At 34.1% G+C, this 144179-nt stretch overlaps 10 protein-coding genes and 1 long non-coding RNA gene across 50 annotated transcripts; 5 read left to right on the top strand and 6 right to left on the bottom strand.

The window, feature by feature from the left end:
• Positions 1-15900: 15900 nt before the first annotated feature.
• Positions 15901-23065, top strand: LOC18447753 (heat stress transcription factor A-7a). 25 transcript variants are annotated; one of them, XM_088848306.1, is made up of 8 exons: positions 15901-16150; positions 16486-16895; positions 17622-18051; positions 18172-18398; positions 18477-18983; positions 19310-19398; positions 22068-22206; positions 22437-23065. In XM_088848306.1, the coding sequence occupies exons 2-5, from the start codon at positions 16635-16637 to the stop codon at positions 18711-18713; spliced, it is 1155 nt and encodes a 384-aa protein (XP_088704432.1). In that variant the 5' UTR covers positions 15901-16150; positions 16486-16634; the 3' UTR covers positions 18714-18983; positions 19310-19398; positions 22068-22206; positions 22437-23065. The 25 variants fall into 25 exon arrangements, with proteins under 25 accessions (XP_088704432.1, XP_088704431.1, XP_088704434.1 ...); XM_088848305.1 differs by having other exon boundaries at positions 15901-16895; XM_088848308.1 differs by lacking the exon at positions 22437-23065 and having other exon boundaries at positions 22083-22344.
• Positions 23066-25340: 2275 nt separating this feature from the next.
• On the bottom strand, positions 25341-31342 carry LOC18447754 (ARM repeat superfamily protein). Of its 8 annotated transcripts, none has more exons than XM_020675775.2 (4): positions 30941-31342; positions 30677-30772; positions 30009-30201; positions 25341-27417 (listed from the first exon to the last, which is right to left on the bottom strand). In XM_020675775.2, the coding sequence occupies exon 4, from the start codon at positions 27353-27355 to the stop codon at positions 25658-25660; it is 1698 nt and encodes a 565-aa protein (XP_020531434.1). In that variant the 5' UTR covers positions 27356-27417; positions 30009-30201; positions 30677-30772; positions 30941-31342; the 3' UTR covers positions 25341-25657. The 8 variants fall into 8 exon arrangements, with proteins under 8 accessions (XP_020531434.1, XP_020531435.1, XP_011628363.1 ...); XM_020675776.2 differs by having other exon boundaries at positions 30659-30772; positions 30973-31342; XM_011630061.3 differs by having other exon boundaries at positions 30973-31342.
• Positions 31343-44302: 12960 nt separating this feature from the next.
• RS41 (RNA-binding (RRM/RBD/RNP motifs) family protein) lies at positions 44303-50433 on the bottom strand. Of its 4 annotated transcripts, none has more exons than XM_088848289.1 (7): positions 50372-50433; positions 48796-48935; positions 47416-48579; positions 47076-47188; positions 46271-46503; positions 45473-45736; positions 44303-44619 (listed from the first exon to the last, which is right to left on the bottom strand). In XM_088848289.1, the coding sequence occupies exons 3-7, from the start codon at positions 47420-47422 to the stop codon at positions 44589-44591; spliced, it is 648 nt and encodes a 215-aa protein (XP_088704415.1). In that variant the 5' UTR covers positions 47423-48579; positions 48796-48935; positions 50372-50433; the 3' UTR covers positions 44303-44588. The 4 variants fall into 4 exon arrangements, with proteins under 4 accessions (XP_088704415.1, XP_088704418.1, XP_088704416.1 ...); XM_088848292.1 differs by having other exon boundaries at positions 47416-48060; XM_088848290.1 differs by having other exon boundaries at positions 47416-47719.
• A 5991-nt stretch (positions 50434-56424) lies between these two features.
• Positions 56425-57787, bottom strand: LOC18447756 (uncharacterized). Its single transcript, XM_006857843.2, has one exon. It carries the CDS (start codon positions 57732-57734, stop codon positions 56784-56786), a length of 951 nt encoding a protein of 316 aa, XP_006857905.1. The 5' UTR covers positions 57735-57787; the 3' UTR covers positions 56425-56783.
• Positions 57788-63175: 5388 nt separating this feature from the next.
• On the top strand, positions 63176-64693 carry LOC18447757 (putative xyloglucan endotransglucosylase/hydrolase protein 27). The gene has a single exon (XM_006857844.4). It carries the CDS (start codon positions 63600-63602, stop codon positions 64290-64292), a length of 693 nt encoding a protein of 230 aa, XP_006857906.1. The 5' UTR covers positions 63176-63599; the 3' UTR covers positions 64293-64693.
• A 2463-nt stretch (positions 64694-67156) lies between these two features.
• SMU1 (transducin family protein / WD-40 repeat family protein) lies at positions 67157-88940 on the bottom strand. The gene is made up of 16 exons (XM_006857845.4): positions 88727-88940; positions 87991-88201; positions 87357-87509; positions 86307-86355; positions 85928-86011; positions 85706-85809; positions 85296-85382; positions 85150-85203; positions 75275-75370; positions 71854-71981; positions 71483-71609; positions 71304-71363; positions 71055-71162; positions 69806-69906; positions 69095-69146; positions 67157-67427 (listed from the first exon to the last, which is right to left on the bottom strand). Exons 1-16 carry the CDS (start codon positions 88753-88755, stop codon positions 67329-67331), a joined length of 1542 nt encoding a protein of 513 aa, XP_006857907.1. The 5' UTR covers positions 88756-88940; the 3' UTR covers positions 67157-67328.
• A 1899-nt stretch (positions 88941-90839) lies between these two features.
• Positions 90840-98596, top strand: LOC18447759 (arogenate dehydrogenase 2, chloroplastic). 3 transcript variants are annotated; one of them, XM_020675781.2, is made up of 2 exons: positions 90840-92479; positions 98461-98596. In XM_020675781.2, the coding sequence occupies exon 1, from the start codon at positions 91274-91276 to the stop codon at positions 92477-92479; it is 1206 nt and encodes a 401-aa protein (XP_020531440.1). In that variant the 5' UTR covers positions 90840-91273; the 3' UTR covers positions 98461-98596. The 3 variants fall into 3 exon arrangements, with proteins under 3 accessions (XP_020531440.1, XP_020531441.1, XP_006857908.2); XM_020675782.2 differs by lacking the exon at positions 98461-98596 and adding an exon at positions 94982-95154; XM_006857846.4 differs by lacking the exon at positions 98461-98596 and adding an exon at positions 93013-93169.
• On the top strand, positions 97400-103909 carry LOC18447760 (Protein kinase superfamily protein). 4 transcript variants are annotated; one of them, XM_088848288.1, is made up of 9 exons: positions 97400-97550; positions 98461-98614; positions 99145-99235; positions 99372-99446; positions 99529-99617; positions 99956-100074; positions 100276-100416; positions 101359-101435; positions 103348-103909. In XM_088848288.1, exons 1-9 carry the CDS (start codon positions 97418-97420, stop codon positions 103354-103356), a joined length of 888 nt encoding a protein of 295 aa, XP_088704414.1. In that variant the 5' UTR covers positions 97400-97417; the 3' UTR covers positions 103357-103909. The 4 variants fall into 4 exon arrangements, with proteins under 4 accessions (XP_088704414.1, XP_006857909.1, XP_020531443.1 ...); XM_006857847.4 differs by lacking the exon at positions 103348-103909 and adding an exon at positions 102709-103130; XM_020675784.2 differs by lacking the exon at positions 103348-103909 and adding an exon at positions 101940-102096.
• Positions 103309-107251, bottom strand: LOC105421709 (stress-response A/B barrel domain-containing protein At5g22580-like). Its single transcript, XM_011630067.3, has 2 exons — positions 107082-107251; positions 103309-103655 (listed from the first exon to the last, which is right to left on the bottom strand). Exons 1-2 carry the CDS (start codon positions 107231-107233, stop codon positions 103463-103465), a joined length of 345 nt encoding a protein of 114 aa, XP_011628369.2. The 5' UTR covers positions 107234-107251; the 3' UTR covers positions 103309-103462.
• Positions 107252-118377: 11126 nt separating this feature from the next.
• LOC105421713 (uncharacterized) lies at positions 118378-120031 on the top strand. The gene is made up of 3 exons (XR_016041584.1): positions 118378-118523; positions 118723-118863; positions 119163-120031. It is a non-coding gene; the product is annotated as an uncharacterized LOC105421713 (long non-coding RNA).
• A 1061-nt stretch (positions 120032-121092) lies between these two features.
• LOC18447761 (stress-response A/B barrel domain-containing protein At5g22580) lies at positions 121093-123783 on the bottom strand. The gene is made up of 2 exons (XM_006857848.3): positions 123343-123783; positions 121093-121429 (listed from the first exon to the last, which is right to left on the bottom strand). Exons 1-2 carry the CDS (start codon positions 123492-123494, stop codon positions 121237-121239), a joined length of 345 nt encoding a protein of 114 aa, XP_006857910.2. The 5' UTR covers positions 123495-123783; the 3' UTR covers positions 121093-121236.
• Positions 123784-144179: the final 20396 nt, after the last annotated feature.

Raw genomic sequence — 144179 nt, 5'->3', positions numbered from 1 at the left:
ACATCTATAGGTGAAGTACTTCAACTACACATTATTACCATCCAAAGTTCATCACACAGTCACTGTTTTCGGTACTATTTCAATTTTTATAATGTTTGTACTAATCACATTTATCTTCAATTTGGGGCGTGTGTACATATGACCAAGTATCACCAAAATAAAATATTAAAAATAGTAGTCATAAAATAAAATAATGAAATTGCCCCTGAAACATTATAGGGGTATTTTACATAATTTTTATTATTCTAATTATTTGTTTCATATTTTATTCATATGCATCTCACTAAGGCCCCCCCCAATCCAAGCTGGACAAGCCTGTCTAGTTTATGGGTGGTAATGAACCCAGACCCGGACCTGAACCCGACACGGTTCCAAGAATTGGACTTGGCAGGTCGGGTTCGGCTATATGTGAACCCGATCCAAATAGTGGTATTATATAAATAATATTTAATGGGTGTGGTTTGTATAGAGCCTAGGCTCTAAACAATCAAATTAGAGCCTACCTTCAAATAGTGTCAAGAAATGTGGTTTTAATATGGGAAATCTTTGTGATAGCCTTAAAATATATTTTTATTTTTATTTATAAAGTTTAAAGCTTCAAAAATAGTGTATATCGACAGATCTGTGAAAACTTAACAATCTTGAAAATTGACGGCCAAAAAATATGTTACAAAATACACTATTTTCAAAAATTGAAATGCGTTTTTTTTCTCATGTCTATGCATTTTGTGATGTCGATATGGTCAATTTGAGGGTATTTGGGAATCAAAACAAAGTTTTCTAGTTAAATTTTTTAGATAGGCTCTAATTTGATTGTTCAGAGCCTCGGCTCCATATAAACTTTTCCCATATTTAATATATAATATTTTAAAATATTTAATTGATATTTAAATAAATATAACTATATATTTTGAAGTTATAATAAGGGTGTGGTTTTTTCTATAAGGTTGCAACCTTAAACAATCCAATTAAGGCACACCTCCAAAGTTTATCATGACATGCAATTTTGACGTAAAATTTTTAGCAATATCTGAAATTCTATTTCTATATCTAATTATAAAATTTTAAACTCCACAAATGGTTAAACTTTTTTCTATGTTTAACATAACATTTAAATATATTTAAATATCTAATTTTTTTTATTGTTGGGTCCAGCCCATGAATGGGTCCAGTCCAATGAGGTCGAGTAGATCCGGTGTCGGGCCCGTTGCCGCCCCTAGTCCTGTCTACTCCACAAGAGTGGCCATAATTACTTCAACTTTGGCTAGCTTTCCATTACCTATTTGACTTCTCTGCAACAATCCAAATTGGAAGATTCTTGGAAGAGAATTAAGGCCCCAGTCATGGCGACTTTTGGGGAACTTAATATTCACGCTTAAGCCTTTCAAAGTCAACCTAGAATCTCGTTATAATTCCACATTCATTGGTCTGAAAACTCACCGGAATTTTCAAAGTTCCCGAAAAAGGTCACAATTGTGTTGCATAAGTCGCCGGAAATTAACCATGGCACATGTTGCAATCAAGTGTATTGATCATAATATTTTTCGACCTTTATTCAAAGGGACATTAATGTGTTCGTTTTATCATTAGCTATGAACATTGATGGTATCAGGGAAAGCATAACATGAACCCATGGATTATGGTATTGTTGCTAAGAACGGGGAATCCACCGTCGATTTTTCCTATGCTGGATGGTGAGGATTAAGTGTACTTGGCCCACTTAGACGTTCATCTCCAATATAAGCAAAAAGTTTACAATAGGTTCAAATCAGTGTTTCAAAAACTAGATCAGTTGGATTGACTGACCTTTCATAAATCTGGTCTGGATCAACTAAGCGATGATTAGTATCTAGGATCCAGACTGATCTCATGTGTCAGACTTGGTCATGAAAAAATGAATAATAATTCTAATTATGAAAAAATAACAAAAAAATAAAATAGGTAGGAACTGATTGATCCAGATCACAAGATTCCCTAATAGGCTCGCTGGTTCTTGGATGGAGTCAAGTGATTTTATGAGAATTGGGCCGATTCTAGGCCAGTCCCCACAAATTCTCAGGCAATATCATCAATCTTTGGTTCGAAGCACCAAAAATTGAAACACTAGTTCAAATCAATTGCAAAACAACGACTACATTTTTGTATGGGGCGTGGCCCTCAACCCTAAGCCAAGGAATTGCGCAAGCCAAGGCTTTAAGAAAAGTAGGTTAGATTTAATTCGAACCTGAATAATACCGACTACCATCCACACGCATTAATCATCAAAGTGATTGGCTTTCTACTAGACATAATATCTAATGAGATTGTCTACAAAGGGGCCATTTAGTTTTGAAAAAAGTTTATGTTTTGTATAAAGAAGTCACAATTTTTTCCACTCATTAGATGTCAATAAATGTTTTTTTTTTGAAGTTTGTGTCCATGCAATGATAATCTTACAATCACCCCTTTTGAAAATAAAAGGACAAAATTGATCACGCTTTTACAAAAGATAAATGGTTTGCCGTTAGGCTCTAAACAATCAAATTACAGCCTACCAAATAGTGCTGAGAAGTGTGGTTTCAATACTAGAAATCTTTCTGAGAGCCTTAAAATATATTTTTCATCTTTATTTATAAAGTTTAAAGCTTAAAAAATAGTGTAGATCAATAGATCTATGATAAGTTGAAAGTGTTAAAAATTGACGGTAAAAATATGCAAGACAAGATGCACAATTTTCAAAATTTGAAATTCATTTTTTTCTCATGCCCATACATCTTGATATCGAGATGATCAATTTGAAGATATTTGGATATCAAAACAACATCTTTTAATGAAAATTTTAAGATAGGCTTTAATTTGATTGTTTAGAGCCTCGCCTCTATATAAACTTTTTCCTTTATATAGACAATCTCATATCTAACTAGGGAAAAAAAATCCTTGCTTTCGACAAGTAGGGACAAAATGGTCCTTGAGCCATAATGATGAGGCAATCTTAGACCTTTGATTATCGTATGAAGGTGGGGGGCCTTAGTGGGTCGATATTGACGGTGGTGATAATCCGGAGTGGCCACCATGGCTTTGATTGGGCCGTCCATTTTGGCTATAAGAGGTCAAAATAGGTGCCGACTTAGGGCACGTGTGTGTGGCAGCACGCGTGAGAATCAGTGGGCGAGTCAATGAGGCGTGTATGAAGGGCCGATGATGGTGGGCGGTCACGCTCACCGCCAGCAAGGGCGTGTCGACCGGGGCGTGGACGCGGTTCGATCCGCTTCATGGCCCACCACTGTTGCTTGCAAACGAATCTCAGACCGGCCAAAATCATGCAACTTATGATAATAACCACCATGAGGATTGTTATGAATTTCTCGAGGAGGATGATTTTGAGTGTGAATTAAATGATTTTATTTGCCGACAAAACCATGGTTATGGTCACGTTTAAAAAAAGGCCGATTTGGATTGGAATCGCTCGATTGGGGTGTAAATATGTGGGAGTTTGGTTCCCTCCATATATTAAGAATTGGCTTGGTCTATTTTTTTGTTCTCTAATTTTTTAGTTTTTAACTGCCATATTTCCTATGCAGGATCGCCGATCCAAACTATTGATACAAATCGGGTTTTTAAACGTGCGATTTGGGTTACTGATCTATTTTTTTAAACTATTGGTTATCATGATTAATGAGTCTTGATTGGGCTAGTTCAAAATAAAAATAAATAATTGTAAAAACCGATCAAAGCAAATATTATGACGGTTTTGACAAGTCTAACTCATCAATTTTGACAACGTAAATATGTCAAATAAAGTTGGCAACATTTTTTTTTACTATATGTGATGTTTTTAAAATTATTTATTATTATTATTATTTATTTTAAAATTTAATATAAATTAATGGGAAAAGTTGTTGGACTAATTTTTGACTTGAAGAGGCCCTTATGAACACTTCTCAAACTTGTTGTACAAGGAGAGAAGTACAAAAAAAAATTGAATTGAAAAATTACTGGATTGGATGCTGTGAAACTACAACTTTATGGTCCAAAAAGGTGACACTCATTACATATTGTGACGTACAATTCAACAGTACCTTTTCTTTTATTTTCTTTGTCAACTTTAACTATGACAATTCATTCAAGCCAAAAAGTCAAGACTAAAAGAATACATAAATGTGATACAAAAAAGGACGTTTTTCACCGGGAAAAATCATAAAAACGCGGGCGAATGTAAATAATGTTTCGTCTCGCCATGGTTTTCATAGAGCTATTGCGGTTTATATTGAATAATTACAATATATTGAATAATTGCAATAGAAATATGAGAGTTGCGGCGGAATCCTGTGAATTTTGCATGGAAAAATGATCTTTATTGTGTCCGATGTGATATTGCAACAGGCAAAATATAGTCGATACGGTCTTTTAATCCACGCTGTCTGAAAAAATTGGACAGCACCAAGCCTCTAGACGAAAACAATATCATTTTCATCCATAAACATTGCGTAGTGGCTTTCCCGTTTAGTGACCACATGATGACCACCAATAATAATGTTATACATGCAAATGCTTAGCATGCTTGCCAATGTGAGTTGCTATGAGCATAGTTAGCAAACCATATTTAAAAAGTGGTTTTATGAAAAATAATTCGATTTTTTTTAAGCCTTAAATGTCTCGCTTTTCAAAATGCTAAAAAGAACTCAAATTTTTGAAGAAAAACAAAAAAAATCCTTATTATACTATTTTTATATAAATTGTTTGGAAATATTTTTAAAATTATCTTAACTTTGTTCTTTGTTTGTCTTTTTTAACAATTTACAACGAGATAAATCTCCTGTTGGGCCACAGTTACGATGGTTTACAAATTAATTACTTGCATTAAACCAATGTAATACACGAATTCAGGTGTTAGATCAGCCCTCCGCTCTATGGATTTGGATCGGTCGATTCTCCAACGTCAAAAAATTACTTAAATATTAGAAAATAAAAAATAATATTAAAAAATTAAAATTTTAGGAGATCGTATTGTTTGCCCAATCCGAGTTGGCATCTTTTAATTCTTTGACAGAAGAGATTGGCCAATCCCCTACTTTGTACAGAGTCGGCCTACTGATTCTGATCTAGCTCGATGATTTTAATGACCTAACAATATTCTGGCTCGATGATTTTAAAGAGCTTGTTGTAAACTAAAGCTCTTTTCTATTTATTTATTTTTAAGTCAAACCCAAAGGTATCGACTGTTTTTTCTCCCTTAACAAGTGAATAAACATGTGCCCATCAGTGTTTTTAAACATCCCTTTTTGAGTTAAATCAATGCCTATCAACTATTTTTTGCTCAATATATATTATTTTTCTTTTTTCGTGTTGTTTTTTAGGACATTTTTGCTCCATTTTTATGAACCAAAATAAAAATAATACTGATGTTTGTAGTAATACACTATTGTTGTACAAATTATTAAAGGATGAGGTTTTTATAAGGCTTAAGCTTTATGAAAACAAAGTAAAGCCTCCCATCAAATCCTTGACTGGCACTTTCGGCAAAAGAAATCTCCATAATGGCTCTAAAATTAATTTCCTACATCAATAATAGAATTTAAAACTAAAAAAATAATACATATCTTGTAGATTTGTGAACACTTATTTTAATGCAAAATAGACATGCTAGATAATTTGTTATAATATACACTATTTTTAAAGCTTGAAATCCTTTTTTTCTTCACAACCATAATGCTCAAGTCAAGATAATCGATATAAAGGTTTTTCAATGCTTGAATTGTAATTTTGGATGAGTTATGAGATGAGATTTTACTAGAAGCAACCCTATCAAACCATTTTTCGTTACTAAGTATGGTAAAGATGTGCATCTATGCACTAGATGCGTGGTTCTTTGGATTCAGGTTGCAAAAGGCAACCGTCAAAACCTCAAATGGATGGTGATAAGAAAATGTGGTCTATGTGCACCTCATGCACGACTCTCCTCCATAGTTTAGTACTCACTGTTGTTGTCTTTACTTTGAGCATGATCCCGGCCTATTGGGCTACTAACGCAACCCCTCATTATCAATGTCATCAAGATCAGGTCAGTACTAAACTGATGAGAGATCTGGTCCAGTTAAAATCAATTAGGCTAAATTAATTAAATTTAATTAAAAATAATAAATAACAAATAGTTATAGTTTAAAATATAAAATATATTTTGGAAATTGTCATTTTTCTATAACTGGTCAAAACTGTTTGGTTTAATCGATAAAACCAATCGAATATTTATCTTGACTAATTTTTTTTATCAAGCTCAATTTTTGCTTTGAACCGGACTAGCCAAATTACCAGTAGGCGATCCAACAAGTTGAAATTTGAGTTTTCAACTCTTAGATCATACCCTATAAAAATAGGACGGTCTCTATTCAATTTTGAGATATTATTTTTTCAAGTGCATAAAGGGTGCAATCAATATTTTTATTTTGTTTTATTGATATTAAAGTATAGGCCTAAGAGGTTACATCCCAAAAATTCAGGGATCTAAAATTAATCCTTGATGGGGTTTTACCCGAGGGAGTAAACATACCGGTATTTAAATCCTAAATACATCTCAAATACAATAACCTAGTACAACAACTCTTCTTTTTCTTTTTGAAAATAAATGTTTTCTCAACCTAGTGCAACAACTCTACAAAAATGTCCAATGCTCGAATTCAAAGTATCAAATTAATCTATCCAAAATGAAAAAATAAATTGATATTGGTGCCGGAGTAAGAGAATCTCAACTAACCCCCCACAAAAAAATAATTATCATAAAGACCTTAAGTCTAACCACCATTGCAAAAGTCAGACACCCAATTTATAGGACCTTTAGCCTAACTACCATTGCGAAGGTCAGACTCCCAACTCATATAGGTTAAAGAAATATAAATATAGGGTTCCACTAAGGAAAAAGTTTATATAGAGACGAGGCTCTAAACAATCAAATTAGAGCCCACCTCAAAAATTTCACTAGAAGAGGTTGTTTTGATGCCCAAATATCCTGAAATTGATCATCGCAACATCAATATGCATGGACATGAGAAAAAAGTAGATTTCGAGTTTTGGAAATAGTGCATCTTGTAATGCATTTTTGGACCGTCAATTTTCAGGAATTTCAAGTTTTTATAGATCTACTCGATCTACAAAATTTTTGAAGCTTTAAAGTTTATAATTAAAGATGAAAGTATATTTTAAGACTATCATAAAGATTTTCAATATTGAAATCATATTTCTCGATACTATTTGAATGTGCACTTTACATTGATTGTTTAAAGCCTCGGCTCTATACAAACCGACCCTTCTACTAAAGCTAGGTAGTTTTCATGAAAACAAAATAAGACAATAAATAATTTGAAAAAAAAAAAACACGAGAGACAATGCTCTGGCCAGAGTATATTGTCCCTCATACAAAAAACAAGCATTTTTTTAATCTAAAATTTTGGGAACCACATAAAAATCACCAGATGATTATTTTAAAAATTTAAAAAATTGAATTTAAAGTATTCTAACACTTAAATCTCACCATAAAAAATTGGACAGTTTCGGTTCAATCTTGAGACATCATTTTTTCAAAATCATAGAGCGTGTGATTTGAAATTGTTCTTTTTGGATGTTATTCCATGGGATCCTAAAATTACTTGAGTGTTGTGTTTTACACGGGGGAGTAAATGGACAGTGATGGAGCATGAAATCTTTTGCCAAAAAAAATTTGAAAAAATTAAAAATGGTCCAACTTTTACTTCTTAGCTTGTCCGTAAAAAATAAATAAAACAAGAAGAACTAAAATCGTGAGCAAACCCAATTTGTTTAGATTTTCCTCACAAAACATATCATCTTATCTGTCGTGAAGCTAGTTTTATAAAATTAATAGGAAATTTTTCAAACTATACTTAACGTGTAAACAAATTTGTTAGATTTGTTTGTTTTCTTTGGTTTGATGAGAAAAACATCGGTTTGGTGAGAAAAACAAAGTAATTTGGTATTGCGGTCAATTTGGGAGAAGATTTCGAATTTTTTTTTTAAAAGAATATAAATAAATTAGATATTTATATATAAAATATATAAAAATATTGAAAAATAAAAATAAAAATTTCAAAAAACAAAAAAAAATAGATTTTTTATAGATATTTCTTTGCTTCGGCCAAAAAATCCTGCGAAGCGTCAGCACTACGTTTCGCTTCGCTTTGATCTAGACCTAAAACCCAGAGACTTGACCTCTTCGGCCAAAGCTAAGCGAATATGACAACATTGTTTTAAACCATTTATCAGCCATACATTTTATCCAATTTCAAATAGTTTACAATTCTTTTGATTAAGTTTCAAACAGGCCATCTATTGTAAAAAAAAAAAAAAAAGTTTCAAACAGCCCATCATATGACACAGCAATAAGGGCTTTGAAATTTACCAATAATCAAGTTTCAAACCGCCCATCTATTGTCAACAAAAAAAAAAACGTTTCAAACAGCCCATCATATGACACAACAAGGTGGGCTTTGAAATTTACCAAATTACATTAAGGTTAAGATGTTAAATAAGATTAGATCTTAAGTGCCTTGTAATAAGTTTCCCTAAAATTTAAGTGGGTTTCTTGCCATTTGGCGAAGTGCTGAAAATATACATCCAAATTTCGAAAACACGATGTCATATGTGGAATTGCAATTTTTTCAAAGTTTATATAACCAAGGATTTGGTTTGAACAAGGTGCCCGGTATTGTTGAAGTAGGGTTAGTAATAGGCCCGGTGGCCCAGCCTTGCCCAGTCAGGCCAGCCCTAAAAACTAGGGCTCGGGCCACGAAATGTGGCCCAATGGCCGGGCAACCACGACTTGAGGGTAGGGCCGGATCAGTCTTGAGCCAAGTTTGGCCCTTGGCCCGGCCCTCTTTTTCTTTATTTTTAATTTTTTTATTATTTTATTTGGCCAAGCCTGGGTCGGCCTTGTTAGGGCTTGAGCCAGTGCCTTTTTGGCTTGCTTAGGTCTGGGCTAGGGTTGGGCTGCCCCTATGGAAACTAGGGCTGGGCTAAGTCTCCGCCGTTGCCACCCCTGATAAGAAGTGAGGTGTACCTCTTGATTGTGCCTGGACATGTAGCTTCAGTGCCGAAAACTTTATCATGACTTGAATATATACTTTCATATGTAGTTAGAGATTTAGAACCAAAGCTGATCTATAAACACTTGAAAATCATGAAAATAGATCGATCGAATAGTTTGAAAATCATGAAAATAGATTGATGGAATAATTTCTTATAAGACAGCAATAAAAGGTTATATAAGCCGACTAGCTTATACTGTTCGTGTAATCCAATATAAAGAGTTTTATTAGACCCAAAATAAGCAAACATGAAAATCTTTCTCTTTTCTTGTCTTTTACTTAGTGAAAATGTAAAAGAACTTGCACAAAGGAAATAGGAAAATGAGCCCCCCATTTTAGGTAAACATCGGCCATCGATCTGGTGGATAGTCGATTGTGAATCAAGAACTAAGAATATTTTTTAAAAAACTTGATTATTTTTCGAATCAATAATGCTAAAAAAAATCTCTCCAGCTATGTGTTTTGGAGCTCTACTCATAGTTTGATAACTACCAGTAAAAAGTGCGTAACTTTGCAACCTCATGACATATGCAAATAGAAAAAAAATAGATTTCAAGTCTTGGAAATAGTGCATCTTGTAATGTATTTTTTGGACCATCAATTTTCAAGATTTTCAGGCGTTCGTAGATATGCTCGATCTACACTACTTTTTACGCTTTAAAGTTTATAATTAGAGATAAAAATAAATTTTCGGATCATCAAAAAGATTTCCAGTAGTAAAACAACATCTTTCAACCCTATTTGAACGTACGTCTTACTTTGATTGTTTAGGGCCTCAGTCTTTTACAAACTACACCCAAAGAACAAAACAGGGCATAATGAATATTTGAATTGGATTAGCTAGTAGGAAAATTCAAGTATTAATATCAATCATATCTTAGAAGTTAAAATAAAATTTAAAATCATACAATTTTCTAATTAAAAGTATGAAATTTCTTAAAAACTTTAAAAATAATTTTGTAGTGCAGGAACTTATAAATAAAAAGTTCATAAGAATTGGATTATAATATACCAAACCTCGCCAAAATTAATTAAACAAAACAAAGCTTTTGTTAGTAAAAACAAATTTGAAGAATAAGTCACTAATTTTTTTTTTTTAAAAATATAATTTTATTGATAAATAAGCATGCAAGTTCTTAAAATTGATATCCTATGTAGAAACGATGGCATTTTTTTATAAACATTTAAAATCCATACTTAAAAAATTCTGAAATTTTACTTATAAACAATTATTAAGGACATTAATTTCATAATAAATTTATTTAGAGTTCTTAGAAAGAATATCAAGCTAATAACTTAAATTACAAAAGCTTTTAAAAAAAAGCTTGCTATTTTTTTTGATGAAAATTCATGTAATCTTTGAATATATTTAGAAATTCTTAACTTTCTATTTCTAATCTAATATATAGATTAGAAATGTGATATATTTTCAAATAGCTATATCTGCATACTGATGTATTTATCCATATATTATGTATTTACATGAATAACAATGGATAACATCTATGTTGTTTGCATGTAGATCTATGTTATCTATCCTTTTAGTAAAGTAAATAGCTATCTTATCTATATTACAATCTAATGATTGATTGAAAGGGAACAAGACTCCAATTTCTTATTGCAAATCCATAAGCAAAGCAGATTTTTTTGTTTTTTTTCCACTCATATAACTATCTAGTTTAGCTCATCAATCCAAATGCACGAAATGAAATTTTGTTCAATAATAAGATCGTATTAGAACTATTCATATCTAGTTCATCCTTCAGAACCATATCACATTCCGAATCTGAAGATATAGAATGAATTGAGATGGTATACAATCGTATGTAAATTTTAAATGACTGAAAATTCACAAATAATAATGCAATTCTTAGACAAAATCCAAGAAATATAAGATCAAAGTTCGCGGTACAATAATCACCGAACCATATTCGTTATGTGTGAAGTACAACAAGATAAAAACTAATCCTAATTAAGCATGAAGCTAATAAATAAATAAATAAAATCTGTATTAGGTTGAGACCTTAAATTGCATAATTAAGGTGCACCTCAAAACTCCCTTATAAAAGGCTATGTTGACATTAAAAACCATCCATTTGATCGTAAAAATAGTAGATTTTGCAACACAATATATAGACCATCCATTTTGAAGATTTTCATGTGTTTATAAATATGTTTGATTTGAACCAATATTGGAGTTTAAAATTATAAATCTGTTTGATTTGAACCATTATTGGAGTTTAAAATTTCATTAAAAATGAAAACAGATTATTGGGCCATCCTACAGATTTTTAACACCAAAATTACATCTCATGGCAAAGTTTAAAGAGCACTTTACTCAGATTGTTTAAGATTGCAACCTTACACAAATCTCACCCTAAGTAAAATTATAACATATTATTAAAACTAAAAAATATGCCTTTACATGCGTACGCGTAAATCCTCATGTGGTACTCATTATGGTCTTTCTCCCCTCATGAACCCACTCCAACCCTATCAATGTAGAACATAATGTAACTGGGTAAAAATCCAAGTGTTTCCAAATGACATACTTTCATAAATTTTTCCAAAGTCATTGTAAAAAATTCTCTCTTTCTGGGGTAGCAATGGACTTAGACCCGACTCGGGACTCGAGGGGTAGAATTGATCTGGGTTCGGTTATAAGTCCAAAAATTAGACCTGGTGGGGTGGATCCAGTAATATTTTTGGGATCTCAATATATGAAATATATTTAAATGTAATTAAATACATAGATATTTTGATTTTTGGATCGGGTCTAATTGAGTCTAGGTCCAGCCCGACTTGACCCGACCCAACCCATTGTCACCCATGCTCTTTCTCTCTCTCTCTCCTAAAAAAATTGTAAGAAGAAATCCAAGTGAAAGGGGCTGAAATATCTATCATTTTTTTCCTTACTAGCGCAATATACCAATTAATAATTTTTTATCTTAATAATTAAGCACAATAAACATTTTCAACGATCCAATCAATATCTGATGACTAGGAGCATAACTTAAACGACCATTCATTTTATGTGGCAACATATTGCTAGCTTTTACTATATATATTATATATGTGTGTGTGCGCGTGTGTGTGAAAGCGCGTGTGCGCATAATAGGAGCTTGTGCCCGATATATTATTCTATGCCAGAAGTTGATGAAAATTATTTATAAACAACCATTTTTGTCCATGTTTCCATTGCATTTTTATACTTAAATGGGTTGGGCCACTAATTTATCATTAGTTTTTGATAGGGGTGGAAATGGATCTGGTCGGGTCGGGGTCCGACCAAAACCAGACCCGACCCAAAAATTAAAATATCTATGTGTTTAACTATATTTAAATATATTTCATATACAGGGACCGAAAAAGTATTGCCAGACTCGGACCCAGACCCCGTTCTGGACCTGAATAGTGTTTGGGTCCAAGATTTGGACCCAGAACGGACCCGCTGGGTCCAATTTTTAGATCCATGCCAGAAGCGGATCTAGTGTACCCCTCGGTCCCAGGTCGGGTCCGGGTCCATTGCCACCACTAGTTTTGAGTGTGGGAGATCGAGTATTGGAACCCTAGCCTTTTTCTGGTTCGGTGGAAATAAATTTTTGCACACTTGATTCATAAAAGATGGACTTGTTTTAGTACAAATAATTTTGTAAGTGTGCTCAGTGCCCAAAATTGGTACAACGAACTTTGGCGACAACTATTGGCACAACTCAACCCCAGAATTTTAGTTACAATTAAATATTTTTGATGGAAATATTATCAGCATATTATTAGTATGTTTTTTCTATCATGATATTACAAAATAATTTTTTGAGATTTCAAAATATCAAAATAATATATGGTCATCATGAAACACTTTTTATTAATATTACCATATATGAATTCAAATTTTACCCAAACAAATATACAATGTATGTTTATTTGAAAAGCGACAGAGTTGACAATAATATCGAATGTGTATAAAATTTTAATATTCATATAAATCATCAAATGTTTGTAAGTTGCTCCCCACTTGCCATATTGATATTTTAGAGTTTTTTAAAGTTATGACATGTCTATTTTTAAATTATAATTGATAACTTTGGTCTTAGATAGCATATATGATTTTATTTTATGAGATTGTATACAATGAAACCATTTACTTTTTAAATAAGAAGGTTACAATTACTCACAACCATCCGATGTTAAATCTGATAGCTTAGGTGTGTCAGAAAGTTTGAGAAAATTTGTTTTAAACTTTGAGCTTGGCCAATGAAATAAATGCAACCACCCAATTTCACATCCAATGGTCAAGATTAATTGTGACCACCTTATTCAAAAGAAAAATGATCGTATTTGGTAGTTTCCTTACTTTATTTAATGAGAAAGTTCCTCATCACGAAAATAATTAGAGGCCTTAGATTTCGCAGTAAATTAATTTTATCAATATATTATCAAAAACTATTATTGATAAATGAAATTTACTATGATAAAAAATGCAAATTGAATTTATCACAACTAAAATTATAACAGATTGGTTTGATGGATGAAGATCAAAACAAGAGAAAAAAAAAAATGCTTGAACCGCCTCAAAAAGTCAAGAAGTAATTAAATCAATTAATTTACTAATAAAACAATTGTTTTAAAAATCATTTTGTATAGGTACTCCTTAATTGATTTGCTACAGAATGCCTAATATGTATGTGTGTGTGGAAAAGTTTATATAGAGCTGAGGCTCTAAACAATCAAATTAGAGCCCACCTCAAAAATTTCATTATAAGACGTTATTTGATGCCCAAATATCCCCAAATTGATCATCTCGACATCAAGATACATGGACATGAGACAAAAATGGATTTCAAAGTTTTGGAAATAGTGCATCGTGTAATGCATTTTTTGACTATCAATTTTCAAAATTTTCAAGATTTCATGGATTTGCTCGATCTACATTTTTTTTTTGAAGCTCTAGATTTTACAACCAAGTAACTAGAAAATGAAAAAGCTGGCTTAGGCTCACGAGCCTACAACTAGCTACACATGAGCCCAACGGCCCAGATTCAATCTAGGTCGATTGGATGGCCATAACTGTATTTCGTATTTTAATTTTAATGTTTTTTTTATAAATCTAAATCACATGAAATTTTAGGTGTTTATTTTTCTCATCAAGACGCATATAATAAAAATATTCAAAAAATAATTCGTGAAATATAAATTGATTAAAATACCCTTTAAATGTTTCGGGGGTATTTTGATTAATTTATTTTTTACAATTCTTTTAAAAAATATTTTTATTAAATTCTCCAATTTTGAAAGAACACATGCTCAAATTTTCAAAGTGATTTGGATTTTTAAAAAATATAAAATTTAAATACGAAATACAATCGTAATTATTGGATCGGTTGAGATTCAATTTGGGTTGTTAGACTCATATGTAGTTATAAGCTAATGGGCCAACACTAGCTTTTTTCATTAAAAAAAACCCCACCTCTTAACCAAAGCATCCACAATACCATTAGCCTATCTGTAAATATATTGGAAAGTCACCTCTAAAAGACCGCATAAGTCCATAACCTCTAGCCATAAAGAACACAATGACCTAGGTGATGTACACACCTTATCGCAGTCCATAACCTCTAGCCATAAAGAACACAATGACCTAGGTGATGTACACACCTTATCGCACCAATTAATCGCATTGAACAAATCACCTTCCACGATACAAAACCTTTCAATAATCTTCTCCTCATGTAACTTCAACCCTTGATACAAAGCACCAAATTCAGCCTTACTAGTTAACGAAATATCATATAGGTTGTTGAAAGAGAGTAGCACTGGGCTATTGAATCTCTGACAAGACCGTCAAATCACCAATACCAGCCAATTTAGGATTTTCGTAAGAACTTCCATCAAAATTAAAATTTGCCACTTAAGTTAGCCTAATAATACGTATGGTTGTTCCAAGTTCCAAAATCAAAACTCATTTTTTTTCAAAAAGTAGTGTCTTGAATTTAGAACCCCCTAAAAGAAGGGAAATTTACATCTATTTGACTTGAGTGACTAAGGGCCAAATTATAAAAAATTTGCCCACTTAGTAAAGATCTATATTCCTAGTCTATAACAAATAACAACCAAAGAGCATTTAATTGATTGGTTTAAAAAACCCTAAACAAGGGTAATAAAATATTGACATGGTCCCTTAAAACTTTGTCCAGAAAAATAATTTATGTAATGTAAATTTTGATGACTCTAAAATCTATTTCCATCACTAATTATAAAATTTGTAGTTTAGAAAGTAGAACGAATCTTATATATTTGTGAGCACTTGAAAATAAATAACATGTTAAAATTTTAAATTATTATTTTTACATCCATAATAAGCAAGACCGTGTGGTTGAATTCGATGGTTCTCGACCACCAAAACTACAACATCCTACGATATTACAGATGTGGCTTTACCGTTCGTTTCTTTTTTTCAGAAAAGGTCATCAATTTGCCTATGAAAGTTTAACTATTTAACACTTTACCTTTAACTTTTTTATTTTGTTTCAAAATACCCACAAATAACTCAAAATATCCCTCACGCCCAAAAGTAGCATACAATTGCCGTGTCATACCTAATCTGAATCACACCTTTGTTCTCGACACGTGTCGGGGATCAACGCACTCAATCCAGCTACGAGGCATTCATCGGAACGGACACAAGGCCACTGCCCATCTGTCCACGTGTCGGATAGATCCAATGATATCGCTAAAGCGCGGAGAACCTGTATCGGACGACGACACGTGTCCCAAATACTATAGCTCCAACCGACCTATAAATGGATCTGGTCCACATGTTTCATCTCTCGTGCATTGTCGTGGCTCCTGAAAAGCCCTTCTAGAATGTTCCATGATAACCGCCATTTTTATTTCGCTTGAAAATTAAGCAACTTTCGGATATTTTCTCTGTCTACACTTTCTCTCTCTAAACGATTTTTGAAGTGATTTCCCGCTATTTTGAGTGATTTATTTGCTTTGTATTTTCTCTCTCTACACTTTCTCTCTCTATCGAGGAAATCGAATTCACAGTGTTTCTAGCTGTTTTCAGTGTTTTACTGGTACTTTCTCTCTCTAAACGAGTTTCGATTTTTCAGTAATTTACCGCTTTTTTTAGTGATTTCCTTATTTTCTGTCTCTACACTTTCTCTCTGTCGAGGATATCGAATTCACAGTATTTATCGCTGTTTTCAGTGTTTTTCTGGTACTTTCTCTCTGTAAACGACTTCGATTTTTCATTGAGTTCCCGCTGTTTTGACTGATTTCCTTGCTTTTTGCTGGAGACTCTGCACTTTCTCTTTCTATTGAGGAATTTTAATTTACAGTGGTTTCCTAGTTTTTTATCTTGAGAGGAACTTAAGAATTTGATTTCACATTGGATTCGCTGCATTTCTAGTGATTTCGAGGCTTTTAACTCAGTGGAAACCCTAGCCTGATTCTCAGCAGAAGAGGAACGCTTTGGAGAAAGCTTAGCTTGTTTCAGAGAGGGCCTTGTTGTTTTAGAAACTGGCCTTGTTGTTTTAGAAATCCTAGTTTTTGTTGTCAATGGAGTCGAAGCCTGGTGTTAAAGGCGAGAACCAGAGCATGCCTCATCCGTTGGAGGCTCTGCAAGAACCTGCTGTTCCTCCTTTTCTAGTGAAGATCTATGACATGGTGGAGGACCATGGCGTTGATGCTACTGTTTCTTGGAGCCAGGGAGGCAACACATTTGTGGTTTGGGATCCAAATGAGTTTTCTAGGATCATTCTTCCTCGATATTTCAAGCACAACAACTTCTCGAGTTTTGTTCGCCAGCTCAACACTTATGTGAGTAAGATCGAAACCCTAATTTCGTGTTAAGGCATGGCGCTGTAGTTGCAGAATATTATTTCAGTATGTTGTAAGGAATTTTTTGCAGTTTCTATGGCCTAGTAATTGGGCGCAAATGCTGTTTGATAGTTCTTGAAACAAAATGAAGCTCTTCGGGGTTTTTTGTTTTGTTTTTTTTTTTTTGAAACAAATGAAGCTCTTGGGGTTTCATCGTCTGAAATTTGAATATAGTATAATTTTTAAGAAACAGTATTATTCAAATGTAAATGAGATTGCATATTCAAGTGAAAGATTTCATCATGATACTTTTAATGTTGTAACCTTAGAATGTTGATTTGTTTTTTCATTCACATCTGCAAATGTACATGGTGGGCATGAAAATTTGATCTGATTTAAACATAACTACGCACAAGTTCAGTGAAACAGCATGATTTCACCTGTAATGGGGCCTGTGTAATTCCATTTGGAAAAAAAAAAAACTTGTTTGAAGGGAATTTCTTTGAGTTGGGGTTTCTCTTCTGAAGATTTTCATGTCTTTTGAACCAATGTAACAGCTACCATTCTACATACTTGGATACCTGGTCAGGTAGCTGTTTGTCCTGCTTCATTGCAATTGTTTTTTTTTTTTCGTAATTTTTCCAGCTTAAATGCAATCCTGGTGCTTTCAACAAACATGTAATTGATTATTTGACCCCTATCATTCTACATAACATTTATTTTCAGGGTTTTCGCAAGGTTGATCCTGACCGATGGGAATTCGGTAATAAATTCTTTCTTCGAGGGCAAAAGAATTTGCTTAAGAATATTCACAGGCGCAAGTCCTCGCAAGTTCATCTCCACCCAGGTCATGCTTATTCTACTCAGCTGGGAATGTTTGGGCCCGAAGGTAAAATCGAGAGACTTAGGCAAGATAAGAACCTGTTGATGCTTGAGCTCATAAAACTTCGACAGCAACAACAAGCGACCAATGTTGAGATCCGTGAAATGAACAGTCGGTTATATGCAGCAGAGCAAAGACAACAACAGATGATGTCTTTCCTTGCTAAAGCAATACAAAGTCCCTTGTTCCTTGACCAGCTAACCAAGGAGAAGGAAAGGAGGCTAATCACTTCAGGGAGAAAGAAACGCGACATTCCTATGCAAAGTCCAGCTGGTGAGGGATCTTCAACAATAGGGCAGATTGTGAAATATGAACCAGATTTCTATGCCAGTGGTTTTTCTCGTTCTGCCCAGGATGTGGAACCTGATGAAATCACAAATCTTGAACTACCAGATGATTTCTCAAGCGATGCATATGGCAATGCTGGAACAGATGCAGAGGAAGGAACACATTTGGGGAAGGATTCAACAACAGAGCATATGTATTCATCAGTAGCTGGTCATATATCGGGAGGTTTTGCTTACCCTACTTTTACAGGGCCACCGAGCTCTGTTTTGTGTCATTCACATCATGTCCCTTCAAAGGGGAAGAATGTTGTGGCTTCTGATATGAATGTCAATGTAGGTTCTGTTGATTTTGCTGGTTCTTCCTCCTCGAATGAGGGTTCAGTCTCGGGATTTAATTACTCTATTGAACAGGAGGAGAAATTGCAGCTTGCTTTTGATGCAAGTGACGGTTCCCCCAGTCTCAATGACAAATTTTGGGAGAAATTTTTTAGTCCTGCAGGTCAAGAATATGATGATACAGGGGAGGAAACAAACTTTATGGCACTTGGGTCCGAAAGAGCTATGTCAAGCAAACAGTCATCTATTGATGACCTCATCTCTCAGATGGAGCAGCTTGCAAAAGATGGGCATAGAGCCTTTGATTCTTGAAACTCCTGTCCTTTTGTTTATGGCCTACTGTGACAGTTGCTAGTTGTTTTTTTTATTCGCATTTTTCTCACTTGTTACCATGGTTTCTAACACCAGGCATGCATGTTCTTGGTTTTATGCATGCTAGAAATTGTTGGTCATCTTATCACCCTTTTTGTCCATCATCCCAGGTAAATGCTGTTGTTGCCGTCCCATGATCCCTTTGTTTGACCTCATCCACATGGAATAACTGGTTTTTTGATGAGATTGTCAATGTGCTGAGTTCTACAGGTTCGTTGGTTGTGGGAATAGTTAATGCCTCTAACAAGTGTTTTAAAGCAAGGACTTGGGTCAGGACACACTGGGTCCCAACCCTAGTTGGGCAACTTGACTTGGCCGAGTCTGTATGAGTCTTGGAAAACTAAACAAAACAACCTTGGGAGCCGGCGAGGCCCGATGACTCCCAAGGTTTCTTTTCCAGACTCGGCAGGGTGCCAAGTCTGAGTTGGAGTTGCTGAGCTTTTGAACACTGCTTCTATCTTCTCCTCCTCCACCTCCACCTCCACCTCCTTGTTGCTTTTTGGATAACTAATGCATCGATTGTGTTCTTAATCTAGTTAATCATAACTGAGAGATCTCTTTTGAGAAAGGATGGCTTGTGTGAACATATTGGACAACTGGTGGGAGCACTCAGGTTCCTACCCTGGTAAGAAGTTTAATTTTTGGATCATATAGAGGTCCCAATTCATGTACTTTTCATACTTTGGCCAGCAGTTGCATTGTGTATTTTGCCCTTGACAGTATGGATAATGTCTGTCTTCTGTTTATAAAAGAGAAGAATAAAATTCTGCACCCAAAGCTACTTGTAATGAATTGGTAGCCGGCATGCAGTAGCACAGATATAACATTTGAGAAATAAACAATAAACTTCATTGACTTGGCTAGAAGGGATCATTTAGTTCTGTATTATGGAGCTTGTTGAGAACCTATTGCGAAATGACGCTTTCATGATTCATGATAATTCTGAAAAGTGTGACTTCAGCAGTAGCTTTGTTTTGCATTTGGAAACAAAACTTAGTCATCCTTTTGCATGTATGAGCACTTCAAACAAAACTAATATTATCATAGCAGAAAAATAATAAGTGGTGTGGCTTGCCCTCTTAGATCTAACTTCCAATTACAAGTATCCAATGCGTGTTGCACTGTTGCTTTGCACATAATGACATGACACTTTATTTAATTTAGCCAAACATGAAACTATATTTGATTTAGCCCCCCCAAAAAAAAGAAAAAAAAAAGAAAAAGAAGACATGACACTATTCTTGGTTATGTACCTTAGAAACATGGGTGGCCAAATCCGAAGCATGATCTAGTATTTCTGCCTAAAACCTTTTATGACAAGGCACATTCATATCATTATTAATTTATAATAAAACAGGTTCAAGGTATATATGAGAAATTGTCTTGGGGCTTCCGCACAAACTTGGGAAAGGATTGGGTTAGAACCACACCCATGTCCAATGTGTTTTTAATATTACATGTCGACTTTAAAGTGTCCAACTGGGCATACAGGGATTGGCATGTGTTGGCTTGGGATACTTTTTATTCTCTGGTTAACATACACATCTGATATAGATTTGGACTTTGTAACTCTTTTCTTGTCATGCCAAGAAACCAGAAAATCACTTGTATAAGTAATCAAGTGGGATCACATCATCAGAGATTATAGGCAGCCAGATATTGGTCACCAATGTAGTTGAAAATTTCGCAAACAATCGTCAGTTGTGATGACTTTAGATCATAGAAACTCAGTGTCAACCTATACAGCTTGTGAGATCTGGAGTCTGATAACTTCAATTGAGTTACTGATCGAGTAGTAGCTCCTCATTATAATTGCACTTTTTTCGAGGTCAATCCATGAGGAGCATATGTGGTTTTCTTGTCAAAAGGTGTAGACTTATAAGTGGGATTTTGGATGTTCCAATGGTGGATGATGGAAAATACCAGTATCTGATTAGGTTATCTTAGCTCTATTATGGGAAACCTGTATATATATTGGACTTCACTTGCACTCTGCAAAATATCCGTGATATGAGACAATGGCCATTTCATTGCCAATGTAACATCATAGACACGGAACAATTAGATGTGCAGAATCTTTCTTGGCAAGCTCTAGCTACTTGTGGGAGGCTTTGAGCCCCTTCTTCAATAAACAAAATAGGATAAACAATAACTTAAAAAAATATTTTCACGGAAGCTGCATGAAATATAATGTGGATTCATGATAAAAAATGTGGATTCTTGTCAATGTTTCAAAAAACAGTCCGCCCAACGCCTAGGCACCCTAGATGATAACCACCTCATGCCTAGACCCTAGCAGCCCAATACAGGTGGATGTACGTAGGCGGTCGCCCAGTGCCCAGCTCCGGGTGGGCACCTAGGGCCATGGGCCCTTATTCGTTTTTTTCAAGTTGCTCAAAAGGGCAAAGGGGTCATTTTGACCCCCAAGATAGTATAAATATATTATAGGGGTTATTTTTAACTCACAAAGTTAAGAAAATACCTTCAATCTCTATGCTAAACATATTTATGAGAATCTAAAATAATTTCTATGAATGTAAAGTATTTATTGTGGATTAAAAAAGTTTCTTTTTCTCATTAAAATTATTTTTAGGGTGCTATTGGAGGTATTACAAGACTTTTGAGTTGATTAGTAGCTCGATTGAGGTAACCAACATCCAAGATCAGAGATTGGGCAAAATTTCTACTACAGGGTGCCTGCCTGGGTGCTGGGCATCAGGCCGGCTGCCTAGTGTTTTTTGAAACCTTGATTCCTGTTCAGAAATGCCTTCTTACATCTACTTTTCCAATATGACTCTCTTGTTGCATATAACACTAGTGATTACACAATTTTGTTGACTTATCTTTGTAGAATTTGATGATTATTACACAATTTTGTTGACTATTCTTTGTAGCATTTAAAAACACACAATACACAGCATAGCACACGACAAAAACACATACACACACACACAACATGACACATCCTCACAACACCATACACACTCTCCCCAATATTATATAAGCCCCTGCTTTACCAACCTTAGAAAGATCATCCAATAGGATTTGGCTAAAGCCAAGATCTGGTAATGGTCTCTGAAACACTATGCTGGATTAATAATTTGAAAAGAAAAAGAACTGAGCCCATCTGAGCGTTAAAATGGATTGCCAGGCACTGATTGTTTTCTGACTCTTCTGAAAGAGTCATCTAGGCTTTTGGTTTTCCTTTTTTTTTTTGTTCAATATCTCTTTATGGCATGTTTGCCGGCGTCAAGATGATGTGCGCTAAAAATGAGTGTAATTTTCCTTGAGCAGGTTAAGAAGTGGCAGGTTAAGAAGTTGCAGGATGGTTATGAAGCCTCATATATCCATGCATGGTCAGAGCCTTCATCTGCTTGTATATCCAGATCCTCTTCTATCAAGCTGAGTCTCATTCTCTTCTTGATTAATTGTAGTATGTAATCCCTCTTGAACTGTCTTATTTATTTAATATATATATTTAGGAGACCATTGTTTATTTTTTGTACTTAGTAGGCAGAGAGTCAAACTTTGAAGGTTTGGATTCTAAATATTAGCGGTTCTAATTTAGAAAGAGGGGGTTGCCTGTTCTAAGGAACTGATCTGTTATGTTAGTATAAAAATGAAAGGAAAAACCACCTATGAATTGGGCAGCCCATTCTGCAGAGTTGATGGAAGCCTGAAAAACCATATTAGGAGGATATTAGGCCTGGAATTTTGCAGACTTGTCTTCATTGACATTGTGATCGATCACCAAAAAAGAAAAAGTGAAAGAGGAAGATATTTCTTTTCGGCTCTTACTACCAGGGATCCTATTCTCGCGTAAATGGACAGTCCAGAAGTGTAATTAGAGCAGGAGCCGACATCCGACAAATGTATAGACTTTGGGGCTTCCAAGGATGCTGGAAAAAAAAGTCGCCCTGTCCATAGAAAGTTTCCCTGAAATTGAATCAGACTTTTTAGTTTATGCTACAGGAGCATTCAAGTCTTTGCAATTTAAGTGCTTCAGATCTTCTCAAAGAACCAGGGACTGGTTCCAAGCTTGTGGAATTCTTTTCCTAAATCATCTGTAAGTGGGTTCTAAAGACTTTGTGATTGTAGGAAGCATAGAAAGGGCCATAGGTCTCTCTCTCTCTCTGTGGAACCGGTGACCTAAATTTTTTTTCATCGTTTTCTGCTAAAATGTGCGGAAGCAGCTTTACAAAATTGATTTTCATGTTTTAATGCTATACAAAATTGCAACTGAGATTGTACAGAATTCCAAGTTGAATGGGAACGGTTCTGGCTTTGAGATCTCCTCCATGGTTAGATCCTTTTCTTGCCAAAGCGGTAGCTTCAAAGATCGAATGTAATTCACAAATCACCATTTGCATGCACCCTGACATTCATGAGACCATCCAGAAAAGGTTGTTCTATAGACGAACAAAAGAGACAACATGTTGGATTCATTTCTAGTGGGAGGTTTTACAAAATTAAAGTAAAATAAAGCTGCAATATATCAAACAAAAGATATACAAATTCTGTTTAAATTAAGATAATGCAAAAGAATCCTTTCCTCCATGAAAAAACTGCAAGAATAAATCACTAGATCCTGCTTCTTTTGATCTTATTTCACAGAAATATAATTGCTATTTGAAAGCTAGTATCATATATTTTGAATAACTATGAATTTTTCTTTCAGAGAAATATATATAGGTATTAAATTTCATGCTGAAGGACATTTATCTGAGGGGTGTGGTTTGTATAGAGCCTAGGCTCTAAACAATTAAATTAGAGCCTATCTTTAAATAGTGTTGAGAATTGTGGTTTCATTATTGGAAATCTTTGTGATAGCTTTAAAATATATTTTCATATTTATTTATAAAGTTTAAAGCTTCAAAAATAGTGTAGATCGATAGGTCTATGAGAATTTGAAAATTTTGAAAATTGACCGTCCAAAAATACATTACAAAATGTACTATTTTCAAAACTTGAAATCCAATTGTTTTCTCATGTCTATGCATCTTGATGTCGAGATGATCAATTTGAAGATATTTGAACATCAAAACATCTTTTAATAAATTTTTTGGGATAAAGCTCAAATTTAATCGTTTAGCTCTATATAAACTCTGCCCTTTATTGAATATTGAGAGATATAAATAGGTATTAAATTCATGCTGGGCGTATCAATTGCCTCAAGTATTCAGGTAATATAACGCAAGTAAATAAAAGTAGGGTGCAATTTATACTTTATATAAGGCGCCGGTTTGTATAGTGCCGATGCTCTAAACAATCAAAGCAAAGTGCACCTTCATATAGTATCGATAAATGTGGTTGTACCACCGGAAATTTTTGTGATAGCTTTAAAAATATATATTTGTCTTTAATTAAAAAATTTAACATTTCAAAAATAGTGTAGATCAAGCAGATCTATGAAAACTAAATCTAAAAATTGACGATCTGAAGATATGTTACAATATACATTATTTCAAAGCTTGAAATTTATTTAATTTGATTTTTTAGAGTTTGGGCTCTATATAAATTTTTTCCCAATATTAAACTATGATAAAAAGCTTCCCTTCAATATATATTGCCTGAAAAGCCCTACGACAACATGGAAACCTATTTTTACTCATAATTAAATTTAAAGCACTAAAAAGTAGTGTATGGGTAAGTATCAAGAAAGCGTTTTAAATTATGAAAGGAGCATGATCAGAATAAGTCCCGGTTATAAAAATTTGGATGCACACACATTCTATCTTATATCTGTCATTGGTATAGTGCTTTCAAGTAAGGGAAGTAGCGCATCTTATAATGTATATTTGGACTATCAATTTTCAATATTTTCAAATATTTATAGATTTATTGGAGTGACACTATTTTAAAAATTTAAATTTTATAATTAAATATAAAAATAAATTTTCAGGTCATCACAAAGTCTTTTCTTAATGAAATATCATCTTAGAGCAATATTTGGAGGGGCGCCTTACATTGGTTTGGGGCCTCAACCTTATATAAACCACACCTTTAAAATATTAATTATACTGAATGAGAAACCATTTTATCACACCTATAAAATAGGGCTGTCAACGTGTTCACATTGATAGCTTGGCCTCAACCTTATACAAACCACACCTTTAAAACATTAATTTTACTGAATGAGAAGCCATATATGACGCCAATAAAATAGGGGTTCGGGTTGGGCAGCAAATGGGACAGATCTGTTGGACATGGAGCTGCTAATACTGGCTCTAGACCCGGGTCGGATCGATTTTGTCCAACCCACATGCATCCCTCAATTTATGGTGCAATAACTGCCTGAACTTAACAGAACATATGCGCGGACAAACAGTGTTTGGCCACGAGGAAAATAATGTAGTGTTTTAAAACTCGGCTCCACTCGAGCTTACCCAAGTAACTCAGACTATGTACTTGCAGGAGTAGCCCAAACTTGGCTGCTTCGTGCACCTCAGTACGAATTGGACTCGGGAGATTCGGAACTCCAAACCCTACCAGATCCCAAGTCCGAACCTTATTTTTTAACTCTAAATAGAATCCTCTTAAACTTGGCTAGGACGAACATATGATCCATGGTGCCAAAAGCAAAAGATAAAATATTATATAGAACTTGGAGAGTTTTAACCCTCATAGATTTTACACCAAGATCAAGGTACTCCATGTTTACAATAGAGTAGTGTTTCATAGAGCCAATGAAACTAAAACATAAGTTTAGTGAGAGAAAACCCAACTTCTACCTCCCTAACTTTCTGCTCTCTGAAATTCCAAGAAGGTTCTCGGTATATAGAACCTCTATCTCATACAAGCATTCTTAAGATTACCCAAAAGGCATATCCAGGTACAATCGTATATACATACATTGTCGAGAGAGAGAGGAATCTGCATCTAATCTACCTTTTGCTGAAGATGCTTCTCAACTTTCCTCTCTCTAGACGCTCAAGGAGCTTCTTGGCACCAGGAACCTCCATTTCACAGAGCTTCTTCAGATACCCAATTGCTCCATAGGAGACCATTAACTTCCTGCACTTCTTGCTGCTAGAGAGGTATCCGAGACACGAAACCGCGTACTTTTTAGCTGAATTTTGAGGCCCCGGATCGAGCAACTGGACCAGGCTTGGCACCCCTTTCTCGCTCTTCCTCATCTCTCTGCAATTTTGAGGACAAACCAACAAATTTGAAAGAGCCTGAGCTGCAACTTCTCGAGCCGAATTTGTCTTGGCCTCTAACATCTTCACAAGAAGAGGAAGGATCCCACTTTCTCCCACTAACTTCCTCATCTCTCTAGAATTACACACCCTCGAAACCACTGAAGCTGCAGCCTGTTGAGCCCCTAAAGACCCAGCTTTGAGAACATGAACCAGTCGAGGAAGAAGGCCTAGAGAGAGAAGAGCCTCGATAGCGACCGAACCCACCAAATTTCTCAGCGCCCCAACTCCAGATTCTTGGGGCAATGGGCCATCGAGGTACCTTAGCAGCTGCTGAATCCCCCCTTCTGCAACCAACGATCTCCTCAAACTCTCGTTGCTGGCTGTTAGATTTTGCAAGCATTCGGCAGCGTATTCCTTTGAACCTAACAAAATACCAGAGTCTAAGAGGGTTAACATAATCTTAATAACCCCTTCTCCTGCTAGATTTTGCCGTATTTCAGGTACAGCTGATAAATTCTTCAGAGTTCCGGCTCCTGCTGCTTGAGTAACAGAGACCCCATTTCTGCAAATCTCGATTAATGGGGGGATTCCTCCATGACCAACAATCAATCGAGCAGTTTCAGACGCCATCGAAAGCCTTTGTAATGTAATCACAGCTTTCTCTTTACCGATTGGACTTCCGGATTCTAACAATCGGATTAACGGTGGAATCGCACCCTCAGGAACCAAAAGACTTTCGCAACTCCCTGATTCAGCCAAATAACACACCACCATTGCCGCTTTCTCTCTCATCCTATGAGAACCAGAGCCCAACAATTGAACAATTGCAGAGATATTGCTTCGGCCCAAAACCGATAACACATTCTTTTCATCTTCTTTCATGGCTTCTAGCAAATTATCAAGAGCTTTGTGTTTTGCCTCGATACGGCCAATTTGAAGCCTAGCCAAGAGCTCTCTGATATTCCATTTCATGGCCTCCAATCTCGCCGCTGCTCCTGATCTTGTAACAGTTGATGGCAAAGTGGCTTCACCCAAAAGTCCGGTCTTTACAAGCAAGCCACAGTCATGGAGATTCAAGTCCAGTTTCGTATGGAGAGAGTCGAGATTGCTCTGCATCTGAAGCTTGCCTGTGTATTTCTCTTCCAAACACGAGTCCGCTAAATCAATGGCTTCCTGCAAAGTTGCAGAGACTGCCTGCAACTGCTCTTTACACAGAGAGTTTTTGCAGAAACAGGGGTGGCTAGAGAGAGAAGATAAACATTGGGGTACCTGCTCCAATTTGGATGATATGAGTTTCCATTTACCCAAGAAAACTTTCACCATGGTTGCCTTCTTTATGGCTATTGGGACCAGTTCCTCAGCATATCTGAGCCAATCCTCTGTGGACTTCGTATCCATGGCACTCTCTCTCTCCTCTTCTTCTCTCTCTTCTTCAACCATCTTTTTCTCGCCTGAAACAAGATGGGTTTGTTTCTTTGAGGCTAGGAATTGATACTTCCTCCCTGCAAGGTTAGAAAGAGAAAATCAAAACTATATGCTCGATGCCAAAAACTACTTCTTATTCTGTTTACCAACAAGTTTAGAGAGAGAGAATGGGAGGAGATGCTTGTGAGCAAAGAGAAAGGGAAGGCTTTGAATGCAGACTTTCGAGAAGCTTGTAGATCACAGATTGCTTGTCCCTGAAATCTAGACGCCAACTAACAAAATCATGCAAAGTACAAAAGAAGGACCACCAAACTCATGACTTTGCATTTATTGAAACCACAGATAGAGAGAGAGAGGGAGAGGTTACTGTAACTGCTCCCACAACAACAGTTATCCTTATTCCTACTAAATCACAGTCTCTCTCTCTCTATAGTTGTCACCTTGGTTGATGGGGAAGAGAAAGGTTACTCCAACCGTCACACAACACCAATTAGCCTAATTCACAGTAAATCAAACAGTCACCCTCTGTCTCTCTCACATACACATACAACAAATCAAGCCATAAGCTCTCTCTCTCTCTAACAAATTAAGCCATAAGCTCTCTCTTTCTCACTCTTTCTCTAACAAATTAAGCCACAACCTTTCTCTCTCTCACGTCCAAACTAACGCTCTCTCCCTCTCCCTCTCCCTCTCCCTCTCCCTCTCTCTAAAGTGGTAACCTTGGTTTCTCTCTCTAAGAAGGTGAACGTGGGTTCTCTCTCTAAAAGTGGGCAACGTGGTTCTCTCTCACCGGATGCCCCTGAACACGCTCATAAAGAAAAGTTAAAACTGCCACACATGCCATTCATACTTGCACTTTACAGTCTCAATCTTCTCTCTCTCTCTTCTGTGGCAGTTGCAAAGCAACGGCCCAGATCACAAGGCAATAAAAATTCTGCATCTTGACCACACGTTCAACCAATTGATCACTTTGTGATTATAGAATAGAAAAGAAATGTTCACCCAAAAAAGAATAGAAAAGAAACAGAAAGTAGGTAAACAATCCATAAATTAAAGGTTTAGTTTATTTTTCTAATTATTTAATAAGATGGAACGAGTGGATTCGGTCGGCATTTTTTTTTTTAAAAAAAATATTTATTATTTTTAATTGCCAAGAAATTGGGCGAATTTCATCACTTTTAACTTAATCCCTTTCAAAATTAACCTGTTAACTATCATTTAATATAAGTATTTCAATAAATCGCTGATTCGAATCGGAACTAGGAGGTGGACAATTCCTGATGTAAAATCACTGCAGTCACCCAATATTCTGGTTCTGTAATTTTTTAAGTTCTTTGTAAACCTGGTCCAAATCGAGGATCTGAATGGCGAGAATTAGAAGCAGACCCTTGCTATCAGGAGTCGGGACTGAATTCAATTCTTTTAGCACTGGTTTTAAAAGAAAGGAAATTTTTTTATCCATATATCCTTCTGATTTTAGTACACTCAATTAATTGGAAAAAAACTATGATGACGATGATATATCCATCTAATTTTTACATTAATAAGTTCTTTTTTCCACATAATACAAAACAAAATAATGAGCATAATCAATACTTAATTGCAAGAAAAAACATTAACATGAGACATTATCATTACTCAAGTACGTGGTATTCATTACATCCAGTTATTATTTAATCATATGAAAGAAGGAATGTGAGTACCAGATTGATTTTCACTTTTCACAAAACCAAAAGTGAAAAAAGAAGCAATAATTGCATTAATTTTATGATAACAATGAAAACAATCAAATAAATCTGGGAAATGTTGGAGTTACTGCAATTCAAGCACTCAATTACTTTTTTATAACACGAATTGCATTAAAAACCTGTACTGTTCTCACAATAAACTTATAAGAAAATGTTTATTTAAGGTTGAGGCCCTTAACAATCAAACTAAGGCGCACCTCAAAAATTCACAAGAATAAATTGTTTCAATGCCGAAAAATTCTGAAATCCGATCATCTCGACTTTAGATACATCCTAAAAAAACCAGTCATGTCGTCAAAAAAAAAAAGTGGACTTCAAATCTTGAAAATAGTGCCTCTTGTATTGCATTATGTCGTCAAAAAAAAAAAGTGGATTTCAAATCTTGAAAATAGTGCATCTTGTATTGCATTATCTAAACCGTGAATATTTAAAGATTTTCAAATATTCATAGAACTGCTTGATCTATGCGTTTTTGAAGCTTTGAATTTTTTAAATAGGGATGAAAATAAATTTTCAGGCCATGGTAACAATTTTTAGTACTGAAACGATGTCTTTCAATGAAGGCAGGCCCTACTTTGGTTGCTTAAGGCCTCAACGTTATACAAACCTCACCCTTACTTATATAATCTTTTGTAAAAGCAAAAGAAGAAGAAGAAAAAGGAAACATTATATACCCTGTTTACTAACTTGGCAAGAAGAAGAATAAATAAATTCTACAATTTTTATTCTTTTTTTTCATGCCCCCATGATCATGAATCTTGGAGAGCTTCCAATTACATTTAATGTTGAAAACTTCTACCAGAAAAAAATCAAACTTTATGTATACTTTTTATTTTATTTTAATGTCAAATTCCATATTTATATCATTCTCTACCTTAGAAGAAAAACAAAAAAAAATAAGAAGAAGAGGAAAATCATACCTTTCCAAAATTGGAAGTAAAAGACCTTTGATCCCTCTTCTGCAGCTGTGCAATTCAAATGCAAATCAATGAGAAGCAGTCTTTTCTTTCTGTAACAGTAACTGATGGAATTCTCGACGATCTGAAGCGGATCCCAGTTTTCAATAGCTCACTTTCTTTGATTTCTTCTCACAACAATGGAGCTCTATTTGGACTGCAATCGATGGTGTGATTTGAGTTTAATGGTTGTTTTAAAGATCTGTGATTTCAGATTAATGCTTGTTCAAAGATAAAAATTTCATTAATTTCTTCTCTGAAAGCCATAGTGGAGCACTATTAGGACTGTAATCAATGAAATGTTGAAACTATGTTTATTTCAAGTCTACATTCAACTCTATCAATCAAAAGAACGAAATTAATCATAAGCACGTCCTTTTCACGAATTTGCTATCAGTTTCAAGACTCGGAAAAAATCTGAACACAGACAAATGCACCGGACATTTAGCGGTTTCAAGGGGGAAAATCGAACTTAAAACAAAAGAGATGAAGTTCAATTAAAATGAATCTCGCCATTTATTCTTATAGTTGAAATCAAAAAATAGGGATTCTGAAAAAATCTTCAGAAAAAAGGCCAGGACATGAGAACAGCTCAAGTGTAAAAGATTTCAAACCTTTTTTTTTTTTTCTACCTTTTTCTGTGAGCTGCTTCTACTGATTCTTCACAAGAAGTAACTGAGCAGCTCAATCATTTCCAGTTCAAGAACAAACAAGAGCTTCCACTTCCTCTGCAATAAAATCAAGTATAAATCATTTTTCAAAAAAAGCTTGACCTTTTACGGTTTTTCCAATCAAAACACAAAAAAGTTCTAATCAATCAATAATATCGACCATTATCCACAGTTCCAACACAGTAATCGCAAATCAAACCCTAGAAACAGCACAAAGAGCTCGACCTTTAACCATTTACAGGGAAACGGAACTTTACCCTCGACTTTAAGATTGAACAAAAGAAAGCTCAAACAAAAATCAAAAGTGCTCGATCTTTTAACCCTGAAACCAAAACCCACGCCATTTCCGCCCCAAAAAACCCCTATTCTGCAACTGTCATCATAAATATCTCACCCTTAATAGATTTCTCCATGGAAACGGTCAAATCATTAAACAAATAAACAAGGAGAGAGATGAAGCCAAGCCCGCAAGCTAATCATCTCCATTAAAAAGTTTGAAAAAAGAAAAAAAAACAGACGGTTTTAAAAGGAAAACCAGACAAAAAAACACGAGCTTTAACGAGAAAGACATGAAAACGGTCACTTACACAAGTGGAATTGTATAATGATAGATTCAAATCAAAACGCCCGAAATTCAAAAACGCCATTAAAGATGGTTCTGTTTTTGCCCTAATAAAGTAACAACTGTAACCGAGAGAAGGACGGAGTGCGATCAGATTTTTTTATTTTTTTTTACAGTCAATTTAAACTACGTTAAAGGTGGAGCATGTTTCAACGATCGTACGGCTGGTATTGCTCTGAGGGGGAGAAGTCTTGCCGTTCGTTTCGATAGACGGTGGACATTTGAAAGATCAGATTTTGAACTAAGCTCTTTTACGGATGTCATTTCCGAGGTATTGACGTGGCCCATTAGTCTAATGCCACGTGGAATTTAGTGACAAGTTGGATGGCATTTTAAATTTGCTCAGAAGATTGGGTTGGTGGGGCTGTCGCCTTCAGGCTCACATAATTATAGCTGCTGAGATTGCCACGTGGCAATATGTCTTCGGCACAACGTCAGGGTTGCAAACCTGTTGTTTTCTAGCTAATACCCTTACACAACAAATTCAATTATTTTCGACGAAAATAGTTTTTCTTCGCATAACAAATTATTTTCGTTAGGGAGGGTGGTCCGGCATTTTGAACAAGCAGTCCAACTATTTATTTTTTTATGGTGGTCTAACGTTTCATAGTGACGGTCCGGCATTTTATAGTGGCGGTCAGGCATTTTATAGTGGCGGTCCATCATTTTATGGTGGCGGATTATTTTTTTGTTGGAATGAGCGGTTTTGTATTTGAAATTTATGTTCCGACATTTTAGAGTTGTGGTCCGGCATTTTGAAGCGGTGGTGTTTTGATATGGCGATCCAGAATTTTTTAAGGGCAGTCCGACATTTTGAAGTAAGCCAGACTGAGCAGTCCGGGGTTGTACAAATGTGGTCTGGAGTTTTCTTTTATTGGGATTCGAAAATGATTTGACATGGAAAAGGAGTGTATTTTCATTAAAGAAAAAAAAAATGTAACTTTATGAGTTGGGGGTATTAATTATAAAATATGCTTTTTGAGAAAAATAAGTGAAGGGAGTTTAGGGTGGGGTAAAGTGTGTAAAAAATATGTTTTTGGAGGTTTTTATTTTCTCAAATTTTTATGGCAATGGTTGAAGAGTGCGGTTTGTATAGAGCCTAGGCTCTTAACAACCAAATTAGAGCGTACTTTCAAATAGTATAAAAAAATGTACTAAAAACCTTTGTGATAGCCTTAAAATATATTTTTATATTTATTTATAAAGTTTAAAGCTTAAAAAACTGTGTAGATCAATATATCTATAAATACTTGAAAATCTTGAAAATTGACAGTCCAAAAAATTGACAATCCAAAAATCAGTGATCCATAGCATTTTGAATTAATGATATGGAAAAAATAAGAATAGTCCTTTATAGTGAAAATTCATATGGGATTTAAGAAAACATTTGATAAACTTTATATATATATATATATATATATATATATATATATATATATATATATATATATATAAAAGGCAATGATTTCATGCAACCATTGTATGGTAATATGATGCAATAACCTTTAAAAACCATCTTATGGCCTTTGTTTGATCCAAAATTTGAAATATATACTCTTTTTATTCTAATGAACAATCACAAAAAAGAAAAAATTGAAAATACAACCTAGAAAGTATTTTTTTAGCCCAATTAACATAGGTTGTTCATTTTAGGGAGATGATTAGATCTAGGTATTAGAAGGATTTTTTTATTTCCAATTTTTTTGGATGGCTTTATTATCATTAGATGAACAATGTTAAAAAAGGAAAAAATGATTTTGAATTTATAAAGGCTAAGATCTTGAAATTCACAAAATGAATGGTCTAGATTCATTTTTAGAGGAGACTTATTTTGACCATATCTAGGGTTCAAATTGAACTCTGTTTTTTCTGGGGGGATTGATTATGGAGATGAAAAGAGTATGTGTGCAAAATTTGGGGTCATACAAATACCACAAACATTACTTTCTAGAAGAGTCAGTTGCATTATACTATAATACAATTGTTGCATTGGATCATTGCTCATATATATATATATATATATATATATATATATATATATATATATATATATATATATATATATATATATATATATATATATATATATATATATATATATATATATTCTACAGTACTTCACCTACACCCTATTACCGTCTAAATTTCATCACACTATCACAGTTTTTCGTAGTATTTGAATTTTTATAATTTTTTACTAATCAAGTATATATATATATATATGTTCTACAGTACTTCACCTACACCCCATTACCGTCCAAATTTCATTACACGGTCACAGTTTTCCGTAGTATTTGAATTTTTATAATTTTTTACTAATCAAATTTATCTAAAATTTGGGGCATGTGTATATCTGACAAAGTCGCACCAAAATAAAATATTAAAAAATAATAGTCATAAAATAAAATAACAAAATTACCTCTAAAACGTTATAGTGGTATTTTACGTAATGTTTATCATTCAAATTATTTGTTTTATATTTTATTCATGTGCATCTCACTAAGGCACACACACCTACAAAATTTTAGATCATTATGATTTGTAAAACAAATATTAAAATTTAAATATTATTAGACATTTGTGACCGTGTGATGACGTTGAACGATGATAAAGCTATAGAACTTCACCTATAGGCATTTTGTAGTGTTATATATATATATATATATATATATATATATATATTGTATCAACGACGGTCTAGTACTTTCTAAATACTTTGATAAGACAACTCAAATGATTACTTGGACTGCATGGGTATGGATATTTGTCCATGATGGAGGATTCTTTTATGGTTAAAGGACTAAGCCAAGCAGTTATACTTGGAGTCCAATTTCTAACACTTCTATATCTCAATTAGATATAAAAGGAATTCCTTCTCCCAAAATCAATATTCCTTTCCCAACGATTCCTAATCCATTACCAGAATCTTCTGATAAAGGAAAGTCCAAAATACCAGAGCATGAAACAATGATGCTCCAAGAAGAAATAGAACCAATCATAGAGGATACTATCCAAAACCAAGAAAATGCTTTCATGGATACTACACCTATTGATATAAACCAAATAGCTTATGGGAAAAATTGGAAACCCATTACAGCTTTACCATATTATAAAAGACCCACAGCTGTTGACGTCCAACTTAAAGAAGATGCTATACAACAAGTTGTGTCATATTCAGGAAGATCAATAGTCAATTGGACAATAGATGGTCTATCGGAATTAAAAATATTAGATGTCATGAGACACATGACAATGTTTGCTTCTGCAAACAAAATGGCAGGCAACCCAGACCAAGAAGTTGCCAAAGTAATAGTCAATGGATTCACTGGCTGGTTAAGAGGATGGTGGGATTTCTATGTAGATGATGAAACCAAGAATAGAATCCTTACCAATACAAGACAATGGACCGCCAGGAATGAACGGAATCAAGAAATCATTTATACTGAAAGTGATGCAGTCAACACCTTAATATATACCATTACACTTCATTTTGTAGGAAGTTCAGCATTATTAGCAGCAAGATCAGAAGATCTGCTCTCTAATTTGCGTTGTCATACATTATCTCATTACAAATGGTATAAGGATGTATTTTTCTCACGATTATTAATAAGAGAAGATTGTCAATTAGACCACTGGAAAGAAAAATTTATAGCTGGTCTACCTTATTTATTTACAGAAAACCCTAAAAAAGAAAATAGAATCATTACATTTAGATGAAACAGTTAAATCAAAATTATATAATATAATTAATTATGATTCTACATCTTCTAATTCTACTAATTCACATATAGAAAATATTCAGGATGATGATCTTTTATGGACTGAATCATCTGATTCTTCTAATTCTTCATCAGATACAGACTCATCCAATTCAATGAATGATAATAATTGTAGTTGTCCCATACCTACACATAATCTTCATACTCTTACTCAAGAAGATAATCTCATCTTATATATTATCGACAAAATTACAGATCCAGAAGAAAAAAGATCTGTAATCACTAAATTTATTACATTAACTAAAAGCAAAGCAAAAAATGGGACTCCAAGTATAACTGCTTGGCTTAGTCCTTTAACCATAATAAATGGTGTATTAATACATTGGTGGTTATTACAGACAAAAGCATTAGATAATTTATTTATATATATATATATATATATAAGGTATTTGGAAGGACTAAGCCAGAACTAATACCTTCTTGGAACCGATTCAATCTCGACGTGATGTGAATAGGTGGATCTAAACATTTGTATGAGCAAACCATATTGGTGACTAGTTGCTTTGACTTATTTTTATTCATACTTGGTTATTTTTTTGGGAAAATTATAAAGAAACCCTAAAACTACACTTTATATGCAACTTACCCCTAGGCCAACTTTTTCTCGCCCTTTTTTACCCAAAATATACTTTCTATGCAAACCCCCCAGCCAAATAAAAACTAAAAAAATACCTAAACTACCCTCACTTACTTTTACCTTACCCATGCCTCTCCCACCAAAATAGGGTATTACGTCACCGTGTAAGTGCAGTCTAGCAGTAAGGCTCTGGCACTGTGTAAAGTGCGATCTAGCAGTAGGAGTCCGACACTGTGTAAGGTGCGATCCGAAAGTTACAAAAGGTGGTCCAGCAGTTGCAAAGGGCGGTCCGACAGTTGCAAAGATAGTCTGGCACTTGTGCGCTCCGGCAATGTGATGGTGAACTCCGGCAATCTGCTACTAGGGTCCAAAAGTCAATGTCAAATCTATCCAAAAATATTTTTGTATATGGGACAGACATTTCCGTATAGAAAAAATGAACTTTTTACTTTGGGGGGTATTTGCATAAAAAGCTTGTGTTTGGAAAAAAATTGAGAGAAACAGTTAGGTTAGGGTAAGTTGTATAGAAAATGTAGTCTTGGGGATTTTTTGCTATTTTCCCTACTTTCTTTTTTACAAGACTAGTCAACGCATTGATTGGCAACCAAACCAATTGGATGGGGCAGTCATGTCTGCCTTGATTAGTATGATTATCACTCCTCATGTTGATATGTATTTTGTGACTAAAAATTCATCGAGTTGACCCAGTATCGCAGGTGTCGACTCCGGGCCTGCTTTCGCTGTAACTTGGAAGTTTTGCCCGTTATCTCCTCTTGGTGTGAAAAACACTCAAAATAAACTTTTGTTTCTAATTTTGTCTTTGGGTGTGGTTTGTATAAGGCTGAGGCCCTAAACAATCAAAGTAAGGCACACCTTCAAATTGTGTCGAAAGATGTTCTCGTATTGGAAATTTTTATGATGGCTTGAAATTTTAGTTTCATCTCTAATTATAAAATTTACAGCTTAAAAAATAGTGCAGATCAAGTGGATATATGAACACTTGAAAATCTTGAAAATTGATAGTCCAAAAAATACATTACGAGATGCACTATATCTAAAACTTGAAATCCATTTTTTCTCATGCCCATATTGAGGTCGAGATGATCAATTTAGGGATCTTTTGGCATCAAAACACTCTCCTCTAGTGAATTTTCAAAGTATGGCTTAATTTGATTGATTAGGGCCTCACATATAAATGTTTGTGAAGTGACTTTGGGTATTAAAGTTAACTATCACAAATCTTCTTTAGTTGGTATTAATGGAGATGTAGGAGTGATTGATGATTTGGCTAACTTGTTTGGGTGTAAGGTAGAATCTTTCCCTTTTACTTACTTGGGACTTCCTATTTTTGACTCAAGGCTCACTATTGCAGTATGGGATTTTATTTTTGAGAGAGTCCAAAATAAACTTGCTCTGTGGAAACATAAATATTTATCTTTAGGGGGAAGGGTTACTTTCTTGAAAACATGTTTATCTAATCTACCAAATGTCTTTGATCTACATGCTTACATCAGTTGCAAAAAGATTAGAGAAAGTGACACGTGATTTCATGTGGGGTTCATCTACAGAAAGAAGGAATTTTCATTTACTTAGATGAGATAAAGTGTGTTCTCCGAAGAAAGAATGTGGCTTGGGTATTAGGAAGATTACTTTGGTTAATCAGGCATTGATGTGCAAGTGGTGGTGGCGCAGCTCCTTTCTTAAAGACCATTTGTGGTATAGAGTTTTGGTGTCCAAATATGAGATGGAATGCATCAATACGTGGATTGGAAGTGGGAGAGGTAACAAGCTTTCGTATTTATGGAGAGCAATTTATAATTGTAGACCAATGGTGTCGGGATATTTCAAATGGATTGTTGGTGATGGGAGGAATGTTTCTTTTTGGTGGCTTGGACATTACCCTTTAAAATTGGCTTATCCAGAGTTATTGTGGAGAGTGACTCAGCCTGAACTGTCTGTTTATGAGGCAGCAGATCGAAGGGGTAATATGATGTCCTGGAATGTTTCATTGATATACAGTAGATTAAGCAATATAGGGTTGTCCGAGTTGATGGACCAATTGAATGATGTATATATCTCTGCAAATGCAGAAGATGATTTAATTGGGAAATTGAATGTGATGGGCGGTTCTCGGTCAAATCCTACTATAATCTTCTCTTCCATGATCGGTAGCGTAGCTCTAATCCCTTTGTTGCAAAGGAGTGGAAGTGGCATGTTCCCGATAAAGTTCAGGTTTTTAAATAGTTGGAAGCGTTGAATAAGGTTCTCACTGTGGACAATTTGATTAAAAGGGGGAAACTTTTACCAAATACATGTCTCCTTTGTAAATCAAATGCAGAGGCTGGAGCCCATTTGTTTTTACATTGCCCTTTAACGGCTCGGATTTGGTCTTGGTTGTTTGGTTTGGTGGGAATCTCCATTGTTCTCCCTTCCGCAGTGATAGGTATTGTCTCACAGTTATCTACTCCTCACTTGTCACAGGTTGGAAAATTTGTTTGGAATATTTCAAAAGGTGCCATCCTATGGGAGGTTTGGAAAGAGAGGAATAGAATGACATTTGAGGGGAAGGTGCTGCCAGTGGAAGTTATCTTAAACAATATCAAACTTTCTATATGGACGTGGATCTCTGTTACCAAGGAGGGAAGAAATATTAACAAGGTTGATGTCATGGCTAATCTGGGTAATCTTTTTTTACTTGAAAAGACTAACATTAGGCCGATGAATATTTAGAAGGCACCTCTGGTGATTGTTTGAAGTTAAATTTTGATGGGAGCTCTTTGGGGAATCCTGGCTTAGTTGGTATTGGTGGAGTAATACGAGATTCTTTAGGTTATATCTTACGCTCCTTTGCTGGCCCTGTTGGAGTTAGAACAACAAACTTTGCATAATTGAGTGCCCTATTGTTTGGTGTAAAATTGGTGGCTACGGAATATCATGGTAAATCTTGTCTAATTGAAGGGGATTCTTTAAATGTTATTAAATGATGTAAAAGGAGCAAAACGTTAATTGGGAACTTCGCAGTACTTAGCTACAAATTATGGAGTTCGTTGAAACCCTTTCAGTATCTTTCATCCATGTGTATAGGGAAGTTAACTCAGTGGTGGATTTTTGGCTAAGTGGGGGGCTTCTTTACCTTTTATGTTAATTTCTAATGATGCAACCTTTATCTTGAGTTAGTAATAAAATTTCCTAATCTTTGTCCAAAAAAAAAAAAAAATAGGGCCTAACATATATATATATATATATATATATATATATATATATAAGCTTTTTCCTCCAAATAATATCTAGCACAGTCGATCCTTCTTTGTCCCAAAAAGTCTAAATCATTTTGATCAAAATTTACCTAGTGGGCAAGAATTTCTCATAAAAATCTACGATGTTTTAGCCCTCAAACCCAATCGATCTTTTTGGCAATCTCTCTCTAATTTATAAACCTACTTATCTAAATTTTTTTTTCAGAATATTGGTATTGGAACCCTGTAAGGACCCACACAACAATAGCTTGGATAAACATGTAAAATAAACGAATGAATCTAAATTTCAGGGGTTCTTATAGACCCAAATCATCGATCTTAGATTTCTCTCACATGTTCATTAAATTGATTCAAATTTGTCCAAAATATTTCCAAACACAGTGACTTAGAAAATGCCTAAAAGTTTTAATTTTATCGATCTTTGTTTGTTAGGTCTTTTTTATCACTTTTTTCTTTATGAAAGTGTTTTTTATTTCAACTCATTTATTTGATTTTGGATATAGAGTATTGGGTTTTAGGTTTTTATTTATCTTTTGGTCGTTATTCTCTATTTTTTAACTTTTTCTAAAGTAAATTTGGCCGAGTTAGTCAACGCAACCACTTTGACTCAAACTGGTGGGTGACAGATTCAATCCATCATTCAAATTTTTCGAAAGTCACTATCCAATTACTCTCTCATTTAAACTCCAAGATTAGAGTACTTTTAAGACCCCAAATTTTGGAGATGTAACATCTTGAACCCATAGACTAACTTTAATGATTTTTATTTTTCAAATTGCACTCTGCTTCAAAAAAATAATGTTTCAAGATAGAATAGAGTATATCGAATTTCTAAAAGATGACATCTAGTGTTAGAGAATTTAAAATTCAAATTTTTTTTTTTATAAATAATAATCCAGCGATCATTAAGTGGTTGTTAAAATTCCATATCAAAGGATACTCCTAGACAAGTCCTCCATCAGAGGAAGTAAATGTGCAGTATACTCCTTGGGACACCTGAGTCCCCTCCACTTAAAGCTTATTCAAATAAATCATTGACACGTGGATATCTATTGCTGTGCCACGTAGTATGCGCACTTTTAAATTCAAAACAAATATAAAAAAATCTTGCTTGTTGGAAAAAAAGACAAATAAATAATGTTGAAATAGGAAAAGTTTAGGAAAGGTAGGGACCCAAATGTGATATTCGATGTCGAGGCTTAGCATGAAAGGGACGCAACTTGATACATACCTATACCTAAAAGGGCGCGTCCCTTACGTTTTGGTGGACCCTATGACCTAGAAGATATCCCGTGATTTAAAACAAATTATATTAGGGTAAAGCTGTATCCCGTGATTTAAAAAATGGATTGGTGATCAGGATCAGGCATCACAAAAGCTAATTTGGATCAATGAATTGACGGTCCAGATTACTATTTTATTGTACAGAAAAAATAGTGAACTAGTGAAACAACACGTGCAAAAAGAGTCAACCGGCAAAAGACCGGTCCATATCGGTGATTTGGCATTTTTACTGTAGGAAAATGACATTTTTATTGTAGCAATTCGCCGGTTATCTTCTAGACCGTGACGATTTTCTATATATTACTGACAGAATCGACATGGGCTGAGTCGGACCAGACGATTTTGTACCGACCTGTTGTTATGTAAATCACTGTTGTGAATAATCAAATTAAGGCACGCCTCAAAAATTTACTAGACGAAGTTATTTTGACATTAAAAAATCCTCAAATCGATTATCTCGACCGCAAGATGTACGAATTTGAAAAAAAAAAATAGATTTCAAGTATTGGAAATAGTGCATTATGTAATGTACTCTTTGGACCTATAATTTTCAAAAATTTCAAGTATTCATAGATATACTCGATCTACACTATTTTAAAAGCTTTTAAAATTTTATAATTATGATAAAAGTAAATTTTCAGGTTATTAGAAAGATTTTATGGACTGAAACAACATCTTTCGACACTATTTGAAGGTGTGTCTTGAGTTAATTGTTCAAAGCCTCAACCTTATCCAAACTGCACCCTTTTATAGAATGGAGAGTATAGATAAGAACCAATTTAAATTAGCATAAATTGCACATACACTTCTTAAGTTTATGATATTTGAATTTTACCTAAATATTTTAAGTTATTACATATGTTATTAAATTCACCCGTTTGGCTTACAATTTGTTTAGATAACAAAACAACCTATAATCCAGATCGTCATGATCATTTTTTAAATTTGGTGATTTCTTCGCAATTGTTTTCAAGAGTATTTTTGGATTTGTAAAATCCAAAAATTTTAAAAAATTGGATTTTAAAAATCCGAAATTTCTCATGGAAAAAAGAAATAAATTATTCCAAGTGCCTTTTCGGATTTTTAGAATCCAAAAATAAAAAAAAATTGGATCTTCGAAATTAAAAAGTGCCTCTGGCCCTACTTTACGATGAAAAAATTGTGAACAAATGGAGCCGATAAATAGTGAAATTTTCGATTTGAGGATCCAAAAATTCTAAATAATTTCTAAACTATGAAAATCCAGAAAAAGGTCCATTTTGGGGGGGAAAAAAGAGATGGGTATAAATGTAAATTTTGAACTTTGGAGGGGACTGCGCGTGAATGCAATTTACTCGGAAATACAATTAAAGAGTCGGTTTATACAAGGGGCCACTCTTAAACCATCACATTAAGGCACACCACACACCTAACTAAGAAATTTAAAGCTCAAAAAATAATTAAGATTGTGCAGATCTACACAATGTTAAAAATGGATGATCTTGATAAGGCACTACAAGCACCAGTTTTATGAGTTGAAATCTTTTTTTTAATATCCATAAACTTGAGGTCGAGATGATCATCAGAGAGTCTCTAATGTGCACATTACTTCTACATTATAAGGTTGACACCTTATATAACATTTTTCCAAAAAAAATGGTTTGGGGCATGGAGAGATTTACTTAAAATAGTTCAAACATATCGTAGTCATCAAGAGCTAGCCCAAATGGTTACGGCGACCAAGGTCTGGTCTAAAGTAAAATTGATTTTAGACAAAATCAATGTTTGGGGAGTTTTGATTAGTTTGAGCAATATATTTTTCAAACAAAATTGCACAATTTTTTTACAAAATATTTTATAATTTTAAATTTATTGATTTATGAAAAATAAATTTCAACCACCTATGGTCCAATTGATTTTGAGTAGACCGTACCTTTCACTAGCTCAATGGCCGGTGTGATGATGATAAAAATGGCTCGAAAAACCATCAAAGTAGTCGGATCAACTAATTAATCAATAAATTGATTGTTTTAAGTAGTGTTTGAAACATTACCAATAAGGATTGAGAGGGAGATGATTTCAGACATAAGATCTACAAATCGCTTTATTTTCTTATTTAATAATTTACTATAAAGTGTAGGCCGATAGGACCCAGAATTGTCCGATTCAAAATCGGGGCCGGCCCAATTCCGATATCCTAAAAATCGGTTACAAAGGTGCATTTCACTCGAGCATCACCTCATCTGTTTTGTTTTAGAAGTTACTCAATAGGCAAGTTTAGAATCCATAACAAGCAAAATTATCTTGGTAATTTAGTCCCATTTAAGTGGCCCAAGCCGTTTATTTTAAGCGCACGTGCATGCTTAGGTTCCAAGCTAAAAATAAGTTCTTTTAATTAAAATCACATCTTTAAGACCTTGTAATGAAATTTCCCCTCAATAAACGGTGTAGTTTGCATAAGGCTGAGGCCCTCACCAATCAAAGTAAGGCGCACTCCCAAGTACAAAAACAATGTTAATTCAATATAAAAAATCTTTGGGAGAATCAAAAATTTATTTTCATCTCTAATTAATATATTTAAATATTTAAATATAATATAAATCAAACAAATTTATAAACACTTAAAAATTGACAGTCTGGATATTACATTACTGACAGTCTGGATATTACATTACAAGATGCAATATTTCTACAACTTGAAATCTATTTTTTTTCATATCCAAGGTTGAGATGATCAAAATAAATATTTTTCAGCATCTAAAATAACCTCCACTAGTGAATATTTGAGAAACACCTTAATTTGATTGTTTAGGGCATCAACCTTATATAAAAAAAGTTTTATAAATAAATGTGCAAAATAAGTTCTAGGTGTAAAATACATTCCCCGAGATTCAATTTACTAAATATAATTTACTAAGAATTTATGAAATCCCAAATTTGGATATATTTACTTTAACAGCCTTGAATGAATGGATGGTTGAAAACATATCACAATTTTAATTTTAATTCTTTTTCCAAGAATCGATTAAAGCTGGAATTTTAGGCTGATCCCATCACGTACAATATAATAATAATAAATATTTGCAAAATTTTAAAATGCGAAAATAATGTCAGCCATTTTGTAGAGGTACCCTGGTCATTTTATTTTTATAAAATACTCATTTTATTTGTTTTTCTTGTGTGCCCTATTATGTAGAACACATTCTTCAAAATTCCGTCTTGATCTAATTTGTGGAGAAAAAGGTTAAAACTCAAATTATAAAATACATTTTCAACCATCCACACAAAATCAATCAGTCGAGAGCACGATCTAAACTGCTATTTATTTCAAGTTCAAACCTATTATCAACTTTTTTTAAGGATATACCATTTATACTGAAGAGGTAGGGGCGTGGGCGTTGTTGTGGGTATGGGAAGAGCGAGATTTGTGTGTTTCAGATTCAACAGTCAAACATATCAATACATTAGGCTCAGCCTTTCAAGAATGGTGGCTGTTAGGGTTCAAAGAAAGTGAAATCCATTATTTGGCTACCGGATAATCCCCAAACCATACAAAAAAGAAAATAGGCTCATAGGAAAATCGCAAATAATTCAAGGTAAAACATATTACCTCCCCTCTAGAGTTGAGATTGGCACGGGGATGTGCATCTGGATGGTTCTACACCCATAAATAAACAGATCAAGATTAATGTTTAGACACTGGATATCAGATTCAAAACCGGTATATGGTCAGGCAGGATTTACGATCGTTGAAGTTTAGCCCAGAAATCCGAAACCGGCTGAGATGGTCTGCCAAGGTTTAAGATCCTCGAAGTTTGGCCCAGTTTCCCAACAGTAATTTTTTTTCCCATTTTCCAATACAAAGAACCCCAAAGAACGGACAAGAACCAACTGGTTCGGTGGTTTCATATACTAATCAAGACAAGGCTGCAAAGATAGATGCACAATACATCTCTCTAACACAGACACACCCTCTGACATCCACAAGCAAATTAGTCTCTCTTTTTCTCTCTCTTCCCCCAATCCCCAAAAGAAAATTAAAATAAAATAAAAATAAATAAATAATTAAATAAATAAACAAGCAAACGGTGAGCAGAACATGAAAAATTTTGACAATTCATAAGTGGCTGTAGTTACATTGGAGGTTTCCCTGAAAAGAGTCTCAAACATCTTCAAAGCCATTAGATTCTCAAACTACTCTTAAGAAACAACCCCTAGAGATCTATACTTGAAGCCCAAACATTGATCATATAAAAAAGCAGCCTGGCCACTTCCCAGGCATGTGCAATCAAGTGATACAATTTTAAACTCACTAGAGAAAAGGAACTAAGTAAAAGCTCAAACACTGTCCACAACAAATACCTTACATTCTACCTCAAGATCTGGATGGCCTGGCGGGGGAGCGGCTGCCAAATAAAAAGTGAAAAACAAGAAAATAAACAAGTGAGAAATATAAATGGATTCCTAATTCACTCTAGATGCATATCCTCTTCGGATCCATGATTTTGCAGACAAAACATTGCAGATCTGATCATTTGCAAAGAACTAAAATGAATGGTGCTGAACTTTCCAAAAACAAAGTTTAAAAGTGTTGACGTTTAAGATTCAAATCCATTTAGTTGTAAAATTTTCCATCTAAAAATCCAATTTTAAGATAGATTTCTGAAGGAGACCACATTTGAATAGGTACATTGGCTGATGCACCAAAACACCGTAAAATAAATAATGTGAAGATGAAATCCAATAGAAAAGAGGCTCCTCATAAAAGATTTCAAAATCAGTATTATGCTCATGCGTACTTGATTGGTAATCTTTAAAATCGAACCTGCAATATAAGTTGTGAGGATCAGAGGCAACAGATGATTACTATTCAAAGTCAAATCTATTGAAATGGTTATTGACAAAAGGCAGACCTGCTTCAATGGATATGAAAAGGAATCCCTCTCTCTCTCTAAACCACATAAGATGGTTATGATATCAGAGCCAACCATTGATATTTTGTATCCAACTGGAGCATATATATATATATATAGAGAGAGAGAGAGAGAGAGAGAGAGAGAGAGATATTCATTTGATTGCCAACACAAAATAGATCATCGCTCAGGAAAACAGAAGTGATTAATCCTTTTAAGAGAAATATGATAGCTTCATCTTTTCACTACCATTGTAACTAATTGCAGTAAAAAAAACAGTATGGGTTCTTGAAAAAGTTGGAGAGAGAGTAGCAAAAGCTAACGTAATGCACAGAGGTTCTCTCACCTGCGGTACCTCTCATACACGGGGCTCTCGGCTCTGCCAGAGTTAGGGCTGCCCCTTGCATCAGGCCTGCTATATGGGCTTGGGCCGCGCCCATAGTCAGGACTGCCTCTCTCTCTACCATAAGGACTTGGAGAGCGCCCATGCTCTCGGCTTTTCCTGGGAGATCGATCTCTCCCTCTCCTCGCAGGGCTGTACCCACCATTCCTTCTTTCGTCATCATCACGCACTGCATACTCCACTGAGATAACTCGGTCCATTATCTTACTGCAAATTAAAAACCATCAAACAACGCATTCATTGTCATATGAATGCACCAAAGAAGACAAGAGAGATGTAATTATCAAAGAAAGAAGAAAACAGACAAAAAAAATACAAATGTGAACACAAGGGAAACTTTAGACTTCTAGGAGCATGATGCAAACACTTGGTACAGAACTAAATCAACAATCATTAAGGCTTTCTAGACCCAAGGTCCATATAATAAAGAAAATTTAGTGGGATCTACTGATGCCCTTTTAATCTTCAATTGTATCAGCCAAAATGGTACTTTCAGATCAGCAATACCCTCTTCACAAAGGTTTAAAACTCTTCCCCATAATTTCAACGAAGAGAGTCAGTTTTTAATAAACAAATTCAATATTAGATTACTTCCTGATAACTGATGAGATAGATAGATAGATAGAGAGAGAGAGAGAGAGAGAGAGAGAGAGGGAGATTTTCCTAAGAGCATAAAGGACCAAAAGTTAGGGCTAATCAATAACAGAATATAAAAAAAAAACAAAAGGAATGACAACTAACCTCATGTGTGTTGCCTCCAGCGCCTTGGTAGCATCCTCCTGATTTTCAAACTGGATGAATGCAAAATTCCGCCTGATCCTAATATTCAAAACTTTACCATATGGTTCAAAATGCTTTTCCAAATCTCGCACTCTGGTATTGATCGGATCAAAATTGATAACAAACAAAGTTTTTGTGGGCCTCAGATTGTTGGATCTTCTTGCACCAGGAGGCCTGCGAATACCACGTTCTTGCTGCACAAGTGTATTAAAAAATTCATTCCCCTAACCAATGGAAACAGCGAACGGAGATTTATAACATTTAACATTATTTAGTTTTCCTCCTTTTCTCTAGCAGAACTTTTATCTCTAGCATGCATACTATGATCCACCCCCCCCAACCACCTGAGAGGAGCATATGGTTTATTAACTCCCTTGGTCAAAAGACCTGCCTAGAAGGGTGTTTCAGTCTGAAACTTTGAAAACCACCTAAGAATCACTAGATGATTGTTTTCAAAATAAAATAAAAAAATAAATTGAATTTTGAGGTTTCTAACACTTGGATCACACCTTCCAAAAACTAGACGGTCATTATTCAATCTTAAGAAAGTGCAATTTGGCATTTATTTATTTATTTACTGAGGTTAAATTACAACATCAAAATTTGGGATTCTAAAATTACTCCCAGATTGGGTTTTCCCCGAGGAGTATACGCCTGTGGAAGTATTAAACCGTTTGGGCTTATTTTCTCTATGAATATATCTCAGTCAAAATTTAGTCTCCCACCCAAGCCTAGATTCTTCTGAAACTAATATTCTAAGCATTACCTTAGTCCACTCAACACGAAGGCGACGCCCGGACCTGCCAAACTCCATCCTGTCAAGCCCACGGATGGCATCCTCAGCATCACGTTCATCCTCCATGTAAATGAAAGCAAATCCTATAAGAAGAAATCAGTAGAATTAACTAGCCACTTCACAAATAGGACATTGTCATCCTGTATTAACTAGCCACTTCACAAATAGGACACTTGGTATAAGGTGGACATCTTGGACAGAACCCATTTAAAAAATATATTAAAAAACTCTGCATCCCTGCAAACATTAAAAGTAAACACAATAACCCCTTTCAAAAAATCAAACTGACCAAAAATATTGGAAAACAGACCTTGCATATATGATGAACTAAATGATGTCAAGGAAGAATAATCCAAAAGAGGGTGTCTCAGAGGTGGTCATCATCGCCGTGTTTTGTGCTCCTTGAAATGTGTCTGAAATTTGAATACTTTGGCTTATGGTCATTATTCATGAGGAAAGAAGAGCAATGATCTCTCGTGGAAAATGTGAAATGAAGATGCCACTGATGATTAGGTCGGCTCTTTTGAAAGACAAGAGGATGAAGCCGCAAGCCAGGAAAGGTAAGGCACAAGAGCCCGACAGCCAGGAAGAGCTTGGGAGCTCCAAGACAATCCCTGCGCCAAAGAAATGCTTGAGTATGGGGGCTTTTACACTTGAAAAAACAAGCTTCTTTAAATTATCCTTTTTACGCCAGTGGGGAGGGGCTCGATGAGAGAGGATGCTGACACCATAACACAACATAGTCCATTGATGCCAGCCAAGCAACCAAAAGATTGATGGCCAAGAATAAGGACAGCTCCATTACAGGAAGATGCCCACCATCACCTTGGTGCATGTTCATTCGCCGTTGATGGAATATGTCCATGTGTATTCTTGTGGTCTCAAGGTCTTTCCCTCAGTTTTCACCTTTTTTGTTGGGTTGAGGGCGAGGAAGGGGGTCGGGGAAAGTTATCACCTATTAGTGAGCATCCAATTTCTAATTATTAAAATATTCAATAGCACGATAGCAGTTTAGGGTCGCAGACATTTTACTGAGAGGCACACGATTAACCTACAATGCAACCATTGGATGATTGACCCAGAATGATTAACCAGCTTACCTGAAAACCAATGTAGAAGACCTAAAGCACTAGTTCCCATATGATACAACTGACCTCAAATTGCAATCACCTCAATCAACATGTTTGTCCATCCATATGCAGTGAAAATGCCCGAACTCGTAATTTTGATTTCCAGAAGAGACCAAGTCGATACCAAGTAAATGGAAAACAGGCACTTCATGATAAGTGACAACATTGCTTACCTTCTAAGGAGAAGAAAGGAGAATGTATTCAATAATCCAGTAGACTACCTCAAACTCAGTCTGTTAAGGGTCATCTCCATCCAATGAAATGCATGGTGATGGAGAGAGAACATGACAAAACAGGGCAGGCATTGACAAAGGTATGTCATACTCCATCAGTGTCCCTTTCATCTGACAGAGATTACCCCAAAAGGTTACAGTTTCTTTTATCATTAACATATTACTGCTTCTTATAAGTGCACAGGTATAATGGATAACATAGACCTTCGGTTGATAGTACACTTTGCCTAAAAAGTAGTATCGGTTGTTTATACAGATTTGGTGAAATCTACCCATCTATAGGATTGGGAACTAAGTTATGTGCATACATAGAGAATGGTAAATAACCTGATTTCATATCTACCCTGTCCACCTTCCCATATCGGTTGAATAGCCGCTCCACCTCGGACTGGCGAGCATCGTAGTCAAAGTTTCCACAGAATATGGGCCTCATCTTTTCTCAGAAACAGGCTTCAAGGAACTTCTCTCTGCAATATTAAAATAAAAAACCAGTATAGCTTTATACAAGAACCACCTAGGAGAACATAGAAAAACAGAAGTAGTGAAATGGCATAACATACAGATACAATTTGTAAGGATAAAATTTCATCAATTCGTCCATACCATGAGCATAACATAAATGCTAATACCTAAAACAATAAAGAGGAAAGGAGCCAAACAATACTTCACAATCATCAGATGCAATAACCTTCCCATTAGATTTGTGTTAGTATTATAACAAATATTGCCTAAATTTTTCATGGTTCTTCTTCAGATTGACCCAAATAAAGATAAAAATTACATAGCCTAATTCTTTCCAAGGACCCACATGAACTACAGATAGGAAAACAGAAACATCAAAATGCTAGAGGTGAAAATGGGGTATCCTCTATCGGCACATGTGGGGTACTTATCTTCTCTCCGACAAAAAACTGGGTTTTGAATATGAGATGATATTCATGAAAACAGTTTCCCAATTAATTTGAAAATATTTATTGCAGTGGTAGGTCTTATCAAATAATGTATTGCACTTGAAGGTATCATTTCCCACTCCCTAGCTTACAAACCAACTTTTTGAAAATCATGGGAGAATGGATGGAAAAAAATGGCCACCCAAGTGGTGTTTTTTTTTTTAATTCCAAATACATATGAACCAATGAAGGTCCCCATTTCCTCCAGACGCTTAACTTTATATTAAATTTTTATCAACGTTCAAAATTAAAGAGGCTATGGCACTGAATTTCAGAGAGGAAAATATCCCATAAATAGATCAATGGAAAATTTTATAATTATAGAAACAAACCAAAAAAACACCCAAAGAAAATTCAAGGGCAAAAATTTATCAAAAAAATTGCATATATTACCCATCATGATTATATCACTTGAAATTGTAGACAAGAGTCTTCAATTTTAAACAACTCTAGTACCAAAAGGAAAAAATATATAAAAACTATTATCTAGATTTTCAGATTAAAAAACCGGAAATTGATCAAAATACACTTTACTTACCAGTTATTCAAGACTCTACCCATTTTCAACAATTCCAACTCATGATTATGTATACTTGAAACTAAATAAAAGAAACGAGCAAAACATCAAAGAGTTAATCTCTTAGGTGCATTTTGATAAGTTTCCCAAAAAAGAAACAAAAATATTGAAAAGTTCAATTTCATAACTGGATCTAGTTCCATAATCACCAAAAACACAACAATAAAGCACATAGAACAAACAATGCCCATTTTAAGCACGAAATCTAACAAAAGAAAAAGATAAAAGAACAACGATCCCATAGTTGATAGTCATAAACGAATTCAGACAAAAACGTCAAAAATATCAAATAAATTGAAGAGAAGAAAAACACTGATAAGCCATTATTATGCAGATAAATAGACAACAAACACTAGAAAATAAATTAATTCCATACCTGAAATGAAACCCTAGAAACACCACACCCTAATACGCAGACGGCGAACAAAAAGAGAGTTTACGATCTAAATCTGAAATCCGCGACTAAATACGCGATCAGGACTTTATGAGAAGGGCAACGAATACCCCTCTCTTTGTTATTAAAGACGAAACTACTCCAATCCCTCACGAAAGACGAAAATACCCTTTTGAGCTTTTTGTCGCGTTGGAGTTCCTTTCAAAGTGGGATTAGTCAAGCGGTCAAATTCGGATCTGGGTCAGGGACGATCTTAGATGTAATCCGCTAGAATTAGGGCCAAGTTAGTGAACCCCATCTAATATAAATTCGTATAAAATCATATAAACAATACTATATAATATAAAATATATGAAATAAAATTCTATACATTTATAAACCTAGATGCCATCTGGGTCTGGATTGAGTCAAGACCTACCTTAGACATGGCGGGGTTGGTGTCAACTTGAACCTAACCCATTTTGAGCGCTAGTTAAAAAAAGGAAAGATATTAAGAGGTGGTTAGATTATTTCACTGCCTCTCTTAGGGCTTGCAATGATCTCGAGCTCCCAGCCCCGGCTATCCCGCCCTAAAAAGCTTGGATCTAGGCCGGGGTTAGGTGAAGTAGACTTAGACCTAGGCTAGAGTTAAAATTGGGCCAGCTCAACTTTGCGTTTTTTTTTTTTTTTTTTATTTCCTTTGAATCTATTAGGCTCAACTCAATCAGGGCAAGTTCAAAGTTGGGTTTGGGCTAGAACCTCATCTGCCTAGGCTACCGCTGGGCATAGCCTGGCTGTGGGGATCTGTTCCGAACAAGGGTTTGGCTAGTTGGCTTGGCCCTTGCTAACCCTAATACTAAGTTGTCAAAATTATTTTATTGTACGCAAATGTCTCGAAATAGGTATAGAACTTAGTTCCAATCAAGAAGGTGGACTCAGGTAGACTAAATTACGAGTCCCTTAATCTAATTTGTCGAGTCCAAGGTGGATTGGAAAAGGTTCAAGGGAAATTTATCAAATCACAACATTTCAACTATGGGCATGTATATTATGAGAACATCTATTTTGGTACAACATAGTCACAATCATTTTGGGGATTATTCGTAAAATGACCATTTATCTTTTGTATAAAGATGTCACAATCACTTTTGCTCTTAAATTTCAAAATGGATAGTCATAAAAGTGTCATTAAATGGACACAAAGCTCCAAAAACAAATTTACTAGACTTCTTGACTCACCCCAAAACATCAAATTTACATATAAGGAGTAAGAGACCTCCTAGTACTAAAGATAAATGGTCGATTCAAGGTTTGAAAAAAACATTGATCTAGATCGAAATGGCTCACTCTATAATGGATATCTTCAATATTGTTAACATGGAATCTCTTGATACATCAGGATCTGGCCGTATCCCCCTAGAATTGGCCTACTGGTTCTTTACAACAGAATTAGAGAGAACTGGTTGGGTCCACCAACTTCACTTACACAAACAACTATCATCATGCTTACCTCACGAGCATTCGGCTTTTATACCTATCATCACGCTTACCTCATGAACAACATCTTTCATTAATGAAATGGGATTCATACCTTTTATGGTGGCATTTTCTCCCACAATCCTTTGATGTATGATATCTCCAACTTCTACTTCAAAGTTAGACATTTATATGTCTACATTTTCATTAGCTCTATAAGAGCAAGTTCATCTACAAAAATGAAATAGTTAAGTTTTAATTCCATATAATTACAAAAAGAAATTCCATATAATTAATTTATAAAAATTAATATAATTATATTGAAATTATTATTGTTTATTTATCTTAATAACTTCTTATGCTCATTTCAGTATAATCATGTGAATATACTTATTATGTTTAGTGAATTTAATTATGTAAAATTTGTTCTCTTATTTACTATAATTATGTTACAAATTTTATTGCTATATTAAAATTTATATTGTTTCAAATACAATAAAACATTACATAATTTAATGTATTAAATAATTGCGTCAATAAATTGTGACTTCAAATACCCTTGCCAATAAGAAAAGTAGAAAACCTTAGTTTATTATTTCGACCAACATCACAATGTTTTTAATTCATATTTTCCATCTTCACCCTTTTAAATAGTTTGAATGGAAGTTAGCATATTAATCTTAATTAAATACCTTAATTGTAGAGTGCTTCCTGTATTCCTTTCTTCATTCCCTCTTTGTCTCTCTTTGTGTGTCTATATCTGGGTGTATAGATATAATCACACACACACATATATGGGAAAGTATAGAATGAGCTCATTTACCTGTGATATAAGGTGATCATACTAATCTTGACCATTTGATGTGACATTGGGTGGCTGCAATTATTCTCTTGACAAAGCTCCAAACTTTAAAAGAAATTTTTTCGAAATTTGTGACACATCTAAGCTATCAAATTTCACATCAAATGGTTGTAAGGAATTGCAGCCACCTTGTACCAAATATACGGTCTCAATGTATATAATCCTTATATATATATATATATATATATATATATATATATATATATATAGAAAAAGCTCCTGTCAGTCCATGGTTTGATGGAACATTGTAAGCCCAATAGCTCAGATTGACTCTGGGCCGATCTAATGATCGCAGTTGTATTTCATAATTGAATTTTATTTTATTTTCTACAAATTCAAAGTACTTGAAATTTGGAACGCTTATTCTTAAAAAAATAATAGAATCTAATAAAAATATCAAAAAAATAATTCACATAAAATAAATTGACTAAAATACCCCTACAAAGTTTCAGGGTATTTTGATCAATTTATTTTATGTGAATTATTTTTTAAATATTTTTATTAAGTGTGCATTGATGAGAAGAGTTGATGCTCCAAATTTCATATTATTTTGATTTATATAAAAAATATTAAAATTATATTATCGAAATACAATCCTAACCATCAATGTGTGTGTGTTAAACAAGGGGAGCAACTAGATTACTACAACAACCATCCCTATACAAATCCTACAACATGATGTTAATGTACTTTTAGAATAATAGTTTGTATCATACACCAAAAGTCCCACAGAGAGGCTAATTATATATAACTAACATGCCCTCAAGACCAATATAAATTTTTCAACATAGATAGCAAAAGGAAAGTGTATATTGTCTACAGATTTTTATAGAAGGTCTATATTGTAATTGATATATATATAAGAAGGGTGGGTGCAATATCCTGTATTTTATGGTAAATATGGGCATGGTATAGGTGTGTGTGATTTATTGTTATTCTTATCAGATATTTGTTGTCATATATAAGATAAGTTTGTATGTTCATCTGATTAATAGACACAAAAAGTTCTCTTCAAAGAAACCTAAGATGCTAACATCGTATCATAGCTCTGCTAATAAGATTTGGCACTTTGTAATTCGTTTTCTGATGGGCTGCTAAAGTTCCTCTCCTCTTAATCGTCAACTTTTGAATGCATAACCTGCCAATCTCAACTTTTTTTATGTATCTGGCAAAGATCTAATTGTTTGTCCATTCCTTAGGTCTGTTGATCTATTGTTGTTTGAGTTTGTTGTGTTTTGCGTTCTTTTTCTAAGCCTCGCTGATCTGCCGCTATTCGAGTCTGCTTTGTCCATGTCTTTTGTTTCTGAGACTTGCTGATCTGCCATTGCTCGAATATGCTATGTTCTTGCATGGTTTTTCAAAGGCTTGTTGAGCGGTTGTTGTTCGAGCCTACCATGTTATATTGTTCATATATGCTTATTGATCGAGCAATCTGAACATGCAACACTACTTCTATTTGTCCGCGCTGTACACCTAAAGATCTAATTGCTTGTTTTTGCAACTTATTGTCCAAACTCCAACTGCTTGTTTTCGCAACTTATTGTCCAAACTCCAAGTGCTCTCTCTCAAAGCATCTTGAGTTTGCGGGGGAGTGTAAAATGAAAATATATATGGTCTCCATGGGTTTTATGGGAAGGTGTACATTGTAATTGATATGTATAGGAAGGGTAGGTGCAATATCCAGTATTTTATAGCAAGTGTGGGTATAATATAGGTGTCGGTGATTTATTTCTATTGCTATCATATGTTGTTGTCTATATAATACGAGTTTATATATTAATCTTATTAATGGACACAAAAAGTTCTCTTCATCTTATTAATGGACACAAAGTTCTCTTCAGATAAACCTAAGGCTCTAACATAGATAAACCTAATAACATAATGTTGATCATGCCAAATTTTTTGACATCATGTAAAAATCATGACATACTTTTATTAAAGGGAAAAACAAAAACACCAATGATTCTCCCAATCTTTAGTGCTTTTTTGACAATTTTCCCTTGAAAATATATTTTTAGCGTCCAAACAACAAGATTTGATGGTCTTGTGCACTTGTTGGGCGAGAATTCCTTTTTTTTTTCTTTTTCTTTTTTTTCTTTTTTTTAAGTTCCAAGGGGTTGTTGAAACTTTTTTGTTTTTTTTTCGCTTTGCTGGTCACTCCCCAAAATTGATAGCTTAAAAGTACTCCTGCCTAGAGTTCTGCTTGGAGGAGAAAATGTATATCTTGCCCCCATAGCAGCATAACAATCTTTTCACTTCATGAAAACATAAAGTGCCACTGCCATATCTCTATGCCAAACCAGTGGTTTTCTTAGAAGTTTTGTTTTTTATGAGTCATAAGATGAACTTTGGATCAAAACTTTTATAGATTGATAACCTCGACTGCGAGGATCATGATATGAAAAATTAAATACATTTTGAAATTTAAATGTGGGAATATATTAATTCTGATAGCGAAGACCTTACATACTACAATCACGTAAAGAAGTGCCGCCCTTCGGCTCGGCAATATGGAAACTTAACTCAACTCCCGTTCCTTTACAGGGTCCTATCAGGATAGGTAGGCCCAAGATTTCCCCTCCCCCTGACCGAACACACGTAGTTCCCTACGGCTGACAAATAAGAGTTTAGGCCGTAAAAGAAAAGCACCGACCCGCACCCCAGCTGCCCCGACTGGGATTTTGCTCCTTATCTAGGTGCGCACTAAGTCAGCACTGGCTTTTTACATTATTACTTTTAAGCTTTACTTGGGTCCCTCGTATGTTGTCTATGTTAAAGATGAATGTTTGATGCTCACATGATGCAACAACTACTTTTCCTTTTCTTAAAAACCACCAGACTTTGGACAGAGGGGCAAAATTCAGAAACCTCCCTCCTACAAATTATTGCTCAAAATTATACATCGTTTGATGGAATTTTCAAAATTATATATAGAAAATTTTAAATTAAACTAAAAAAATCTGGACATTAAATAATTTATTCATTGGGTACTTTTATGTATCTCTAAATTTTCAATTTGAAATTTATGTATCTCTAAATTTCAAATATGTATCTCTAAATTTCAAATTGAAATTTTAAAGAAAATGAAGCATTAGGAGTCATAGATATTCCTGGGGTGTTTTGGCATGGAATGCATGGCTTTATATCCAGCGGAAGTTTCGACTTTCTAAAGGTCGTATCTTATAGGGTGAGTCTTGTATAGGCTTGCAACCTTAAACAATTCACATAAGGCACAACTCAAAATTTGTTATAAGATGAAATTTTGGCCTCGAATAATTTTTAGAACGGCATGAGAATCTATGTTCATTTCTAATTATAAATTTTGAATTCCCAAAAATGGTTCAAATCAAGTAGATCTATAAATGGGATAACTATGATTGAAGCTTGCCAGATCCTGGTCGGACTTGCCCATATCAAACTAGGTGACATCGGGATCGAGACCCTAGTGGGGCCCCACCCAAGTCCACCTTTATAATCATTGAAACCAAAGGGCCAAACGACACACAAAAACTAGATCTCCATTAATGGAAGCATCAAACACTTCATATCCTTTGGAAAAGAGTGTATTTTTCTTGTCTACATAAGTTGTACTTGTAACCAAGAAGTGAAATGATACGACTTTTTTCCATGTTTGGTTCCTATTAAAATATTATCTAGAAAGTATTTTCATATGGAAAAATTCTTTCATGTGGCTAAGTATGGGAATATTTTCATACCAATTGGTTTTAGTGCATCTTTTCATACTAATTGATAACTAATTGATGTAAAAATATTCCCATACTTAACCACATGAGAGAATTTTTTCACGTGAGAATATTTTCTGAAAAATATTTTCACATGACCCAAACGTGCCTAGATTAAGAGCAACTTGGAGGAAAGGAAAACTAGAAATCATTGACTGATGCAAATTTCTAGCAAATTTTATCACCCCACTACAAGGTTGAAGCTTCCTTTTTTTTATAGGCCAAGGACCATTAGGCCAGGTCCCATATGGCAATATTTTGAGGTACTTTGAAAGATGGTGTCCATAGATCCCTCTTAGAAGCTCTGGTTCATGAAGCAAGTTCTCTTTTTGTGTCAAAGGAACCTATTGACACTGAAAGAAGGAGGGATAATGACTGAAGAGGAGACTTTGCACCTCTTTCCTGCTCTTGGAGATTCACAAAAGCTTTTATTCACCTCTTCACTCTCCCCCATATTCACTAAGTTCTTCTCCCCAAACTCCTGACTGAGATCACAATCAACTGAGCTTTCACTCATGTAACCAAAGAAGTCATGCATATCAAACTTCTCATAGTCCCCGGTTCCACTGGATGAGCCCAAGCTCACCCCCATAGAATCAAGTTCAAGCTTGGGATCAGGCTCAAGCACAAGGCTATGGTCATGCTCAACATCCATAAATGAGCTTGTTGGGTCCTTAAAACAGCTAGAGTTGGGGTCTAGAGAGAGGGGCTCGGGTGCGACTCGATGAGGGACAACATAACTAGGCTCGACTACTTTCTCAATGTTACTCCTCCAGAGACTCCCCTCATGATTGCCTGAACCTTGGTTTAACCCCTTAAGCTGAAAAAGGCTAGCAAAAGTTACATGATCACTCACCCTGGTCTTTGGTGACTTGGAACTCGCCGTTCTCGCGATGAGGTTTTGCAAATTCTTGCTCAACTTTGCCTTGAGTGAATTCAGACTCAAGCTACTGCATAGTGAACCGGGCCACGAAGAAGAAAATTCATTATTGACTGAGAAGCTATCATGGATGGCACTAGAATTGGGGTTGGGTGGTGATGAAACTGTGAAGTTGGTTCGCGCGTTTTCGCCTCTCAGTGCCCGAGCTGCCTCATCATAGGCCCTTGCGGCTTCCTCAGCTGTATCAAATGTACCGAGCCATAGCCTGATGCGTTGCGAAGAGTCCTTGATCTCGGCCACCCATCTTCCCGATGGCCTTTGCCTAACCCCGATAAATCTACGCATCGAAGGCCTGTTTGTCCTGGTGGTGGTGCTGTTCTGCTCAGTGGTCTGTGATTTAGCCATTAATGGAACACAAACAAGGAGAAACTTTCTGAATTTGAACTGATCAATTGAATATGGGCATCACAATTGAACTGATCAATTGAATATGGGTATCACAATTTTATAGGGAACGTTTTCCTGTAGTAGTGAAAACGAGTGCCAATGATTGTTTAGGTTGCATAGATACAGAATAATATGCTCATATTATACGTGTACATATAAAATATTCTCTAGGTGCCAAAAATGGAAATGTAGTACATGAACAGTACAATGCCAAAAACTACCCTTTGATGAGTGATTTTCTCCCATTCTCTTGAAATGTTATAAAAAAAATTAAAAAATAAAAAATAAAAACTCTTCCCATAAGTATAAAGTAATTTAAGTGAGATTTAGGTAAAAAAATTCACTAAATTTATGTGGTTGATCCAACAGCAACACTCTGGAGTCTTGGCCAAGGTTAATGAAAAAAAGGATTAAGATTATTGGGAAATCATTATGTTTTGCATAAGCAATGGACAAATCTCACTGTAGTTTTAGGGAAATATTTTGTAAAGCTATGGCTGTGTATACATCCGCAACTCATTCTTGGCATAAAATGTCGGGCGTTGCTCCGTTATATGGTATTCATTGGGATTCAATTCAGGATTTTCCTTGGGAGATATCGGGAAGGAATTGCAATGCAATAATATCAATTCATACAAAAGAAAAAGTTATATTTTGATTCAAACGCTATACCTATGGGATAGGGATAGAGGAATAGTAAAAAACTGAAGATATCAGACACCACACTCACTATAGTACTTTTGTTTTGATCGAAAAATAAATATGCTTTTCACCGCTTAAGACTCTATTGTTCGAAAAGGGAAACCCCACATATCAATTAATCATTCCTACCTAGACGATCGTTGATGAAAAAAACGGATTTCAAGCCTTAAAATGGTTTATCTCGTGATACTCTTTTTGGACCATCTATTTCAAGTCTTTATGAAACCGTTAGATCTACAACATTTTTGGACCTTCAAATTTCACAATCAGGAGTAAAACAAGATTTGCATCACAAGTTCTTCCAGTGCGAGATCTGGTTCTCGTGGCAGCGTTTCGAGATGTGGCCTTACGGTCAAAATTTCACCAATAGTTTTATATTTTCTGCTACCACTCTGGATCAATTTGTGGGAGAGGGAGGGTAAAAACTAAGAAGTTGGGGCCAAAGAGAGGAATAATAATAGAATTTCAAAATGTTCAAATCAGTCATGATGCTGATCAAGTGAAGGAATGAAATTCCATTTGAGAAGAAGACAATAAATCAATTTGAGAAGGTGGTGATCACAAGTGGACAATTAACACGCCGCTCGAACTTGGCACTTTGTACATCAAGTATAGTTTTATAATAAGAAAGGAACAATTAGAAGGGCTGGTAATCTAGCCAACACATTATTGCCAACAAGATAAATATGCACCCGCGGGAGCACATGGTCAATTCACTCCCTCATGAAACCCTAAATAGGAGTTTTCTTAGCTCATCAAAATCAAAATTTGGTATTCATCATAACCACCGATCTCAACAAAAACATAAAGAAAAAAAGAAGAAAGGACAACAACAATAAACAAATTAAGAAAGGAAAATGGTTTGATAGAGAGGGCAGCGATACCAAACTAAGTAAACCCTCACCTTATAACTCGTCCAAAACTGCAATTCAAGTGTTGAAAAAACTTTAAATCGATCATCTCAGCTTGAAAATTATGGTTGTGTAAAAAAAGTAGGGTTTCAAATTCTAAAAATAGTGTATATTACAACAAATCATCTAGACCATCCATTTCGCCTTTAAAATAAGTGTTTACATATCCACAAAATCTATTCCATTAATTATCAATGATTGAAATTAATTTTAGAACCATCATAAAAATTTTCGATGCCGAAAGTACTTTCCAGATGAAAATTTGAGGTGAGGCTTTTTTTGTTTTCATAAAGCTTAGGCCCTATAGAAATTTCATCCATCAAGCAAAGAGAGAGAGGAACCTAACGGTGCCTTGCAAAGTACCATTTTGAGAGAATAATGACTGTCCAATTAAATCTGAGTGTTTAATGACTTAAAAATCTAATTTATATTATGAAATTACTTATATGTTGGATGGCATATCTAAAGTAGACCTTAAAATTTTAGATTGAGTAAACCCTCCTAAACTGCTCTTCTGAAGACCAAGTGTACAATATGCTCCTACTACGGTGCAGCATTATGCTCAGCACTGTTTTAGAGAACGCCAAAGTACACAAAACATCAATTTAGTGGAATTATTAAATTTTCTGGGTCTATTTACTAAAAATGTTGCCAAGGATGACCCTAAAATAATATATATATATATATATATATATATATATATATATATATATATATATTATGAAATAATAAAGATTAGTGTGGAGGCTAACCCTTGGCCTGTTGTAGTTAAAGTGGGCACGGTTGCTTCCTAGCATGATTCCTAGGTTCCGTACCGTGTCTTTTGCGTTATTGATGAGCTTTCAAGCTTTTCATGCAATGGTAAAAATATATTAAAATATCATTGCACTAATTATGAGATAACCCACAATTTTGTATTTGCTTTTTAAGCTTAATTGGGACACAACCTTATGGATAATTTACAACAATGTTATGCTCATACATATTCTTAAGGTAGTTTGGGTTGTTTCGGACAAATTTGAAAGGTTCAGACCCATCATCTCCGTCATTTAAAAATAGTTGTTTAGGTCTAAGAAGGGTGAGGACTTTAAACTTTCTTTTAACCCATAAAAAAAACGGATAAAAGTGGTGGATTGTGTTAGATAGGCAGCCAACGTAAAATTTTGTCAAAAATTTCTATGAATCTTGAAGTATACCAGGATTCGTGTAGCCGATCCCAAATAATTGAGAAAAGGCTATGATGATGATGATGATTTAAACGTATGTTTCTACCACTCAGTAGACATCGGGGTTTTAAAATATAGATTAGATCGCCTAATCCAGGTCAGGAATTGGTAGGACTGGTCTGATTCCCACCATGTATAGGGAATTGGCCGGTTCCTAGTAGGAATTGGCCGGCTTTCAAACACTAGGCATTGGCCGGTTTTAAAGTATGCATCACATCACCTAATCTAGATCGAGAATTGGTAGGACTAGTATGATTCCCACTATGTATAGAGAATTGGCCGGTTTTCAACCATATTGGCTAGTTTTGTCAGGGAACCAGCCGACCTTACTCAGCTTTTTTTTAAAAAAAAAAAAAAAAAATTTGTTTTCTAATTTTTATTGGTGATTCACTAAGATAGATCGCTGGTCCAGCCTGATTTTATCTATGAGCGATCAAGGTCATTGATCTGTTTTTTAAAACATTAGTTGAAACCTAAGGTTGATTATGCTTTACCTATCTGTCTCTCTCTTTTAGTCAAGAACGTATAGAGTACTTTTGTTAGAGCACATTTCATACTTATACTTTATTAGATCATCATCACCAACACCATCATATTCTGTTAGAAAAAAAAAGCCTAATTAGGAGGACTTTTTCATAATTTTGAGATCCACTTTAAAACGAGTATATTTTCATATATATATATATATATATAAAATCAAAATTAGAGTTCCTATTTAACCCTAGGGCGTTATTTTTCAAGGAGTACTTATGTAATTTTAGTTTATTTTTCTTTTTATTTTTAGGGTGGTCAGGTTACATATCTAAAAATTTGAATACTGTAGAGTACTCCCGTAAATACTTGCTTGCCGTTTTATTTCAAGAGACTCTCTCTCTCTAAAGTGTGGCGTTTTCTCTCTTGGTTCTTGCAGTGTAACTCTCTATCTCAAATATATCTCTCTTTCCTTTTTGAGAATCAGTAACAATTTTATTACCTCATCCTTTACAAATTGCAGTGTAACTCTCTATCTCAAATACATCCTTTCTGAATTTATTCTCCCAAAGGTTTTCACCTATAATATAATTTAGGTTAGAATCTCCATTGTTTGATCTTGATGGGACAGTGGAGAATGTAATTCGTATTTTAATTGAATCAACTTGAAATTTAAACGCATCGGATAAAAATAACAAAAAAGTATTTTGGATAAAATAAATAGACAAAAATATCCAATCAAATTTAGGGTTAGTTTGGTTAGTTTATTTTATATAAAATATTTTTGTGTTACTTGTATTAGATACGCATTGTTTAAAACTATACACGCTTACAATTTTAAGTCGTCCAGATTGTTAAAAAAAAAAAATTTATCCAACCTTTGATCAATGTTGGATGGTGGAGAGTTAAGTCTATTATTGAAAAGATTACATCTCCAAAATTTGAATGATACTATGAAAAAAAAAAAGGCAAGCAATTTACTTACGGGATTGTATACAATGAGACCATTTACCTTTGATACAAGATGTCACAATTACTTACAATCATTCGATGATAAATATGATAACATGAGCGTATCATAAAATTCCAGAAAATTTCTTTTGAAGCTTGAGCTTAGTCAATGGAATAAATGCTGCTATCTAATTTTACATTTAATAGTGAATATTAATTGTGACCAACTTGTACTAAAGATAAATAATCTTATTATATATTTTTCCTTTACTTATCCCAAAAGGACTTTTGGTTGATTCAATTCCAAATTTACTTGGTTGCTCCTTTTAATTTTTAAGATCAACATTTTACATGTCTGACATCTAGATCACCACAAATATGAATCTTAAAAATAAGATAGATGTTGGTTTTAACATAGCCTATTTATATATTATTTATTATTTTTAATTTTTTAAGAGAGTATTATATTTTTATTTTATGGAGCTTAAAATTAAAGGATCGAAGGCATAAATACAGATCCACAGTGATTTGGGATGCTCCTAAATCTCTCAAGAACCGAGGCAAACGAATGAATCGGCCGACAAACCAAATATTTTTTTCTAAAATAAACGACAAAAAAAAAATTGTCTTGAAAAGATAATCATGTAAATCTTTAGAGAAAATGTGGTAAATATTTATTCCTATTTCAAGATAGGACACACATGAGAGCCAAACCCTAGTTTTTGTTTGTCCCATTGCACATGTGGTGGTGCTTGTATTTTGCTTTCCCCTATTTTTGTGTGTGTTTTTTGCTTGTATAGTTGGGCCATGTTCGGCTAGTTCTTGTGCAGATTAGATTTCAACCACTTTGGAAAGGGCACGGCACTGTCTCTTGTTTTTTTTTTTTTTTTTAAGTATTTATTCGAGGAGAGGGTATTGTCCCTTGGTGTTTTGGAAAATACTGGAGTCGGTACAAACAGGAATGACACGTGGAATTTTGTGGCTAGTGGCCAATTTTTTAAGGATCGGCCATTTTAGTGTTGAGAAAGGAGTTGAGTTAGGGTTGTGGCGGTATAATCACTTGTGGTTTTTTTTATTTTAATAAATAATTATAATAAAAAAATTTATAACTACGATCTAAAAATTACAATGATTTTTATTTTTTTATTTTTTTCAGATTATTTTATTATCAATGTTAAAAAAAAAAAAAAATTGATTTTGAATTTATAAAGGTTAAGATCTTAAAATTCACAAAATAAATGATTTAGTTTTATTTTTGAAGAGGACTCATTTTGACCATATATAATGTTCAAATTGAATTTTTTTTTTTTTTTTAAAGATTGATTATTGAGATAAAAAGAATGTACGTGTCAAATTTGAAATCATACAAATACCATAAACATAATTTTCAAAATTTGGATGATAGGCTTTTTAAGGGTTGTAGCATGGTATTACTATACAACTAATCATTGCTGTTTAAGTAAATAATTAAATTAGGGTCTTTTAGAAACCTCTCTCTCCAAAGACCAAATCAAGCACTTGTATCCTTCCAACCGTTTCCCTCGCTAAAAATCTCCACGCCAATGGCCGACACCCCCACCCACACTGAACCTCTTTCTCTCACTACCCCAACTGCACTCATCAATCAAACAAAACTCCTCGATGAAATTGCAGTCGATTACTGCTCTGATGTGTGCACCCACCACACAGATTCAAACCAAATCCACATCACATTTGATCACAGGGGTGGAGCCAGATGGAGGAGCAAAGGCAGATTCAGATATGGCACTTTTAGCTCTCACATCAAATGCCCAGATGGGAACACAAGTGGCCTGAACTTCAACATCTATCTCTCTTCCCTTGAGGGTGATAAATCACAGGATGAGATAGATTTTGAGTTTTTGGGGAAGGACAAGAGGATTGTGCAGACCAATTTCTATGTTGATGGGGTGGGTGGTAGAGAGAGGATTCATGATATAGGGTTTGATTGCTCAGATGGGTTTCATGAGTATAAGATTAAATGGGGTCCTGATGAGTTAGAGTGGGTGATCGATGGAGTGGTGGTGAGGAGAGAGGAGAGAGAAAAGAGTGACGGGTTCCCTCAAAAACCCATGTTTTTGTATGCATCTGTTTGGGATGCAAGTTACATTGATGAAGCAAGGTGGACTGGGGCTTACATTGGGTGTGATGCTCCTTATTTGTGTGTGTACAGGGATGTCAAGGTCCCCATGGTTGAAGAGGGGGAGGAGAGAGAAGAATGTGGACCTGGTTCTTGAATGGCCTGTGGGGTTCCCCATTTTGATTATCTTTTGCTTGGAGAAGATTAAGGATCTGGTTTGGAACTTTGGATCCTTGGTTGGTGAGCTCTCTCTCGCGCTCTCTCTCTCTCTCTCTCTCTCTCTCTCTCTCTCTCTCTCTCTGTTTGGACCCTTAGTTGGTCAGCTCTCTCTTTCTCTCTATTGTATGTGGGGCTTCACATAGTGAAATCTTTTACAAGGGAGAAAGCAGGTTCTCTCTCTCTCTCTCTCTCTCTCTCTCTGGGCTGTGGTGCTTGATTGTTGTTGATTTATTGAGTGTTGTCTCTAGATTTGGTTGGTTTTCTTTAGGATTTAATTATGATGTAAGTTGGTGTGCTTCAGACTTGTTTCAATAAGAGTTTGAGCAGTTGCATGTGTTCTTTTGGTGCCATTGTGATGCCCTTCACTTACTTATTGATTTTATGTTGTTGCAATATGGTATTGCTAATTTGTTGAAAGGAAAGACCTCGTAGAAGCTGTCAATCTTGTACTACAGAAGTGAGGTGCACCTTAAAAAAAAAAAATGGAAAATATTGTTTCGATGCTGGAAAATACTCTTTGATCATCTCTACTGATATAAAAAAAGTCGTAGGCAATGATTTACTTTTGGTACAAAGATATTACAATTACTTATTATAACTTTTCGATGTGAAATCTGATAGCTTGTTTTTGTCATAAAGTTCAAGAAAAATTATTTTGAACATTGAGCTCGGTCAATTCAATAAATAAAGCCACCCAATTTCACATACAACGGTCAAAATTAAAAGTGACAACCTTGTAGAAAAAGTAAATAGTGTTATTATATAATTTTCCATATGGATAGTGCATTATGCAATACATTACCTAGAATTCTCGATCATCAAATTTTAAGATTTTCAAGTGTTTACATATCCTTTTTTATGTAAGTTATACTTAGAGCTTTAAATTTCATAATTAGTAGTGGCTCCCACCATCATTATGCAATACATTACCTAGAACTCTCGATCATCAAATTTTAAGATTTTCAAGTGTTTACATATCCTTTTTTATGTAAGTTATACTTAGAGCTTTAAATTTCATAATTAGTAGTGGCTCCCACCATCCCAAGAGTTTCTGCCCTTACGAAGTGCATCTTCTTGTAGGGGTTTAGAAGTTCACCTTACTTTGTTTGTTTAAGGTGGGAAATCACATCTTTTGCTAAATCTTTAAATGGTTGTTTTAGATTATAACGGCATTCTTAGAAATTTTTTTTTTTTTTAAGTGGATTGTTTTATTTTTTTGCTTGATTTTTATTGTAAACAATGTTATATCCCATTGGTTAAGCTTTGAAGCACCGGCTAAAGAAGCAGTGTTCGAAAAACAAGGAATCGGGTGCCGAATTGGTGAAAAAAAAGAAAAGAAAATAATTTAGTGAAAAAAGACAAAATCACCTGAGATGTGAGAATGAACCTTGTGTCTACTATAATTACTATAATTCGGGTGGTTCACTTCTGTTTTGGGATCAGTTTTGTGTATTTTTATATTTTACACTCAAGTCATATTTTTTAGAACTTCAAGTGTATTTTAATATAATATATTTATGCGTGCAGTTTCAATAAAGTTGCAATTTTAAACAATCCAATTAAGGCGCACCTCTAAATTTTATTATAACATGTAAGTTTGGTGTAAAAAATTCTTAGTATTAATGTATTTTCATATCTAATTATAAAATGTTAAACTCCAAAATGGTTAAAATCATGTAGATCTATAAAAATTTTGACGGTCTTGATAATGTGTTGCACGATGCATTATTTTTACGACTCAAAATATTGTTTTTTATACATTCATACATCTTGATGTCGAGATAATCAATTAGAGGGTCTTTCAACATTGAAAAAACCTTTTCCGATGAATTTTTGAGATGCATTTGTACTTCTACATTTTAAAGTTGCAATCTTATATAAATTTTTCCCTCTTTTTATCTATATATTATATTAAATACCATTCTCACTTCTCACTATTATACATCTATAAAAATATTAAAAGATAATTTTAAATAAATAATTTTACCAAAATATCTCTAAATATTGTAGGGGTTTTGGTCGTTTATTATTTGTAAATTATTTTTTAAATATTTTTATAAATGTGTGATGGTTAGAAATATAAACATAGCAAACTTAAGCTTAAGATAATATATATAAAAAATAAATTAAAAATACTGTTGATTCCCTAAAAGAGAGGGCCTTAACTGTAGAATATAAAAACATTTTTATTGATAATTAAACAGATTTTTCTTTAAATTTCCCTTTAATTTTTCAAGGGTGACCCCAAAAAGACGGCATCTTCCACACAAACACACACACACACACATATATATATATATATATATATATATTGCATAATGCACTAGGTAATGTATTGCATAATGCACTATCCGTATGGAAAATTATATAATAACACTATTTACTTTTTCTTATGGGTATAATAACCTCCATTTAGTTACATTCATGATACCATTTTCATAGGTTATATATATATATTATTATTATTATTATTATTTTCTTCTTGTGAGGAACAATAAGAACGTCCATTTAGTTGCATTCACATACCATGCTCATTGGTTTTAATAGCAGTAATAATACGTTTCTCCTATTCCATGGGTTTTAATAGGGGTAATTGTGGATTAGAAATGATTAAATATTTTTCTTTTTTAACCCTACAAATCTCTCCTCCTCTTAAGCCTTACCAAAGTCTTTTGGCCTCTTAAACCCAATGATAGAAGTTGGGAGAGAGAGGCAGGCCAGTTATAGAAGTTGAGAAAGAGAGATCTTGCAGACCAATGATAGAACTTGAGAGAGAGAGAGAGAGAGAGAGAGAGAGAGAGAGAATGCAATGCACAACGTGCATTAGAAGTCAAAATCTCGAAACCATACAATTTCCAGGCTCTTTGAGATAATGAAACAGGGGGATTACATTTGTATAAATGAACTGATGACGCTTCCTGCTTCATGGGCATAAAACAAAAGATATCGGAAAGGCCAGAGAGTCAAGAAGACTTCAGGGCTTCCATGTTTTCATGGTGCAATCGACGCTGTATGTCACTAACAGGTTCCGGTGGGGATGATGAGTAACGCCTATAACATCTTTCTCATGAGCCTGTAATAGACATAACAGTTAAAACACAACGTATACCGGCACGCACAAACACACATGAACATGGACGTGAGCTTCTCATAATGTTACATATAATGAAACGGATATGATACTATCCTAGAATATCTTTATAAGGCTAAGCATTCGGGAATGCATACCCAGCATTCATTATCCATACTTCCACAGGAGGTAAAGTAACTATTCGTGCCCAAAATAAAATATTGGGTAGATAAACAAGGATGGCATTTGTTGGGTCCAAATACTCTATTTCATACTAATATTGGGTATAGAATATTTTCCCATAATAAAAAGGGTCCAGGTAGTACTGTACTATGTATGAGTACAGTATCCAGTATGCATACCCAATATACATTCTCCATAGTTCCATTGGGAGTGGGATTGAGTAATTATTCTCGCCCAAAAAAAGGGCGGCTATAAAGTAAGCAACTCATTATGCACCATCCTTGGATAAACATGGACGATGAATGTTGGGTTTGGGTACCCAGTTCTATACTCGTAATGATATAAAGGAAAATATTTCATACACATTACAAGTATGGAATTGGTACTCAAACCCAACATCTGCCGTCCAGGGACAATCTGTAATAAGTTGCTCAATTGGTACTCAAATTTTTTTTGGGTAGAACAGCCACTCAACTCTAGTGACCATGGAAATATGGACGATAGATATTGAGTAAGAGCACCCGAATTCTAGTACAAACTACGAAATATAATAGCAGGTCCCTCTCCCAAAATAAATTCAAAGCCAGGCGTGAGCATGTATGTACATATACATGAATTCACAACAGGGATATCAAAGAGGATGAGCAACTTTCTAAAATTACTTCCGAGTTGGGACGCATGTAACAGATGTAATTCTGGACTTGTTTCATACAAAGAGGATGAGCAACTTTCTAAAATTACTTCCGAGTTGGGACGCATGTAACAGATGTTATTCTGGAAAAACGTTTCATAGCTGCCTCTAAAACTTCTTGTTCTAGTCGGGCTGTTTAAGGAAAAATCACGACACTCGATCAAATTATTGGGTGTTCTGAAACAGTAAGAAGTGTTGCTCTTAGCCCTATTAATTTGCTTTCAAAAACTTTCTATTATTCTGGAGAGAAAACTAACAACCATGAGAGAAAGTTCCTATTTCTACAGTGGTGCGCACCCTGAAAGCCCATGTTAGAGTGTCTTTAGGGGGCCTGAAATTCTGGAACACTTAAAAAGGGGGGGAGAGAGATTTTTGAGCTCTTAAAACTCTAGATCTAGAGCATCCAAAAAACTATCGAACTGTCCATTTGTTAAACAATGAGAGATACTAAGAGCTCAAAGTCGTTTTTGTATTTTTTGAAAACAATCATAGTTAAAGCAAAGGACATCCCTAAAATTTGAGCCTTTAAAATTCCCTCTTAGATGGGTGTTTTAGGGTCGCACACCACAGTAGAAATAAGCACCATTTTTTTTGGGTAAATAGAAATAAGCACCATTGCATATACTAAGTTATAATGAATTTCATTTGGAAGAATATTAGCTAAGACTTGATCATTGATCTAGTCCTAATAACCTGAGCTACATATCTGAGATCATGGGCTTTTTCATGTGATGTCAAAAGCAAGGTGTTAATTCTGAAGTAGTATGGAGCATTAACACCAGTGATAAACAGTTACCTTCATAAGATGTTCAAGTTTACCCGATTGATAACTGAAGCAATAAATATTCCTGCAACATTTTAAAAAAGCAAACAGTAATTATAAAAATAAAAATACAAACATTTGGCAGTATTGGGTTTATCTGACATTTCAAAAACAGAAAATCCAGTAAAATAACATTAAAGTCCATTGAGCCTTAAAATCCAGAATCCTCAACCTGAGCCTAATCAATGCAAGAAACTGATCCCAATCTCAGAAATAATCATCACAAACTTAGCCATATATAAAATGAGAACTGCATCATACATATTAACTAAAATATAAAGTAACTATCACCACCTAATCACCAACTAGCCTAGTATTACGTAAATATTGTATCACATCATCATCATCCAAGCTTTATTCTAATTATTTGGGATCAGCTACATGAATCATGTTCATTCTTCTCTATCAAGGCCATACCCTCAGTAAGACCAAAAGCATATAACATAGGTTTAGGATTCATGATAAAATGTGGCCAAGTTTATGTTGGCTGTCTCCCTAACGCCACCCACCTCCTTTACCAGGGCTTGGGACGGACTAAGGGCAAGTTTAAAGTCCTCACAGTAAGCACATTAAAAACCATATAAACAAAAAGGGCTAAGTGACAAATACTCCAACATTACATCATTTGCAGAAATTCAAAGATCCACTATGATTTGGCAACATAAATCATAACACAAGAGGTACCTGTCTTCACCAACACAATAGATCCAATCTCCTTTTGGAGAAACACAAGCAGCAACAAAATCTCCGCCTTCTCTTTTACCTGAAGAGAAACTTTTTACAACCTGCAAGAGTAAAAAAAATTTCATAAAAACCTTCCAAACCAGCACTTTGTGCAATACAAAAGATTTATTACTAAATGACTATAATAAAGCAAAAATGACTGGAAAGTATGAGTAGAGCATCAGGTACTAATACTCAACATCCATCATCGATCCTTATTTGCTGTCAGTGGAGATGAGAAATTGCTCCTATGTAAAACAAGGCCGGCTTTAAAAGCGGAAAAAGATTCATTTCCCACTTTCCACAGATAAATATGGACAGTGGATGTTGGGGACATGTATCCAAAACTGTACTTACATGAAGTAAATACTTTTGGCATAACAACCAAAAAGGTGTACAACCAGCCCAAACTAAATATGGCTAATCCCTAAGAGGGAGACTCGAATAAGATATATAGATGGGAGGAAGAAAAGAGCATACGATATGCAGAGAAGTAATAAAGAAGGCAGGAGATAAACAATTTAAAGAAATCAAAAGAATCACATAATGTCCATTCGGGAGAATTTAAGTGCAGCACCAATAGGCGACAAGATGAGAAAGACTAGACTTAGGTGGGCTGGCCATGTGTGGTGTCGACCACGTACCACACCTGTTAGGATGTGCAAGTTAGTTCAAGTGGAAGGACTTAAAGGGTAAAGGGTAGGCCCCAAAGGACGTGGTTTGAAGTAGTTCGGAAAGATATAGGGACTTATGGCCACACTGAAAGTATGGCCTTTAATAGAGCAGAATGACGGACCGGAATTCGTGTAACCGACCCCAACTAATTGGGAAAAGGCTATGATGATGAAAAGTATAATGGCTAGCGAGCAACTACTAAAAAAAAGAAGGGACTTAAAGAAAGGGGAAAACACCCTAAAAGAGGAGGGCAGCACAATGCAAGTGACCCTAAACATATCCTTAAATGCCGATAAATAACTTGCAATCAAAACATATCAAAGAGTCAGATTTGACCACAGAAAGAACTCATTCTTAAGAAATATCAAGTTTCTAATGACAAAAAACAGGGAACAACATGGACTGAAGCAACGGGAATATAAGCAGCAAGCAATCATGCCCCTTCCGCATGTCAGCAACTTGAATGTAAAAATAAGAGACTTAGTTCCATCTTTCTCTCTGAAAAATAAATTAAAAGAGCTCATAAAAATCATACCTGCCCTTGAAGTGTCATAAGGTAAATCGATGATGTCTTGTTGCATACAAGAATATGATCTGGATTCTTTGGGAAGACATGGACAGAGTTTACAGATGCATCGCCACCCTAATGATCCAAAGAGAAACATGGATGCACTGAATTAAAATAGACACCCAACATGGTGATATGGTGGTTTATCATTTCTTTTGTTTTCTGTTTTCCTTCTTTGAAAATGAAGGGGTGTATCAATTTAAGTGCGAACAGTACCCTCAAAGGAGGTGGAGGTTTAAATGTCTGTAAGCACTCGGTTGTCTTCGTGTCCCAGACCTGCAAATAAACCAAAAGATAATTTGGCATCCCTCCACAATTATAGCTAGATATAGCAAGAAGAATTTATAAGCAGAAAATGACAATGAATTCCCACATGTTGGACAAGGCCAACTTACTTTTACAGTACAATCACTGGAAGCAGTAATTACACGACTCCCATCACTTGTAAGGATAGCATCATTAACATAAGATGAGTGACCACGGAATTCTTTCAACAGCTTTCCAGACTTGAGCCCATGAATACTGCCATAGCAAGCATACAGGTCAGATCAACCATTGCATTTCAGGTAAATTATGTAATGACTGACATCTGAAATACTAAAGAGAAGTCTGGGAAACACAAAATTTTGGGTTCAGGAACATTGGCTTGCACACAGTTTTGTTATGGAAGGGTGAAGACTCGTGATATATAAGTAACGATAATAACCCATTCAGGACAAAATATCAAGTCAACTGATGAAGAAATGCCTTCAATTAGGCAAAATACCGCGCTGTGCTGTCGAAGGATGCACTTAGTAGCTGACTTCCATCTCGAGAGAATACAAGACTTGTGACACCTTGAGAATGTGCCCGCTCAAGACGGCGCAGGCATTGTCCTGTACGTATGCGCCAAACCTAAAACAGAAATGCCATGACCATGTTGTGTGAGATCTAATATTGAACACTTATAGAAGATTTCTCTCATCAACTAACTTAATGATCATCAATGGCCAATGTTCAAAAAGACGGAGTTGGCAGCCTAGGCGGTTTGGGTACCTGGCTGCCTCGGCAAGCGCCCAAAGACAGGATGCCCTCATCAAAATCAAAACCCCTCACCCCAAACATAAAAAACATGGGAGTTCTTAGGGCATGATTTAAAGCCTTACGAAGTTTTTAAGGCAATTTTAGAGCCCTAAACTCCTCGTGATCATGAAATAGACGAAAACATAAAAATACAACAATACAATACTACAATGAGTACAATCACATAACATATTTACATAAATGAGAAAAAAATTCAATTAATCACAAAAAAAAAATTAATCTTTTAACAACAAACATGTAAATATATCAAAAAAGAAAAACAAAAAAGTAAAAGAAAAAACACATATGTCATAACATACTATGTTGTAGCAAAATAAAATCAAAACCCTCTTCCAAATATGATAATATCAAAATCAAATCGATGTCGGTCCAAACCTCGTCTATTGGGTCGCCAAAACTTCTCAAAATCAACTACTAAAAGCTCCAAATCCACCCACGAACTATTGCTTTTGTTTTGTGAAGAAATCGAAAAAATAAAAAATTTATCGATATTTCAATAGATCATAAAAGAGAAGTTTTTGGGGGCTTTTTTTCACCCTAAAGGCTACAATTTTTCTATTGGGAGTTTAGAATACCCCCTAAAACCTTTTTCCCCCTCGTTTAGGGGGAAAACTTACATTTTTTACCCTCACCAAGGGTTTTTTTCCGCTCGCCCGCAAACTGTCATGGGGCGGCGCCTTGACCGCCCATACTGCACCTAGGCGTCTTTAAAATTTTTTCACCTAGGTAGTTGAGCGACCGAATTTTCTAGCATTGTCAATGACATCAATGAAACTGCATCAATGCAGGTCAACCAACTCAAACATCCATGACATCTTTCAAAAGCACAAACACTTTAGTTGCTAAATAAACAAAAAATTGTTAAAAGCATTACAGTTAAGCATATCAGAGCAAAATATGATGTTATTTTTAATGCCAAGATGAACCCTGATTAACGGATGTAAAAATGTGTTTCAAGTAGTGTTTTAAAAATCTGCGAGTCGCAACGGATTTGCCCTAGTCGACATGGGAATCAGTCACCCCGTGTCTATTCTTGTGTAAAACGTTGAATCACTCGGTTCTAGAGAAGAACTGGCGATTCTATACAGTGAATCAAGTGTATAACATCATAAATCGGTGTATGATGATGTCATAGATCAGAATCTTCCCTTACACATTAAAATGATGTCATAAATCGCCCTGATGACGCCAGGGTCGCGTCGCCCAACCCCTTTACACGTCGCCACGCATTGAAAATGCATTGTAGTGAGGTTGGTTTTCTTCTTTTATAGAGCCTCTTCTTCCTTCTTCCCACATCTTGTCGATGTGGGACAATTCCTTAATATACTTTTGCTTTATAATATAACCATTTATTCATGTATACATTATAACAAGCGGTGTGTAGTATATTTGATGACCACATCTTCTTACCCACTTGGAGGTCCCTAGTTCGAACCTCCTTGGCGGCACCATCTTTATTTTTTGTTATTTTCTTATTTTTCTCGTCAAAAATAAATAAAAAAGTAATACAACAAGTATTTTTTGTCAAAAATAAAATTATCTTCTTATTTTCTAGTCAAAAAAAAAAAAAAAGTAATACAAGTATTTTTTGTCAAAAATAAAATAAAAGGTAATACAACAAGTATTATATTTTTCTTGTCAAAAAAAAAAAAGGTAATACAACAAGTATTTCTTGTCTAGAAAAAAATAAAAGGTATTTCTTAATACAACAAGTATTTCTTGTTTTTTTCTTATTTTTCTCGTCAAAAAAAATAATAAGTAATACAACAAGTATTTCTAGTCAAAATAAAAACTAAAAGGTAATACAACAAGTATCATATTTTTCTTGTCAAAAAAACATAAAAGGTAATACAACAAGTATTTCTTTTCAAAAAATAAATAAAAGGTAATACAACAAGTATCATGCTTTTCAAGCATGCATTTAAGTTGCGATTATTATAAGATCAAGTTAGATATGCAAAGGTAATACAATATAGGCTCGGAGCATGTTAGCTCTTTTCTCTCTCTCTTCTATGAATGCCTATCGTTAGATTTTTTTTACCTAAGAATAAATGGTCGAATTATATTTTTTATTTTTATAACATGGTGGTATTTAACATAAATTTAGGAATATTAATTTAAAGATAGGGTTCATACAATGAGGCCATTTGAAATCTCTCTCTCTCCACTAACAATCTCTTCCACTAAATTTATTATAGAAATCTAAAAAATTAGATTTTTGAAAAATTAAAGAGTTATTTTGAAAATTGGTACGCATTCTAATAATTTCTACATTGATAACCAAATATTTTATTTTATTTATTAATTTATTTGCATTATAAATTATGTAATGTACTATTTTTTCTTACAGTTGTCAATAATATATTTTAAATTAGATGATATTAAAATATTTTGGATTTGTTATTATTTGTATAGTAAAATAATTATAAAATGTAAACCAACAATTTCAATTTAAGTATATAATATTATAGTTAGTTAGGTTGTAATAATTTTGGATTATAGTTAGTTAGGTTGTAATAATTTGGATTTTTTTTAGTGGATTAGGGTTTTCCACCAATTCGAGATTTTTGTGGCCATTTTTTCATCGATTTAATCTATTCTTTATTGTAGTTTATATATGATTATTTACTTCATCCATGATAATTCTATGATTTTTCTTTTGTGTGATATAAATTTAATGGTTAACATAAGTTCATACAAGGAAAGAACATCTCAATATTCGCATATTGAAGAAAAAAATGAAAGTTAATAATGTAGTACCCCCTTTTCTTATTGGATTACTGAAAAACAACATTTATAATGAATTTTAATAATTTTTTTGGATTTTTTTTTTAAGGCTTAATCCGACCGATTCAGTCGATTCCCGATCCGGATGGGTTTTTGGGGTGCCCGATTCGGGGCACCGATCCCTTTTTTAAACCACTGGTTTCAAGATTTGCTGCTTGGAAGACATGACATGAAACACATCTAAAAGTGTAAGGTGGAAGAGAAAGAAACCCCAGAAACACAAAAAAGAAACCTCAAAAGGTAAAAGAAGCACTAAAAATTTCCCATAGAAACTCATTTTTGGGTATTACTTCGAGAATCATTAGATAGGGAGTCACCTTAATTTTCCCATCCTGTGATCCAGATGCCAACATCTCCGAATCTCTACTAAAATCCACACAAAGGACAGCAACATTATGCAACATAAATGAATCCTGCAAGTCTAACACATGATTAAAATATATCCAACTTCAAAAGGAAAGCAACATCTAAGGAATTGTTCAATGAAGTATCTTAGCATATGTAATAATAGTCGAAAAGCATTAGAAGCAAACATACATAAGGGCAATATCTATATGTGATAATAGTCGAAAAGCATTAGAAGAGAACATACGTAAGGGCACTATCTAAAATTCACATATTAGGCATGGACAAGCAATTAGACCAACAACACTTCAAAGACTACCATTAAAGATGGGAAGCATAAATAGAGAGCAATATATCACGAAACTGCTTGGACAGGCATATAAGTTTTCTGATCACCTACAATTTGAGGTAAATTCAACATCTACTTTTATACAGATATGAAAACACCATAACGAACAAAAACATATTCAATTTCAGGGAACTCCTGACAATAATTAAAAAACAACACATTTCCAAAAGCTTTAGTAGAGTGAACAGTAGAAATTAATTGACCACGAAACCTAACCAAAAAAAAAAAGCAAGTAATTTCCTCACATAGGAAGAGATATGAAGTTTAAAATTGTAAGAAAAACACTTACTCATTAAGAGGAAAAAAAAAATCACAATGGAACCAAAAACCCATGTAAATTGTTATTATAAGCATAGATGCAATATCATAAGCAGATAATTTGGTAGATGAATAGTTTGGGAACTAGGGGATGGGGTTAGAATTAATGTAGAAATTTGAATTGGATTAAGACTCCTAACATAAATAGAATTTGAAGGAATTCAAATTGCCATGAGGCTGCTAATATGGATAGGATAATGAAAGTTTCAGAATTTGGGCCTGATTAGGGTTTTTAACTGTGATAGGTGTCGGACATTCTTCTTGGCTTCATGCATGGGGATTCAGGTAGGCATTCGGGAACCTCCCTTGCCACTAGAAATAAATCAGATCACAGCCCTCCAAATTTGTTACAGACATATGCTTGTTGTGGATTATCTTGATAAAGTACTCTTTCGAGTCTATAAACCTAAGTAAGGGTAGTAGCTGATCTCTAGACATCCAGCCCCTGGGTACACAGCTCATTAAGGGGCGAGTGCCCATGAAACCAAAGTGGGTTGGCTGGCAAAACCCTAGGAATGAATTCCTAGGCTAGATGGTTCAAACCCATGATGGAAAAACAGGGTGATCTAACCCGTAACCGCCCGGTTAGATTGGAACCGGCCATTGGCCGGTTCCGATTTCGGGCGGTTTTGATGATTGGCTGGTGTTTAAAAAAAAAATGTATATAAAATTCCAAAAATAAGGAATTTGGTTTGTAATACATTTTTTAACATTCTTCACATTTTGGTAAAGATTAGACATTGTTTTGGTCATGAATACTCACTTTTATATTTTCCCGTCTTTTTCAGAAAATTTTAAAAATACCCCTAGGCACAAATCAATTTGTTAAAATCTATTTCTTTCATTAATTTTCAACTTCATTTGAATGTGTTTTGTTTTAACCATGCTTTATATGCTTTTTATATTTTAGTAGATTTTTTTGTATCTTTTTTTATTTTTTTCAACAATTTTTTGATTGGCTGGAACTTGCCCGGTTGGAATGGTTGAACCTGGCAGTTTACCGGTTAGGCCGGTTAAATTGCTTATGGCCCCATGTCTAGTTAACCGTTCCAGTTCGATTTTGTGAACATTGGTTCAAACATAATGCTTGTACATGGGAGTTGGAGGAGAACTGCAAACAAAAGGCATAAGGCCTATGAGGTCGACCAATGCCAATACGCCTTGGCCAAAGATAACCCAGCCTAGCGCATAGGCATTAATGGCAAGCAGTCGTATTTGCACAGGTGTAGACGATATGGCACCTAAGCTAGGCAGGTGAATGGATAGGCAATGGTCAACTGAGGAATTCAAATTATGTAATCACTGCCAGCATGGAGCTCATGTAATGGCAATAAGCCATGTGTAAGTGGGTAAGATGTATATCTAATGGCCGGCCCCTACATGGCTTAATGACGCGTAACGCCCACACATGGATAAACGAACACCAACCAATCATGCTTGGTGCATCAATGCCTCAAAGTGTGAGCTAACACGTGGCATAACCAAACCACCTACACCCCCTGGGGAGCCAGGCCCTTCTCTTGTCCAATGAGTGGAATGTGCCGCGGTAGACATAAAAGGGTGGGTCTGATTTGATAGCTGTTAGGCCAGATGGCCATGTAATTATGACTGGCGCAGGATGTTTTGGTCAGGTAAGCATTGAATGGATATGTTGCTCTATACTCTAGGCTATAGGTACCCCCTTGTCTGAACCATTGGAAGGGATCTATAGCTATAAATTAACAATTATATAATGAAGTAGTATGTTAGAAAGCTTACGATAGAGTACCGAGAGATGAAATTTGGTGGGTGTTGGAAAATAAAGGAGTCTCCGGATGCTATATTGATATAGTGAAATATATGTACGAGGGAGCGCTAACTAGTGTGCGGACAACTGTTGAGAGAAGAGTGAGTTTTAGTTATGGACAAGTTAGCAAGGCATTTACAAGATGAGGTACCATGGTGTATGTTGTTCGTGGATGACGTAGTTTTAATCAACGAGACTAGAAGTAGTATCAATGCAAAGTTAGAACTTTCAAGGGATGCTCTAGAATCTAAAGGTTTTCAAATTAGCCGGACTAAGACAAAATATATGAAATGTAAGTTTAGGAATATTAGAAATAGTTAAGATTGATGGTTAGGAAATACCTAAAGGAGATTATTTTCGATAGCTTAGGTCAATAATCCAAAAAAATGAAGAGATTGATGAAAATGTCGCACATAGAATTAGAGCTGGGTGGGTGAAGTGGAGATGCACAACTGGGGTTTTATGTGATCGCCGCATATCAATGAAGCTAAAAGGGAGGTTCTATAGGGCAGTTGTGAGACCAGTCGTGCTTTATGGGATGGAATGTTGAGTAGTCAAAAAATGACATACCCAAAGGATGAGTGTAGCAGAGATGAGAATGTTGAGATGGATGAGTGGCAAGACAAGAATGGATAAAATTCGTAATGAATATATTCAAGGGAACTTAAGGGTAGCTCCAATAGATGACAAGATGAGGGAAAGTAGACTTAGGAGGGCTGGCCATATGTAGAGCAAACCCCATACAACACCAGTTAGAAGGTATAAATTGGTTCAAGAGGAAGGCTCTAAAAGGGCAAGAGGAAGGCCCAAAAGGACATGGATGGAACTAGTGACAATATATGGGAACTTATGGTCTTACCAGTGAACAAAAATTCAGCAGCCTTGCCGCTTAGGCAGCCTAGTCAACAAACTGCCTAGGCTACGTCAAGGCGGGCATGCCTAAGGCGGGCATCTAGGCCATCTGGGAACCCGCCTAGTGCCGCCCCTTAAAAAAAAATTTCAAATCTACCCAAACGAAAATAAAGCTTGGTATTTCCATTCTCTCTCTCTCTCTCTCTCTCTCTCTCTCTCTCTCTCCATATCCTCCAAGTGTTCGAGACATCTCTCTCACAAATACAGTTCCAAAAGAAAAAAAGAAGAAAAAAAAGAGGATGATCTTTAAGAGTTTCATGCGAGACCTCATACATACACATACGTGTGCATGCACATACACAAACACATTCACAAAACACACAAACAAAACAACATATGGCTCCCACCCCAAAACAACATACAGCCCCCACCCCAACCCCCTTCCCTTAGGGCAGCCCAGGTATCTCGATGCCCACCTAGGCGGCCCAAACCCTAGGCCGCCTAGGCGGTTGCATCCGCCTTCTTGAACATTGGATCTTATTGAGGGTATGGCCCTTGATAGAGTAGAATGGGGGAATATGATTCTTGTAGCCGACCCCAAATAGTTGAGATAAGGCTCTGATTATAATGATATACTGAAGTAGCAATATGATGTGGTCTTTCATATGCCAAAAGGGGAAGAAATGCGGAGATAAATTTATAGAGAGAGGGTTTTGGGGGAAAATGGAGTAAATGAAGAGAGAAGCAACGAAATGCATCTCAAGCCATTTTTTGGTAAAATTTGTGCTAAGATTTTGCCGCTTCTTGGTTTTAATGATTTTAATATTTTTGAAATATGGGTATTTCAGTGAATTTAACAAAAAAAAAAGTGAAGAGGGGGCTATTCATCCCATTTTTTAAGGTTGGCGGGGGCACACATGGTTTACATAGACCTGAGGGTCTATGTGGACCCTAAATTAGAGAGTGGAGATTAAGGCATTTTCCCTTATTAGAAGGGTTAAGAGATTGGGAAGGTGTGTTCTTGTAGTCATATAGCCACGCGTCACCATCATCGACATCATTTGGGGTGGTAACCATTCCACTCCTTTAATTTTTTTTCTTTTGGAAATACATTTCTTATCTAGGGGATATGGTCCTTTATGGGGAAATATTTGGTGAGTTTTTTCTCTTTTTTTGAAACGCCTTTTGTTATTGTTTTTTTGTGTTTTTTTTAGGGGGCAGGGGCCATATTTTTTAGGAAATATGTTCGTGAAATACTGTTTTACATTTATTTGGCAATCAAATAATTTCAAATCAATGAAGATAGGGAAGTTTCAGAAAAAAATGAAACATCAAAAATAAATTTTGGGAAGTAATTGTTTTGCAAGTTCCAAATTTTTTTGGGAATGCATTTGCACTTGATTCAAGATTCTTGATTTAATCATACATTTACTAAGTTATCTGATTACCAAATTTCAAACATTTCAGAGCAATTAAGAAAGGGAAGTTTCAAAATTTTAAGAGAACTTGCCGAATTTCAAAAATTCAAATCAATTAAGACAAGGGAAGTTTTTTCCTTTTTGAATTTGGAAACACATGAAGAGAATTTTTTCAAGAGCTTTTTTTTGGGAAAAAGCCAAAAACAACAGTTTCATCATTTCTTTCTTAAAAAAAAAAAAAAAAACTTTAACAATCTTTTGAAAAGACAGAAGTTTTTTTTGTGAAAGATCAAGTTTTTATTGTAAAGAATGAAGTTTTCTTTTAAAAAAAAAGAATTAGGAGACACATGAAAGTAGCGAATTTTTTCAAAAGCTTTTTTTTTGGGAAAAAGCAAAAAACAACAGTTTCATCATTTCTTTCTTAAAAAAAAAATTTCTTTGACAGTCTTTTGAAAAGACCGAAGTTTTTTTTGTGAAAGATAAAGTTTTTTTTTGTAAAGAATGAAGTGTAAAATGTTTTTTTTTTTAAACTGCAATACTGAATTTGTCATCCCACTCCTCGAGCCATTAGTGCACACCATGCATAATGCCCACTGATCCATGCCTAAGTGTTACAAGTCATTATACGCACACAGGACCCCCTTATATGTAAACCTTACCAATTCACAAGTGACCTACAGCCATTACATAAGCCCACATGCAGTCGTTACATAACTTGAACTCATCAATTAACTATTAAAAACTATTGATGGTCCATACACATGATCTTCTCAGGTGTCGCATCAGCCACACGTCTACACACAGGCCACCCTACCAAAATCTCTATGTGTTATACAGGTCTGTGTCCCACCAAGGCCTGTTGGTGTTTGCTAAGCTTGTAAGCCCCATGCCTAGTGCTCACGGAGATCCTCCAAGTCCTACTTACAAGCCCTCAGTCTGAAATCTGAATTGTCTAACCAAGGCCTCATGCCAAAAGAGTTTCCAACCAAATCACTCTAGTCTCATGGAATCTCATCAACCAAGACTTATTGCACCCAAAAGCAAGATGCCCTGAGACCAGGAAGCACCAGCAGCATAAGTTCGTCAACTTAAAACATTGCCCCACCATGAGAGGCAGCTAATCAACTAGCACAGACCGTTTAGGACTTGTAGGCAGGTCATTCCAAAATTGTCTTCAGTAGAGGAGGAGGTTCCCACGCAGCATCCCTAACTACAAGCATGAAGTGAAGGGGAGCTCTAACAGTAGGCTTCGGATGCAACAGCAATTTTGAGCTAGGGTTGTCAGAAATATAACGTAAAAGGAGGGCTCAGGAAGAGGTTAAGGTCTAATTTTAAGGTTTACTCAAAAGATAAACTTGCTTGATTTTAGCCATCCAGGAAGTAGACTCTGTATTTGTCATTTCATGGGGTGTATTTAATAGCCGACCCCAATTAATTGGGAAAAGGCTATGATGATGATGATGCATGGGGTGTATTTAAGAAGGTTAGGTAGGTTTGAATAGAGATGGTCTGCTAGATTTAGAGATGAATTGTGGCTGCTATTTGGTTAACTAGGGTTAGTAGGATACAGTTACATGGTGAAAGTCGTAAAACTGGGGCTCATACAGAAATGATACAGAGAAAAAGGGTCATGGGTAATTGATTAAGGTTTGTTGGAGCTTTGGATGGACTGTGGAGATGATGATGAAGATGTGAAGAGCATGGTTGAAAGGCAAGAAGAGAGAGAAGCTTAAGCCCTAAGAATGGAAGCAGCACCATACAACGTTAGGGGGTCCTAAGTTTATTTATGAAACAATGCCTGAACGAAACTAGGGAAGGCTATAGTGGCATAGAATCAAACTATGCATAACCAAGGTTTCATGTCATCAACACCATGCAAGGGGTAAAGCATCGAAACCTCGAGTATGAAGTCAACATCGTCAAAACTCAAAAAGCCAATTTTTTCTCAACCTACAATGAATGGCCAATTGCTCACACCCCTGTTTTTGGAACCCTGATCTTACTTTGCATGGACACCAGTCCATACTAGACTTGCCCAAGAAACCAGCTTTCAAATATTACCGACCTTAGGAAACCTTTATAGTGAGGAAACCAAGCTTTTACAAAGTTGACACCTTACATGAAAAGGAAACTAGTGAAAGGACAGGTGGTGCACAAACCATCAAAAAGAAAAAGACTGTAATTCCAGAAAAGGAAAACCTAGACAATTAACACTTGTAAAGAAATAATAGAGAACTACTGAATAAAATTAAGACCCCAATGAAATAGATTTGAGATTTGTGACCAGACTTGTAACCATGATCTGTAGCCCACCCAAATTGGTGAAAAATCACATAAATGGTAGTTGTTATAACGGGAAGATCTTCAAATTTGTGTTTTGGATCACCCCAAATGGACATCTTGGTGAAAAGCTATACTCTCGGAAAGAAGTTTGCATTACATAAAATTTCTTAAATACTAGTTGTAGTCTCAATTTTGTTGATGTTTTGTGGCCTTTAAAGGCCTAGAGAGCTTGTAAATAAAATCATATAGTGATTTTATACACTTCAGTAGATATGTGTTGTGGTGACTAACCTAGGGTTGGGCAGGGCAGTTTATGGCCCAGGTCATATCCAAAACCCTTAATCCGCAGCATGTGGCACTTCCATTAAGTGTTTATTATGGGTCATCCTTTGTTGAGGTCAAAGAGATGCCCACTCATGTTGTTTGTAGGCCCGGAGAATTGTGTGATATCCTTGTAGAAACAAAAAGCAATCCACGAAAACTAGAAAGAAGAAACAAACACAAAAGAAAGAGACAACCAACCACAACGCAATGATATACATGGTTCGACAACGTGCCTACGTCCACGAGAGATGAGAATTTCTTTACTGGCAATGGAGAATAGGGTTACAAAAAGCTCTCTTCCTCACGCCTCTCTGATTACATAGCAATCTGCGTTTTTTCCCTTAACCCTAGATAAACCCCCAATCGCAACAATATATATAGAGTTTCAAATAGATGGTACAAATTACCGAAATACCCTTATATGGATATATATTAAGTCCCAGATATATCGAATCCCATGTACGGATATATCCGAATTTTTAACGGCCCTCCGAAGTCGTCTTTTTTACTCCACCTTGGCAGATCTATTTCCTCATAATAGAAGACATCAATCCTAAACAATCCTATGTGCAAAGGAAGGGGGCCTGTGAGAGCGATGGTCAAATCCTCAACAAAACTTCCGCACAACATGTACATATGACAGCTGCATTTTGAGAAGCAAACCTATATAGAGTGACACATGTACATGTGCGCAGAGAAAGCCCACTTGCATTGTGTGCATCTAACTTGCTCGTGGGGGGGAACTTGTAATCTACATACTAGGACTATGGTTCCACTATTTATTGACTAACTCTAATGGGTCAATCATGAGCAACTGCACTTGATTGTGGGTCATGGGTTTCGTTGGATTAGTTTGAGAGGATAGTAGTGGATCATGGGTCCTGGCACGAGTGGAGTGCCCTAATATTTATTTGTTTTTGACCCATTAGGTACCTATCCACTTCTAAGTTAGTAAGTTGTATTTCTGTGTTTTTTGTTTTTATTGAACTCTAGAAATATTGTTTTCAACTTAAAATGTGTTAATGTGAATTTTGGAATTTTAAAAATAAATTTTGTGTAAAAACCCAAAAGGGGCATTTCTAAATTTTTTTAAATTACACGGGCATTCTGGAAAATTTATAAAATTGTGTGGGAACCATGTGGAGGGGCTAAGGGCCCAACCCCACATGTGTGGGCCCCACTAGAGGGTGTCACGTGGCCCCCACTAGGGGCCACACATCCCATTAATTGGGACGCCCCCGTTTAACATAGGACATGTTTTCTTAATAAAATATTTTTGTGGAATATTTTTCAAGTGAAAAACATTTTTTGGTTGAAATCTTCTTTAAAATTTTTTGTAGTGATTTTCTTGTTATCTAGTTATCTTAGACCAAATTTAAACTAATTTGAATTCCTAATTATCTATTTGTGAGAGAATAGGATTCCTAGAATATCCTAGATTGTTCTAGATAATTCTAGAGATAAATTTTGACAAGATATGGGTCAAATCTTAGGGGATAAGGTTCCTAAAAATTCACTCTAGATCATGATGGCTGATCTTCAAGATAAATGGTTCAGATTACCTTTCTCTCTTACCTCACAAATCACCTAAATAAAGGGAGATAGAATCCCAGTTGTACTATCGGAAGTTAGTTGACAGTCCTATCTTCCAAAACTACAACTCATCTAAAATAGTATGAATTTAATTTACATCAATGTTTAAGAACAGAACCGGTCAACCCACGGGGTTCCAAGTTGCCTCAAAACTAACCAAGTTGGCTCATTTCTGGTTTTTTTTGTATGGAAAATTACAAAAATTAATAAAATCGCTAAGAACTTGTGGAACCAGGAAGTCTTAGGCCCGGACCCCACCGTTTCCAAACAGACTAGGGTGGTTCCGAGCCGGCTCAGTGAGTTTAAAATACTGGCTTACACTATGTGTTTGCTTCCTTATGCCCTCATCCGGCAGTAATTGGTGACCCATAGGATCATTGGCTACCTCTGTTTGAAACTACAGATCATTTTGATTGGGCTGGATGCATTGACACACACTAGCCGGCCAAGGGCACACAACAAGAACAGACAGACATCAGAAATTGTCATGTAGCAAGTCTTCCGATGTCCAAGAAAAAAATTGTGCGTGCAATAACTTAACATAAGAATTTTTCTACTCATTTCTGCACAGGCCAGCTATCATTTACAAGGCATTCATTACTATCATATATTAACAGCTAAAATGATGAATACTAGGTCGTTTCACTTGAAAAAGAGAGCATTTTCATAATGTTCTAAAATAGAGTCTTAGAAGTACATACAATGACTAATGCACTATGCAGGAATTCAAATTTCAAAGAAGGAAATCTTGCTACTGGTTGAGATCCTATACATGTGATTGTGTGTGTGTGTGTGTGTGTGTGTGTGTATGCTGGTTTACGATTGATTTTCATAGGAGCTCTAGGATTGACTATATCACGATATTAGTAGCAAACTAGAGCAGAAATTGTTCTATCAACGCACAAAAAGTTTTAGAAAACTTACATCAGCCTGATATTGAAGATCCTTCTTAAGCTTTCCGCTTATGTGATCCCAGACCTAAAATGACAACAAGTTAGAGAGCAAAAAGCATATGTACTAGTAAAGACTAAAAAGATAAAATTTGTGTGTATTCCTTGAGTTCAATATACCTCAATAATTCCGTCAACTGAGCAAGAAACAAGGTTCTGCCCATCTGGTGAGAACCGAGCACATTCAGGATGACTTTTACTTCCGAACTGTAGACAAGATGCAGATCATAATAAGCAAAAGGTGAACTCCATTCTCAATACCCGAAATCCCAGATCACAATAGCAGAACAAGAAGAAAAAATATCCATGCTAATTTTTTCTTTGAACCAGAACAATATTAGATAAGTAAATAACTAGCTTGGTAAATACATCTGCAACAAATTCAAACATCGAAATTTTATCATAACATAATCTAAGAAAATGACCTTTCCTTGACAAATAAGTACTTTATTAGAGCACCAAAATATTTTATGAATTTGAATAACATAGAAAATAGAACATGTGAGTCCGAATAGACATGCACATGTAACCTTTATGGTATGACCAAGTGTAGTGGGGAATAATTCTTCTTCATCTTGTTTCATTGCAGCTGTTCCACGGAATAGGTCAAACTGTGTTCCAGGAGGCAACAGTCCTGGGGAGGCCAAAAGCAAGCAACCATACAATCAGTGCCCAGACATATGCTTTAATTGACAATCAGTCAAGCCATCACATGTGTTCTATATTCAAAGAAAAATTTAGTGACAGGTGACCTTGGTGTTGCTGCCACTTCAGCGCCTGCCCAATCAGCGCCATCAGCCGAGAGGGGGGCACAACAGAAACTTCAGCGGCCAAAGCTGATGAATCCAACCATGAAAAGTCAGAAACAAGAAGAGAAGGGTTTTTTTTTCTATAATGTACTTCAAGAAAATGTGAAAGTAGATGTAGGAACAAAAGAATCTGACATCACTTGGACAAACTAAAATGGCTTCAGGAGATTTTAAAAAACATCCTGTAGTTAAGTTTATATTTCAAAAAAAAAAAAAAATATCGTTAATTTTTAAAAAAATAGACTATCTAACCACCATTAGAAATAACAAACTCAAAAGAGGAAAAATATGAAAGTCATCAGCTTCAACAAGGCATCCAAACCTTGTGCAATTTGTGCACGACGCTTTTCCTTGGATGCCTCTTGATATGCCTGCGAGTCATAATGTAACTAAATTAGGCACAGAAAATCCCTACCCAAAAAAATAGTTCCAATTTGAAATTTATAAGCACTGGCAACAAGGCAATAAGTAAAAAAGAAAAAAAAGCCAAGTTCAGAACACATGTTCTTACACGTACAGAAGGCAAAATCGTTAATGGGTCCACATTTGAAAACTATAACAGCCATTGTAAGCCACTTTGCAGAGAAAGACAAGAATGGCACTACAATAATCTGAATGAAAACATGAAGCCAATATTAATCTACAAAACTATCATAAAGGTATAATGTATGAAACTATTGATGTTTCATAAAGTGAACATCACTTAATAAAATTTCAAGTGAACAAGGAGTTTTACAGAATCTCAAACCATAAATTCATTTAAATAGAAACGAGCTCTCCTGACGCTTCACATTTTTTAAGGTGCATCGAACTACAAGCTCACAACTTAACCAAAGCATGTCATGAGGCTCATATACAAAATTGTTCCTCTCTAAAATACAATAGGCTTATGCTAAAGGTTCAAATGCCTTGAATGTAACCATGACCTTGAATGCGCTAGTCGTTGGTGTTGATAAAAAAATGATGAAAGGGAAAAGTATAGTCATAAGGACAGGTAAAATAAAACTAGAAGTTAGAACCAGTAAGCACAGTTGCCTGCATAAATGTGGTGTTCAAATCTCAATACAAATCCTGTGTGCAAATTCAAGATGTTCTCCTAGCATTGTGAGCTAGCTGTTCACAAGTTAAAACAAATAATATACATTGAAAGCTCTGTGATACATCACGGTTAACGATTTCAATATCCCATTTAAAATCGATGCCAAAACAATAAATAAATTAACTCAACACAAGCTAATCAAAGATAGACAAGCTGATAAAATGGATTCCATTTAGAAGATTGCAAAGAAAATCAACAAATATGAGAAAGAAAAGAGGATAAAAGCATAGTCAGAAAAACCAATTGTTGGTTTCTAGAGATAAATTTGCAAACCTCATGTGGATCAAAGTAAGTCCGGACTAATAGATGCTCAAGGCGCAAATATCTTTCAGGTTGTTCTTGTTTCATGACACCCATCACTTGAGTTTGCCTCAAAATAGCACGTGCAGTATCTAACTCTCGAAGCTCTATCATCTCCAAGACAATCTGAAAGGCATATAATGTAAATCAAATATATAGATAAACACTTACAATAGAATAGATACAATTAATCAATGGATACTAAATAACACGAAATAACAATACTATTATAAAAACTATAGATAAATTACATACTTATTAATCAAGAAAATGGGATAAAAAACTGGAATACAAAGAAGAAACCGACCAGAAGACAAAGAAGGAAACAGTTATATGCAGCTATCTGAGGGTGGATAAGTACGGCAACATTGAATACAATACAATCCACAAAAAATATCCCCAACTACCAAGTCTAATGGCTCATTACCCTCCACTGTAATGGATGGAGATCAAAAGGGAGCAGGTACCATTCTCCCCCATCACCATCCATCAATTCAATTGACGATAACAACCCAATGGACTATGATTTCCCCATGTCCACCCTAAAACTTTTACTGGTTCATGCAAGTTCCCGCGTAGAGAAGGTAAGAAGGAACCCCAGAATTACCTGTTCATACAAGTCCTCGAGCTTTTTACGAGGTAGCTTAAGCTGAGAAACTTGAGGAAGTATTGCATCCCATCTCCCACTGTTTATGTCAGCAACAAAAGTCTCTAAACTGTCAACTGTGTTCAAGGAGACCTGACATTCACTCTGCAATGTCTGAAATGTTTGCTGAAGAGAGTTCTCCTTGCAAAACTGGAGCACAATCTTGATAACACTGCAACAAGTTAAGAATAGGAACATGCCAAAAAAAAAATGTAAGCCGAGAAATGCAGATAACGAAGAATCAAATATCAACTATAACTACAAAGTATGTCAAAATATGAGGAACTTTTACTTAGCACAAAATTTAGCCCTATATACTCACACCTACAAATAAGCTACCAGAGAGAACAGAAAAAACATGGTAAAACTGTCAAAAACAATAGAATAAAAGCCCTAATTTGATGTAAAGGACTTACACCTGTGATCCTACCAGCAAATGCACAAATTTAACAACTTAACAGAACAAAAGCAGTTACCTCCAGTGAAATACACCAGCTCAAAAATGTCGAAATTTAGTTGAAAACAGTAAAATGATTTAAAATGCTTAATTTCCTCATGACGCGGGAACCCTAGAAGTTCAGCCCACGAATGCATCAGATGCAACAAGTATGCGATGAATAGCAATCCACGAATACATAATCAAATAAGATTCACAAAACTTAAAGAGCGAAAGAGAGTAAGATTCATGGAAGCTTACTCTCGAGCTTCAATCTCCAGGGCAGACATGGAGGAGAGCTTCTCTTTTGCCTCTGTTCCGAAGTGGCGAGAGAGGGCTCTCGGAGGGTTTTGGCTCTAAAGATTGTTGTGATTTTTGCTTCGATGGTAGAGAGAGAAAGAGAAATGTGATTTTAGAGAGAGAGAGCGAGACTGGTTTTTAGAGAGAGAGAGAGAGAGAGAGGGGGAGAAAGGAGCTCGCGAGGGATATTATAGGGTTTACAAGTGCTCCCGAGGGATCACATTGTCTTCTTGGTCAGTTGGATGAAAATACGTAGTTAGGGAGATTATGCTAGTTCTAAAATTTTGAAATGGGGAAAGTTTATATTGAGCTGAGGCACTGAACAATCAAATTCGAGCCTACCTCAAAAATTTCACTAGAAGAGGTTTTTTTTACGTCAAAATATCATCAAATTGATCATCTCGACATCAATATGCATGGACATGAGAAAAAAATAGATTTCTAGTTTTGAAAATAGTATATTTTGTAATGTAGTTTTGGACTGTCAATTTTCAAGATTTTCAATGTTCATAAGTATATCGATCTATACTATTTTTTAAGTTTTAAACTTTATAAATAAAAATGAAAATATATTTTAAGCTATCACAATGATTTCGAGTATTTAAACCATATTTCTCGATTCTATTTTAAGGTAGGCTCTAATTTGATTGTTTAGAGCCTAGACTCTATACAAACGGCACCCTTTTGAAATTAACTGTTTGATGATCTATATAGCTAAAAAAATAAATTTAAAATACTTAAAACTAACTTGAATGGTTTTTTCTTTCTTTTTTACATTAAGGTTAGTCGCTAGGTTACGTTACATGTATAAATTATTGCAATGTTCTACAATGTTTATTTTAGCTTGGCATTATAAATTTTATATTTAAACAAAAATTGTAAGGAGATTATATATAATAAGACTATTTATCTTTGATACAAAGGGAGTTACCATTACTATAACCAACGGATGTGAAATCTAATGCCTTGGTGTCTTCGGTGTGTTCCAAAGTCCAAGGAGATTTATTTGAACTTTATTTCACATCTATTTCACATTTAATAGTCAAAATTAAATATGATCACCTTGTACCAAAGGTAAATAATCTCACTATATAATTATTCTATTATGATTTAATACGTTTTTTAAAGATAATGTCAAAACTAAACAATCTAACTTAAATAGATAGTATAAATTACACCTTACTTCTACATATAAGTAGGGTTGTTACCTTATATACTTTTTGTTTCGTGTTTAAATAAAGGAAAGTTAACATTAACATTTTGTCAATTGCAAGTATTCCAACTCGAGACCATGCGGTTTTTTGTGGGTCTTTTAAAAAGAAACCAAAAGGTTTGCGTAAAGTGTTAACTTGTGTCTCCCTTGTGGGTAATTCGATACTTTTTCCTTAACTAAATAATACTTTTAGATGAAGAGCATGAATTTGTGGGAGGGAGGATAGCTCATGTTATTAAGGTAATTACTAATGGCCATGTATGTTATGCTACTATGGGATTATTATTATCCACTTACTCCCTTGGGTGAAAAAATCCACTTTAAAAGAGTTATAACTATAAATTTTGGATCATCTTGGAAAACAAGAATGTGGACTATTTTCCACTTACTCCCTAGGGTGGAAAAATCCACTTTAAAAGAGTTATAACTATAAATTTTGGATCATCTTGGAAAACAAGAATGTGGACTATTTTATGTCAAGTTCTCTAAGACTTTATCTCATGTCACGAATGTGGATTATTTTTGTTCAATCTCGAGATATTATTTTTTTCAAGTACATAAAGATTGCTATATAGAGTTTTTTTTAGAGTAAATGTTTTGATAGGGTTGCAGCCTTATCAAAATGAGTAAAGCCTTACCTCAAAACTTGTGAAAAATTACAGTTATGATGTTATAAAACCTTCAAACCGATCATCCCGACCTGATTGTTGTGGCTATTAAAAAAAGAGGGGGTTTCAAACCCTAAAAACAACTTCTATTATAATACATTATGCAGTTTGTCTACTTACAAATATTCACATATCTACAATATCTGTACTATTTTTTAAGCTACAAATTTTTTCGAGATTTCCTATGCCCATTTTTATTTTTTAGGTTTCGAGATGAAGCTTTACTTATTCTTTGTTTTTTTTTAAAGGTTTGTGCCTCATGGAAACAACATCCTTTTCTTAAGGAGGTCAGATTATGGCTTGAAAAGCCTACATCAACCAAATTTGGAGTCCTATAATTACAATTTACCGGAGGGAGCACATGGGCAATATACGCATGCGGAAGCATAAAATATTTTGGCATTTCGCTCTTCCCCGTTCGTGCGTTTTTTTGTCGTGGCCTCGCGTGATCAAATTTCTTTGCCACAGAGTTGCCGGCTAGCTCTCTTCACGGAGGATCTTTGGGATAAAGATTTAAGGGTTTCAAATCTCTTATTAGAGCTCTAATGGCATACTCCATTGGGCGAATTTCTAGGTTTTCAGTTTTCAGTTTTCAGTTTTCAGATTTGAGAGCTCTCTTCAACTTCAATGGACCATAGATTGAAAAGTTTCTGGGGTTTAAGCGTCCATTTTTACAGTTGTAATGAGCATTGTGGCTCGAGCAGAATAGCTAAAATGCTGACTCTTCCATCTATGGAAACCCCAATAAAACCAGTCTCTCTCCATAAAACCCAATTTTGTTCACCATTTTCTTCAATGTCTGCCTTTTCTCTCCCTGCAACTTTCAGAGTTAAACAAAGGGCTTCTAAGCTTTTTGTCATGCCTCGAATCCGAGCTCTAGATGCTGCTCAGCCTTTTGATTACGAGGCCAGGATCATGGAGGCGCATGAGAAAAGCTCAAAACTCAAGATTGGTATAGTAGGATTTGGAAATTATGGCCAATTCCTTGCAAAAGCCCTAATTCGTCAAGGTCACACTGTTCTCGCTCATTCTCGATCTGATTACTCTGATATCGCTGTGAAAATTGGGGTTTCATTCTTTAGAGATCCGCATGACCTTTGTGAAGAACACCCAGAAGTGATCTTACTTTGCACCTCGATCATTTCCACTGAATCAGTGTTGAGATCATTACCAACACAGAGATTGAAGAGAAACACTCTATTTGTTGATGTTCTCTCTGTTAAAGAGTTCCCCAGAAACCTATTTTTACAGATTTTACCTCAAGAGTTTGATGTTTTATGTACCCATCCAATGTTTGGACCTGAAAGTGGAAAGGATGGGTGGAAAGGATTGCCATTTGTTTACGAAAAGGTTCGAATAGGAAGCGATGAATATAAGGAAGATAGGTGCCAAAAATTTCTCGATATTTTTGCAAAAGAAGGGTGTAGAATGGTAGAAATGTCATGTTCGGAGCACGACCGCCATGCTGCTGAATCTCAGTTTATAACACATACAGTGGGCAGAATGCTTGGAAAATTAGAGTTGCAATCAACTCCAATCAATACAAAAGGCTATGAAACTTTGCTGAATCTGGTCGAGAACACTTCAGGCGATAGTTTCGATCTCTATTATGGGTTGTTTATGTATAATGTAAATTCGACTGGGCAAATTGAGAGGTTGGATGCCGCTTTCGATTCATTGAAGAGGCAGCTCTATGGGCATTTGCATGACATTTTGAGGAAACAATTGTTTGGTAATGGGAAGGGATCGGAGAATTTGCAAAGACTTGCACCACCTGCCGTCTCTCGAAATGGGTATGGACAGGAAGCCACGGCATGTGAGGTGAAGCAATAGGTATACTGCGCTGCAAATTTTTCTCCACTTCTTTTTGTTATTTATGATATCTCTTTTTCTTCGGTTGCATGTTTATGGATGAACCAGAACTACCCAAAAGATAATTGTTGACCGAAAATATGTCTTAGCATTTGTATTGGCAGCCATAAGATGTAATTTCTTGATGTTTTGAGCCTTTGGACTATTTTCTTCTTTCCTTTATGGGCTTGTCTTAATCACTTGTGTTGTTGAAGACTAAATCAAGAAAATGAAACTGCACTATTATGTGATGGGTGCGGTTTGTATAGAGCATAGGCTGCTCTAAACATTCAAATTAGAGCCTACCTTCAAATAGCATCGAGAAATGTGGTTTCAATATTAAAAATCTTTTTGATAGCTTTAAAATATATTTTCATCTTTATTCATAAAGATTAAAACTTAGAAAATAGTGTAAATCGAGAGATCTATGAAACCTTCAAAATCTTGAAAATTGACGGTCCAAAAATGTGCTATTTCCAAAACTTGAAATCCATTATTTTCTCATGTCCATGCAGGTTGATGTCGAGATGATCAATTGGAGGATACTTGGGCATCAAAACAACCTCTTTTAGTAAAATTTTTGGGATAGGCTCGAATTTGATTGTTTAGAGCCTCGGCTCTATATAAACTTTCCCCTTATGGGGTAATATACATGGGGTTTTTTTCTTCTTACCGTTCACCTCTTTTTACTTCATTTATGATTCCTCTGTTTTTTCTGGTTGCTTATTATTGAATTACCTTAGCTATCTAAATAATCTTGTGTAGACACCCCATCCTGGCTGAGGAATTCCTAAGTACCTAAACCCTAGACTCTTGGTCCTAAAACCTTACAACCGCCTACCCAAAACTCTTGCACCACCCTTCATTTCAGAAATCAGAATCAGCATGCCCTATGGCACACCTTTTAGCCTAAAACCCATATGAAAACCTATTGAAACTCAGTCCCCACCCCCCAGCTCTCTTTCTACTACCATTTTGAGCCAAATTGACCAATGGATTTTGATACACCATTTGGGGTTCCGCAGAGCCCACGTGTTGCTGTGCAGAGTGCACACATCTCGTCTCTAGACCACATACCCAAATTGCACCACCTTTCTTTCTGTGCCTTCTAGAAGCTTCCAAGCCCATTCCCGGCCTTAAGTGTGAGAAATCTTGAGTAATATCTTAAAATTAGGAAATTTGTGTGAATTTTTAATCATACCTAGATAGGAACGATATATTTGACGAACCGAGTCGTGCACCTAAAGAGTACAATCTTCTTTTCTCTGAACGGAGGGTCTAGATTTGCCCAATTTGGGGTGGAAGATATATTAGGAATGAAATTTTCGGAAGGTAGGGTCTATGGGTATCTATTTGGGATGAAATTTGGGGCTTAGGGCTTATCCGGCTCCTGAATCCATCCATGAAACTCCTGAGACCATTGGAGATTATGTTTTGGGGGTTTTCAATGATTTGTCCGTTCTTGTCCATACAATTGTGGTGTACGATACCCAATATTGTGATATTTTATCTATGTTAGAAATTTTAAATGCTGTAAATTTTTAAAAATAAATTTATTTATTTTTTCTTGTCTATTTTTAGAGAATTTTAGATACTGTAAAATTATTAGAAATAAATATGATATTTCTGTTGTTAGTAAAATTTTAAGATTTCTTTCTACTGTTTTGAATATTTAGGCATTGTAAATTTCATGTGCAAATGACTGCCTTATTATTTAAAAAATTGATATTTTTGCAATTGATTATAGCATTGTTGTGAAATGTTTATTTGTGAATTGCTATCCCATAAATTGTGATAATTACGTATTCTTGAATTTCTATAAGAGTTTTTCTATACATATTAAATTGGCAATTATGCTAGAATGTCTTTACGAACTGCTACCTTTCTAAATTTGAGCGCAAAATATTTGATTGGTTATTTTTGAAATGTTATTGAAAGTGACCATTATTAATGGTTTTAGTGAAATATCATATTAATGATTTTAGTTATATGTTGAGTACATGATATTGCTGCTTTCGAATGTTTAAAGAGATTTAGAAATAATTTAAGTATGCAAGTGGACTCATCCGGTTCGCCGGTGAGGTATAAGTGGACCTATCCGGGACGACAGTAGGGATTAAGTGGACTCATCCGGTACGCCGGTGAGGTATAAGTGGACCTGCAGGGATTAAGTGGACCTATCTGGGACGCCGATAGGGATTAAGTGGACCCATCAGGATGCTGATGGGGTATATAGGTGACCTACTTGGGACGTCAGTAGGGTAATTTTGTGGAATATTTGAATTATGCACTGCCGTTAAAAATTTCAATCATTTGGATTATGTTTAATTGTGCATTTCTGAAAATGCTTGTGCACGCATTGTTTTTAATTGACCTCCATTTTGAAAGTTCATTTATATCTTTCAATCATGATTATTTTTTTAGGATTATGATGATCACTTACTGAGTAGCGAAGCTCATCAAACTATGGTAAACATTTTTCAGGATAACTGCGATTTCATTTTGAGTACTCGTCAAGGGCAATTTTGGAAGATATTGTAGTTGTGCCTAAGCTTTCTTTTGTTACTTTGTAAGAATTCACCTTTTTAAATTTGTCCTATCAAGAGATGTATATATGTTTTGACTGTCACATCTCAGGAATATCAGTATTGTAATTCTTGAGGTGTAACAATTAGGGGGGGGGGGGGGGGGGGGGGTGTTATGCTTCCAAAATACATGCAAGCAATGGTAATGAAGTACGCAAAAGTCGCAAGCATGCATACGATGAGTTATCGAGATCAGAATCGATTAGACAGGAAGTTCTGGTTGTTAATGATTCATTGAGAAAGTTTAATTAACTTGGATAAAGTTTAATTAACCTGGCCCCATAAATAAGGGGAAATGGAAGTGCGATAACAAAGGGTCATAGCTAGTAGGGGCAATGGCTATCCCTCCCGGCCCAATTCAAATTGGGCTCAAGCTACTAAAAAGTGGGTTAGATGGGATTCAATGGCCCATCTTGGCTTGTGTTTTTTTTTGGGAAAATTTCGTATAGAACCTTAATTCCCCATCTTATTTCATGGTAGACTCTATTTTTATTTTTCTTTCAAAGAGGATAAAAAAATCTCTGAAGATTTCACCGTATCCCCTCATCTCTTATCTCCCTCATTTCTTCACTTTTGACCATAAAAATTAGCTCCAACAAACATTTGTATACAATTTCAACCCAATATGAGAGAGAGATAGGGAGCCCTCAACGTGGCATTGAGGGGTTGAAAATGCAAAAAATATAAAAAGAAAATATTTTTGAAACATTTTTGGGTTAAAAGATATACTAGAGTGGGTTAAAAAGTTTTTGAAACGTTTTTGAGTTGAAATGGTATAAACATGTATGTTGGGGCTAATTTTTATAGTCAAAAATGAATAAATAATGGAGATAAGAGATGAGGGGGTATTGTGAAATCTTTAGGGATTTTTTCATGCAGCTTGAAAGAAAAATAGAAGGAAGGTCTACCATGAAATAAGATGGGGAATTAGGGTTTTGTATAAATTTTCCCTTTGTTTTTTACGGTATTTTGATAAGGGTGAGGTTTGTATAAGGTGTCAACCTTATGCTATTGAAGTAAGGTGAAGCTCAATACCATGTCGAAAGTGCAGTTTCGGTGCCACAAAGCCTTGCAATGATATGTAAATATATTGTTGCCCTCAATTATAAAATTTAAAGTTCCAAAAATTGTAACGATCAAGCAGATATATAAACACTTGAAAATCTAGAAAAATGGCTGGTCCATATAATGTGTAAGAAGATGAACTATTTATAGGACTATAAATCCCCTTTTTTCCATGTTTATGAATCTCAATGCCAAAGGATCGATTTGATAATTTTCCAGCATAGGAACAATGATCACTAGTGGTTTTTTTAGGTGCACCTTACCTATACAGTATAAGGTTGAGACCTTATATAAACTTTTTCCGTTTGATAATGATATAAAAATTTTAAAAAGTGGGTTGGATGGGATTCAATGGTTCATTTTGGCTTGTGTTTTTATGGTATTTTAATAAGGATGTAAATTTTTTAAAAAGTGGGTTGGATAGGATTCATTTGCCAGTCTTCGTTCATGTTTTGTTGTGGTACAAAAAGACTTAGTCGGAAATAGTGATAAAAGATATGAGGACTTACAGTATCACTGAGGGAGTATAGCCCTTAGCATGAAAGGGTATATAATTATAACTACTATTGTCAGGGCCATGAAAATTACTTGATCGGTGAAGGGTTTGGTCTAGCTAAAATCATTATAGTTTACCAAAAATGCCAGTTCAAACCAATGATTTAAAGGTAAATATTTTTAAAAAGTAAAAAAAAAAGGAATAATAGTTTAAAACATAAATTATTATTAAGTAATTTACACATCCATTAAAAAGTGTAAAAAGTTAGATGTTGTAGCTTTTGCACTATATTAAAAAGCATGTCATTTTCTGACATTGTTTTTAGAAAAACATAAAATCTATATCATCCCATTAAAATGAATAACATAAAACATCGCAGTTTTATTTTTCTAAAAAAGTACTTAAAAAATAGGATAGATTTTTTTAAAAAAATCAACTTTGATTAGTGGATTTAATTAGGCAAAAACCAATTAGTTTAATCATAATCGGACATATATCGATTTCAATCGAAAGATTCAATTTTTACTTTGGACGAGATTAACCAATTAATTGGTATAAAGTATAAACCAATCCTCCCGGAAGCAATCCGATCTTGCTACCGAGATGATCTTCATTGTGGTGCCCTTATTTTGAACGTGCGGACCACAAGACTAAAACTAAGTGGCGCCCCTTGCCCTATTGAAGTGCGGGAAAAATCCCCTCTGGCTTCGTACGTTAGACACCGTTGCGTCATAAAATGCGAGAAAGAGCCCTATCAAGCCGCACGGTGTGAGTATGGTTATTGTCTCTCCTCTCTCTTCTTCCCTTTCTCTCTCTCTTCAATTCTTCTCTTTCTCTTCTCTGTCTCCTCATATAATCCCTCTTTCCCCAAGACTCAGAAGGCCCACTCTCTGCACCCCGTTTGCAAGTAAGTCCACACCACGGAATTTGTGCCGCTTTTTTTTTTGTTCCGTCTCTTGATAAGTTTACAGTTATGCAGTGAATTTGAATTTGTGTTTAGTTATTGTGGGTGTGCGATGAACTTGTGTTTTGAACTTATGGACTGATTATTTCAATGGGGGTACTGTATTTTGTTAGTATGAAATTGGAATTTGGATGATGTTTTTATAGATGTTTTCTCCTTTTTGTCGGCACTGTCAACTGAACTTGTTTAATGGAAGCTTAATGTGATTTTTTTTTTCACTTGGGTCTCAATAATTTGCGGGAATGAGAAAGTAATGTGCACATATGTTGATTAAGAACTTCAAAAATGGTACTTTTGGATTGATTATTTGAATGGGGATGCTGCATTTTGTTAGTGTGAGATTGGAACTTGGACGATATTTTTATTTGATGTGGTTTATGGATATGTTCTCCTTTGTATTAATACTGTCCATGAATTTGTTTCCTGAGAGCCTTACGTGAATATTTCACTTGGGTCTCAAAAACTTATTGGAGTGATAAAGTAATTTTATATATTTTTATATTGGTCCAGAACATAAAAAATGATTCTTTCTAATAATATTAAGTCTGGGAAAGAATTCACTTTCTCATAGCTTGATGTAATTATTTCACTTGGCCTCAAAGGTTTTAACATGGAACCAGGGATTTAAGTGTATATATTTCTAGAATTTTTATCAAAAAGCAGTAAAGCACTAATTTGTTTTTCTATTATCTTATTTTATTGATACTACCTATATTGAATTTTGCGATCTTATAGCTTTGAGTGATTTTTTTTTTTTTTTTTTTTTAAATTAGGTTTAATTGATTATTATTCCAGCAGGAGTGTGAAAGAAATTTTGCTGATTCATTTTTAATTTTCATTCTTAAATACTCAGTGGCAGTTTCAAGTGATGATCCTGTGAGTGAATGGATACTCACAGAGGGGAAGGCAACGAAGATAACCAAGATAAGTCCTATTGGTGGAGGCTGTATCAATAACGCATATGAATATGAGACTGATTCAGGTTCCTTTTTTGTCAAAACAAATAGGTTAGTATAACCTATATCTAGTTGACTTCTTGTACTCCTTTACCATATTTTTATTGAAACGCGTCAATGGATTTATTTGAATTCTATTAACTTTGTGAAGATAGTTGAGTCTCGAATCTTTTTTGGCCCATCACAGCTTTATACCACCTTGGATTTGGTTTTTCTTTGTGAATATAAAAATAATTTGTGGTTGGTACGGAATATCTCTTCGATAGAAATATTTATTGATCAAATAGACATGATGGCACCATTGGATTTCTTCTTTTTTTTGGTTTTCTCGGTGATAAACTCTTTCCTGCCTTTTATGATTACCATTTGTTTGTATAACTTTTTTCATTGCAATGAATTTCGGAACCAAATTGCTAATGAGATCTTGCATGTAATTGCCATACTGGTTGTTATAACTCAATTAAAATAGCTCTGATTAGTTAGTTAATGATTATTGTTTAAAGAATGTATCTTTTGACATGTACAAGCTCCCCTTAGTTATTGGGAAAATTAACTCCCTTTTCGCTTTTTAACATGAACAGGAGTGTAGGACCATCAATGTTTGAAGGGGAGACTATTGGTCTAGGCGCAATGTATGCCACCAATTCCATACGTGTGCCTCGGCCCTTCAAGGTACTTCTTTTCAGTTTTTTTTTTTTTATGTTTTATTTTTTCTTCCCCTGAATCTATTGTTATTGTTAGAACACCATTGCTTGTTTGTAAGTTAAGCTCACTAAGGAACAAAGTTGATCCATTTTTAATAATGCAGTTTGGGCCGTTAGCTAGAGGAGGTTCCTATATCATTTTGGAGTTTATTGAGTTTGGATCATCCAGAAGTAATCAGGTGATTTGGTTCTTTTTGTCCTTGACCTTGTGAGATGGTCATTTGAAATTGGTTAAATCATGTAACCATTATCTATGCTCAGTCAGTCCTTGGGAGAAAGCTTGCTGAAATGCATAAAGCTGGAAAATCTGACAAGGGTTTTGGATTTCGAGTCGACAACACCATAGGCAGGTAGAATATTTTTTAATCAATCATATATGCAGTGTTTATGATATAATTTTCGTATTGTATATAAATCACTAGATATCTTTGAGGTATTATGTCCAGTCGACAACACCATAGGCAGGTAGAATATTTTTTAGCCAATCATATATGCAGTGTTATGATATAATTTTCGTATTGTATTTAATATAAATCACCAGATATCTTTGAGGTGTATGTCTATCCTTCAAATTTATATATGTTTATTTTTTGTTATGTTCTTTCTCTTTGAGGTGATTGTTTCATATGCTAATACTTTCTTCTTTGCAGTATTGCATGTGCTAACACATCAATTCGGATTGTTGTAGCACGTCTCAGATAAACACCTGGTCCACAGATTGGATCAGCTTTTTCTCTGAGCATCGATTGGGCTACCAGTTGAAGTTAGCTCGTGATCAATATGGGGATGCAAGCATTTATGAAAAAGGTAATGTGGTCCATGAAATGCTAGGTTGGGTTACTAAATGCTAAGAATGAGTTAGTACAGTGATGTTTACTTAACAAAAAAGGAAAAAAGTTTCATTTGAAAAGTCCATTGATGGTTAATCTTTTGCGTTAGAGACTATGACTTAAAGTGATATTTTATCAGGATCTTGATTGCCTATCTTTACCTATTTGATTCAAACAGGGCAAAGGCTACTGAAGAGTATGCCACTTCTTTTTGAAGGTATTGACATTGAGCCTTGTTTGCTTCATGGAGACCTGTGGAGTGGAAATATTAGCTCTGACAGGAATGGGGAACCTGTTATATTGGATCCTGCATGCTATTGTAAGTTTGCTTCTTGTATTATTATACTTCTTGTGTCCCCAAGTGGTCATGTAACAAGAGGTGCTTGATTCCTATTCCTTTCAAAAGACACAGTGGAGATTTTCTATTCTCATAAAGAGGTTCACAGTACGCATATATCGCATGTTCAATTGCAACTTTTCTATATACTTAATTTTATGGGTCTGTCCATTCTACCACTCTTGTTGATCTCGGGAAGATCTGTCCGAATGTTAGTAACACTCATTTGTATTTTGTAACGTCACTAGCTATGGTCCCTATTAGTTAGAAACAAACTCTGTTAATCCTACACTTTCTTCCTTTTCCCCATCATTATTTCACTTCTCTTATGCCATGCATGATGCATCTCCATTAGAAGCCTTCTACTCAGAGAGAGGTTGGTTCCAAGGGTCTCTGGTCAGTCCCACTTTCTGGATACTGTGGAATCCTCTTCTATGTACTGCAAGTGCAAACTCCAATGAAATAGCACCTTAAGTTCTCGTAGTATGCCAACTAGACATGGTAGTCATATTGTTATTTATTGCTAGATGCCAACGTCTGTACCATCCTCTTTTTTGTCTGGACAGACTTTTAATGAATTCTTGCTCATAATAATTCCCTTGCCTCATCGTAGTTAAAAAGAGAGAGGGTTAGCATGCAACCACACTCTTGTGGACTTGAACATATGCATGCATGCGTTTATTCCTTCGATTCTTGTCTCATTTTTGGTTGATTGTACTTTTTTCTTTTATAAGTGTTGTTCAAAACAGTTTGTTCAAAATAGCGAACTTCAGATGTCTTATGGATACTCATCTTTTTAAATCTTTCAGCAAATGAATATAATATTGCTTATCGGTTTAAATGCTTGGAGACTTTAGTTTCTCATAGTTACCTTGATTGCTCATGGCTGGATTCTCATGTTATATTGCACCGGGTCTCATGTAGATGGACATAACGAAGCCGAATTTGGAATGTCTTGGTGTGCTGGATTTGGTGGTGCCTTCTATAGCTCGTATTTTGAGGTATTGTTTCATCTCCTTTTATTTGATTTAAAGGGTCATAAACTGTTTGTTTTCTATGTTGATATACTTTAGATGCATACAACTATGCATGCACACACGCACACAGACACATGGGGTTCTTACTAATGTAATTTACGCATGTGTACTATCTACATATTTATAGTTGTCACTGGTTGTGTTTGGTGTACTTTGTGAGTATATACACTGTCAAGCACAAAGTCCTATAAAGAGATATGTATGTGTGTGTTGGATGGACATGTGGTGTATATATGCATGTTATAGTAGCAAATATCATTTATTCATTTGCTTGTGTAGGCACTGACATTTGAGCTGCCAACTTGCCCGGGCCAGCCTGCAGGCTCTCAGGCTGGCCTTGTGGGCCCAAAAGGATTTTGGGCTGTGTCAGGGCTGGCCCTGACCCTGCCTCGGCCCAAATAGAATTTGGATTATATGTTTTACATATTAAATAAAATGTTATATCACTTGTAAGACCCTTTTTTTCAGGCAGGTCTCAGGCTAAAATACTAAGAAATGAGGCCGGGCCTACCCTATTCCCTCTCAGGCCAGGGCTGGCCCATTGGTAGCGCTAATATAAAAATATATCAGTGTATTCTCTATTTGTGGGCGGTGTGAATGGAAATATGCTTGTCTTGTGTGTGGATATGTTTCTCTGCTCAATGCGCGTGTGTAAGTGTGTGTATGTATATATATATATATATATATATATATATATATATATATATATGTATCTAATGTATATATGGGTATTTCTACAATATTCTCAACAAAAGTACTATGTTTATACCCGACATTAAGGGTTTGGGTCATATGAAAACATGTAAGTATATGTATATGCATGAACATATAAAGGATAATGATCACAATAGGGGTTACCTTCTATATGAATACGAGAGGGTTCTTTTTGAATGTTGGATTTGAGAAATGGTCTTGATAAAGTTGGGTGACTCGTGGTAAAGGTGAGTAATTTGTTCTTATGATTTTAAAAAAAACTAAACAAAAAACCGTCGTTCTTTGTGGATCTGACATGCCATTATGGATAGGCCATAACAAAGGTGACACCCTCTTCAAAGTCTAAATTCCTTTTACCATTCAAACCCAAAATATCCTTAGTACACTTAATTCTCTTCACCATCCCCACCAGAGCATACATATATAATGATTGACGCAATTATCCTAACCTAGATCTTTCTTCTTCTTCTTCTTCTTCTTCTTCTTCTTCTTTTTTTTTTTTTTTGTGATTGTTGGGAATTAGGTAATGCCGAAACAGCCGGGGTTTGAACAACGGAGGGACCTGTATATGTTATACCATTACTTGAATCACTATAATCTATTTGGGTCTGGATACCGTTCTTCTGCCATGTCCATAATCAACAATTATCTCCAAATGTTTCAGAGTTGAAGTGCTTACTATCGAAATGATAATGGTCAGTACATGCATATAATTGCCTGCCTTAGTGCTCTCTCTCTCTCTCTCTCTCTCTCTCTCTCTCGACAATGTAATTGGGGCCTGTACTTGCCTGAAACCTAAAAGAGCTTAGCGTGTTTTATTCATATCATAGTGATTCACCCTGTTATATTTGTCCATGTTTCTCTGCATAGTCTGCTTTTGATTATGGAATTCAGATGAAAGCTTACTCCTTTTTATTATGTTGAAATAGAAACTTTATGATGTGATATTCTCAGCTATTGTTCAAATATTTTCTGGAAGATTAGCAAGAATTTGTCATGACATTTAACGAATCTTCGGAAATTTGATTACTATGTAAACAAGCACATTGAACCAATGTGTGTGTGCGTGCGCGCGCGAGAGAGAGAGAGAGAGAGAGAGAGAGAGAGAGAGCTTCGTAGGATAGGAGCAAGAAGATGAACCATTCAAGCAAACATTGTTCAGGAAATCTGATGTTCCGAAGAAAACATTGTTGAAGAAACCAAGTTAGAGGGAGAGAGAGCAAAACAGCCTGTCCTCATGTCACACAAACAATACCCAGGAAGAGAGAGAGAGATTGCTACGCAGGAGATTTGGCAAGGATGGGAACATAATCAAGGATGATGAGGTTTTCCACAGCCTCCACGAATTTTATGGCATAAGCTCTGTGTGCAGGATGAGCAACGTACTCCTCCAAACCATTTGCATCAAAGAATGTAATCACAAAGACATGTGTGAAGCCTTGGTGCCTTTTCCCTTCTTGTGCAGTTCCCCTGCAGCAAAAACAAGATCAAAAGAATTCAAGATAGAAAGAGCCTTATAATAGGCCAGAGGCCAGAAAGATTATTTGCTCCTGTGGGAGCATATAGGGCTGAGAAATTTTTTGGATTGGGTCCGGATCCACCTAGATCCGGATCCGGATCCAAAAAATATATATTGGATGCATATCATATCGGATCTAGAATATTCAGATCTGAATCTAGATCTATATATAGGATTTGGATTTAAATTTGGATTTGAATCATTTTTAATTTTGCATATTATAAAGTTAAAATATATTATAACATTAAAATAATTATATATTATAAATATATAAATTGTAACATATATGTATATATAATAATATATAGGGTGCGGTTTGTATAGAGCTTAGGCTCTAAACAATCAAATTAGAACCTACCTTCAAATGGTGTCGAGAAATGTGGTTTTGATACGAGAAATTTTTGTGATACCCTTAAAATATATTTTCATATTTATTTATAAAGTTTAAAGCTTCAAAAATAGTGTAGATCGATAGATCTATGACAACTTGAAAATTTTGAAAATTGACGGTCCAAAAATGTGTTACAAAATACACTATTTCTTAGAAGTGAAATCCATTTTTTTATCATGTCCATTCATTGTGATGTTGAGATGATCAATTTGAAAATATTTGGGCATCAAAACAACCTTTTCTAGTAAAATTTTTGAGGCATGCTCAAATTTGATTGTTTAGAGCAGTGTTTTAAAAAACACCGAGTCGAACCAGACAATCTTCGGGGATTTTAGATTGGGAACACAACAAAACACTAACACTCAGGGATTTGGGAATAGTCAGACGCTTGCTAATATCGATGATTCGTTTTTAGATCGAATGAATGAATTGTTAAACGAATTCAATCAATGGCACCAGCGTGACCAAGAAGAACAATAACGTCGTCTATCATTTTATTTTTAGATCATATGTTACTAATTTTATGTTTTATTGTAGTCCATGTATGTTGATATATTTATTCCATGATAATTATATGTTTATCCTTTTGTGTGATGTAAATTAAATGTTGAATGGCGGTTCATGCAGGGAAAGAACATATCAATATTCGCATATTCATTCAAAAACATGAAAATTCTTAATGGAGTACCCTCATTTCTTATTGAATTTCTAAAAAACAATATTTATAATGAATTTTAATAATTTTTTCGCATTTTTTTTAAGCTTTATTCTGACCGATTCACCCGATTCCCGATTCGAATCGTCGATTCGCCGATCCAGATCGGTTTTTTGGACGCCCGATCCGGGTCATTGATCCGTTTTTTAAACCATTGGTTTAGAGCGTTGGCTCTATATAAACTTTTTCCTAATATATATAATCTTAAAATATCATATCGGATCCACCTATGCTTGGATCCAACCAGGATTACTATTCCGATCAAAATTTTGGATATGGTTCAAATTTCGGATCCAAATCTTGGATCCATACTTAGATTTGGATAGGATCTAAATTTCAAGTTTCGGATATGGACTGGGTAAATTCTTTAAGAGCATATTGTTCATTTACTCCCTCGGATATAAAGCATCACCTTGATGCTTTATAGGATGTTATAATTTGGATGTAACCTCCTCAACTTAGTGACCAATCATGAAAAGGAGACACTTTCATATCTATAATAGCCTGATAAAATAACATCCAAAGATTTAAGAGATGCCATTTAATTTTGGATGGTCATGTCTAGGTATTTGAGAACTTGAAAGCAATGTTTTTTAAATGAAACAAAATGGTTCTTGCTCTCACCAGAGCATACTGTCCATTTGCTCCTTTTGAAAAATCCAAGCCGCGTATTTCTAGGACCCAAAATTTGGGTATGTGACCTCATAAACTAATGAGCAATCTTAAAAAAAAAATAAAAAAAAATAAAAGTAAAGAAATAAAGTACATTCTTTATCTACTTCAAAAAAAATAAGATTGAATAAGGACTATCCAATTTTTTAACAATAAAATTTTAAGTATTGAAACATTCAAATCCAAAAATTTTCTTTAAATAATCATCAGGCAATTCTTAAGGGCATATCAAAATTTGAGATGAAAAGAAACGCCAAGTAGGTCTTTTTCTCGCAGTAAGTGTACAAGTACTTAATGATTCTAAAGTGGATCTCAAAAAACAAATCGAGACGCCGCTTAAGGTGTGGTATATAATTTGACCTAATTTTTTCTGGCGGGATCACACACTGTGTCCTTATAAGAAAGAATGCCATCTCCCTTGCATTTAATAAAATATTAAAAAATAATTTGTAAAATATAAATTGATCAAAATATTATTGAAAAGTTTTGAAGGTATTTTGGTTAATTTATTTTTTTATATTTTTATTAGATTCACCTATTTTTTAAAGAATAGGTACTCAAAATTTCAAGTGATTTAGATTTATAGAAAAAAATGAAAAATTCAAATACAAAATGTGGTCATAACCAGTGGATCTTATTTAGATTCAATTTGGGCTGTTGGCTGGTATTGTTATCTAAGTAGCTTGGCTTGACTGATTCTATCTTTTTCTATATATATATATATATATATATATATATATATATGGAAAATATTATGCAACGCCTATAGACGAAAATGAACAGTGATTTCGTCTACCTTCATCACCGTTCAAAGTTCATCCCGCGGTCACGATTGTTCGGTAGTGTTTCATTTTTTTTTTCTTTTTTTTAAAAAATTGAAATGACCTGAAATTTGGAGCGTGTATTTATAAAAAATAGGAAAATATTAGAAAAATATAACAAAAATATTTTACATGAAAATATTAACCAAAACACCCCCAAAAAGTTTTGGAGGTATTTTGGTCAAATGTTTTTCACGGATAATTTTTTTTATATTTTTATTAGATGCGCTTCAATAAGATGTACATACCTTCCAAATTTCAGATCATTCCGATTTGTAGAAAAAAAAAATGAAAAATAAAACACTACCGGACAATCGTGACCGCACGATGAAATTTGGATAGTGATGAGGATAGACGAAATCAATATTCGTTTTCACCTATAGACGTTAGAAGGATTTTTTTTTTTTTTTGTTTTATATATATATATATATATATATATATATATATATATATATATATATATATATATATATATATGCCTAGGGAAAATTTGTTAAAGGATCTCTCGGGAAATGTTTTTATGATATTGTGATTGGGTCCATTTCTGCTGTCCATTTAAAATAGGTGGTTGGATAAGATGAAGTATATAATTTTTATACAATAGAAAAAATATTGAAAGGTGGTTGGATAAGATGAAGTATATAACTTTTATAGAGTAGGAAAAATATAGAAAGCTTGTCCCTCTCTGTGCCGAGGGAGAGGGAGAAATTGTTAAGGAATGGATCCTCCACTGTTTATAAAATGATGTAAAGGCATTGTAAGGAAGGTGAGGAGTTACCATTCATATGACTTTACAAAGTCAAGCTTTGAGACCAGCTCCTGCAACTCACCCAATATCACTGAGAGATCAGTATTCTCCTTGAACTTGGCTAACACTGTGTGTCTATGCTCTCCTTCCATCTTTCTCTCAACGACTCTTTCTTCATGCATGGACTAACATTCAACAATCCTTCACATATAAATAAGAGAGAGAGAGAGAGCGAGAGAGAGAGAGAGAGAGAGTTGCAATCATTTTGTATTGAAAACGTGATAGGGAGACATGATAACGCGTAACGTAACAGCCACTATGGTGTTTCACTTCTCTCTCATTAAAATTTCATAGGTAGGACCATTCGAGGTTATTGATTGTGCCGTTTCGTGCTCTCGCTGTAGCATATTATACACTTATTCCTTTAGGAATAGAGGATCTTTTGGATCTACTTTACAATCAGGGATTAGTATTTTAGAGCAAGGGAAATATCATTCAATGGGTCAACACTTAAAAAAATCATTGGGGTCTAAAAAATCTCAATTACCGTGAGATGGTTTATTTTTTAAGTTTCATTTCACTTGGATTCCTCCTACAAAAGATCTTTATGGACATTCAAATTTTTCAATTTAGGTTTGAGAACCCTGAACAAGCAGAAGCATTTTAGCAATTTGATCCTTGAGAACAAGCAGAGCACTCTTGTTAGGTGGTTGAGGCCCCTATGGTGGGTCAAATTATTGAAATGACTTTGCATGTTCAAGTTTCCTTCCATGAACATAGGCAACTTGAGCGTCTTTAGAGATATTTTCCGCGGTGAATTTTGTAAGGGGTTTTGGCACCTAACATGATATTTCTTCAAAAAAGATTTTGAGTTTTCAAATGTTTCGGTCCAAAATTTGAATGCTCTCTTTCTTATTTCAACACACACACACTCTCTCTCTTTTGTGAATTTATATAATTTTATTTTTTTTGGAGGGAACTCGTTAGGGCGAATGGGTTGCACCCAAAAATATGGGGTCCAAAAAATGTCCTTAGAAGGGACTTAAGTTTAGAAAAATGTTTAAGAAAAGTATACAATGAGACCATTTACTTTTGGTATAGGCAGACGGGCATAATTAAACTGGGCTGTTGGATGTGAAACTTCAAAGAAATTTTCTCAAATCTTGTTAAGCACACAAGCTGTCAAATTTTACATCGGATAGTTATAAGTAATTGTGACATTTTTGTATTAATTATAAATGGTCTCATTATATATAATCATATTAATTTAGGACAACTTTACTTGTAGAAGTGAGTTTGCACGTATTATATATTGGACGATGTAGATTTGATACGTTTTTTAAAATCTTGTCAAAAAATAATAATTCCTTTAAGCTACACTAATCAAATAAAGTGAACAAGGTTGATTATTACTTTACTATAAAAACTTTGTTCTTTTAGTCTAAGGATTAAATGCATAATATGTTCCTTTAGGAATATATTATGCAGCGGCTGCAAAAAGGGCTACGGGGAGAAAGAGATGTGGAAAAGTTTTGGATGGTTGCAGTTGCGGTGGTGGGCAAAACGGCGGACCAACGGCGTTTTCAAAATGAGGTGCACTAGATAATGGCTTGCGGGACCACTATCTAGAAGTTATAAGGAAAGTATTAGGACCACGTTAAAGTGGAATTGGTGAGCCACATAGCTGTCTCTCTCTGGGTCTCAGGACCACAAAGTAAGATTCGATTTAGAGGTGTAAACGGGTTGGGTTGTCAACATGGACATGGACATGGTCCTGACCCATTTTAGATGTGTAGGGTTGGTTGACATCGACCTGTCCTGACCCCATTGGCCTGACCTGACCCAACCTGAACAAGGGTTGGGTCCGGGTGTATACATGGAATATATATATATATATATATATATATATATATATATATAAATCATATTTTAGATGTTTTATTATATATAAGGAATTGTATATAACGAGATCAGTTACCTCTGGTATAAGGAGGTCACAACTACTCAACCATCTAATGTAAAATTTGATAGCCTGGATATGTCACAAAGGGCAAGAACATATTTTTTGAACTTTGAGCTTGGTTGATAGAATATTTTAGCCACCCAGTTTCACATGCAATGAATAATATTAATTGTGACCAATTTGTACCAAAGGTCTATAGTCTCATTGTATATTTTTGCTATATATAAATAGTATAATTCTATATGTAATATATCTGGTCAGGCTGGGTTTAGTTGACCCGAACCTAAACCAAACCAAACCACCCAATTTAGTATGAGATGGATCCGGAACCCAGACCTAGACCCGGACCAGGATCTATTAGGTCCAAGTCTAAACCCAGACCAAAATAAAGTCTCGACCCATTAGATCAACTGGTCGAACAACCTGATCGCCACTCCTTAATTCATGAACCACCACCTGGAGAGCTGGCAATGGTCTGGTTTTCCGTTCCTAAAAATATAGGGCATGAGCCACAAACTGTGGCCCGAAGGCCAAACTAGGGCCAGTGCTAGCCCAGTTTGTCACTGCCTAACCCTTTTTTTTTATTATTGTTTTTCTCTTAATTTGTTTTGCACTCATTTTTGCCGGGTTTGCACTGCCCAGGCCAGGCCCGTTACCATCCTTAGAGCCCCTTGCACCGTCACCACCTAGTAGTGACAAAATTTTTGGCAAGTACAATAGGGAAAGAGAGAGGCATGCAGGCGGGGTGCTTAATTGGAAATTCATGGACACATATTAACCACAACATGCAAAATCTGCCTTAATTATAGGGGCGGCAATAGACCCGGGACCCGACGTTTGGACCCTCTGGTCCAGGTAAAGGTCCAAGAATGGGACTTGGCGGTTCGGATTTGGGTCTAAATATTGAACCCGAACACTAATTGGATCCGGGTCCATGTGGATCTGACCCGAATAGTATTATTATCTAATTTAACATAACATTTAAATATATTTAAATACCTATATATTTTTATTTTTGGGTCGAGTCCAATGGGGTCCGAGTCCAGGTTCAATAACTTTGGGACTGGTTAGGTTCGGGTCCGGCCGGACCCTATCCGTTGCCACTCCTACTTTTTTATCAACAATGCAAAGGCACACGTACCCTTGCATTTGAGGGAAAGCTTTTTACATGACTCACATTTAAAATAGGGAAAATTACCAAAAAAAAAAACTCCAAGTCTACACTTTATATTTAACTTACCCCCAACTTAAGTTTTCTCTCATTTTTTTTTCCAAATTACACTTTCTATGCAAATATCCCTCCAAGTCAAAAAGTTAGTTTTTTTATACAAAAATACCCTTATCATACACAAAAAAACATTTTGACCGGATATTAACATTGACTGACTGACCCCAATAGCACATTGTCGGACCGCACCAGTAAACTGTCGTACCAATGTCATTTCCGCCAGACCAAACTTGTCAATAGCCAGACCCCATGTTGACAAGAAAACACCTACCAGACCGAACTTCCCAATTGCCGCACCGTACATGTAAACTACCGGAGCGGCTCTATGATCGCCAAACCCCTTTTTGATCTAGTAACTTCTATTGTCAAACCGCCATAGTAACCTACTGGACCGAAGCTGCACACTACCGGACTGCCCATAGAATATGTCGAATCGCCCATGGAACATGAGGAGAGAGAGGCGTGGGTAGGGTCAAAAGAAAAGGGAGGGTTGTTTACTCTTTTTTTTACTTTATTTTTGGCTGGGGGTATTTGCATAAAAAGTTTGTTTGGGGAAAAAAGTGAGAGATAAACTTAAGTTGGGGGTAATTGCATAGAAACTATAGTCTTGGGGGTTCTTTATAATTTTCCCTTTAAAGCACTTGTACACATTATTCTTTATTCTTAGCCGTCTAATCTAAATGAGTAGTGGGAATAGCTTTAATCGTAAATATCACATCCGACAATGTATATGCTTTAGTATTTAATTGATTATTTTGACACAATTCGCATAGTAAAAGCACCCAACAAAAATATAAAAAATATAACTGATAGGATAAAATAACCAAAATACTTTTGAAAGTTAAAGGTATATTTTGATTGTTTTTATTAGAAATGTTTTTTTAATTTTGGAAAACTTTTCAATGTTCCCCTTACAACATAGAAGTTCTATCCGCCCCTTTATCCAACTGATCATTTTTTAATGGAGGGGCTAAGATCGCCCCAATCACAATGTCATGTCTGTACACTATTTTGTTTTTAATTTTTTTTTGATAAACTATTTTGATACCAAATTTTGGACGCCCATTCCTTTATTAAACTCGCACTAACGAAAAATATATAAAAAATATTTTCAATAAAATAAAATGACCAAAAATACCCCTAAAAAGTTCAAAATGTATTTTGGTCATTATTTTTTAAAAAGTATTGGTAATATTTTTTATAGGTGCGCCCCAATGAGAAGATGCCACGTAGTACATTTCATATTTAGAAAAAGTGTATTAAAAAAACTAAAAATAAAATACTTTGAAACGTCAAATCTAAGATCAAACGGTGAGTAGTTCTCTTGATAAAAAATAGATGGCTGGATGGTAGGGAGAGGATAAAACTTCTATGTTGTAGGGGGAACATAGAAAAGTTTCCTTTTTATTTTTACTAAAGGGCCCTTATAAAAGTGGGAATGCCCCAAACTTCATGTCAAAATAATACATAAAATAAAAAATAAAAAATAAATATGATGTGTACTCTAAGTAATCTGATCATAATCAAACTTTCAAGCACTTAATGCATCCCAGCTGTCCATATAGAATTTACATTTGTGTGATATGTGGGTGCCGCTCTATAAAAAAGTTTTTCCCTAAGTAAAGAGTTAGCTATTTCATGCCTAATTAGCTTACTAGCCTTTTCTCACTCTATAGCTCTCCCTCCCTTTTTCTTTCTATTCTACTCACCAAAATTTTCAGAGCATCAGGTTCGGCCCGCTCTTTCCCTCCTTTTTATTGGGGCAAGTCTTTACGCTGGGCTTTAGGTGTGGCAACGGATCGGGTCAGATCCGGACAGATTTGCATGTGACTTAGACCCGACCCAACAAAAAAACATATATATATATATATATATATATATATATATATATATATATATATATATATATATATTTTGTTTAAATATTATAACTAAAAAATATATAGTTATATTTATTTAAATAATAATTAACTATGGTTTAATTATTATAAATATGAAAAAAGTTTATATAGAGCCGGGGCTCTAAACAATAAAATTAAAACCCACCTCAAAAATTTCATTTGAAGGGTCGTTTTGATGCTTAAATATCCTCAAATTGATCATCTCGACATCAAGATCAATAGACATGAGACAAAAGTGGATTTCAAGTTTTGGAAATAGTGCATCTTATAACGCATTTTTGGACCATCAATTTTCAAGTTTTCATGGATATGCTCGATCTACACCATAGTTTTGAAGCTTTAAGTTTTGGAAAATTATTTTATGCGGGCTGGACCGTATTTCAACATATGCGGTCCAAAAGTATAAAGTGTCCATCTTAAAGATGGATGCAAGTAGGTGGTCCATCTAAGAAAAATGGAAACTAATGGTCCAAATGTTTTCTTAATAGAATTATTATTTTATTTATTTTCATATTCATGATCTCCATGTTAGAGATTATATGTCTTTAAAAATTAAGTTAAAAAATCCATCTCAAAAATAGATTTTTAAAAAGCGCAGCAGTTCTACATATGCGGGCTTGGCCCGCGTGCTAACCGCATCCTTAAGTTTTATAATTAAAGATGATAATATATTTTAAGGCTATCACAAAGATTTTCAATATTGAAACCACATTTCTCGATACTATTTGAAGGTGCACTTTACTTCAATTGTTTAGAGCCTTGACTCTATACAAACCACACCCGTTAAATATTATTTATATAATAACACTATTCGGGTCTATATGGACCCAGACCAAAACCCAAATAGTATTTGGGTCCAATATGTGGATCGAACCAACCCGTCGGGTCCAATTATTGAACCCATACCTGGAGCCAGGCCGGGTCGGGTCCCAAGTCCATTGCCACCCCTAGTTGGGCTTCAATTTGCTTGGATCTTTAAACATCTCAAGTTTTTTTTAGAAAAATGAAAATATCTATTCTAAATGAAGCTTCTATTGTCATGGTCATAGAATTTCTAGTTACAATTATTAGAATTATGAAAAATGCATAATCTTTTTACCATAGAGTTTATCTTAATCATTTTACTATGGAGTTTGTCTCTTTGTTGATGTGGCATGAAAATCTATGAGGAGATCCTCCAAATTTCCATACATTAAGGTAATGGATATAGTAGCTATACTATTTGAAATTAACATAGTTATATACTAATGGCTTTTTCTTATATGCACGACTCACAAGTTTGAAATTCAATTAATTTGAGATTACATGTTAACCCCTCTTTTTACTAAGCTTGGCATTTTATCTTTATTAATATGCCATAAACATAATTTTATCTTTTTTAAAAAAACTATGGTTTTTCTCACATGTATATTATTATTATTATTATCATTATCATTATCATTATCAATATTGTTATTATTATTATTAATTGGGTAATTTAGTGGGAAAGGCATACCCTACTCATTTTTTCAAGTAGATTAGGAGTAAATTTTTTGAAGGTATTAGTGAGGTGGTGTTAGTATTGGGAATGAAAAACCACAACGTGGGGACTAAAGTGTGGGGGTGTATTTGTATCTTTCTTTTTTGTTTGTTGTTTTTATTATTAGAATGCTATTTTTTCTCAGGCACATACGGAATGTGTATATATACTTTTTTGAGATTGGTTGCTAGGTTGAAGGGCTTGCATTTCCAAAATTTAAGATTTTTATAAAAGTGAACATATTACAAATGAAGCATATAATCTTTTAAACTTTATAAAATAAGCGAGTATAACAGTATAACACACACGTAAAAAATTATATGAATTTTAATGAAGTTATTTGTATGTGGTGTGCACATTCATTTGCTAGACATAAGTATCATGTATTAATGTACATGGACACTTCTTGAAACACATGAATACATTATCTTTATGCATACAACACATGCGAATATGTTTGTGATTGGTTGTACATGTATATGGGAGCGTATGTGCATGTATGTTGTCTGTGGGTAAGAAAAAGCTACCAATGTTGTTCCTAAGATCGATACTAATTTTTGTAATTTATGAATAGTAAGATCTTGATGAATAGTTGAAAATGTATGTCATTATTTAAATTTTATTATTTTTCCTATAAAATGGATCGAGATGAAATTTTAGGTATGTATACATATTTAGGTGCACAAAAAAAAAAAAAAAAACGTAAAACAATATGTCGCCCTAGTAAATGTGGGGTTAATTTGGTCATTTTAAAAATATAAAAATATACTTTTATATTTTTCTGTAGCGTGTGATGGCATCAAGTAGATACACGTAAGAGTTCATGTTAACATAATTCGTAGAAAAAATATTAAAATTTAAATAATAACAAGTATTTTCAACCAATCAAGGTGTAAAGGTGTAATGGCTGGGAGCATAAACTAAACTACAATTCTAAAAATTGGATGGTCTCTTTGTAATCCTTGACTTTATTTTTCAGTTAAATATAAAGTGTTTATGATTTTCTTTCTCTCAAGTCGAGTGCCTTATATCCCCAAAATTTGGGTCCAACAAATACTTGCAGACAGGTCTTTACCTGCAAGCGAATCTTATACTCTTCCATAAGCATAAAATCTTTTAGCCAATTTAATTCCTACAACATTTACTCTCTCCTCTTCACTGTCCGATCGAATATGAATGGTGATGATTGCATAAAATTATTTCAATAATTTATTCTACAATCAGATTGAGCGCAAATTTTGAGCATGTATCGCATGTACACAAGAAAGCGCACATAGAGAGAGATATATTGTTTGCACCATATTATTGTCAAACATTTTTTTAAGAAAATATAGAGAAACATTTTAGAGAAGAGAGCTATTCAAGACCCTTCCCATAGAGAAGATTATAATCACGAATGATGAGATTTTCCTCAGCATCCAGAAACTATGGTGCATAAGCCTTTTGTGCAGGATGAGCAAAATAAAAGAAATTTGCCAAAAAAGAACAAAAAAAGAAAAAAAAGGGACTCCTCTAAGATGCAATCTAAAATAAAAGAAATTGTTATTATATCTCTCTCCCTCAATTTATACCACCTTGAATTTGGTTTTTCTTTGTGAATATAAAAATAATTTGTGGTTGGTACGGAATATCTATTCAATAGAAATATTTATTGATCAAATAAACATGGCACCATTGGATTTTTTTTTTTTTTTTGGTTTTCTTGATGTTAAACGCTTTCCTGCCTTTTATGATTACCATTTGTTTGTATAACTTGTTTCATTGCAATGAATTTCAGAACCAAATTGCTAATGAGATATTGCATGTAATTGCCATACTGGTTGTTATAACTCAATTCAAATAGCTCTGATTAGTTAGTTAATGATTATTGTTTAAAGAATGTATCTTTTGGCCGGTACAAGCTCCCCTAGTTATTGGGAAAATTAACTCCCTTTTGGCTTTTTAACATGAACAGGAGTATAGGGCCATCAATGTTTGCAGGGGATGAAAGAAAGATTTATGTGATCTTTCGCTGGAAAAATATAATTTTTTTTTTAATAATAATAACCCATTATATATTTTTTTGGTAACAAGATCACTCACAGATAGTCTTATTAGAAACAATAGAAATTCCAAAATAAATAACACATCAATAAAATAAATCTCAACTACTTGATGCCATTCATTCAACCTAATACTGTGCTTGAGAATATATAATAAAAGAACAAACGAATAAAAGAAAAGATACCGGAGATTATCTCAACCGGGATTTTTACACCCCACACTGAGTTGCCACATCTAATGGCGCGGGATCTATGGTCTAGCTCAAATCTCTCGAACCGGGATAGCTGATTTCGGCCAAACTAGGTAACCATCCCTTAAAATCTCTACTAAACCTTAATCCCCAAAATTAACTTAGGCCCCCTCTAATTTTTCCAACCCTTAAAATTAACTTAAGTCTAGAGAGGAGAGAGAGTACTACCTAAGGTTATGGAGAGAGAAAATTAGAGAGAGAAATATGGAGGAGAGAGAGTGGGGTGTGCCCTCTAGGTGAGAGAGAGGTTATGGGAGAGAGAGAGATTGTGTAGAGATTGAGGGAGAGCACCCCTATTTATAGTGAATATTTAGGTTTAGGGTTTTTTAGGGTTATCGCATAGTTTGCATTTTTTATGAGATTGAATCTAGAACGTTGATTTATGTGACTTGTGGAGTGAGAGATCTGACCATAGAAGGGCCATCAACATTATGGAATGTGCTTGAACCATTGTCCCCCTTTCTTTAAACCATTTTCCCATCAATATATTTAAATAAAATAAATATCATGCATTCCATAAAATTAAATGATCCATGTCACATATTCCATAAGGATATGTCAAATATTATCAAGTAAATAAAAACTACCAAATATAAATAAGATAAGGTCAATATTTACTATTTATTCAAATTGACCATTTCCCTTTAAAACAAACTTGCTATAAAATAAATAAAGCCATGGTCAATATTTCCCTTCCAAGATTTGACCACATGGCACAAATCAAACTTACCTTAACTTAAAGAGTTGAACATAAAGCAAAGAAATATTCCAAAGGGTGGGGCATGCCACCCTTTTGTGGCACATGTGGCCCCCCACCCACATGCCACATGGTGGGCCCATGTACACTTTGGGCCCCCATGGAATATTACAAAAAGTTTTAAAATAAAATGAATTAAAATATATATATATATATATATATATTTGAATTTTTACAATTTTGTAAAATCTATAACTGTATTTTTATAAGCCCAAAAAACATAAATAAAATATTGAGAGATACATAAACATTCAAATAATAAAACTAAAATCATGTCAATAATAAAATGAACATAATTAAATAATATGATAGAAAAGTGATTCATATGGTTTTAGACTTTTAGGAATTCAATCTGTAAATATGGGGTATTCCATCTCCAACTGTGGATTACAGACCACACTAGCTTTATTGAACTGACTCAGTGTTTACCATGACCCACAGTCCAAGTAGGGGCTCATTAGCGGGTCACCAAAGTCAGGTCGATGAATTAAGGGGTCGCAATCTTAGTCTGTGGATTACAGGTCCTCTCTTAGAGACGAGTTAAGGTCACCACGACCTGATGCGACCACTGCTTTATGGCGCATAGTGGTATCTCTCGCACATGCATACGCTTCACCCAAAAGTGGGTATCTAGCTTTCCCGAATGATCTATCGATATGCATGTCATGTGTTAAAACATGGATAAGGTTTTGGCTCCCGTCAGTAGGCCTATCATCACACACAAGGGTCACACAGTCCCTCGGCTCTCTCAAAGCTCTGACCTCATCAAGGGCTAACCCAAAACCCTCCTCGGTTAATTCTTTATGCCCAGATACCTTGGGTTTTCCAACCGACTGGCCTAGATTGATAAGCACAATCCGGTATAAGCAAACATCATTCGTTTAGTATGGTCCTCGAGGGACCACACTCCCATTGAGTTTATGTTTCACTATAAAAGTATTTTAATACACACTCATAAGGCCTTTAAAGGTTACATAAACCCAACATGGGAGACTACCCTGAATCTATTGTTATTGTTAGAACACCATTGCTTGTTTGTATGTTAAGCTCACTAACGAACAAAGTTGTTCCATTATTAATAATGCAGTTTGGGCCGTTACCTAAAAGAAGGTTCCTATATCATTATGGAGTTTATTGAGTTTGGATCATCCAGAAGTAATCAGGTGATTAGGTTCTTTTTGTCCTTGACCAAGTGAGATGGTCATTTGAAATTGGTTAAATCATGTAACCATTATCTATGCTCAGTCAGTCAATGGGAGAAAGCTTGCTGAAATGCTTAAAGCTGCAAAATCTAACAAGGGTTTTGGATTTCCAGTCGACAACACCATAGGCAGGTAGAATATTTTTTAATCAATCATATATGCAGTGTTTATGATATAATTTTTGTTACTGTATTTAATATAAATAACCAGATATCTTTGAGGTGTTATGTCCAGTCGACAACACCATAGGCAGGTAGAACATTTTTTAATCAATCATATATGCAGTGTTTATGATATAATTTTCATATTGTATTTAATATGAATCACCAGATAACTTTGAGGTGTTATGTCTATCCTTCAAATTTATATATGGTTATTTTTTGTTATGTTCTTTCTCTTCCATTATATACATTTGGGCCTATGTTTTAACATTGAGGTGATTGTTTCATATGCTAATCATGTGCTAACACATCAATTCGGATTGTTGTAGCACGTCTCAGGTAAACACCTGGTCCACAGATTGGATCAGCTTTTTCTCTGAGAATCGATTGGGCCACCAGTTGAAGTTAGCTCGTGATCAATATGGGGATGCAAGCATTTATGAAAAAGGTAATGTGGTCCATGAAATGCTAGGCTGAGTTACTAAATGCTAAGAATGAGTTAGTACAGTGATGTTTACTTAACAAAAAAGAAAAAAAGTTTCATTTTGAAAGTCCATTGATGGTTAATCTTTTGCGCTAGAGACTATGACTTAAGTGATTTTTATCAGGATCTTGATTGCCTATCTCTACCTATTTGATTCGAACAGGGCAAAGGCTACTGAAGAGTATGCCACTTCTTTTTGAAGGTATTGACATTGAGCCTTGTTTGCTTCATGGAGACCTGTAGAGTGGAAATATTTGCTCCGACAGGAATGGGGAAGCTGTTATATTGGATCCTGCATGCTATTGTAAGTTTGCTTCTTGTATTTACAATTATTATACTTCTTGTGTCCCCACGTGTTCATGTAACAAGAGGTGGCTTGATTCCTATTCCTTTCAAAAACAGAGTGGTGATTTTCTATTCTCATAAAGACGTTCACAGTAGGCATATATTGCATGTTCAATTGTAACTTTTCTATATACTTAATTTATCTGTCCAGTCTACCACTCTTGTTGATCTTGGGAAGATCTGTCCGAATGTTAGTAACAGTTATTTGTAATTTTTTGAATCTTTCAGCAAATGAATATAATATTTGCTTATCGGCAGGAAAGACCTTTAAATGCTTGGAGACCTTGGTTTCTCATAGGGACCTTGATTGCTCATGGCTGGATTCTCTTGTTATATTGCACCGGGTCTCATGTAGATCGACATAACGAAGCCGAATTTGGAATGTCTTGGTGTGCTGGATTTGGTGGTGCCATCTATAGCTCCTATTTTTAGGTATTGTCTCATTTCCTTTTATTTGATTCAAAAGGCCATAAACTGTTTGTTTGTTTTCTATGTTGATATACTTTAGATGCATACAACTATGCATGCACACACGCACACAGACACATGGGGTTCTTATTCATGTAATTTACTCATGTGTACTATCTACATATTTATAGTTCTGTAATTGGTTGTGTTTGGTGTACTTGTGAGTATATACACTGTCAAGCACAAAGTCCTATAAAGAGATATGTATGTGTGTGTTGGATGGACATGTGGTGTATATATGCATGTTATAATAGCAAATATCATGTATTCATTTGCTTGTGTAGGCACTGACATTTGAGCTGCCAATTGCCCGGGCCAGCCTGCAGGCTCTCAGGCTGGCCTTGTGGGCCCAAAAGGATTTGGGGCTGTGTCAGCGCTGGCCCTGTCCTTGCCCTCGGGCCAAATAGAATTTGGATTATATGTTTTACATATTAAATAAAATGTTATATCACTTGTAAGACCCTTTTTTTCAGGCAGTTCTGAGGCTAAAATACTAAGAAATGAGGCCGGGCCTACCCTATTCCCTCTCAGGCCAGGGCTGGCCCATTGGTAGTCCTAACATAAAAATATATGAGTGTTTTCTCTATTTGTGGGCGGTGTGAATGGAAATATGCCTGTCTTGTGTGTGGGTATGTTTCTCTGCTCAAGGCGCATGTGTAAGTGTGTGTGCGTCTATATATATATATATATATATATATATATATATATATATATATAGAGGGGTATTTCTACAATATTCTCAACAAAAGTACTATGTTTATACCCGACATTAAGGGTTTGGGTCATATGAAAACATGTAGGTATATGTATATGCACGGACATATAAAGGAAAATGATCACAATAGGGGTTCCCTTCAATATGAATATGAGGGGGTTCTTTTTGAATGTTGGATTTGAGAAATGATCTTGTGACTCGTGATAAAGGTGACTAATTTGTTCTTATGATTTAAGAAAAAAAAAAACCTTTATTCTTAACGGACCTGACATGCCATTATAGATAGGCCGTAACAAAGACGACACCCTCTTCAAAGTCTAAATCCCTTTTACCATTCAAACCGAAAATATCCTTAGCACACTTATTCTCTTCACCATCCCCACCAGAGCAGACATTTATAATGATTGACGCAATTATCCTAACCTAGATCTTTCTTCTTCTTCCTCTCCATTTTTTTTTTTTTTTTGTGATTGTTGGGAATTAGGTAATGCCGAAACAGCCGGGTTTTGAACAACAGAGGGACCTGTATATGTTATACCATTACTTGAATCACTTTAATCAATTTGGGTCCGGATACCGTTCTTCTGGCATGCCCATAATCAACAATTATCTCCAAATGTTTCAGAGTTGAAGTGCTTACTATCCAAATGATAATGGTCAGTACATGCATATAATTGCCTGGCTTAGTGCGCGCTTTCTCTCTCTCTCTATCTCTACAATGTAATTGAGGCCTGTACTTGCATGAAACCTATAGCAGCTTAGCATGTTTTATTGATATCATAGTGATTTGAAAGCTTACTCCTTTTTTATTATGTTGAAATAGAAACTTTATGATGTGATATTCTCAGCTATTGTTCAAATACTTTCTGGAAGATTAGCAAGAATTTGTCATGACTTATTTAACGAATCTTCTGAAATTTGATTACTATGTAGACAAGCACATTGAACCAATGTGTGTGTGCGCGCGCGTGCACGCGAGAGAGAGAGATTCTTAAGATGGGAGCAAGAAGATGAACCATTCAAGCAAACGTTGTTCAGGAAATCTGATGTTCCGAAGAAAACATTGTTGAAGAAACCAAGTAAGAGGGAGAGAGAGCAAAACAGCCTGTCCTCATGTCACACAAGCAATACCCAGAGAGAGAGAGATTGCTAGGCAGGAGATTTGGCAAGGATGGGAACATAATCAAGGATGATGAGGTTTTCCACAGCCTCCACGAATTTTATGGCATAAGCCCTGTGTGCAGGATGAGCAACATACTCCTTCAAACCATTTGCATCAAAGAATGTAATCACAAAGACGTGTGTGAAGCCTTGGTGCCTTTTCCCTTCTTGTGCAGTTCCCCTGCAGCAAAAAGATCAAAAGAATTCAAGATAGAAAGAGCCTTATAATAGGCCAGAGGCCAGAAAGATTAAGGCCTGAGAATTTTTTGAATTGGGTCCATATCCAAACCCAGATCCTGATCCGGATCCAAAAAATATATATCGTATCCAGATCCTGTCAGATCTACAATATTCAGATCTGAATCTATGTCCAAATCTATAAATAGGATTTGGATTCAAATTTGGATTCGGATCATTTCTAATTGTGTATATTATAAAGTTAAAATATAATTATAAATTAAAATAATTATATATTATAAATACATAAATTGTAACATATATGTATATATAATAATATATATTATCCCAAAATATCAGATCCGATCAGAACCGGGTCGGATCCACCTGTAAGTGGATCCGACCATAATTACCATTCGGATCAAAATTTTGGATATGGTTTGAATTTTGGATCAAAATCTTGGATCCATACCTGGATCTAAAAAGGTTATGAATTTCGAGTTTCGGATTTGGACTAGACCAGGTAAATTCTCAGCCCTAGGAGAGTGATGTTTTATAGGAGGCCGTATTTTGGATGTAACCTCCTCCGTAAAACACTTTCATATCTATAATTGCCTGATAAAATAACATCCAAAGGTGTGGATACCATTTAATTTTGGATGGTCAAGAATTTGAGAACTTGAAAGCAATTTTTTTTAAAATGAAGCAACCATTTGCTCCTTTTGTAAAATTCAAGCGGCGTATTTTTAGGACCCCAAAATTTGGGTATGTGATCTCATACAACTAATAAGCAATTTTAAGAAAAAAATAAAAATAAATAAAAGTAAAGAAATAAAGTATACTCTTTATCTACTTTTTAAAAAATAAGATTAAATAAGGACTATCCAATTTTTGAACAATAAAATTTTAAGTATTGAAACATTCAAATCCAAAATTTTCCTTAAATAATCATCTGGCAATTCTTAAGGGGATATCAAAATTTCAGATAAAAAGAAATACCAAGTAGGTATTTTTCTTGCAGTGAGTGGCAAGTAGTCAGTGATTCTAAAGTCGATCCCAAAATACAAACTGAGACATCGCTTAAGGTGTGGTATATAATTTGACCTAATTTTCTCCGGTAGGATCACACTATGTGTACCCTTATAAGAAGTAATATGTCATCTCTCTTGCACCTAATACGAATATTAAATGTAAATACAAATTAATCAAAATATCTCCTCAAAAGTTTTGGGGGTATTTTGGTTAATTTATTTTTTCATATTATTTTTATATTTTTATTAGATTCTTCTATTTTTAAAGAATAAACGCTCAAAATTTCAAGTGATTTAAATTTATAAAAATCTGGACCGTTGGCTGATAATGTTATCTAAATAGCTTAAATGACTCTATCTTTTCATATATATATATATATATATATATATATATATATATATATAAATGACCTTGTGAGACCCTCTCATACCCATGTGTGTAGGACCCCAAAGGATCACCATTAAATTTGACACAGATCTCTAGAAAAATCAAGTCTCTAAAAGATCATCATTAAATTTGACACAAATCTCTAGAAAAGTCAAGTCTCACCCATATGATAACTTTTTTAAAGATTTGTGTCAAATTTAATAATGATTCTTTGAAGTCCTACATACATGGGTGTGGAAAGGTCTCATAGGATGATTACTTTAATATATATATATATATATATGCCACGGGAGAAATGTTTTTATGATATTGTGATTGGAGCCATCTCTGCTGGCCATTTAAAACGAACGGTTTGATAAAATAAAGTATATAACTTTTATACAGTAGGGAAAATATAGAAAGCTTGCCCTCTCTGTGCCCGGGGAGAAATTGTTGAGGAATGGATCCTCCACTGTTTATCAATGATGTAAAGGCATTGTAAGGAAGGTGAGGAATTACCATTCATATGATTTCACAAAGTCAAGCTTTGAGACCAGCTCCTGCAACTCACCCAATATCACTGGGAGATCAATATTCTCCTTGAACTTGGCTAACACTGTGTGTCTATGCTCTCCTTCCATCTTTCTCTCAACAACTCTTTCTTCACGCATGGAGTATAATTCAACAATCCTTCACATATAAATAAGAGAGAGATGCAATGGATTGGAAGAGATCATGACGTGTAACGTAACAGCCTGTTTCACTTTTCTCTCATTAAAATTTCATAGGTAGGAGGACCACAGTCAGAAAGTCCCAGATTTGATCGAGATTTTTTCAAAATTTGAAAAAATCGTTTCAAGAAAACTTTCCTTTAAATATAATCTGTTTATTTTATTTTATTTTGGGAGAGGTCAATTTCTTTTTTCAGTTTTATGAAATTTCCATTTTTATTTCTGTTCTCCCAAAACTTTCTCTGGTTCTCTACTGTTGGTTTTGGGTAGACCATAGTTAGCAAGTGTGGGGTTGACAATTTCTTTCTAGAAAGATGAAAATTCACCTACCTAATACTTATCTTGATGAATAGAATCGATAATCATCTTATGATTTAGAGATATATCACATTGAATATTTGAAATTTATATTTATAGGGAGGTCATATTTATACTGAGTGATATATATGGGGTGAAAGCATTACTCCTCATTGTGAACAGTTATAGAAACTGTACATTCATCTATCTATAAAACTGTAAATTTATGTATAAATCCGCCATTGTAAATCACAATTATAGAAACTGTGAACAGTTATAGAAACTAAGAAAGCATTACTCCTCATTGTGAACAGTTATAGAAACTGTACATTCATCTATCTATAAAACTGTAAATTTATGTATAAATCCGCCATTGTAAATCACAATTATAGAAACTGTGAACAGTTATAGAAACTATGAAAGCATTACTCCTCATTGTGAACAGTTATAGAAACTGTACATTCATCTATCTATAAAACTGTAAATTCATGTATAAATCCGCCATTGTAAATCACAATTATAGAAACTGTGAAGAAATTGTAAACAGTTATCGAAACGGTAAATTCATGTATAAATCTGCCAGGTAAATTCTTGTATAAATCCACCATTGTAAATCACAGTTATAGAAATTGTGAACAATTATAGAAACTGTGAACAATTACAAAAATTGTGAACAATTACAAAAATTGTGAACAATAATAGAAGGGAAGGTTTTTATGCTTCATCTACATCATAGAAATTCTATCGTCCCCCTATCATCCAGCCATTCAATTTTGATCAAGAGAGCCACTCATCGTTTGATCTCAGATCTGATGTCTCAAAGTAATATAGTTTTAGTTTTTTCATACAAATTGTATGAATGTGAAATTTGGTAAATGCCATCTTCTCATTAGGGTGCACCTATAAAACATATTAATTTTTTTTTTTCGAAAAAATATAATGATCAAAATACCAATTGAAACTTTCAGAGGTGTTTTGGTCATTTTATTTTATTAAAAATATTGTTTTTATAATTTTCGCTAGTGCGAGTTTAATAGAGGAATGGACGTCCAAACTTTGGTATCAAAATAGTTTATAAAAAAAAATTAAAAATAAAATAGTGTAGAGACGTAACATTATGATTGGGGTGATCTTAGCCCTCCATTAAAAAATGGACAGTTGGATAAAGTGGAGGATAGAACTTCTATGTTGTAGGGGAAACATAGAAAGGTTTCCCAAAATAAAATAAAGTAAAAAAAAAGACTAAACAACCTTCCCTTTTCTTTTTACCCTACCCACGCCTCTCTCTCCTCATTTTCCATGAGCGATCCTACATGTTATATGGGCGGTCCGGTAGTGTGCAGCTTCGGTCCGGTAGATCACAATGGCGGTCTGACAATAGAAGTTACTAATCAAAAAGGGGTTTGGCGATCATAGAGTCGCTCCGGTAGTTTACATGTACGGTGCGGCGATTGAGAAGTTCGGTCTGGTAGGTGTTTTCTTATCAACATGGGTCCGACTGTAGACAAGTTCGGTCCGGCAAAAATGACACGAGTACAACAGTTTAAAATAAAAACCGTTAGTTTCCGATTTCATGATGAGCCGATTTATTGATAATCCCCGACTTTCTAGGCAGGAACATTCAATGATTGTGCCGTTTTGTGCTCTCGTCGTAGCATATTATACACTTATTCATTTAGGAATAGAGGATTTATTTATTATTATTATTTAATATGAACCTTTTGGATCTACTTTATAATCAGGGATTAGTATTTTAGAGAAGGGGAAATATCATTTAAAGGGTCAACACTTAAAAAAAAATCATTGGGTGATATCCAAATTTCTCAACTTGACCCCGGAGAACAAGCTCGTGTTAGCTGGTTGGGTCCTCTAGACGTTACGTGTTCAGCTTTCCATCCATGAACATAGGCAACTTGAGCATCTTTAGAGATATTTTCGGTGGTGAATTTTGTAAGGGGTTTTGGCACCTAATATGATATTTCTTCAAAAAAGATTTTTTAGTTTTTAAATATTTTGGTCCAAAATTTGAATGCTTTCTTTCTTATTTCAACGCACGATCACTCTCTCTCTTTTGTAAATATATATAATTTTTTTTTTGGGAGGGAACTCGCTAGGTGGAATAGGTTGCAACCCAAAAATATGGGGTCCTAAAAATGTCCTCAGAAGGGATTTAAGTTTAGGGAAATGTTTAAGAAAAGTATACAATAAGACTATTTATTTTTTTGGTATGAGGCAGGCGGGCATAATTAAACTGAATTATTGGATGTGAAACTTCAAAAAAAAATCCTCAAATTTTGTTAAGCACACAAGCTGTCAAATTTCATATAAGATGTTTACAAGTAAATGTGGCATCCTTGTACCAATTGTAAATGGTCTCATTATCTATAATCATGTTGTTAATTGTAGAAGTGAAGTTGCACGTATCATATATTGGATGATGTATATTTGACACGTCTTTTAAAATAATGTCAGAAAATAACATATTTTTTAAGATAGTATTAGATCTATACTAATCAAATAAAATGAGCGATGTTGATTATTACTTTATTGAGTAATGATCTATGAGACCCTCCCATACCCATGTGTGTAGGATCCCAAATAATCATCATTAATTTGTCATAGATATTTAAGAAAGTTATCAAATGAGTGTGAGTGAAATTAAACTTTTCTAAATATCTATGTCAAATTTAATGATAATTAGTTGTGATCCTATACACATAAGTGTTGGAGGGTCTCCGTGATTATTAGTCTACTTTATTATAGAAACTTTTTCCTTTGGTCTAAGGACTGAATGCATAATATGTTCCTACGGTAATAAAGGGCTACGGGTCACCAAGAAAGAGACGTGGAAAACTTTTGCATAGTTGCAGTTGCCGCTGTCGGCAAAACGGCGGACCAACCGCGTTCTCAAAACGTGGGAAACGAGGTGCATATGGACTATAGAATGGCTTGCGGGACCAGCATCAGATCTATACCATCTATAATGGCAAAACGACGGACCAACCGCGTTTTCATAACGTGTGAAATTCGTGAGCCACGTAGCCTCTGTCTCTCACTCTGTAAGTCCAAGTAAGATTCGATTTAGATCTGTAAACAGGTTGGGTTGGTCGACATCGACCTGGTCCTGACCATAGTTAATGAGTCGGGACCGTAAATAAATTGGCTCACCATAAAATTAAAAATAAATTATTTTTATTTAAAAAATCAAGTAAAAAATACGGATCGGTAAAAATATTTCATACAAAGATATTGTTAATATATCGGATCAGACTCAAAAAATCGGATAAATTTATAATATTAGAAATTTTAAAATTCTAAAAAATAAAAATTATGTTAAAGCCATCAATAACTAATTCATCTATAAAAACTTTACTAGACTAATATAATTAGAATAATGATCATATGAGACCCTCCCACACCCATGTGTGTAGGACCCCAAATGATCACCATTAAATTTGGTACAGATCTCTAAAAAAGTTATCACATGGGTGTGGGACTTGATTTTTTTAGAGATCTGTGTCAAACTTAATGGTGTGATTATTTGGGGTCCCGCATATAGTGTAGGAGGGTATCATAAAGTCATTTCCCATATAATTAGGTCAATTAATTTAAATGCCTCGTAACTCTCATCCAATCATCCAATATTAAATATATAATTAACTGATATATACCAAAAAAAATATACCATATGAATTTACCAGTTAAATACTTTAAGAAACATCAAACCTACTTATTACATACAAAAACAAATATACTATATAAATTTATTCATTAAAATACTTTAACTATGGTATGGTGACAAATATAATATATAAATTTATTATTAAATACTTAATCATCACACGTACTTAGCAGGTGCCAAAAAAAATACACGATTTTTGTTTTCTCATTACATTGATTTAACTATGGTATGGTGATTCCATAACTATGGTTAAAGTTTTATAAATTTCTTTAATTTAAAAGAGGCTCGTAGAAATTTGGGTTTCACATTTGTGTTTACAGTTTACAGAGGGAAGAAGGAAGAAGGAAGAGAAGAGATAAGAAGCTAGAAGGAAGAGAAGAAAATGCGGTTGAGCTCATAGCCATAAGGGTTTATAGAGAGAAGAAGAAGGAAGAAGAAATAGGTTATGGGCTTCAAAACCCTAATGGAATAGGCGTTTTTTAGAGAGATGGAAGAGGCCCTAACTAATTTTTAGAGATAGAAAAGGAAGATGGGATGTTGATTTCGGATAGTTTGAAGAGGTTTTTCTCTCTGAATTGGGATAGTTTGAAGAGGGTTTTTCATTTTCTTATCTTGGAAAAATATGATAGTTTGAAGACGGTTTTTCATTTTCTTGAGAAAACAACAAGCAAAACCAAAGGATTAAGTTTGGGGAACTAATCTTATATATACAATTGCTTGCTCCTATAAATTTACAGTTTACACTATATTGTTTATCTTTGTTGTCACATAATTAAAAGCAACATATTGATTACTTGGTCTTGTAGTCACACTGGCTGCGTCTCATTCATTAGTAAAAGGCTATGTTTTGAGCTTTAATTTGTGCCATAAACAATATTTTCATAAAAACAATTATCACAAACAATCACAGAAATCTGCATGTATATGATTTCTTTACACAATGATTTACTTTACAAAATGATAAATAGTATTTCATTTACACAATAATTTTTCAAAATAACAACTGAAATCTACATCTATTTGTTTAAGTTTTTTTTAAAAAAATTCATACTATCAATATACAATTGTGGCTTTGAAGAACACAGTGGGGATAAAAGTTTCTTTTTTTTAAAAAAAAAATAATTTTTTTTTTTCAAAACCATCACAGTAGCAATGGCTGCAATACACAAAATAGGAAAAAAAAAAAAAAAAGATCTTTCAAAAAAAATATATAGGTCAAAAAGGATAGGATTTTTATGCCTGATTTATATTGTATTATGAAAAAAGCGCGTTTTAATCGGTTTTATGAAAACGATACAATTTGTTTTCGACCCTTTAAAAAAATCACCGTTTAAAACTGTTTCTATAAAAATGCCGAAGTTGGGAAAAAATCGCCGATTAAACGGCAATTTGCTAACTATGGTCTTGACCCCATTGGGTACTAGTTGGACCCTGACCTGACCCAACCTAGACAAGGGTTTGGTCCAGGTGTATACATGGAATATATATAAATCATATTTTAGATGTTTTATTATATATAAGGATTGTATACAGCCAAACCAGTTACCTCTGGTATAAGGAGGTCCCAAGTACTTATAACCATTTGATGTGAAATTTGATAGCCTGGATATGCCACAAAGTTTGAGAACATATTTTTTGAACTTTGATCTTGGTCGATAGAATATTGCAGCCACCCAGTTTCACATGCAATAAACAAGATTAATTGTGACCAATTTGTAGCAAATGTAAATAGTCTCATTGTATATGTTTGCTATATATAAATAGTATATTTCTATATATAATATATCGGGTCGGGCTGGGTTTAGTTGACCGGAGCCAAAACCAAACCCAAACACCCAATTTAGTAGGAGCTAAACCCAAACCAAAATAAAGTCGACCCATTAGATCAATTGCTCGACCAACCTGATCATCACTCCTTAATTCATGAACCACCACGTGGCCACTCTTAGAGCCGGCTATGGGCTGGTTTGCCCGTTGTTAAAAATGTAGGACATGGCAACAAACTGTGGCCCGAAGGCCGGGCTGGGGCCAGTGCCGGCCTGGTTTGTCACCGCCTAGCCCTCTTTTTTTATTGTTTTTTCTTAATTTGTTTTGCACTCATTTTTGCCGGGTTTGCACCGCCCAGGCCGGGCCCGTTACCGCCCTTAGAGCCCCTTGCACCGTTACCGCCTAGTAGTGACAAAATTTTTGGCAAGTACAATAGGCAAAGAGAGAGGCATGGAGGCGCTGTGCTTAATTGGAAATGCATGGACACATACTAACCACAACATGCAAAATCTGTCTTAATTATAGGAGTGGCAATGGACCCGGGACCCGACTGGTCCGGGTAAGGGTCCACGAATGGGATCCAGCTTTAGATTTGGGTCTTACCCGAACACTAATTGGGTTTGGGTCCATGTGGATCCAAGCCGAATAATATTATTATCTAATTTAACATAACATTTAAATATATTTAAATACTTATATTTTTTATTTTTGGTTCGAGTCCAATCGGTTCCAAGTTTGGGTTCAATAACTTCAAGTTTGGGTCCAGCCGGACCCTATCCGTTGCCACGCCTACTTATTTATCAACAATGCAAAGGCACACGTACCCCTGTATTTGAGGGAAAGTGTAACAATCCTAAACTTTTTTTTTTTTTTTTAATATATATATATATATATATATATATATATATATATATATATATATATATATATATATATATATATATATATATATATATATATATATATATATATATATATATATATATATATATATATATATATAATATTAATAGTATTAAAAGAAATAAATATAAATAAATAAACAAATATATAAAATAATAAGTATATATTAGTAATGATAATAATCATAATAATATTAATATACTGTTAGGATATTGTTGCTTTTATATTAACAACAAATAAACGATATTATTGTTAATATACTTACGGGTTCAATTTTATTTGGGTGGACCTTAGGTCCACCATCTCAAAGACTTTATATTAAACTCCTTAAAACAACACATTGAGGTGCCTTTTTTTTATTCCACATTCTCGCTCTCTTAAAACTAAAACCCATCAACGGGTTTCTCTCTCTCTTAAAGCTGAAACACCATCATCAGCAGGCTTTTCTTTTTTCCTCTCAAACAAAAACCCCATCAACAGGTTTCTCTCTCTCCCTCTAGCATGGTTAGGGTTTATGTTAAAGTAATGATACTTATGTGCTTTCTTTTACCGAAAAATATTCTTCATTCACATCGAGTTTTTGAAGAAAGTATCGATGTTTTTGTGTGGGATGAAACTGATGCTCCCCCAATTTCGGAGTTAATGTAAGTGACATCATCTTCTTGAAAAATAGACTGTTTTTAATAAATAGTGATATTTCCGTCCAAGATCTTTATTTTATAAGCTTTGTGTGTAAGTGACCTCATTGTCTCGAAAAATAATCCATTCTTTTTAAAAATAAAATGAAATAATTATTTCTACTTATTATCATGAATTTTAGGCGCGATAAATTTTATGCGCACGCGACCTCATTATCTTGAAAAATAATCTTTTTAATAAAATTGTGATATTTTATCTATGTTAGAAATTTTAAATGCTATAAATTCTTAGGAAAATAAATTTATTTATTTTTCTTGTCTATTGTTAGAAAATTTTAGATACTGTAAAATTATTAAAAATAAATGTGATATTTCTGCTGTTAGTAAAATTGTGAGAATTCTTTCTACTGTTTTTGAATATTTAGACATTGTAAATTTCATGTGCAAATGACTGCCTTATTATTTGAAAACTGATATTTTTGCATTTGATTATAGCATTGTCTGTGAAATGCTCATTTGTCAATTGATATCCCATAAATTGTGATAATTCCGTATTCTTGAATTTCTATAAGAGTTTTTCTATACATATTAAATTGGTAATTATGCTAGAATGTCTTTACGAACTGCTATCTTTCTAAATTTGAGCCCAAAATATTTGATTGGTTATTTTTGAAATGTTATTGAAAGTGAATGTTATTAATGGTTTCAGTGAGATTCATATTAATGATTTCAGTGATATGTTGAGTACATGATATTGCTGCTTTTGAATGCTTAAAGAGATTTAGAAATACTTTAAGTATGCAAGTGGACTCATCCGGTTCGCCGGTAAAGTATAAATGGACCTATCTGAGATGCCGGTAAGGATTAAGTGGACTCACCCGGTACGCCGGTGAGGTATAAGTGGACCTGCAGGGATTAAGTGGACCTATCTGAGACATCGATAAGGATTAAGTGGACCCATCAGGACGCTGATGGGGTATATAGGTGACCTACTTAGGACGCCAGTGGGGTATTTTGTGAAATCTTTTTAATTATGCATTGATGTTAAAATGTGATATGTATTTCAATTATTCGGATTATACTTAATTATGCAATTTTGAAAGTGAAACTATTAATGCATTCCTATTAATAGATCTCCTTTTTGAAAATATTGACATCTTTCAATCATGATTATTTTTAGGATTTTGATGATCACTTACTGAGTAGCCAAACTCATCAAATTATGGTAAACATTTTTTCAGGATAACTGCGGATTCATTTTGAGTGCTAGTCAAGATCAACCTTGAAAGATATTGTTGTTGTGCTAGCTTTCTTTATTTACTTTGTAAGACCTCGCCAGTGTAAATTTGTCCTATCAAGAGATGTATATATGTTTTGGACTGTCACATCTCAAGAATATCTGTATTGTAAATTCTTGGGGTGTGACAGAAAGCTTTTAACATGACATTTAAAATAGAGAAAATTACAAAAAACGCCAAGACTACACTTCTTATGTAACTTACCTCCAACCTAACTTTATCTCTCACTTTTTTCTGCAAATTACGCTTTCTATGCAAATACCCCTCCAAATCGAATAGTAATTTAAGATTCTTTCCAAAATTTAAGATCCTAAAAAAAATTTTAAACATGACTTTTTACAAAAGTGAACGTATTACAAATGAGGCATATAATCTTTTAAACTTTATAAAAAAGGCGAGTATAACACTATAACACACACGTCAAAAATTATATGAATTTTAATTAAGTTGTTTGTATGTGGTGTGCACATTCAGTTGTTTGTATGTGGTGTGCACACTTCTTGAAACACAATGATGCATTATCTTTATGCATACAACACATGCGAATATGTTTTTGTTTGGTCGTACATGCATACGGGAATGTTTTTGCATGTATGTTGTGTGTGGGTAAGAAAAAGTTACCATTACATAAGATGAATAGTAATTTATGTTAGGCTCCCAACCGTAAGATCTTGATCGGATGGTTGAAAATACATGTTATTATTTAAATTTTATTATTTTCTTATAAATTGGATCAAGATGAAATTTTAAAAGTGTATACATATTGAGGTGCACAAAAAAAACATAAAACATACATCGTCGTAGAAAATGTGGGGTTAATTTGGTCATTTTAAAATTTAAAAATATATTTTTATATTTTTTTGTAGTGTGTGATGGCGTCTAGTAGATACATGTAAAAGTTCATATTAATATAATTCGTAGAAGAAATATTAAAATTTAAATAATAACAAGTATTTTCAACCAATCAAGATTTAATGGCTGGGAGCATAAACTAAACTACAATTCTAAAAATTGGATGGTCTCTTTGCAATCCTTGAATTTATTTTTCAGTTAACTATAGAGTGTATATGATTTTTTTTCCTCTTATTGTGAGGTCAAGTGGCTTATATCCCCAAAATTTGGGTCCAACAAATACTCGCATACACGTCTTTACCTGCATGCGAATCTTACACTCTTGCATAAGCATAAAATCGTTTAGCGAATTTAATTCTTAGAACATTTACTCTCTCCTCTTCGCTGTCCGATCGAATATGAATGGTGATGATTGCATGAAATTATTTCAATAATTTATTCTACAAATCAGATTGAGCTCAAATTTTGAGCATGTATCACGTGTACACAAGAGAAGTGCACATAAAGAGAGATATATTGTTTGCACCATATTATTGTCAAACAATTTTTTGACAAAACAGAGAGAAAGCTATTCAAGATACTTCCCATAGAGAGGATTATAATCAAGAATGATGAGATTTTCCACAGCATCCAAGAACTTTGGTGCATAAGCCTTGTGTGCAGGATGAGCAATAAACTCATCCAAACCATTATCCTCAAATAATTAATCAGGAATACATGTGTGAACCGTTGCCTCCTCATCCCTTCTTGGGCGATTCCCCTGGGGACCAAAATAATATACAATCTTAAATAACAGAAATTGCAATTATATCTCTCTCCCTCACTTTTTGCCAAAAAAGAAAAAACAAAAAGAAAAAAAATAGAATCCTCTAAGATGAATCTTAAACAAAAAGAAATCGTTATTATATCTCTCTCCCTCAATTTATGCAAAAAAAAAAAAAAAAAACTCTATTTCATCTAACCAAAATTGGCAATGTAAAATTTCTATGGTCTGGGGGGGAATAAAGTGCAAGTTGGCCCATGGGCTAAACACTTTGAAAAGATTTTTACCACAAAATGTTCTCATCAATATTCATTCATCAAGTAACCAATTTTAAAGAAAGAAAAAGAAATTATTTTTTGCTATGAAAACCTTAGATAATCTAACAAATGGAAAGTGCACAAATTTTGGAGGGGAAACCGATTTGAAGAATTTTTCATAGCACACTAAATTCGAGTTCTAGAACACTAAAAAAAATCATTAACCAATCCCTTACCTTTAGACCAACCAATATAGTATTGGCCATGGGACCATGTAGAAAATTTCCAAAAATAAATATTTCCCCATGTAAATGGGGATACCCTCTCTCTCTCTCATTAGAGATATCCTTCATGCACTAGGATGCAAAACAAATGGGATATCCTCCCCCTCTCTCTCTCCTACACATTGGAGATACCCTTTATGCATTCCAAAAGATGCAAAATAAATGGAATATCCTCTCCACCTATCTCTCTCATCAACTTCTAAGGCTCTCTCAACAAATTTTCCCTTGTACATGAAAGAATAGAGAACAATGACATATAAATAGTTGAAAATCACAATTTTTTAGAAAATCACAAAAAATGAAAATCACGACTCGGGAAGCAGCACACCCATGCAGGTTCCACTGAAATACCAGGAATCGCCCTTGTTTAGAGAGAACCGGGTGATTCCCAACAGTGAATCGCCGAGTCAAGCCGGTTCCCAATAGTAAAACACGGGCTGCATAGTATTCTTCACGGGATTTATGGTTTTTTGTCATTTTTTTTTATCATTTTTCATCTTTTTCAGTTTTATAATCGAATCTTTCAATCTTTACTTTAATCTTTTCAGCCATTTCAGTCAATAAATTGTAGTAGAAATCATCGATTTTGATCACAAATATTTGGTTATGTGAATAACAAAGCGTGAGTTTGAGGGATCCGCCATTTATTTTATTTCAAGTAAAATAGGGCATTATTTTTTGTAAAATCTGAGGTTTATTGATCTTAAGAGTGTTGTTTAGAAGTTATTGTTCATAATTTGTGAGTATTTTAGACGATTAAATATCATATTTGAATTGAACCCACGAGTGTAGGAAAAACAGGTAAGAACCACGATTTTTTTTTTTTTTTTTACACCATTCTATCAATTTTATTCAACCTTTTGCAAGTAATGTATTAATATTATAGGATTCCTTATAGTGTTTTTTATCATCACATATATTCAATTTGATCTGATTTATTCAATTTAAGGTTGATTTTCACAAAAAAATGACTGATGTATGTGAAGAACTGCGTTTTTTTTTTTTTTTTTTCGCACCATTCAATCGATATTACTCAATTATTTACAAATAATGTGTTAAATTTATAGGGTTTTGATTCCCTATAGTATTGTTTATCATCACATGTATTCAATTTGATCTGATTTATTCAATTTGAGCTTGATTTTTAAGAAAAAATGACTAATGTCAGTGAAGAACTGCGGTTTTTTTTTTTTTTTTCTCCGCCATTCAATCGATTTTACTCGATTATTTGCAAATAGTGTGTTAATTTTATAGGGTTTTGATTCTTTATAGTGTTGTTTATCAATACATGTATTCAATTAGATTTTGATTTATTCAGTTTGAGCTTGATTTTTGATATGGAATGACTGATGTCAGGTGGGTCTGTGAAGAACTACGTTTTTTTTTTTTTCCTCCATTCAATCTATTTTATTCAATTTTTTGATAATAATGTGTTAATAATACAGGGCTTTGATTCCTTATAGTGTTGTTTATCAAAACATGGATTCAATTTGATGAAATTTATTCGATTTGAAGCAAATTTTCGAGTTTGAATGACTGATGTCAAGTGGGTCTATGAAGAACTGTGTTTTTTTAAAAAAACATTTGATGATCGATTCATTCTACAAATTGTGATTTTCTAAAAAATTGTGAAAATCGTGACCAGGTTTTGATTATCAAGACGAATTAAATTTTATTTTTAATTTTTATTGTTAAATTTTTAATGTAAAAAATTGTACGCTGATAAATTATTGATGCAAAAAAATACACGTTAAATTTTTTAATTCAAAACTGTATTTTTAAATTTTAATGCATAAAATGTATGTATATGATTGATAAAGATTTTCGATTTTGAGTCACGGTTTTGTGAAGAACAGTTACGGTTTTTCTTTTTTTTTTTCGCTAAACTACAAATATGAGAAGAATTAAAGTACTATTATGAATTATTTTTGAGGGTTTTTTAAGGTAATACTGTAATTCAATTAATTTTGGGTACAATATCATCAAAAAAATAAAAAGAAAAATAATAATATAAAGGAAAAGAAGAATGGCATAAAAAAAATAAAAATGAGGAAAAAAATATCATAACAAAAGGAAACAAAGAGTTTTATTTTTATCTTTCAAAAAAAATAAAAGGAAAAAATAATATCATCAAAAAAATAAAAGAAAAAAGTAAAATAAAAGATAATGAAACAAGCACTTCTTGTCAAAAAACAATTTATCCTCTAAAAATAAAATAAAAGGAAGAAAATAATATCATCAAAAAAAAAATAAAAAAAAATAAAAGATAATACAATAATTTGAGATTTTAGTGGCCATTTTTTATCGATTTAATCCATTCTTTATTGTAGTCCATATATGATTATATATTTATCCATGATGATTCTATGATTTTTCTTTTATGTAATACAAATTTAATGGTTAACATAAATTTAAACAGAGAAAGAATATCTCAATATTTGTAAATTGATGAAAAAAATGAAATAATAATGCAGTAACCCCATTTCTTATTAGATTCCTAAAAAACAACATTTATAATGAATTTTAATAATTTTTTCAGATTTTTTTTAAGGATTAATCTTACCGATTCGGTTGATTCTCGATCCAGATCGCCGATTCATCAATCCAAATAGATTTTTGAGGTGCTCGATCTAGATCACTGATCTGTTTTTTAAACCGCCGGTCACAACTCTTAATTTGCAGGGACATTTTCCGGCTCTATACTCCTGGGGCTCGATTTTTATTTCAATACTTGTATAATGCACCTACTTCGCAAGTCTCATTAAAAGGTTATATAAATAACTTCAAACTGATAGCAATGATATGAAAATAATATAGTGAATGAGCATATGACTATGTCTCTTTTTAAATTATGTCATTAAATATTAATAAACATATGCGAGTAATTTCTGTATGTCATATTTAAATGTAACAAATAAAATTTGACATAACAAATTAAGTAATATCAAGAAAATATTATTGAGATCATAATTAATAAAAATCATAACTATATTTAGTAGTATGCTAAACTATTTTAACTTATGTAATTTTTATTATTATAATTCTAAATAATATTCGTTATCTTAAAATTATATAATACTGATAATTAAAATTATTATTAATTACCATCATCATCATTTTTATAGTTATTTAAGTATTGATATATTTAATTAGGATTCTACTTATCTGTATAATAATTATAATAATATTACAATTATATTCTTAGTATCATTAATAGTATTTATATAAATCATGATTGTTAGCTTATAATAGTTATTAATACAAATGATTATTAAAATTAAAATAATTAATTATAAATATTTAAATAATTATAAATAGACATGAGGGAGTACCATTGAAAATGTGCAACCTCACATGTGGTTTATATGAGGTTACAACCTTAAACAATCCAATTAAGGCGCACCACCATGTACTTTTGGTTTAAAAAATTCTTTGGATTATCTAAAAATCCATTTTCATATTTAATTATAAAATTTTAAACTCCAATCATATTTAAAAATTTTTGCAAGATGCACTATTTTTGGGACTCAAAATCTTTTTTTTTCATATTCAGACATGCCAATGTCCATATTAGTGGTCCACAAACCAGATCGGTGCCCCAGATTGGGCACTCCAAAAACCCATATGGATCGGTGAATTGGCGATTCGGATCAGGAATAGACCAAATCGGTCGGATTGAGCATTAAAAAAAATCCAGAAAATTATTAAAATTCATTATAAATGTTGTCTTTTAAGAATCTAATAAGAAATGAGGGTACTATATTATTAACTTTCATTTTTTCATCAATTTGTGAATCTTAATATGTTCTTTCCCTATATAAATTTATATTAACCATTAAATTTACATCACATAAAAGAAAAATCATAAAATTATCATAGATAAAGTATATAATTATTCATGGACTACAATAAAGAGTAGACTAAATCGATGAAAAAATGACCACTAAAATCTCGAATTGGCAGAAAACCCTATTCTGCTAAAAAAACCCAAATTATTACAACCTAACTAACTATAATATTATATACTGAAATTAAAATTTTTAGTTTATATTTTATAATTATTTTATTATACAAATAATAATAAATCCAAAATATTTTATAATATTATCTAATTTAAAATGTATTATTGACAACTGTAAGAAAATTAGCACATTACATGATTTTTAATGTAAAAATTAATAAATAAAATAAAATATTTGGTTATCAATGTAGAAATTATTAAAATGTGTACCGATTTTCGAAATAACATTCTAATTTTTCAAAAATTTAATTTTTTAGGTTTCTAGAATTTAGTAAAAGTGATTGTTAGTAGAAAGAGACAGATTTCAAATAGAATAAACGTTTTATTTTTCAACTTTTTTATGCCTTTTATATTGTTTACAACAAAAATAATTTATATCGCTTGGGACATCAAGGAAGAAATTACAACAAAAGAATTACATAGCACCCAAGGCAAGAGGATACGACCTTGGGAGGTCAAGGAAGAAATTGAACGTGATAACCGTCAATGCCACCTCGCCGCATGTAATATCATATGTTTTTTTAATAGTACATATTCAAATTCGATCTTCTTTTAATGATGTTTGTGGGAATTAACCCACATCGAAGGATCGGTATTGAATTTTCCTCTATAAATAACAATGTAAAAACGTGTAAAGTACATGCGTGAAGTCGCTGAGGCAGCCCAACGTGTAAGGTACCACGTGTGATCATGACACCGCGGGTGTGAGATTGTGCCACATGTAGAATCGAAGATTGGGTGATGTCAGAGCTGCCGGTTTATGATGTCATCGGGCCCGCTCAGAACCGCCTGGTTCTCTCTAGACACACGCGGTTTCGTGCATTTTGTTGGAACCGGTACGAGGGTGCCGATTCCCAAGTCAAACCGGGTGAGTCCGACTCGCCGACTTTTCAAACACTGGTCCAGATTATCAATTCCAATGGATTTTGAGGTACATATGTAATTCTACATTTTAAGGTTGCAAACTTATATATAAAATTTTTCATTTTACTTATAAGTAATTAGTGACGAGTCATGCTCTATGTTACATACATATGGACATGGGTGTATATTTATGACATAGAACGAGTGTCAGAACTTTGAACCCCAAAAAATGACATCTAAACACGATATGTCCGTACAATATACAAGTATCTATATAAATGCGTACCTCTATATATACATATATTACAATATATATGTAGTTCACTTATGCATTTACACGTATAATAATTCATGTCATAAAACAATAGTAAAGCATTCAAAAATAAAAGTAATTAATTGATAGTCCAAAAAAAATTACTTTGGGAATCTGAATTTTATTCATTGAAATTTCTTACACACCAATCCAAAGTAGCATCGTAACAATATGGAAAAAAGCTACAAAGTATTAACTAATTATTTATTCAAAATGTAGCACCCTTATTGTGTGGTTATTAAAAAGAGTCCTAATGCATTCATTCATTCCAAATACAAGTTTTCAAAACTAGTAAAAATCAATAGGTAGCATAAGACAAAGTACAATACAATTCATGTTATTTATGGTAAAAAAGATAGAACAAAAAAGATTTTACATAGCACAAAGCACAACGAAAATGGAAGAGACTTATCAAAAAAGAAAAAAAAATGGAAGAGAGAAAAGTTAAAGAAGAGAGATGAATATACAGTGTTCTACAACTTGGAGAAGAAGAAACCAATGGTCTATAGGCTTCGAGAGGGGGAAGCCATTGTTCTTGGCTTATAAATGGAGTTTCATAGTAGCTGAAATAAATTGTATTTTTTATTTAACATGTGTCCACCCTTAACTTTGTATTAATAATGCAGTATAGTTATAGATATAACTTCCATACCCACTTTCTCGTTTTTATTTATTATAGCTTTCTGTATCTAAAATTAGTCGGCTCTGATGCATTGAGATTTAATTATTTTAGTGCATTAGACCAGATAAAATGTCGATCTTCTATTTTCGAGTATTTGTAGGATAAATTTGCCTGTGGAACCCTTTTTAATCCGTATGAAGCAAATAATGTCATGAAGTAATACTTTCATCATGCCTATAACTCTTGTCTTTATAAGTCATCAATAAACGTAAAAAATATAACTCAAAATGGAGAGTCTCCTTTATAAATAGGGAAATTATCGTAAATATACTTTTTGAAAATTATTAACTTCATAATATTAAGAATGAATCATGCATCATGAATACCTCTTGCTAACACCCTAATGGAAAATTGTTTCATGCGGGCTGGACCACATTTCTACATATGCGGTCCAGAAGTGTAAAGCATCCATCTTAAAGATGAATGCAAATATGTGGTTCATCTAAAAACAATTGAAACTAACGGTCCAAATGTTTTCTTAATAAAATTATTATTTTTAATTTTTAAAAATTATTTGTTTTGTCATATTCATGATCTCCATATTAGAGATTTATATCTTTAAAATTTGTCAAAAAATCCATCTCTATAATAAATTTATTAAGGAGCCCGCATGTTGACCGTATCGCTACTCTAATTGTGAGTAGACAAAGAAAACATACTAATTCTGACAATGCCGTGGTACCAACCCACAAAAGGGGACAAAAAAAATGGTGAGGAAGGACGGTGCACCTACTGGGTTCACGTGCCAAATGGGGTGAACATACGCAACCCACCACCTAGAATTAATAATTACTAGTTACCCACACGTGCTCCACACATATTTGAGTTTCTATAAGGTGTAAGATTTTTTTTTTATTATTATTTATTTAGCAATTATAAGGCTTAGGCTTTATGAAAACAAAATAAAGCCCGACCTCAAACACTTTCGACAACGGAAATCTCCATAATGGCTCTAAAATTAATTTCCAACACTGACAACAAATTGTAATTAAAAAAATGGTGTAGATCTTGTGGATCTAGGACCACTTATTTTTAAGACAAAATAGACGGTCTAGATGATTTGTTACAATAGACACTATTTTTAGAGTTTGAGATTTTTTTTTTGAGATTTTTTTTCCCCACAACAATGATCGATATAAAAGTTTCCTAATACTGGAATTGTAATTTTTTGATGTGTTATGATGAGAGACTTTACTTATTTTGATAGGGTTGTTGCCCTATCAAACCATTTTTTAAAAAATATTTATGTTTTATCATACCTAACAAATTTTCCCCCTACTAACACCTTCAACAAACTAAGTCTTAAATTATCGGAATCGTATGCAATGAGACCATTTATCTATTGTACAAGAAGGTCACAATTGCTTATTACCATTCCATGTGAAATCTGATAGCTTGTGTGTTACAAAGTTCGAGAAAATATCTTTTGAACTTTGTCGTTTGGTCAATGAAATAAGAGTAATGATTCTATAGGACCCTCCTCCATCTATGTGTGTAGAACCCTAAGGGATCGCTTTTAAATTTGACACGGATCTCTAAAAAAATTATCACTTGGGTATGAGACTTGACTTTTCTATAGATCTGTGCCAAATTTAAAAGTGATCATTTGGAGTCCTACATACATAGGTGGGGGAGAGTCCTATAGGATCATTTCTCATAGAATAAATGCAACCACCCAATTTTATATCCAAAGGTTAAGACTAATTGTGACGACCTTTTTCAAAATATAAATTGTCTCATTGTATACTCTTCCTAAACTATTTTACGACATGGGAAGAGGCATGTCTTCCCCACTAGATTACCCAAAAACAGTTATACCCGACAAATTATCTGATGCATTCATAGATACTACAGTAAATAAAAAATGGTTTAGCAATTTCCATATTTATTCAAGAATTTTACCTAAATTCATTCCATAGAAAACATTTTTTATATTTGTTAATATTGATTGTATGTATAAAACCATTTCCTTTTAATTTACTTATAATACATGGATTATAATACATGGATGTCACAATCAAACCTACCTATCAAATGTGAATTTCAATAACCTGGGTTATGCGATGAATATTGAAATTTTCTTTTTGGACTTTAAAACAAGACGATGCATACTCAGAACCACACGGTTTGAGATCCAACGGTTGATAGTGACTATGACCTATGTGCATCAAAAATAAAAGGTCGTATCGTGTACTTTCTTTTTAATAACATAATCAAGTGAAATCCTCTAATATGTGTCATTAATAAACTCGAATTTTACATATGGTTTGTTTAAATAGTTAAAGAGTTCTAATAATGACGTTATCGTAAAGGTATATTGTAAGTATATTGTATGCATGGGCTTTAAAAAATTTGCAACACAAGTTTCTCTTAAGATTATGAAATAGAAACCTCACAACCAAAACTCAATTTTAAAACTACAAGGAAAAAAAATAGCCGCGACTTATCAATGCTCTAAAACATAAATAAATGAGACGCTTTCTATGTAAAGTTACAATTCTTCACGTAGAAAATATGAAGTAAATAATAAGTTTTCTATGAAAATATGAAATTAATAACATATAAATAATCACTTTTAGTATTTTGATATCCATAAATTTGAGAGTCCTAAAAAATCTCTTAGTTTGATTTTTATCCGGGAGCATATTGTGATTTTTTTTTTTTTTTGGCAATAAATTAGTTCATGATTTATTATTATTATATAATATATATAATATACAATATGTAATAATATTTATTTCATACTATATTATATGATAATATATTATATAACATGGTTCAATGAAATTATATATTACATAATTTCTGTAATGTAATATATATATATATATATATATATATATATATATATATATACACACACACATACAATTTGTAATAGTCTTTTATTTTATACTATATTATACAACAATATATTATATAAAATGGTTCAATAGAATTTTTTATTATATATTACATAATTTTTTAATATGTTATATAATATAATAATTTGTTCTTTTAAAAAAAAATTAATTTATTTGATTGTTCATTATTTTAGATTTTTTTTTAAAAAAATTTATTTTATTATATTATATAATATATTATAAAGGAGAATGATTTCATGCAACGGTGATATAATAGTATAATACAACTATCTTCAAAAACCATATTAGAGACATTTGTTTGGCGCAAATTTTTAAATGTACACTCTTTTCATTCTAAAGAACAATCCCAAAAAAGAAAATTTTGAAAAAACACCCGATAAAATGTTTTTCTAGCCCAATTAATATAAGCCATCCATTTTAGTGAGATGGTTAGATAAAAGCTTCAAATGGATTTGTTATTATCAAAATTTTTATATGGCCTTATCATCATTAGATTAACAATGCTAAAAAAGAAAAAAAATGATTTTGAATATCTCAAGGCCTAGATCTTGAAATTCACCAAATAGACGATCAAAATTCTTAGTTGGAAGGTACTAATTTTGCCAAAAACATGGTTTTCTAGAAGAGCTGAAGTTGCATTATACTACTATACTACCATTGTATGAAATCATTCCCCTAATATAGGATTATATTATAATATAAATATACTATAATATATATGATGCAATATAATATATGAACAATACAAAATATATAAGGTCTTCACATGGGCTTCACGAGGGCCTATTAATCCTTTTGATTTAATCTAATATATTTTAATGTAATATATGTTAGAAAATTGCTTACCACCAAAATTTTGGAGTTTTCGGCGGTAGAGGTGGCGTCTCCATGGACACTAAGGTAGACCTTGGGTGTGTATTATGTATGCATTTAGTCCCTCACATTATATATTTATAAAACAAATGTTTTATAAATACACACAAGAAAGTAAATATTTATGTAAGATCATATACACAATATGTAGTAATGGGAACACAAATTTACTCATATCATGAGTAACAAACAAACAGCTGAACCTCATCAGAGCTACAAAGAGATATGTCTATGGTCCGACAAATATAAACTGTGAGCTTGTTACCT

The sequence above is a fragment of the Amborella trichopoda genome, chromosome 9 (assembly GCF_054954075.1).
Source record: "Amborella trichopoda isolate Santa Cruz 75 chromosome 9, AtrichopodaSantaCruz75HAP2 v2.0, whole genome shotgun sequence".
In the NCBI taxonomy this organism is placed as follows: domain Eukaryota; kingdom Viridiplantae; phylum Streptophyta; class Magnoliopsida; order Amborellales; family Amborellaceae; genus Amborella; species Amborella trichopoda.
Note: the sequence above shows the minus strand (reverse complement) of the source record. Positions and strands in the feature narration are given on the sequence as shown.

Bases quoted from the DNA above. Each gene is read 5' to 3' on its own strand.
- LOC18447756 (XM_006857843.2), bottom strand. From the start codon at position 57,734: ATGGCTAAATCACAGACCACTGAGCAGAACAGCACCACCACCAGGACA.
- RS41 (XM_011630063.3), bottom strand. From the start codon at position 48,901: ATGAGGCCCATATTCTGTGGAAACTTTGACTACGATGCTCGCCAGTCC. The intron at 47,189-48,795 runs GTTATTTACCAT...TTCTTCTTATAG, and splicing joins CAGGGTAGATATGAAATCAG to GATTTGCTTTCATTTACATG. The intron at 45,737-46,270 runs GTTAGTTGTCAT...TTTAATTTGCAG, and splicing joins CTGGAGGCAACACACATGAG to TAAGATAATGGACCGAGTTA.
- LOC18447757 (XM_006857844.4), top strand. From the start codon at position 63,600: ATGGCCGACACCCCCACCCACACTGAACCTCTTTCTCTCACTACCCCA.
- LOC105421709 (XM_011630067.3), bottom strand. From the start codon at position 107,233: ATGCATGAAGAAAGAGTCGTTGAGAGAAAGATGGAAGGAGAGCATAGA. The intron at 103,656-107,081 runs GTAACTCCTCAC...TTTTTGCTGCAG, and splicing joins TTTGTAAAGTCATATGAATG to GGGAACTGCACAAGAAGGGA.
- LOC18447754 (XM_020675775.2), bottom strand. From the start codon at position 27,355: ATGGTTGAAGAAGAGAGAGAAGAAGAGGAGAGAGAGAGTGCCATGGAT.
- LOC18447753 (XM_088848297.1), top strand. From the start codon at position 16,635: ATGGAGTCGAAGCCTGGTGTTAAAGGCGAGAACCAGAGCATGCCTCAT. The intron at 16,896-17,621 runs GTGAGTAAGATC...ATTTATTTTCAG, and splicing joins TTCGCCAGCTCAACACTTAT to GGTTTTCGCAAGGTTGATCC.
- SMU1 (XM_006857845.4), bottom strand. From the start codon at position 88,755: ATGTCTGCCCTGGAGATTGAAGCTCGAGA. The intron at 86,356-87,356 runs GTTTGCAAATTT...TATGACTCGCAG, and splicing joins CTTACTTTGATCCACATGAG to GCATATCAAGAGGCATCCAA. The intron at 86,012-86,306 runs GTTTGGATGCCT...TGGATTCATCAG, and splicing joins TCGTGCACAAATTGCACAAG to CTTTGGCCGCTGAAGTTTCT.
- LOC18447759 (XM_020675781.2), top strand. From the start codon at position 91,274: ATGGACCATAGATTGAAAAGTTTCTGGGGTTTAAGCGTCCATTTTTAC.
- LOC18447761 (XM_006857848.3), bottom strand. From the start codon at position 123,494: ATGCGTGAAGAAAGAGTTGTTGAGAGAAAGATGGAAGGAGAGCATAGA. The intron at 121,430-123,342 runs GTAATTCCTCAC...TTTTTGCTGCAG, and splicing joins TTTGTGAAATCATATGAATG to GGGAACTGCACAAGAAGGGA.
- LOC18447760 (XM_006857847.4), top strand. From the start codon at position 97,418: ATGGTTATTGTCTCTCCTCTCTCTTCTTCCCTTTCTCTCTCTCTTCAA. The intron at 97,551-98,460 runs GTAAGTCCACAC...TTAAATACTCAG, and splicing joins TCTCTGCACCCCGTTTGCAA to TGGCAGTTTCAAGTGATGAT. The intron at 100,417-101,358 runs GTAAGTTTGCTT...GGTCTCATGTAG, and splicing joins ATTGGATCCTGCATGCTATT to ATGGACATAACGAAGCCGAA.